Below are 144179 nucleotides of genomic sequence, written 5' to 3'. Positions count from 1 at the left end.
TGTTATACGCGAAGAACAAAATGAAGTGCGTACAGTTTTCTGGCTCCGGGACGGGAGGCGTAATCTGTCTGCCAGTTTGTCGCCAGGCTGTCGATAGCAGCGAGTGCAGTGCTTAATATTGAGGCCGTGTAAAAACACGATTGGTTGGTTTGCAGTCACTGCAGCTTAAAAAACTGCTTCGCTTGTGTTCCCATGCAGTGCGTGGATCCTGACTAGATGGATTATTTGTTTAAATTTTAATTAGTTTTAGTTAAAGAAGATTTATAAAATAGTTTAAAGATAATTCAACGGTGAATAATTACTAGTTTATAATCATCATTAATTTAGTTTCTTCGTTGCATGGCGATATTTGATTTATTACGTGGAGTTTATTCTAAAATATTTCGCAACATTTGCCCGAATATTTTGAAAGTATCATTAAGGTTATTTCACGTCAGTTGCCAGTAATTGAGGAAATCTAGATAGCAATAACTGAAATCGAGACTTAAAGAATCCAAATTAAATGAGAACGGATGGGCCTTTTGAGTTTAAATCTGATAATTTAAGCTAACACTTTACGTTTGCAGAAAAAATTGCATGAATATTACTGTGCCGCGTATACCACCACCACACGTGTATAGCATCTTCTGAAGCCGGTTCAGAAGCAGGTTCTGATGAAGGTTCAGAGTCGGGCTCTGAAAAAGGTTCAGTGGCAGGTTCTGAGGCAGTTTCTGAATCAGGTAATAGCGCCTTTATCAGTATATCCCAATTACCCTGCAATGCTTGAAATAAATCAACCTTCATGCCTTCATATATTCTAATCCAAAAATCTTGGCTAATCATTATCGCTCAATGCTGTGCTACAAATTAGTAATGAAAATTGCTAATTTTCCCCAAAAATTATTTGTATTTCTAGTCATTGTGTATGCGGTCTTCTAAGTTGCGCAGGGTTTATTAACGAAAATACATCTCACTTGTTTGAGCACTTGCTACAGCGGTACTGTGTTCATCGATATTTTTGGGGTAACTCGTCAAATTTTAACTAATAATCGTTGTGTGAACAGATGAGGCAACATAATTTTTTTTCTGCATCATTTTTTCTTATTCATTGAGTTTTATAAAATAGTTATTCCTTATTAATTAGTTATAGCATTCAATTTCCCATGATCGACACCAGTGCAGGAAAATTAAATTTTAGCTAAAGGTAACAACAAATTCCTTGGCATCTTAAAGTATCAGTATGTCAGTGCGGTACGTTGCAATCGACCTCGGAGCATCAAAAGCATTCACTAAAATACAGACCCGAGCCTTTAATTAGTGGAACATGCCAAGTCATGTCACTGACTTTTACTTTGATAAGAACATGTCATCATGCCTAACTTTTCTATGCCGTGTGACGGAGAAGTTAATTTCTTGCCAATGACAAGCACAGCAAAGTATTCAAGGAATAAATATATAATATTAAATATTTAGTAAATATTGACTGTGAAGTTATAGTCAATATTTGCAGTTTTGTTATTACAATTTTAGAAAATATTTTCGTTTGAAGAAGTTACATTTAGACCGCTTTTCTTTCATGAAACTTGTAGCTACGTAAATCAACGAGCGCTATTGTATTGACTTAGACCCCCACGGACAAATTGCTTATTTTACTGACTACCGCATGTTTTTACTAGCGCTATATCCGTGCAATTCTCACGGAACTTATCCATTCCATATTCACGCATTACTTGCTGTAGGTTTTGGCATCAACGCTCTCAGCTAGCGCATACTGCTGACCTTGTGCATTTATTACGGCTGCAGTTCTCATATAATGACAACTTCTTCGTCAATATTTCCCCTTCGATATTATCAGCAATTTTCCGGCGTCCTATATATGAGAGAATCAATGCGAGTCTTTGTTGATTCAGCCCAGTTTTAATGTTGTTGTGATGCACGCAACCTGAGCTTAATTGGACTGAAGAAGACCCCCAAATAAAGCCATTATTTTGTAATCGATATTTCGGTTGTTTAGGCAAGATGATCCTAAAAGTTATTACTGCTTGAATTATTTTTGAAAACATTTCACCACGGTGTTGGGGTCATCGACACACCAACTCAGCCTACATGATCGTATAGGGTCATTTTCACTGATAATCTTTAATTAAAATCACTTTATTGCATGCACAATCCGTTTCAGTATATACAATCCACTGTAATATACACATTCACGTGCTGGCAAACTGAGAAGATGAGTAAGTCTGAAGTTTGAGTCTCTGGTTTGAGGCTCTCCTAAAAGAGTAAAATGAACAATAATTAAACTTCTAACTAGTAAATAAAGTAATGAATATACAAATCAAATAATGGAACACAAATATAATATATACATTGATTCTAATAAATTCACATATCGCAATTCAATAATACACATCAGGACCTAACACACTACGTACCTCCACTCAGGCTTCACACCGCACAGTAATCTAGCAGCAACTTACACCTTCCGCATTCCGACTTTCGTAAAGTCTAAACTAAAATGACATTGAGCAACTTCACAATAATTGACGAATCCCAAGTAAAACAACACGCAAGATAATAAAATACAAGCTTATACCTCAACAACGGTGAGGTGTTTTGCAGTAAACAGCACATGAAAAAACGACACATTTGCTTCCACAAATATTTGAGTGTCTCATTTGTTGAATTTAATAATAAAAACTTGGCCTTTATTGCGGAGCGATTTCTGTATTAATTAAGGCGAATTTAATTTTCGGTTATGGAAATAATACTAGAAATAAAAAAAATCAGCGAATTAATTTACGCGTTGCTAAATCACTTCCGGCAACAGCGCTGGAATTCAAACAGTTTCATAATTAATTAAGACTCAATTATATAATATAAATTTAATAATATAAATTTCATCAGACAAATGTACCATCGCAGTACTTTAATTAAAAACGTAATCTGAACAGCCGAGTCATTTGATCCGACTAAATCGCAGACAGCGGGGCATTCTCCCTATTAACCTTGCCTAATTAGACATTGATTTGGTATAAATTCAATAAATTGTACAATAAATATAATTCAAATTGATTCTTTGTTTTCGTATTAGTCCGGCAGAAAGTCAGGGAATTATAATAATACTAAATCTTGTCTAATGAATGTCGTGTAATTGTATCACTGCAGACGGGAGCGCAGGCAGCGAGACGGTGGAGCAGCGTCTGCGGCTACACCTGCTACACACCTACGACCGCTCCAGCCTGCCTCCTAACATCACGAGCGTGGCTGTGCGCTTCACTGTCATGCACGTCAATATGGTGAGTCCATGTTAACATGGATACCAAGTTAAAAATTATATGCGTTTAAAATTACTTTTTACAGACAACATTTCTAAAGGGGCCAGTGACTCCGATGTTACACATGTACAATGAATTTCTTATATTATTTTCAATTATTTAACAAAAATTTCCTAAAATTTTTTTGATATGAAAGAAACTTATTTTGTTTAAATTATTTATTCTGTCAGTTGATTCAAGCATTGTCTCCGACTTTACGCAAGTGTGCAAAATTTCAGATCAACTGGACTGGTAGAAGTGTGTTAAATATCGATTATAACATTTTTAGCTGACAAACATACAACAACAAGAAGTGAAGTTAAAGAGAGGTGTCGTAATAAGCTCTAACATTGGTGCCAATTAAAGCCATCGTCGTTTTAACATATCCGTTCACTGATGTCATATCGCACTACCAGCACGTGCTGTTGCTGTACCGCCATACGGCCAGCCGCTGACATATCCCGAACAAAATTCAGAGACGTGGCAGCTTCTGATTCGAGGAATCAGAAGCTGATGCGGGTCAAAATCCTGATTGGGATACAGGTGCTCCACAGCTGGCCAGCAAACGGCCGTGGCCGGTGCCATCGTGGCTCTGAACGCCGGCTGTAGAGAGGCACGCTATTTAGGACAGACAGCACCACAAGGATTCTGCACCGATGCTGCTCACTTCCAATGTAGTCGCGACACAACCCAGCTAAAGGGGTCAATTAAACGTTAACGCACGGCCCTAATAACAACGACAAATTGGTTGTTCCATCATTACAGCAGCTTGAAATTTATTTTTGGTTGGTTGTTCTTTCATTACCGCAGCTTAAAATTTATTTTTGGTTGTTCCGTCATTACCGCAGCTTAAAATTTATTCTTGTTGTTCCTTCATTACCGCAGCTTAAAATTTATTTTTCGTGCGGTCGTAAGGATTGTCGCGCCGCCAATATTTAGCTGAGCAATGCTCGCCACGAACGTCATGAGCGTCACCGAGCGCTTCACTGGCATCATTCATATCAACATGACGAATATTTGGCTAAATGATGAGTGCACGGCAACTTGGCGAATGTGAAGCAGAAATGTGAGTGCACAGGATCAGTGATTTTAATACGGATGAACACGTTATCAATCGTACGACCTGATATGAGACGAATGCATACTTTTTTTATTTAATATGAACGCTTATGATCTCCACTTCACTAATGATAATACGAAAAAATTGTAATTTCCATGTCGAAACTAATTGTTTCATTCCCTTCATCCTCATTACAGTCATTAATTCGGATACAGCGAAAAATATTTTAGCCTTTCAAGTCTTTCAAAACAACGGGCTACCTAACATGAAAGAGCTCTCCGCTTGCCCATGTATTTAAGAGAATCTAAACAAATACTTTGCAACGGTGGATCAAAAATCCACTTCATTTCCAAATCCAAAAAACTGGCTCTCTTCCTAACGCAAAACATCAGCGCAAAACACTCATCCTGACGTCAATCCCGCATAATTGAAATCATTCGCTGATTTCCTGCGGCAAACATTTTCAGAGCAAACAATAGCCCTTGTTTTTTTCCAGAGCCACCCAATGCAGCGGAACGAATTGGCAACAAAATATTTACTTTTATTTTTATTATCTCTTATCATGAGTAACTTTCGTTCGTCAATTTTTCGCGGGTATTAAAACTTCACGAAGATGATTTAATGAACTAATGCAGTAGATCAGGAAATCGTTTTCTATCGAAATTCATAAGGTGTATGAGACGTCTCACTACCAAACGCCATATTCAAATGGATGAAAAATTCAATATATGAATAAAATTATGATTTATGTTCACAGGTGGAAGCGGAGGAAGTGATGGAGCTCGACGCTTGGATTATGATGGTGAGTGATGGATGCATGTTTGGTTTATATTAATTAAGGGGAGCGTCTGGGGTAAAATTTTGAATTTTGGCTTTTCCGGTTTTTAGTCTCATCTTAAAGCTGACATTCTGTTCTATCCAACGGTACCAAAATCATCTCTGTACGTTGATTTATGCGTTCACGACCACTTGCGAAAGGGGGGGGGGGTCGGGGGAGTTCTTTCACATTTTAGGTGGGCGATAATTCCCGGTAGCATGCATAAATAGCTAGCCCACATACGATATGCTTCAGTAACCCGCCTGCAGTTGTACGGGAGGGGTTACGTGTCGTCGCTCCCATCATCCTTGACTGGAATCAAGCTGCAGTAACGTTTAGTTTTGTATCCTTGCTACATTGAGTGTCTATTCCGATGTCCGCGGGACTTTGTCGCGCTCTCCTGAACATTCACACTTATTGTCACTGCAAACCTATCTACTCCTAGAGTTTTGAAGTTACAGCAATGAGACATATACCATTCGATTTGCAAAGAAAAGATCTACGAACTGATGGTGGGCTTTTTCCAAGTTCGTTATAGTTCGGATTTTATTCTGTAAAAAAGGGGGGGGGAAATGGAGGTAATATCGAAAATTTCGAAAAATTTCGGACAAAATGCTCCCACACCCCCAAAATTGAGAAATTCGAAAAACCCCACCATCGTTTGTAGATATGGTCTTTACGCATCGAATGATATGTGTTTCGATGTTGTAGCTTGAAAATCCTAGGAGGAGACAGGTTTTCTAAGGTACCCCTTTTTTGCCGTTTTCTAAGAATTTCACGTTTTCTTTCAATTTTTTCGAAAAATTGACACGAATAAAACCTGCGTTATTTTAGGGTTTACACATGTGTACCAAATTTCAAATCGATCCGTCTGTAAATAACCGAGATAAAATTTACCCCAGACGCTCCCCAGAAATACTTGAATGAAGCTACTATTCGAAACAAATCGTGTAAATTATATCCGAGCTTTAAAATTTATTATGTTAAATTTTGGTTTTTATTTTTAGTTCAGCTTCACTGCAAAACTTGAACGAATGAATTGTTTGAATTTAATTATATAAATTAATTACAAGATTTTCGAGTGTATAAGGCCAAATATCGGTTCAGAATTCATTTAAATGAACTGTACTTTTCTAACCCAATTGTCTAAAATATATACGAGTTTCTTTACTTCTATAAGGTTTTCATGTGAAATTGTCGTCGGCTGAAAAAATAACATTTTCAATTTAAAAAAAATATTATTCCTTTATATTCGGTGGGTTTTTGTTCGATGATTATCTAATTCTGCTTTTAGATGAATCATAATCAAACGTATGAACGTTTTTTTTATTCATGAGTATGAACGTTTCAAAAATTTGAGGTTGAAGTTAAAAACCAGGTTAGATTTTATTCGACCGAATATTAAACACGAAAAGCCACGAACTGACAAAATTTTTGACCTAGGTAATAATTCCTGGCAGCCTAAATACAATTTCATTTAGGCTACATATTGAATTAGAATAAACTAAATGTCTTGACGCTTAACATGTTTGTTTTTCTTGTTATCAGAGTTGGATGGACTCGCGCCTAACGTGGAGCGAGATCACGGCCTCTCACGTCCAAAAATTGGCTTTCGAACCTGAGAAAGTTTGGCATCCTGACATCGTCCTCTTCAACAAGTACGTAGCCAACATCAACACCGACGATAGAATTTTAAGTGCTGCAAAAAAGAAATAATTTACACAAATCTCACTCAATCTGTATGAATGACATTGATCATCTTGATGTCCGAATTTTTTAATTCTCTTTACATCTGAACAATTATTATCTCACCAGCTTAATTAGATTAATTTGTTTCTAACCGGCTGGCTAATTTTAGCACCTGAATTATCTGACAAAATAATTTTCGCAATGCAATTTGAATTTACTTCTCTATCTAATTATAGATTTTTCAACTTTCAGATTCTCTATCATGTTTTCCATATTACACAGTTGTGGAAATGGGCTAGGAAGCTCCATGCATTAGCAAATTTTTTTCTACTAAGATCGTAGAATTAATCGTACTATTTTTTGATCCAAAAAAATTGTACGACCGTTTACCTCTGACCCAAAAAAGTCCTTTTTCCACCAAAAAATTGAAATGCATTTTTTTTTTCTTTCCAAAGCGCGGAGCCATGGAAGACGGGCACTCGACCCAACACGCTCCTACTAGCATACCCCAGCGGCGAGATATTATACGTGTACCCCACACGGCTGCGTGTGCCCTGCGTAGCTGACCTCACGTACTGGCCTTACGACATCCACAACTGCTCGGCAAAGTACGGCTCATGGGTGCACGACGGCTACGCCTTCGACCTCGAACTCCACGACGACACTCCAGAGGTGGAGGTGCTTGGACGAACTGTTGATGTTCCAGAGTGGGTTTTTCTCTTTGAGGTTTTGGCATCCAGAGTGGTGGTGGAGGTGGGGTTTTTCTTGATTCATCATTAAGGTTTTGGCATGATTTAAACTTTTGAACTGTTGATGTTCCAGAGTGGGGTTTTCTTTGAGGTTTTGACATCCAGAGTGGTGGTGGAGGTGGGGTTTTTCTTGATTCATCATTAAGGTTTTGGCATGAATTAAACTCTTGAACGTTAGTGACATCCTAATTGAACTGAAACTACTGTGACTTTCTGACATTTGTTGTTGTGCACTACTTACTTTGCAGATCGGTTTCGGTTTCTGGTTGATGTCGAAGAACTTTTTCAATCAACGGTAAAGCCGATTAACCTCAGCCAATTTCTTAAGAGACAACTACATTTTTCAGTTGTTTTGTAGTATCTAAACTGATTTTAGTATAGTCCACTAAGACTTCCGAAAAAATTTAAAGTTCTCTAGCTGGTGCAGGGAAAAATCTTAACCATCTGGCCTCGTCGTATCTACTATGCTAAAATCGACCCTCGAATCGCTTTATGCTTTGTAAACTTGTTGGTGTTGGCAATACAGTGTTATTCAGTCGCATGCTTTGACAACTGGTGAATTTAAACGCTTCAAGGTGGCGCCTCTATATAATGTCATCTATTCTACTGTCATCGCTGTTTTGGTCTTTCAGCAAATTCGTTGAACTTTGAATACTGTGAATAATTTCCGGGCCCAATTAATTTTTTTAAAGATATTAAATAATTAAATATTTTTAACTTGGCCAAAGAATTTTTCCAGTAGTGTTAACGTCTGAGAAATTCTATCCGAGTTTTTATTTTATAATGTTTTAAATAAAATGCATGCAAGTATTCCTAAACTTTTTGCTTCATTCCAGATTTTTCTGCTACTTTACCTCATTGAATTAATTTATGAGAAAGTGTATTAATTTACAGTTCCCCATTCTAGAAAAAAATGATTTTTCAAATTTTAATCTCAACTGAACTAATCAAACTTCTACCTATTTTCTTATCAACTCCCTAGCTCGTTCCGTGCTAAAATATACACCCACATCTCACTTTCCTGCACAACACATAGTTTCGAAAAACTATATTTAAAAAATCCCTTGACCGTCCCAAATTTCAGTGCCCTCACGAGTCCAATTTCTTTCTATGCACCTGACGCCAAATTCCCCCTCAACTGTCCCTAATTTCAATGCCCTCACGAGTCCAATTTCTTTTCTTACACATCAACCTGACGCCAAATTCCACCCGACAGTCCCTAACTTTAATGTCCTCACGAGTTTAATTTCTATCCTTGCACACTTACCTGACGCTAAATTCCCGCCGACCGTCCCTAATTTCAAGTCCCTCACGAATCCAATTTCCCCTCACTCCAAATTCCCCCTCGACTGTCCCGAATTTCAATGTTCTCATCAGTCCAATTTCTGCCCCCGCAGATCGACCTGGTGAAGTCGTTCCAAGAAGAGCGCAACCTGACCCGAGGGCAGTGGACGGTGCTGGGCTCCAGTCTGCAGAAGTCGACGATGTTCTACTCGTGCTGCGTCGAGCCTTACCCTCACATCACCCTACGCATGCTAGTACAACGCAACGCACCTGCGTTCGCATACACTCTGCAGATGCCCGCCATAGGTAAGTGATATGGCAGTGTGATTTAGGTTAGAGTGTGAATGACCTAAAATTAGGGATGAAAAGTGATTATAATTCAGGTTAGAGTGTGGAGCATTAAAGATTAAAGGTGATTAATGATTATTGTTTAGGTTAAAGTGTGGAGAACTGAAGATTAGGAGCACATCGACAGAATCGGCACATCAGGCCTATTCTTCAGCGCCGACATCACTACGATACGATTTGATATGATTTTGCTTTGAGTATTTGACAGTGAATGTTAAAAGTGATAAGTGATTATAATTTTGGTTAGATTTTGAGACGTTGATGTTTGACGATTATCGCAGCGCTGAGTCTGGTGACGGGGGTGGTGTTTGTCCTCCCCCCGGGGGCGCTGGAGAAGGCGCTGCTGGGGGGCCTGTGCCTCCTGCTGCAGCTACACTTCCTGGCCTACACTGCCGCCTTCATCCCCCACTCCCCATCACACACCCCTATCCTGGGTGAGTCACCCGATGCCACCTACATCCTCCCACTCCCCCTCATACAACCCCATCCTGGGTGAGTCACCCGACGATGACCTACAACCCCCACCCCCCTCATACAACCCCATCCTGGGTGAGTCCCCCTACCCCATCATGTGCTCCCTCACCTGTCCTTCTTTCACTCAAACCCCATAGTGTGTAGTTGTGCTTCAAACTCTAAAATCGAATAAAAAGTTAAATGTACACGTCACTTTATCCCCTTTCTGTTGATCCAAAACTCCGCAAAAAAAATCTAATTAGCGGCTGAATACAGTAGGTGGCCGATACACGCATGATTCGCCCCCTGAGGCGAGTATGGCGATCGAGGCTCTCCAGCTCCTAAATGGTATCCAGAAAAGATAGGACTTGGGCAGACTACTTGTTGTAAAAATTGTTTTCGATTTTCAATTGTTTTTGGTTTGGAAAATTTACAGCGTTTGACAAAGTCATGAATGAAATTTAGAAAAATGGGGGTCTTTTTAGAAATTTTTATTCATATGTCGCGGGAAAACTTTTTATCAAAAAAATCATATGTCGCTGGAAAACTTTTTACCTTAAATCAAATTCTTTAATTCGTCTGCATGAAAGAGGTTATGACAACCTAAGATGTAGACTTTCGGAGTTTGTATTGACTTTCAGACTTTACAATTTTTTGGAGTTCTTCCTTGGTGCATTACATTGCAAATGCTTTCTGTGCAATTAAGGGCACTAATTCAAAAGAATCATTAAGGATATTTTTTCGTAAAGTTAAGGATTCCTCAATTTGCAAACACCAACAAGAAAGTTACAGTTTTTATGAATTTTCAAACGTCTTACAAGTTTCTCCCCTAAACCGACGTCTCCACGCGAAGAAAATAAATTTCCAAATTTTATACATTGAAATGCTAAAAGAAATTTATGACTTTTTTGTCCTGTTTTTTGCAGTTCGTTTCGTGAGCGAGCAGCTCGTGCTGACTGCCGTGGTGGTGGTGATGACGGCGGTGGTGATCAGGCTGGTGCGGGACCCCCACCCACAAGGCCTGCCCCACGCGGGACAGCGGGTGCTCGCTGTGCTCGCCGCCTGCTTCTGCCTCGGCAACTACAGGCGCATGGTGAGTATACGTCGTCTGTGTGGCATGCGTAGATGTTGAATGTCATGCGAATGCCGTTTCTTTCCTTAAGACAGTGGCATTTTTCGTCTGTCTTTTGACAATCGTCTTTGCAATCTGTTGTTGGTATGATAGTTTGGTGTGCCGTTCTTTCCTTAATGCCGTTCTTTCCTTAAGACAGAGGCATTTTTCGTCTGTCTTTTAACTATCGTATTTGTAATCTGTTGTTGGTATGAAAGTTTGGTGTCGTTTGGCTCGCATTGTTGCCTGTTGTATGACTGCCGTAATTATCGTCTGCCTGGAATAATTATTAAAAAGAATTCTTCTGGCCCCTTAAGAAGCCTATTCTCCTATCGCGAATCAAAGTACGATAAAATTGCCGGCGAATATTCAAAGAGATAAATTCCAGCGAAAAAGCAAATTTTACGAGTCGGCTACGCGAAAGATATGTGGTTAGGTATCAAAGTATTTATATACTTTGATATATGATATACGTAGTTATAGTACCATAGTATATCACATAGTATGTTCAATGCTGCGTGATATCAAAGTGTAATCGTTCTAATTAATAAATAAATTTAACCATCTCCCCTCTGTTCCCCTCAATGCAGGCCTCCAAGTCAGAACTTTCGCCGTACCCCCACGGGCTGAAGGGGGAGGACCTCGAGCTCGGGGAGGGTCGAGACTTTATAGGACGCAGCTACCCCAACGGTGGGCGAACTATATAAGTTGAAGATAACGTAATAAATAATTAAATTTAGAAAAGAAATTTCATGTTTCGTAAAATTGTTTATAGCTAGTAGATGGTGCTGAAAATTTCTATATTTATATTAGTATAGCGGGTAAAGACAATGAGTTTACAAATTAAATGAAGCTCTTTAAACGAATATTCGGGACGGCGCTTACTACCGTCACTTTTTCAGCCCAAAGATCAGAAAAATCATGATTCATTTGTTGGAAATACTCGTCTTTGGTTTCTTTCAACCCATGGCGTCAGTTTCTTTTCAGATTTCATGGCGTCAGCTATGTTGTTTTTGTAAATATTTCAACATTTCATTAACTGCACAATATATTATGTATGCGATCTCAATGAATTCTTTCATAATATATAAATTATGTCGATTGATAAATGAATGCATGAATGCATATATGATTCTGTTTCACGTTTCGCACATGTTGTGTTTCATGTTCCGCACATGTCGTGTTTCATGTTCCGCACATGTTGTGTTTCATGTTCCGCACATATGTGTTGTTTCATGTTTCTTCATCTTCTGCACATGTTACTTCATGTTCCGCACATGTTTGATCCATGTTTCAGGCACAATTGCGAGCTCGCCGTCCTCCGGCAACAACAACACAAACGAGTCACGTAGGGCGCCCCTGGACTACCTCCTGCTAGGGGCGGTGGTGGACAGGGTGTGTCTGCTGCTCTACGTTCTGGTGCTGGCCAGTTTCTTCATCTCATTTAAAGCGGTGCTTTTCTGGTGATACCGAATGTCCTGGAAATCTCATTCAAAATTTTCATTTCTGTTCTTATGTTTGAATTTAATGATGAAGTTATCATTTCTGCATGTGTTAAATTCGCTGGATAAAAGTCACTTAACTTTCGTACATCGAGTAAGGTGCCTCTCGAATAACTTTTATTTTATGCAAATACGTCACATATGTTGAAGTTTGTTATTAGTGCAAATTTTGTTCTTTTAAAAATATCAATGCATCTGAATGTTGAAAAAATTCTCGTTGTGAATTCAGAAAGAAGTTTCATTGAATTTCGAAAGTTTTCCAGCCAATATAAGTTTTCGTATATAGCCATTAACAAAAAATGTTATATTATGGTGCCTAGAATTATCATCATCTTTCGGTGCAGGTAATAGGATTTTCTCGTGCTCATTAAAAAAGATACATAGATGTTGCTTAGAATTACCTTTACTCGATGCAGCAAATAAGATTTTTTCGAATGCATTAAGAAAATTGAAGAAGATGGTGCATAGAAATATTGAAGTGCTGCTCTATTCTAGAAATAACGCGAGTCTGGATAATGAGAAAGAGTAAATCAAACTGCATTAATACTAAAAATTACATCGCCCGTGTTATTTTGCGCCCGTGTGTTCACTGAGTGTGCAGTGGGGACCAAAGGTTGGAATGATTTGTTGGTCGCCACAGCTTAGTAAATTCTGAAAGGCGCGTTTTTTTAACGGAAAATTTTAACAATCATTTCATATGTTTCGACTTTCACTTTGCTATTCTTTGAAATTCTAACGTAATATTTTGCCCTTGGGACATGATTAGTTTCATTCTTTTTCAGCGAAGAGATAATAAATACCCATTACATTTCTAAGGGATTATTTTTCAATATAAATATACCTCGTATATTTTTTACGAGTAACATTCAGGCTAAATTCATTTTCAGTCAATAGCGTTAATCAAAATGGTCATTAGACCCTATCAGTCATGAGGATTAAATTCGGAGGAGAACGTTTTTCATTGTTATATTATACGCTCCGAAGGCCATAAATTCAGTACAAATACGCTGACTGGTCAGCAAGTCAGTGATAATTAGCTGAATTTTTTTATAGTAACTGTTTAGATTTTACAATAATATTCTGGTGCCAATTTTATAAGAATAAAGGATAGTTCGCTTGCTGGTTTCGGTCGCGATGTCAACTTCATAAAAAAACTACGAGCACATTCATAAACTATGAGCACGTTCATAAACTATGAGCACATTCATAAACTATGAGCACATTCATAAACTATGAGCACATTCATAAACTATGAGCACATTCATAAACTATGAGCACATTCATAAATATTTTATCACTTAAAGGCGTCTGCGGATATCGAGGTTATCAAAGCTGAATTTTTTATTGCATCGTCATTCATAAACTATGAGCACATTCATAAACTATGAGCACATTCATAAACTATGAGCACATTCATAAACTATGAGCACATTCATAAACTATGAGCTCATTCATAAATATTTTATCACTTAAAGGCGTCTGCGGATATCGAGGTTATCAAAGCTGAATTTTTTATTGCATCGGCCTTTATTTCCTCACTTTTTCTTAATCGCAACGACGAAATCGAGATGACCGAAATGCATGTACCAGTTTTTCATGCAAGATATTTTTTAGTTATTTCACGTGTTCTCGAGCTGAAAGACTTTTTCAATTTCTTTTTACTTCGAAGCAAGAACGAATTGACTTATCTTATCGTGGTGTCAAAATATTTTGCTAATCTCACCATTTATCATTAATCTTAACCATTAACATAACAGAATAACAATAAATGTATGCGCATTTCCTTATGACATCATGCAACATACGGCAAAAAAAAATAGATTTTTGTGAGGGCGACGCACAATTTTGCGTCTTCTATTTTATTTTTGTTTTTTTTTTATACTCGCCCAACTTCATACCACGCGGTAACTGTGTACCGGTAACTGTGTAGCGAGTACTGTGAACCGATAACTATGTACCGATAATTGTGTACCGGTAACTATGTACCGGTAACAGTGTACCGGTAACTGTGTACCGGTAACAGTGTACCGGTAACTGTGTACCGGTAACTGTGTACCGGTAACTGTGTACCGATAACTGTGTACCGGTAACTTTGTACCGGTAACTGTGTACCGATAACTGTGTACCGACAACTGTGTACCGGTAATTGTACACCGTTACACACCAAGCACAATAACTGGTATTGTGTTCGACGCTGAGCCTGTATCGCTCTCCTCCGGCCACCGATTTAACGCGCCTGTATATATACATTGTAGGACGCTGTATGATAATCTTCTTCACGATTGGTGATATGTATATTTTGATTATGTCTTCTGTTTCCTTAGTCAACCGAGGAGAGCGCTATTCTATAAGTCGACTAACAATATTTAGGGTACAATTATGATGTTATCGTAGTCTAAGCAATTCAAATAACTCCGCTGTTGACGTGCTTATCTTGAGATGATGACGTGAGATTAAACCAAGATTTCATATCATGAATAAATTGTGAACGAGACAAGGAAGTCTGCTCATGTTGATCCATGTATGTGTGGCCATATTATCTTATGAGCGAAGGCATTATATTTTACGTACTCGAAAATTTTTTCTTCAAGCATGCAAATTTAGAACAAGTATAACCGACCCTTTTATTTAATCAAATCATCTTTTGAGTTTGATGGTGAATTCCAAGTCATTCATTCGTAATTAAGAAAAAATAGTATGACATTTGTTTCCTCATTTCTGACTTTGAAACAATGAACCGCATTTGTTAAACTTACTTTTTTCTGCATTGCGGCACAATTCAGAATTGCTGTTCAGTTGGGCAGCATTGAATTTTGAAGCCTTCATACCTACTGCGTTTGTAAGTTTAATAAAGAATTATTTAATCTATTGTATCCATGATGGTGAAGAGCTCCAGAACTGCACAATGTTTCCTCACCTTAAACAATGTGCTAGTGCACGCCCTAGCGAGCTCAGACATTCCCGAACTGCATGCCAGCGTCTTTTAATTATTGCATTTGCCAGATACTGATACGATACCACCAGACTTCGGCACCTAATTCAACCCTTGATGAGCATCTGGCAACACCTACCGGTTCAGAGGTAGCTAGACTTGTCAAAAATTATTCACGATCGTATTCAATTCCTTATTATTCGGTGATGATCAATTGATTTAATTTAAATAAAATTACAGGAGACGTAATCAAAGGCCGAGTGCATCTGCTGCTGATTTTTTGTTAGTAGATAACTACTTCATAGTGGGATGAGTGGATTTCGTAGTATTCATTTATAAATCATTTATGTGAGCAGGCTGCTAATTATTATTATTCATATTGATGACCAAAAAGCGGGTTTTTATCATTCAAACCCCATATTATCACCTCTGGCAGTATTACTCCTAGTATTAATTGCCTTCAATTTGTCACCCCTCGTAACTAAGACCTAACCTTCACTGTTTATGTCAATATCCCAGCACTGCAATGGCAAGCAGGTGCTTTATGGTTCCTCATTATGATTCGCCAAGTGAGTAATCGGACCAAAAAATTGTATTTTGTGTGAGTTGAAGACTTGTGGTGGCAGAAGCGCCTACCAGCTAGATCTCTATCGGGAGGAGAATAAATAGATAGCATGTATGATATAAGTTTTTAAATTAACCAATGCGTCTTTAGAGCTTTTGTCATCAGGTGATTGACTTGACAATACCTGTTGCGTGGTAGGTTGGAATTACCTGCCGGTCTTCTATATCAGTTATGTAAGTCAGTGAAATAAACAATTTATGAACATTGGTTATTATTTCTACCTCATTCGTCTAAAATTTTCCAATCGCAAGTAATTTTATACCATTTATGACATTTAATTATTCATCTGAACAATTTAAAAAACAGACATTAAAAATAACGCTAGTGATGGCAGGGAAATGAGCGCAAATATATAGTTTCAATTTACTATACAATACAAAAATAATAAACATTCTGTCGATAAATAGTTACCACATAAATAAAGTACAAATTCTGGGGCCACACCTCTGCCGTACAAGGGAGGCTTACAGTTGTACAGCTCGGCAGGGGCGGCGGTTTGAACGTCTTGCACTGAATTGTCACCAACGAGCTATGGGATTTCTCTTGGGGTATTTAAATTCTGGAGTGAAAGTTTTCCTAGTTATATCCTCCTGTGTGTTCAGTTGAGAAATCTAATAGTATAAATGTACATATTCATTGTTTTACTTTCTGTTGAGAACTGTTATGATTATATCCTGGATTCTGACTTAACCCAGGAATTCAGTATTATCGATTATAAGATTTTGAGACTCGAGAATTCATTTTCGTTAGGGATTTCCATATTGTGCACATATGATCAATATCATGAAGAAGAAATTTAACAGTTTAATATTGCACTCATCGATCGATATGGAGATTAATAGAAGGAGGCAGTGACAAATGCAGAAATTTTTCCTTCCACGCATTCGTGCCCAAACTTCAGTTAAGTGAAGAATTTTAAAAGTTTTCTATCACTGCAAAAATATTTTTTTTCTAAACCATATATCTTAAATAATTTTCGAGTAATAGGAGCTCGATTTAGGCATTCGGTGGTTTTCAATACATCCCTAACATAATTTCCGTTGCAGCATTTCTATTTGATGTTACTTTTTTGAGGCTCCGATGGTCGGGAGCCTTGCACCGAGTCTAGAGATTTGTACAATTGATGGACTGAGTTGATTAAAACTTTGTGAATTTCTGGGGACGTTGTCGTACTGGAAAAGTGGTGAGAATTTGCAACTATGAGACTCGGCTGCAGACGGTATCCCGTAATTTGAATACTATCTTTCTTTGACTGCGATTTTTCAGCTTGAACCTCCCCTGCACTTGCTGAAAGCGGCTTGAGTGGTAGAGCAGGGAGCAGATTCAAGGTTGCCGGTATGATACTAGCTTGGAAATTTCTTTCTAAGATACTTTCTGGATGAGATCGACCACCATTTGCAGGAGGTGAAATTTCAGGAGATTTTAGATACTCTCTTTCTTGGCGATTGTTACTCGAAAATGCGTGTTGGACGTCAAGAAGTGACGATGGCCGAAGAGTTCCAAAGCCCATTTTATCATTAGAAGAGTATTTGGGATCATGTCGGGGGTCTTCGCGGTGCATTTTGAACTTTAGTTCATCATGGGATGGATGTTGAGGATCACTCACGAGGCCTTCGTAACGTGTTCTTAGCCCCACTTCTTGATTCACGTTCGGCTCTCGATGCGGTGAAGGATGGATGATCGGCAGTAATAGTTCCTCATATCCTGACGGTAGAACGTATCTTGGGAAGCCAAGATATTTTGCGGACTCTGGCACAGAAGCCCTGTATCTTCGCGGGTCCGGCGTCGCGTAATGGTAACGCTTGTCGAGTTCGTGCGCTTCTTCTGCTATTTTATGCTTCTCATCCAAGGTGATACCAGAAGAATCTTGAGGTCGATGTCGTCGAGTATTCATCAAATTAAATGATCGACCATCCTGTTTTCGATCAAGTTTCCTTCTGTTCTGAGAGTTGAAAATCAAACGCTTCAAAATATCTAAATCTGCTGCAGGAAGGCTTTCGCCTTCAGACTTTTTGCTTACTCCTAAAACATCCGACATTTTCGTTTCTGACTCAGTTGTTGATTCATGCGCTTCTGCGTGCATGGGCTCCTTGGTGAATTTTTTGCTATTCATTACAGGCGATGAAACTGAGTCTCCGACGTTCAGAAGGTCTTTCTTACTCGCAAACGAAGTATTCTCTTGCTTCTCTTTCAAGTCACGAGTTTCGTTGACTGCTGACAGAGTTGACCGACCAACTCTGTAAATCATCGCAGGGCTGCTGATCCGACTGTTCACTGGGACAGATGACGAGGGATATGATGCAGCAGATGGAATCGCAGAGGAGGCTTGGGATGAAAGATGTCCTTTTGAATGCGAGTCTTTGAAAGAGGATTCGAGCACGTCTTGAAAATTTTCAGTCATTCCTACGTCGTTGCGCCGGTCGTAGGTAACCGGCGTGTGATCGGTGTGGAGAACAGGTTGTAGGCTTGGTGCGTAAATCGACTGAAATTCCTTTAGAAAGTTGTGATGATGGTGTGGATGTTCATAAATGTGATAGTGAATGTGTTGTTCCTTTTGTGGTATTTTATGGTGATAGTTGATGCCATAGTTTATTGGGAAATGCGAGTAATGTGGATGATGGTGCAGCGAGAGTGGAGGATAAAAGGGTAAAAATCCTTTTTTATCGACATCTTTGACCTTGTCCGGCACGATGACCAGATCTTTACCAATATCGATAAATAACTTGAAAATTTTTTTCATTATTGAGGTTGAGCGCTTCTTTTTCTTTTTTGGTGAATCGATGTCTCCAAGTAACACAGGGGAAGATTTTATGTCAATTTCACCGCTTTTTTTGTTGCCGTATTCATTATCATCGTAGAGTAAATCATCTGTCAAATTTGCAGTGCGTAAATCTTTCATAGAAAGCATGGAATTTTCCCAGACTTTTGTAATTTCCGGCAAAGTTGAAGAAACATTTCCAATTTTCTTTTCGTTCATGCAACACAAAGGTAAACTTGTGTTTTCTGACGGCTTTTCCTTATATCCAAGGTAATTACATTGACAAAGTTCTTGCTTATGAAAGTTTATTGCTGGTATCTTCTCTTCCTCATTAAAAGAGTCCCAAAAATTTGAATGACTCCAACTCATTTTTTCATTTTTTCTCTTGATCTCTAACACGTTATTTTTCGCATTGAATTTTTTAAAGCTGATCTTGGAATTTTTAGGAGTTTTTCCAATTCGATTTGTTAGTCGATCAAATTCTAAAACTTTGTTTTTCATCTTCATCGACTTCCATGTCGGATTAACATTCAGCTCTTCTTTAAAACTTTGAATCTCAAACTCTCCACCTTCGGTAAACTTTGACGCCAATTTCTCTTCGCTTTTATTTTCCAAAATTGAAATTTCTGATGCAATTGAAGTTAGAGGTACAATAAGATGAATAACCAAGAATACAGCGTGAGGACGGGCCGCTGTCCACGAAAGTGGATAGGAGAAGGTCATGTCACTTGCGGTTGCCATCGTAACTGGTGTAACTCGTTACCGTCGTAACTGATGTAACTCGTTACCGTCGTAACTGATGTAACTCGTTACCGTCGTAACTGATGTAACTCGTTACCGTCGTAACTGATGTAACTCGTTACCGTCGTAACTTCGCTACGAAAAAGCGACAAACTGCGCACAGAAAACAAAAATTTTAGAATAATATAACTAAAAAAATCCCGTTTTATAATCATTTAATTTATTTAAATGCCTATGCTTTGAAATTAGGAACAAATTCCAAATGCATTATTTACAGTTTAGGGAGAAATTAGATAATTTTGTATGATATTAGAATCAAAATTAGCACTAAAATAATCTTCTAATTTTATTTATTGATCAAAACTATATAAGAAAAAGCAAATACAAATCAAACGATAATTAAAAGCAACACTGTTGCATTTATTCCCATCTGATTACTTACTTTACAGTGTGGACAGTATACAATAGAATGTATCAATTCAGTATATTCAGAAATTAATACTTCGGGGATGAATTATGAATGGACAAACTACACATCGGATCTTACAGTTGTAAGATGAAATAAATAATTTTGAACCGTGTGGTGAATATAAATGCTTCTACTGATTGAAATAATGAACTTAAGATTCTAGGAACTTCAACTGGCAAGAGACTTTACTTCTTCGAAGCCACCGACACGAATGAGCCAAGCATCGCAATCCCTGCTTCTCATATAGCTTTGTTAAGACGTCCAGTAGTCTATTTTCCTGCAGACTGGGGCAAAGAGTGCCACAACAATGGGCAAAAATTGGGTTTAGAGCCGCATAATGCATCATCAAGTCCATTAATGAGGAAAAACATCACTCAAGAGAGCTGAGAAAGCGTGCTGCGTGCTAGAAACTTTCGTCGAGCCCTCGCATGGTATTTCCTAGTCGTCATGGCGGCGAGAAAGTACTGCAGTACCATAGCATGTATGGTAGGGGCATTGTTATCGTTTCTTCACAATAGATATGAGGTAAAAGTTACGGAGGAATAAGATTTTTGCTCTTTGGCGAAATTCCAATAAGTCGTGTTTCAAATCGAATGAATTCTCGAAGAAGATGATAAAGTGTTTGTTGGCATAAGTGCCCTGAAACTCCTTCACTACTTTTTTACTTAAGATAACTGTAATGAAAACGTCATTCAATAGTCATTCCTTTCGTATCGCATTTTTCCTTCGTACTTGATTCACTCATTAGAACGTTTGTGTAATGACATGGAATAATAGTCATATCATGTGCGACATTCCACATCAATATGCCTTACCATGCTTGACATTCCTCATTATTTAGTCATATCATGCTTAACTTTCCTCATCATTAAATAATATCATGCTTTACTTTCCTCATCATTAAGTAATAACATACTCGACTGTCCTCAATCATTACTCAGCATCAAGAGATCCGGCAGGATCTCACCGCAGTTACTATTACTGGCCGCCGTATCGTTGGCCTGATAAGCTTGAAGTGAGGCCATCGGTAACTCGCCTATGGCTTGCAGTTGGATAATTTAATTAAGCAGCACTTCAGTTCCAGTGAACATAATGCATTTCTCAGTATCATTATGCAGATCAGATAACAGTTATGGATCGTCGAGTGCCGAGTGACCTCGATATTCCGACGCGCCATCCCTGAAATTATTTGCAATTTTATCCTAATTTTAAAGCAATTCCCGAAATCAAGAAAATAACTAAAACGAGTCATTTGAAAGCGTTACCGATGCAACCATGAATGTTTCCATTCAAAATCTCGAAGTAGAATGTTACTAATGTATCCAAATTCGTTCAAGTAGATCCTGTTAATGTACATATATTAATTATATCTCGTTTAGAACACACTGCCTAATTTAATCTTATAGCATAATGTGTTCATGGCAGACATTGTACAGAAAATAGTTTTATTCTAGATTTTTGGATTACCCCAGCGTTGATCGAGGTACATTATTTCTGAAATTGAAGAATCTCGTTATCCTGAATCACGTAATTCTAAATTTGATTACCAATCAGAAAGCTACAGAGATTTCTAATTAAAGAAAGACATGTTCAAACCCACATTTTACAGAGAATATAGAACTACCCTTTAAATCTCATTTCAAAATACGAATAAATTGCTTATTTTAAATCAGAAATATATATAGTGAATTTAAAAAGTTATATTGCGACATGATAAGTAAAACGCGTCCACGCAGCCTCACATATAATTGTGGTGCCAGGACTCAAACACATAAAACTAACAATATGACTCGAATAGCCTTGATCAAATTTTTTCTCTTTTTAGCGCACTTTCTCATTTATGGAAAAAATTCACTATTATTGTGCTCGCCATGTCCGTCTGTCCGTTCGTCTGTCTGTCTGTCCGTCCGTCCGTGACTTCATGTTTTCGTCGACGAGAAAAATGCGCTATCTGCATATCACTCACTACAGTGAGTATATACTGTTTCCAACTTTTTTCGCTTTTTTTTACTCACAAGAGTTCTTATCAGTTTGGACAGACTCGTAAATTTTACCTTCAAGAACATTATTGAGGAAATGCCCAGAAATTGCAGCCCGCCATGTGGCGCTAAGCAGGCGCCCTTACTGCGCAGTGCGCACTATACGCATGTTACGCCTCCACCGCATAGCATGCGTGCACGATGTCTTCTCTGTAGAATTAGATCGCAGAATTTGCTTATTTATTCAAGGTAGATTAATGAACAGAGAATGCAGTTGATTAACATTCTCAAAAAGTCGAACAATTCTTATACTCCCGGAATCAAATGCGTTCTCTGATCATTATTCGAACGTGTATAAGTGTCAAATCAGTGCACCAACTCGTAGTCTTAAAAATTACATGTTATTTTTATTGAAAATGGGTAATAAACGATTATATAATTAATTGATTAATTAAAGTGAAATTTTCATTTTCGTTCCTGGTCATCACAAGGCCCAAAGATAAAAATGTTCAATGGTTCATGAAAAATCTGTCCTGAATCTGCAAAAAAAAAGGCCGAAACAACTTGGAATTATTCATTTTAATTAAATCACTAAACCTTTTTCCCAGCACTCACACTTGAAAATTTTGACGGCTGTTACTACGACTCAGCACTCGAAGCTACTTCTCCCAGCCCGATTAATCCCGAGGATTGCCGAGCCTGGAATTTTCAGTCCTTTTCCTCTTATATTTTTGTTTCCTTTTCCTGGTATATATTTATTTTAGTTTACACGTCACGCCAATTCCTAATATTTATTTACTGGATTATACACGTCACGCTAATTCCTCATATTACTTTACTTTGCATTACACGTCACGCCAATTCTTCAAATTACTTTACTTTTGTTTACACGTCACGCAAATTCCTCATATTTATTTACCAGGTTTACACGTCACGCCAATTCCTCATATTTATTTACTAGGTTTACACGTCACGCCAATTCCTCATATTTATTTACTAGGTTTACACGCGCCCCCACGTCGCGTTAAGGGCGGGAGCGTTCTCTCTCCCACCGCCGGGTATCGGGCGCAGCGGAGGCGTTATTAACGTAGCTATTCATCGCCTCCTGTTTCAGTCGACGGTGTAAATTGAGTTAGGCTGATATGGTGAGTAATGCGGATAGAAAACGTGTCAGTAGCTCTTTCTTTAGTTATTCGATGCTTTTAGGCGACTTTTTTTTGTTGGCAGTCGAGCATTACTCGACTCGGTAACTGCATAGCTGCAGTAAAATTATACATATTTTCCTATTGCACTTATAGGTAACAATAACTTTTCAGTCGGTCTCTCTAACTTTCTGAGATAAAATATAAACTAAGCATTGCATAACCATGAACTACGCCAAGACTCCCGAAGACATAACTTTATTAATGCCAGTAAACTCGTGGCGTCACAGTACAGAAAACATATCGCCTTATAAGCGAAGTTCTGAGCGCTTACGTCCACATGTGGTAGCGCTCGAGGCTGGTCGAGCACGCGCTTTATGCGCCATAGTTGACTATAAATGACACCTCCGTTATTTTAAGGGCTTCTTTAGCCAATGTTGATGCTCTTGCCGCTGCTCTCTCGTCAATTGCGGTGTAACAAACGCAAGACACCCGCGCGTTTAACTGCCCACATGGCTGATAAAGCCATCACAAAGAAAGGCATGGGTTTATATAGGTAGTGTGACTAGGTCCAAGTAAACATTCTTATCGATAAATATATTACGGTCAGAGATAATTATCGAGAGTAAACGAAATATCGTATATATAATGAAACGAAGTACGTATCGTATTCTGTGACCTATGAAAGGAAAATTTGAGACAATTGACATTTATTCTATGCAAGGCACTAATTGAGACGACTTATACTTTCCGGTTTCCCCGTTGCTTGAAGCGAATATAGTGTTTTAACAATTACAAATATCATGAAACGCACTTCGCCACTCGGGTTACAACAGATTAATTCTGTGAAAAAAATATATATCATACAGAATTCCTCCCACAACAACGCCTGCATGGCTAGAGATCTGGACCATTATACACTCTGCGTTCATTTTGTCAGTTACATTGCAGAAATTCAAGACGGTTACATTTTAAAATATAATATCACTAAAATTTGAGACTTTAGCTCTGCGATGAATTTAAGAAGAGAGTGTGAATATATTTATATATATATTTATAAGTTAGTATCAGAAGGCAGAATAAGCTTGTTTCAACACGGGTGGTTAATGGCCAGAGAATTCGTCAATTTAAATTTTCAGGGTCGAACATTATTCTTCAGATGACATTAGTTGATCAAAATGCAGGTTCAAGGGAGTAATATCACTTTATTAACGACGTTTCGAATGTAACAACATTCATTTTCAAGTTACAGGAAGCATTGAATACAGAAATTTTGATGGAAATAAGTACATGATGCAAGTAAATAGGATACAACACGAAAATCTGGAACCATGAAAATAATTCCAAAACAATCTCAAAGCTTAAAAAATCAGGTAGTTATGAGATGAATAGATGGAGTCCAATCCGCAGAAAAGGGCTTCAGCTATCGTCGGTCGGATTATGTCGGGCCACCGCAAGATGACGATGCTGGTGGGTTCCTCTAGCGCAGTGCAAGTGACAGTCTCGTTGAGATTGACGTTGTCGAGAGTGTCACGGGGCCAATTGATTTCATCGTTGTTGTATCCTATTTACTTGTATCATGTACTTATTTCCATCAAAATTTCTGTATTCAATGCTTCCTGTAACTTGAAAATGAATGTTGTTACATTCGAAACGTCGTTAATAAAGTGATATTACTCCCTTGAACCTGCATATTGATCAACTAATGTCATCTGAAGAATATTGTTCGACCCTGAAAATTTGAATTGACGAATTCTCCGGCCATTAACCACCCGTGTTGAAACAAATATATATTTATATATATAAATAGCTAATAGCGAAGCGTCTTGCAGTTTCCGGTCTTTGGTAGGCGTGAAAAGAAGACCATCCGAACTTATAACGCCCATTTTTAATACCTGAGATTAGTTATTCGCCATAGTTATTAATATTTTCTATTTATTATTGAAACATATTAACGTGGATGGCAAGTCTGAAGAAAATTAGATACAACAGCTCAAGCTTCAATTTTATTGCGTGAATCACAAATCAAATTTACAATTTATATAGATATTTTTAGATCTCACTTCCGATTTTCAAGCGCCTCGAGCGACGTGAAAAAAGTCTCTGAAAAAAGTGAAACATCACAATTTTCGGAAATAATATGACAATTTCTTTACATTTTTCATTGTAACGAGAGTTCCATCAATAACATGCAAAATAACTCACTTATTCTAAAAATATATATGCGCATCATAAAGAGTATGGAAGTATTCAACGTAAGATATTTATAATAGATTAACGAATCTTACGAAGAATATATTGCGTTAAATGAATCCAGAAGCATAGGAGCCCAGGATGCTTAGAAAAATGTTCATAGATCCGTAGTGAAATTGTAACATGCTGGAATGATAATATGTCTGTCTAACTTAGGGGAAAAAAGAAGACAAAATTTATACAAAAAAAAAACGTTAAAAAAATTGAACGATCCGGTAAAATATGTTTATTGCAGCAAATATCCACATTCAGTCGAAACATTTGTTTGAATCGCATACAAGCAATTTCAAAATTTTATTTCGACTGCATAAATTGAAAGAGTATATCATAACAGCTTTGCTCAGAACACGTACCAGATTGTGGCTGCCTTTAAAAACGAATTAAAATTTGTTTGAAGTGTAGGAGAGAAGTTTGAAAATGTTATTTTCGCAGCATAAATGCAAAATTCAAAGCCGGTTTTTCCTTGAACATTTGGCCGATTGTGGCTGCCATAGAGATAAATCAACATTTTTTGAAGCGAGTCATAGAAGTTGGACAATTTCGTTTCCCCTGCCTGCATAAAAGGACAGTACAAAGACGGCTTTGCTCAGAACATGTGGCAGAAGTTAGCCGCTTTGAAGACAAAGACCGCGATGTAGATGAGCATAAAGGCTCGGTCCAGTACGGCGGCGAAGAGCATCCAGTCGGCGTGCTTGCCGTCGGCAGGGACAGCGTCGGGGTGGTCGGCGGTCATGGAAACCTCCTCTCCCTTCACGGACTTCGGGAAGGACCCCGGATACGAACTCTCAACGGACTGAGCAAAAGTTACAATGCGTTCAAAAATGCAACATTATATCTAAAATATATAATATATTATTGTGAAAAAATCGTACAGTTAGGCAGCATCAGAAGTTAAAATGTCCCGTACCAGGAAAAAGATTAGTGTTTTCAAAGCTAATCCAGGAGATCGAAAATACGTGTATGACTGCGAAAAAGTCGTGATGGTAGAAGGCATCAGAGGACGTCTAAAAACCCAACGAAATGTTATTACTTGAACTTGAGAGCTTTATAGGAAAACTGTAGACAAATTATCCACGGCTGCAGTTATATGGAAAAAATCATTAGTTATAGACGCTTTAAAAATTGTGCGAACGTCATTTAAGAATCAACATGTATCTTCATCTGTCAGATGCATCATCAAAAAGACGAATAATGTTAATATTATATATCAGGTATAATTAATGTTCTTAAGATATTTTAATTCACGAACAATTAGTTGGTTTAGTTTCTGCTCGGTCATTGAAGGGAAATCACATATTTACCAGTTTTCTGTAGCCCGGCAGACAGAGGATGTACGACAACATGGACGAAAGCCTACGCAGGGGTGCCGGCAGGCGCGTGCCGTGCGGGGCTCGGATCATTCGCAGCATGAAGGCAGTTTGGATGAGGAACAGCAGCGTCAACGCGAACTGACCGTTCATCAAATCCACTGTAAAAAGAAAAATATTCTTTAAATAATCCTAATAATCCTACAATATTTCCCTCAAAGTCCTGCTAAATCAGTCTAAATTCATCTCCAAAAATGAGTTGGAAGCATAATTTTTAAGGTGTACTATAGCTGAATGCATTTGTTATGAAATACGGCCAACCCCCAAAACGTTCTGGATAAAATAAAAAACTGCATGAGAAACCATCTAGAACAAAGGCTGATGTCTTAGGTGCAGAAATTTTGATTGGAATAATATCATTCTTTCTATTTGTCAGAGGGATGAACAAATTTGCCTGAATGTAAAGTGATGCTGATGAGCGGCACATTTTTTTAAAATTATCTAACGGCGATGGCTGATGTGGCAAAGGTCTTGTGCGCCAGACTTTGGTTTATGGTAATAAAGCAATATTCCAGAATTGTAACTTACATACAAGAGGTGATGATGCCGGAGACTTGTGTGCCAGACTCCCGATGTAGGTAATGAACTGCAGCTGCAGGATGAACAGCAGCAGCCCGGCCACGAGTCTGGCGTGCGACAGGATCAGCAGCGGCGGCATCAAGCCAGTCGCGACGGTCAACACTGCGGTCACAAATTCAAATTCATTACTAAAGTTTTTATTTAGATTCACCAAGAAGAAATTCAATGTATTGTGTAAGCTTCAAAGTAGATAAGATAATCTGTAATGAATACAGTTAAAATCATACATATAAATTTGAAAATAACGCTTCTGTATAAACAATTTTACCGAAACTAATGAGTTTATTTTTCCTTAACCCTCTACCGCTGTATGTCACTCTCCGGTAACATAACTTTCGACTTAAATTATACGTAAACTGTCGAGTGTAGCAACCTGAGGACGTTTGTACGCAACAGAGAACATTTTAAAGTTGTCTGTTGTCGTACGTGGTGCCAACCATCAGTGCAAGTCATTTTGCGCTCACAAGAACGTATCCTTTTTGGGTAGGCTTGTGTGATAGTATTGCCTCTTTTACTCGTGTCAGGCGGTAGAGGATAAATCATTATTACAGTTTATTGGTGTCGCCTCATCTTATTAAGCGAAAATATCTTCCGAAATGTAAACCAAAATTTATCCCCCAAAACACAATAAGATGCTTCCTTGCTAACAGAAATTTCTTACCAAGAGCGACAGTTTTGATGGTCCAAGCGAGCGAGGGAGCGTCGCGCCGTATGATCAGCGACAGCGTCAGGTCGACGTAGTCTTCAGGGCAGCACGGGTACTTCTTAGCGTGGCGCGCCACGGTGCTGTCAAGCACCTCCCACGACTGTCGTGATACGAAGTTGCCTTCCTTCGTTCGTGTCGTGATTTCGAACTGTTTACAAATAAAAATTTATGTTTCCTTCGTATCCGCAGCATGTACGTCTCTTTGTAGGCCTAAAAATTTTGTAGGCCACGCTCTGTAGGCCTAAAAACAAACAAAAATGCTTAAGTAAAGAAACTAAATTTTGCGTCTGATGTCGTTTGAAGAAGATATGGAGTGAAATTAACAATTTGTGTGTGCAAGATACAATATCCAATTGGTTTCAAAACAAATATGGTGTGACAACTCCTTGCCTCCACTCCTCCATAATCGATCTTTTATAAAAATAATATATTTAAATCACAATAAAACAACGGAAAGTTATAAGAACTAGCAAATTATCAAGGTGGATTTGGGCAAATGGATTCGTACGTTTTTCCTAAATGTTCTGACGAACAGTAATGTGATGAGCGGAAAATACAAAGATAAATTTTAAATAACAATGAATGTTACTTAAATTTAACTATTGTCGTTGAAATACTACATGGAATTGAACCAAATTGCGAATTATTCTTTAAAAGGTAGCTAAGAACAAACTCTAAGTAGAAACCCAAGTAATATAGGAAGCAAGAACCACTTCGGAAAGATGCATAACTTCCACAGTGCTGTGATAAGGAACCTTTTTTTTATTTGAAAAATATAGTTTTAGTACATTATGAGCAACAAATGATGAACGAGATAATTTGTAATAGTTTATATGTAGACAAAGAGAGAAATTACATAGGTTGAAAGTGAATTTACTTATATTACATATGTACAGTAACATTTGCGTTCTTGGGCAACATTATCGGTAGAAGAATGTCTTCAACAAGAGTTTTTAGCTTTACGCACAAGTTTCCGAATAAACTTTGGCAATTTAGTGTTAATAAAATTCCTCTAGACTTACAAAAAAGACGCGTAGTGAGTTAGCTAATTATAGTTCAATGGATATTCAGTTGGAACCAAAGATTTAGCGAATCAAAATGGTCGAGAAAAGCTGGAGTGAAGAGTATCCTAAAATTATATAAATTGACAAAAAGCAACAATTAAATAAAAACGAATTTTTAGAAGAATATAAACTCAAGTGAATGTTAATAAGGATCTAGACATAATTCTAAAACTGATAAAAGTCAGAATATTGTTTTAGTTCCACCAAAAAAACCCTGAAAATCACAAAAAATCATTTACAATTCACGCCTAAAGCTCAAATACAAACAAACATCAATAAAGCGAGCCACCTCTGTTCAACAACAACAAATTAAATAAGCAAATTATTGAAAACCCCGGAGAGTAAATCAACAACAATAAATTACTTCCCTCAAAAAAAGCGTTAATAAGCTTATAATAACTTTTGAAAGTACCTCCACCTTTGGCTGGTCATCCTTGGGCCTGAGGTCGATCCTGAGGCCCGAGTAGACCCAGGAGCCTATCTTGGCCGAGCAGTTGTGGACGTCAACGGGCCAGTACGTCATGTCCAACTCGCATGCCACGGGCAACGTCACTTGGGGGACGTGCAAGATTTTGCCATCGGGGAACGCGAGCACCAGACATTCTTCATTAGTTTGCGTGCCGCGGAGAAGGGCTCTTAAATACAAAGATTCATCAGATTTTATTACGACTACTGAAGAGTCCAAATATAGTTTGTTTATTAATACAAGATCGTAAAACGGTAGGATGTTTCAACCGCGCTCAAAATTATTCAGATAGCTATACAAAGAATAGATTTGACCATCATAGTGTAACGGAATCTCATAATGAAACGGAATGCTGTTCCTGTATAATGAAACGGAAAATAAATGAAAACAAGGTGCGCTAATATTTTACAAGTATCAGGTAAAATTTTTACTTAGTTGCTATTTACCTGTTGTAGAGTTTCAGGTCCGGCCTCCACACATCGTCAGGCCGGAAGGCGATGCGGTCCACGTCAGGAAATTGCGCCACGTCCCACGTGAGTCGAGGGTCAGCCCATTCCTGTTCGCATGCAGTGTGAATTAACATAACATAACATAATTAAAATAACAAAACATAGTGATCTCGGCGCTGAAGTGTAGGCCTGATGTGACCTGTCGCCAATTCTTTTCCTTTTCGTGCTTTGTTCACAGAAGATCTAAAATCGTGTCATTTGACCGTATCTTTTCACGACTGACGATAGTTTGAAATAGCTACTCGACTTCCACCGGGTTGAGAGTATTTACTCGAGAGAAATTACTTACTAATGCTTGAGTAACTTCCAGAATTATTGAAGGAAACCAGATTATTGGTGAACTAGCCATCAACTGTGTGCATGTTAACATTTCAGTCATAACAAGTAATTTTCTATGTAATTACCGCTCGCTGTTCACACAGGAACGAAACATGCTTATAAGCCCATTCATGTCGGCGCTATAATGGACCCGCTAATGGTAATCGCGTAAACTCATGTTGATTACGTTAAGCGAATCTACTATTAATAATCTGATGCATATTCAAATAGATTAATTCTAAGGTAATAATATTGAACAAATAGATGAATTGTGGTAAATAATCATGTTTTTCTTCGTCATTAAATTTAATGCATAAGTAAACTAAGAAGATACTCTTTGCAATCAAAAAGTAATCATTGTCAAATACCAGCAGTCGTGTCAATCAACATATGCAGCCCTCATCAATAATTTAGTATGGAAAGTATTAGAACCACACACTTTAAAAGCAATTTGATAAGGATTGGGCATGCATTGATGTCGACCAAACAATATTCAAATTCATCTATCCTCATCCATGCTATCATCATGCAATATATGACATTGATTTATTAAATTGCGAATTCGAAACATTTCGTGTTCGATGCTTGGAACTTCAAAGCTTACAGATCTAGACATGAATTCTCCCTTGAATATATCGAATGACAGGCCATCATTTGTTTGAAGGTAAATTTCTTGACGATTTGACTCACCATTGCAATCCACGCATCGAGGATCATGGCATTCTCCTTTGAATCCTGAAAAAATACAAACATACTGATTGAGAAATGCAAATTCAGAGTCAAACTATATCACTGAAATAAAGCAGTAACCGCTCTATTTAGTTAGTTTTCTTCACATCTCAGCAGCAAGAGGTTTTCTGCGAATCAGGGGGGACTTGATTATACAAAGGTATTCGACCTTCATATTAATAACCAATAACAACTTTATTATTGATTGAGAAGCTCGAATGTTCACCAATATATAACATTTACCAATATAAAAACAAGGAAGATATCATAAACTAAGATTGAAATTACAAATTCTGAAGTAAAACTAAAAACAAACCAGTCACTTCTAAAGGAACTTTATTTCCTCTGTCATTTTCGTGTAACTTTGTCCATCTTTTTTTATTTTTTGAACTGCTCTCATTTGTGAAGATTAAAAATAATTATTAGTATTTCTATTTTAATTTATTCCTACCACGTCGATGTCCAGAATAGTGAAGCGCGCAGTAACGTTGGTAAGTTGGTTGGGCAAGGAATACTTGTCATAGTTCTCCATGAGCTGCTTTCTGACGATCTCTTCGTTGGAGCCCTCAACCACCACGGAGTCTGCACGCAACATTAAACATATACAATCATATTATTATATATTATTATATTATATTATATCATATTATATTATATTATATTATATTATATTATATTATAAATAATTTATAATATCAATGGAAACTCATAAAGAAAAATAATAACATAACAGAGCTCACATACAATGGTTTTGTTGTATTTATATGAGAGAAGACTTGTATGATACTTGTACACGAGAATAAATTTGACGATGGAGATACGAGTTGTAGAACGCTATGTGTAGATGTTTAGGCGCCCTACGTGTACAACGCAAAACATGGAGTAGCCATTTTGCTCGAACGCATCTCAGGAAAACAAATGCGTTGAAGATAATTATATTTACAATATATAGTCTATATAGAGTACTTTGAGCCGACGATAATAGATAAGGAAGCAAGCAATAATTCGATATCAACTCACTGCGCGGTTTATTCGGCTATCCATTTAAAAGAACAGCACTCATAGTTTGCTGCGAATTGAGGCTTAAGTGCATCACAAAGAGCAGATTGATGCAGCTGCACTTCACGATGGGAGTCAATGCAGCCCTAGATTGCCGTGACCGCCAGTAGCCAATAAGCGGATGTTGTAAGAGTGCGAACGTCCTCTCATACGTTGCGTAGCTGAGCCCCAGCATGAGCTGCATTGAGTTACACTCGAAAAAATAAGAGGGTCATAATGTCCAAAAATTGACACACTTACTGCGCGTAGCACTCTTGTGCTGGGCCAAACAGGGTCAGGATTACCCACAAGAGGCCAATGGATGTTACTTGGACGAAGTCTCTATCAGTTCTATGAGTGTAACATATATCACACCGGCAACCTTGCATGCATTCAGTGCAGCTGCTCAATGAATAATATGGGTTGTATTATGTGTCTATTTTTTCGTTTGTATAAATAAAATTTGTTGAATGACTTGCATCTTTCAGCTTGTTTATTTTAAAAGTTGCATGACTTGCATCTCAAGCGATGTTTCGATCGTCCCCTTAGCATTATGCAAGTCATCTTTACTAGCTTAAATTTTGGATGCATCGCCGTGTCAAGCTAAATATTTTTATGTAAATTTTCACCACATACACAGTCCATGTATGGATTTTTCAAGAACCATTATTTTCATGGGGATTTGAATTTAATAAACGTATCGTATTCACAAGCGTAAGATTCAGTTTTTGAATCTATTCATCAATCACATACAAACTATGTTCTTTGGATTGTAATCCTCGAAACAAAGAATATCCTACTTTATTTTCAGCTTCTTTATCATCAACTAAGATCAAAACGGTGGCGTCTTTTTTTGCGTTGGAGCAAACAGTGAAATTTCTTCAATCGGCCAAGTAAGCATGCCTGACGGTGTTGCTATAGCAAACAATTCAAGAAAGCTCATTTCGCCTCGAGATCTTCCCACGAATATCAACAGATCGCACTCCGCAACACACGCTGTATTACGGAGATCTGTGTGCCGTGGCTCTTGTGAATGCATGCACTGCAAACTGAAGTTTTGTGGAAGAATTGGAACAAAGGCGGCATTCTGGCTTGGCCTAACTTGCATTGCAAGTGAGCATACAGAAAAAGTAATTTAACTAATGGAAATATAATTTGCTTGAAATACAACATCTATCATGATAAGTGATATGAACTTAAAGTACCGAATAACTTTATCATTTTTCAAATGACGTGAAGAATTCATTCATTGTAAAATTTTAATAAGTGAATTAGGTGAGTGAAGTAGTGGCCGAATTCAGTTGATATAGGTTGTTCCTTGAATCAACCTTCAGATGATGGTCAAATCAGCAGGGTTTTTCTTATCAACGATAGACTTTGTCCTCGAATAATCCCTGACATGAACGACTAACCAGCTTGAAACCATTGGTAAACGACCGAGACTTCAACTAAAATTCGACGCGGGCCTGAGGCCAACATCAGTTAAGTTCTTAGAGTAAACATTTAAGAAGACAGAACAAAGGAAGTTGACAGTACAAAGGTTCTGAAATGACACGAGTAGCATTGTGCTGTGCGGCATCGGTGACGAAGAAATAGGATTGATCGAAAGGAGCCATGTTTGATCAGATGCTTGACGCGATGTTTGACCCGATTCTTGACGCGATGTTTGACCCGATGCTTGACGCGATGTTTGATCAGATGCTTGACGCGATGCTGGATTTGATGCTTGGCTCTATATATGATTGATGCAGCGCATCAAAATATTGACTAAAAATGGGATTTCAGATCTAATAATTAGCCATCGTGGATTCATTAAATCTACTGAATTTATTACTATCCAACGTTAACATTTTTGCAGTTTAATCCGTTTTTTCTTAGAAAGTAAGATTGTAATTTGTAATCAAGAACTTTGCGCAAAAATGTAAGAGAAAATTCAGATGATAAAATTTTTTTATGCGAAAAACCTTTGTAATCCTGATTGTAATCCTGATGGTTGAAGAGAAGAAAAAAATGTGTGAAAATGAAGTCTGGTCGAGGGAAAGAAAAAAACTTCTTCCGAAAAAATTCCTTCTTCTTACATTTGTAAATTCTTTTGCAAAAGCCTGGCTTCAATCGCCAACTGAAATTTTGCGCCCGCAAACTGAAAATTGGATTTCACAGGCATCACTGGGAAATCTCGTTTGCATCTCAACGGTCACGTACAGGGAAATCTCGAACACTTCTAGGTTTCTAGTTCGGTATATTTTCAAAACTTAAAAAAAATCTTCCTTTGCCGATCAAACATTTGTTTGCGGCGCGACTGCACCCTGGGACTGATCTTGAGTTCAGAGCAAAGGTCAACTCAAATACGAAGTGATGGCAATGTGAGCAGAAACATCAAATATTATTTTGTAAGACGTATTTCTTCCTACGTTACAGTTGAGTTGCTATACAAAAATGTCCTTACAATAGCAAATAAAAGCCATTCGGTTACTGGATGGGACTCTGAAAGATAAATTTCGTTTTCGCTTATCTACTGGCGTATATCGTGAGCTATGTAACTCATCAGTGATTTTTGTTATAATTTTCATTCAATCTTTTGACGCAAATTGTTGCATTCTTTCTCTATGCTGCGATAATACTTTTCCTTGCACATTCGTAGCTTTGTAAAAATAAGTCGGAACTAAACAAACATGACAGGAACAACTCGTTTTATCAACTGGAATTGCAGTTAAAGTGTTCTTAAATGTTTAGTTCAGCACACCACAGGAGCAGTGGGCGCTTAGCAATGCATTTATAGCAGCTCGTTTGTGTCTAATAGCTTCAGCAATGGACTGTTGCTCCTCGAAAATAAAAGCCGGATTAGACCCGGCCGCCCCTGGGCCTTCCTTAGGCCGCCTATAAAATGCCTGTGACATTTCAAGGAAATTAGCTTGTCCGGACCTTCAGAAGTACGAAAACGCTTTTGATCCTTGCCAGGCATAGCTGAATGCTGCTCTATTTATTAATTACCCTAAACAAGGTTGTTATTGAGTTGTGTTGTTGGCCATGCTGGAACCAGTAGGAGTCCGGCTTCTTTGTCATGTTTTGGAAATCTAGTAAAAGAGATAATAATTCACACATAATCTCGTTGAGGGTGGTTTCTCTATTTTGATTGAAGTTTTGAAATAAGAGTGTCTTAATTTTTTCCTAAAAATCAACTGCAGTGAAATCTTTTTGCAGTTTTGAGCCAAACGAATAAGATTAATTTCATATAAGTCTTAAGCGTTAGATAAATTTCTGTCATTTTTTCATTACCATCATGCCAGCAGAGAGCAGAAGATTTATTCTTTTCTTATCAGCGATGTAAATTGGCAAGGAAGAAGCCCATATCAACGCCCCTCATTTGGTCCATAATAGGTGTATCTTTTTAGGTGATAGATCGGCTCGAGTTACACCCTCCGAAAACCTGTTCTTCTCTAAAACATTGACGCGAGTGAACCCAAAGCTCGGCCAACCTTTCTTGGAAGCTTTCGGAAGTTGCCAAAATCTCCGACGGAGTCGAGCGGGATTGTGATAAAATTCTGGGCCGTCAGTTGCGATGCCATTACGGGCCTTGACGCCTGACGTGCTAGCCCCAATCTAGAGCCCTGGCGGTTTGCGTAGGCGGCTGCCTGCATACCCAATTTTTTTTCTCGAGATTTACCTTATTATGTAGATTATAGAAGAAATTGATAGTTATTTTGTATCTTCTTCCGCATATGTATTCCGTCGTAACTGTATCGACCTTCATTAATGAGGGACTATCGCCTGAACCATTTTGGATCCATGTACGCCGATTGCATGGGTAACTGGATCGTAAAATGAACGTCTCTATTCGACTATCTTTTAACGGTGTGATCGGAGAAGAAATAAACAAGCTTGACGCGTAAACGATCAATTCGACGTGTTTTACAGCTCGTTGGAAAGGCTTTAGCGTCGCAAGACCGACCGATAAGTGCCTGGCCGCTGTGGGTAAATACTACCGCAATTTAACTTGGAAGCTGCGACCGCCCAACTCTGAGTAAATCTGGCTTACTTTTTGGTAGAATTAATCGCTTTCTTTCTTTTTGACTATAATTTATTTATAATTAGATGTTTTAGGAAAAACACACATTCTGTTGACCAATGACAGTCAGAGGTTTAGAGTCTATTAGAAATTAACTGGGTTGATCAAAAAAATTAAAAATCAAATCAAATTTTGATCAAAAAGTTGATCAAAAAATTTCCTTTCAATAGTTATCCCTTAAGAACATGATCGAAAACTCTACATTAAACATATTTTACAATAAATTTGATAGCACACGATTTCTTGCTCTAACAACCAGCTGACTGAATCTAACATAAAGTTTACAAACCTTCAGAGTATGTTGAGCGAGGTAACTCATATCATACTTACGGACGATGGCTACGAATATGAAACAGAATGCAGCCCGCATAATGCAGAGTCGGCACGATGATCTGGAAAAAACATAAAATATTCATCTTTAGCATCATTGATAGGCAGTTGCGTGCAATTGTTTTGAGCTTCAAGTATCAAATAAAAATCATTTTATTTATCCAAACAATTTTAATCTGGAGACCGTCTCAAATTTCTGTCAAACGAGGAGCGAAATTGAGGGCAAAAACTTTTCAGAATTATGAAGAAATTACTTAAATTTACAGACATGATTATTAGTGTAAATTTTGTAGTTTTATGATATATTGAGGTTGCATTGAAAAAAAATTCATTCCTACTCATGCAAGCAAGAAAATAAATATATTTCTCTTTTACTTTCTGGGGGCAATTCATGGAACTCCGAGGAAAGAATAAATAAATATTTTTTGATAGACTGAAATTGTCGCTAAATGAAAATTGTTTTTGAATGGCACCAAAATTTTACATATCATTTCAAAACATCGCAGTAAAAAGACTAACTAAAGACGTTCATAAATCAAGAATTTTAGTCTCTCATGTATGCAGCCTCTTCCTGAAAGATTGTCTAAATTTTTGTCAAATAATTTTTGGAAACTTCACGTTCAAATTACGAAAACCTCATTTTCGCTCTTCCTCGTACTTCTGTAAAATGTATGAGTGGCTGAAAAAGTGCGGACAATAAACTTGTAACCGCTCAGGCACCGTACATTTTGCATAGTACACATCTGCTAAATTGTGCTTGAACTTGTAACAACAAATCCATCTAGTGCAACGATGACCCTGGAGGATAATCATGAAAGCAAATGTTGAAACCTTCTTTATTCCTGCCAGAACTGTCATTTATTTATCGTCGGGCCAGCTAGGAGGCATGTAGATGATGTATACCAAAATTAAACATGTTGTTCACCGTGTTGCTCACGCAGGAATTTTATGTTAGATTTGCAAAGTAAACTACAAAGCAAATGCAAATTATGCTTTAATTCTTCCGAAATTTTGTTTTACGAATATTACAGATGATAATTACAACATGATAATTTAATATTGATTTTTAACCTTTGTTTAATATTTCTGCTGGTAATCGAATGAAATGTTTGCACGTGCTAACTGTAAAAACATTTTACAAGAACATTCTCTACTAAAAAAGCGAGCGGTGGCATTCACCTTGACTTCTATTGATAGAACTGGAAAATGTGCCCTGTATTTCCTTAGTTGCAGAGTTACAGGGAATATTGGTCCGTCTAAGCCAAGAAATGACTAGGACGATTTCTGCAGCCCGATACGGCCGAGCAAATATTGAGGTTTGCAGTCCGGCTAACCCGGCCAATGGATGAGAGGATTGCGCTCCTCTATAGAGCGGCTATAGCGGACTTCAGCCTTGGTGCACGTCTATAGGATATTGCCTATACACTTATAAGCTATTGCCACACTCATAGGCTATTGCCTATACCGTCACTGACTTGTAGGATATGGCCTATAGACTAAGAGGTTACTGCGTTTGAACGTTTTTGAACGTTCAATTTTGTTTGAATAGCAGCAATTTTGAAAAATTGAACGTAGTTTTTACACTGTTGCAGTGGACATCGCAATAATAAACAAAAGAAAGTACGTTCGTTTCAATCAGCGTACCTCACTTTAATGACCAACTGCAGTAAATCAGCTAAATATCTAAAGCTAGTTTGATTGAAGACCAGAGCATGCTTTTTGTTAACTATCTTCTTGTTCTTCTTTTCAATGAATTTCAATTCTGTTCAATGCTCTGGTCTTCAATCAAACTTGCATAAAAGAGAAGCTTCTGCCGAACTACACCAATATCTAAAGCTGTATACAAATCAAAATTTAAATGTTCATTTTGGTTCTCTGTTCGGCATATGAAAAGTTCTAGGACACAAAAATATTCTGTAAAACATTTACCCATTTTTATGCCAATTGCACCAAGTCTATTTATTTTATCTGGAAGGGCAATCTCGTTTAAAATGTGTTACGTACTTAGCAGTTCAAATTGGTTGTTCGCTCTTTGAGTCAGAAGTTAAAAGTGAGTCTACCTCCCTGATCTCTTTAGCTCTCGTGTAGCAGGTTCAACATCTCGTTCCAGCAAAACCTACACGCTTCAACCCAGGTTGTGCCAGCAATCTCATCTGAATTCGAAGCAGCTTAGTGCTTGTTGGCGTGATTTACGTAGAAGAAGAGCAGGCCAGGGGTTACGCTGGTAGTGCGTTACCTGCAATTGCTTATGAAATTTATGGGCTAGCAAAGAAATGAATTGCCTCTTCTTAGAAGGGAACGCGTTTAAATAAAATGCGTATGGGCAGGTGAACTGTTTTGGTGATGGGGTGACTCATTCTTTTTTACTATAATTGAAGGTGAATAAATTACTTTTTTTAATATAACCACACATTGGAGTGATTGTTGAAGTACACTAGAACATCATAATATATATTTACTAGAGCCTAATGAGGAAGATCCACTAGAATATCAAACTAAACATGCACTAGAACACCGTGCTACAGATGCACTAGAATATAAATTAAGTCATGTACAAGTGAGTATGTAGTTCCGAAGCTACATAAATAGGACTGCATAGTGTTAGAAATAACTCATGTAACTACACGTAGCACTTGAGTTATATACGAACACAGTCGTTGTGCATGATGTCGTGAGTCAGGTTTGGTATATTAGTCCAATAATTCATACATTGTATGAGGTTTTTATATATGGATTGTAAATTGCAGGTCTCTTTTAGTTTAGTATTAAATTTTAAATAAAATCGTTAAAAAATACCATGTCAATTCTGGTTTAAAATAGAAGGAAGCTAACTATGCACGGCCTGCCAAGGGTCGGACATGTCTGGTCAGGAATTCTAATAAGGAAGCTGGTGGCAAAAAGCGGCTGTTGATTAGGCCGACTCCACCCAAGATCGGTACGCCCTCTGCAGGCTGCCCGGCAACTCGTCAAAAAAACTCACTACTCTACACTCTCATGCTCAAAAATCAGGGGCCATACTTTGAAAACTCGCTAAGTGAACGTAAGTACTTACGCTCTATTTTATTGTCTATAAGTGGTGGATTTTGCCTGAAAGGCCGTCAATATTTGGCTGATGAACTTACGATCTCTTAACTTTATTTGAAAGATATAGGCCCAGGCCTATATATGATCGTAAGTTGGTCGGTGGTCGTAACCAAATGCGCAGTCACATAAGGTAGCGTTACAAGACGAGGCTCTTGAATCTGGTGCTTGGCGTTCGTAATTGGCGGTTACGAATACAGTGAATGGTGTCGATACTCAAACGATTCATGATCCTTTCAATAAAAGTGAGTATCTGATTCAAGATAATCCAAACCAACACCGATGACGTACGGTATTCGCTCCAAGTATAACACTCTTGACAATCATCAACGAGATCTAATAGTAATAGTAATGATAATATTCGCTGCGATGGAGTTGAAGTCAGAATTGGCAATCATAGAAGTTTGTTGAACGGCGTAACTGCATGAAATCCTGTATTCTAAATCGCACTATCGTGATTCACTTCTTCAGTCAGTCATAAAAATTGCAAACTGTTATACACATATTGTACATATTTATAATATAAAAACCAAATTAAATATCTTACAAATATTTTTTTATATTTTTATTTTATTCTATTTTAATTATATTTTTATATTTTATTTTCAAACTAATAATATTATATTATATTAAAAAAATATTATTAGTTCGGCCAGCTACATAAGAAGGGATAAATTAAAGTCTGGAGATGGAGGAGGTTGTGCTAGCCCAGAGATACAGTCCGTCCCAGTCAAAATTAGAAGCAGTGTAGGAGCTGGGCCGGCGCTGAACCAAGAGCACGATAGAAGCATGAGGGAAGCAGGAATCCAGCAAGGATGTCCGCTTATTAAGGTGTTCAAAACGTTCTGCGTAAGGCCTTATTTGGGCGCTGGCGCTCGGCTGCAACGAATCAGTCCTGCCGGGCTCCGGCTCACTTACAGCCGACACGCCCCAATCGCTGCCCTATACCTGCTATCTTTAGGCTTACTTCATTTTCTTTCGGGGATAACTAAAGAATTCTGTCCACGCAATTAAACGTTTATTATTAATTTTTAACACATTTACATCACCTATGCAAAAAAAGATGGATAGGCAGAAACGCCGCTTAGAGTATGATATGCTAAAGGCTTTATCATTCATACTCTCAATAATAATAAATAACACATTTATGAACATTATTCTATATTCTGGTACAACTATTTCTGACAAAAACTCAGCAACATGCTAAGACACTGAATATACACACATCAATAATGCAAAGGACATAGCAAAGCGTAAAAATAGGATAAACATAAATAATGCAGAAGTCTTCAATCATAAGTCATATAAACGAGATTAAACGATGGGTTATCTCCTTCCTTAACCACAAAATTCACAAATTCCCATTAACCGAAGTAGTGAAAATCATATTATATTTCGATGCAAGAAAGGAAGATTCTTCCATTCAAATCGAAACGTATACGAGGAACTAATATCAACCTAAGTTCAGCGTTACCTCACCCGTCCTATCTGTTAAGGTAATACGTTTCAACAGCTTCAAATTAATTTCTGAATCAAGATAAGAATGGGCTATGGCCGATTTTCATTTGGCATTTTTATCAACACATTAATTGTAAATCGAGAAATCCTCATAAAAATCAATGAGGCGTTGATTAAAAAACACATTTGATAAAATAAATATATAAATTTGATGGTCAAATTCATACTCGATTATTAATCTAATACCAAAGAATACAGCATGAGCTATCACGTTTACTAGACACTACATTCAACAAACGAGAAGAACAGATGCAAGCCACTTCATCTCGACATTGGAAATTTTTTTTAAAATACGAAATACAGGTATTTACAACAGCTGAGTGCTATTTCACCGATTTAAAATTTATCATTATCTTGCACCACGTGCCAGCAATGCGTAATTGGATACCATTTAATTATTTCCGGCTTGGTGACGAGACGACACTTCTGAACAATATATTTCAAACCATGCCAGCAATTTGTAATTGAATACAATGCAATTTATCAACAGAACTACAATTCTACAGTCACCGTATGCCAACTAGGCCCCGTAGTTTTCAAAATAAACCAACATTTTTCATACATGTTCATGATGTTCTTCAAGGTATCGTCTATTCATGGTTGCGATAATGCTGTCAGTGTTGTACGAGGTTGTCACGCATGCACGCACAGCGGTGCCTCTGGAGGCAGACGTAGAAGAGTAGCCACAGGGAAGGGGTGGTTGATGAGTTCGACGCCAGTTAGGTCGCCCGAGCTTCCACGGGGCTATCTCACCGAGAAGAGGAGGGCCGTTGGGGAGGAAAGGCAGGCCCAGATTATCCACAGTTGTGTTGTCAAAGAGGCCTGCAAGACAGAAACACTGATAAAAATAAGCAACAATATAGCAAGGAGCATAAGATGAGTTGAAACCAGCGAAACTCCATAAACAAAAAATTGAACTTGTTGAACTACTAAGGTACAAGCAAATGAAACTTTCTGTCTTAACACATTTCCGTCCTTTACATTCCATGTACACAGAAAAAAAAATTTAGGATGAAATGTTGTAAATTTCAATCTTGTTTTGATGCAATTTTCTTCTTTATTACTTCATGTAAAATAAAAAATTGTTACTCATTGCATTTATCAATCAGATGAATTATTAGAATCAAACCTGAAAATCAAGCAATAATTATGAATGAACAGAATGAATTTCAAACTTCAAGAAAGACCCATCAATTATTACAATGTAGTGTAGGTACTTACTCGCCTGGACAACAGCTGACAATTCTAACGATGGGTTGCTGCAGCCTCCATTCCAGCTTCAACGTTGGGCTGCTCCCACCAGGTCATAACATGGCCTTCTGCCTCACGCAGCTCTGAAATGCCATCCAAAATTAACAACAAGAATTGGATCAACACAATAGCCATCAGTGCTTGGAATTTAGAAACTATAGGAACATTCAAACGAAATTCATTAAACTGAAGCACATAATATGAATTTTAATAAATTGATGCCAACAAGTTTCAGCACTGCACAGAGGCCATTTAACAAAATAAGAGGAATTAGTTACATGACAAAAAATAAAAATTGTTACAAATTCTTTCTTAATTATGTCATTGATACTACCAGGGTTTCAAATGCCAATATGCAAGCCTGCACAGAATTTGCATTTTATTAAAATAAATATTCTTCGAATGGAATTGTCAATATTTAATAGGGTAACAAATCAAGAGAGTCTGCAAATAATATTGAATCAGACTTCACAAAGATCATCAATCACCAATGATATATCATGTCAAAGCTAAACACATTGCACGATTTGAAACCAGCATATTCATATTGGATACTTCACTAATATTTTTAAATCCACAACACAATCATATTTCAAAACAAATTATTCCATTACTGCGTTGTTTTACTGAAAAATTGTGTCATCAGATTGCTACATTATGATAGGAAATTATTTAGAAGTTTTTTTATTTAAAATTCACGCTTTACCTTAGTACACAGCAATTCTTTTGACTGTGTAGCGAGGCCTGGCTGGAATATCTGCGGGAATTCTGCATTGCTGTGTTGAGCTTCCTTGGACGCTTCACGCTTCCCCAACTGGCAGCCAGGAACTAGAAATTTTAAAAAAATTAGGTGAAGTAATACTGCAGTTATTCTCATAATAATTGAAAACAATTACTGTTCTCAGCACAGAAATAAATCCCAAATAATAGTTTAAATTTCTGTCCCAATTAATATCTGCAGACTGCAGGCTGAACTTCAAGTACTAAGTTGCTCAGCAAACTATAGGCCTAGGTAGCTTTTACAATGTCAGTCTCAGTCATTTCCAGTGTAAGCAATGTGACTGAGGGACATTTGTTAAAATAGATTCAATTTACCTGAACACAAATAAAAATATAAACTGGCGGCATCTTATTTTATGTTTAGCTAAGCATTTGCTATTGAATGGCTGAAAATTTCAATATGAAACTAGCTAGGGTAGTTAGGAGTGCATATGATAGGATTGGACAGGTGGTGTCACGGTGGAAATTAACAGTAGCAAATTTTATGCGATCCAGATGAAAAAAATGATCCTATCTTATAAAAATGGCTGATACTTCTAGTTTTGGATCAACAAGTGACCTTGCTGGATTGAATTTGAACAGAGGCAACCATCACTACATGCATATTGGATATATGAATGATTAATGAATTGAACAAAATACAATTTGCATTATTTATTCCATCAACAGAAGATCAACTGACGTGCATTATTAGTAAAACTACCTGCAGTCTTACCTTCACTAGACGATTGATTCAGAAGCCATCAGTCCCGACTCCCGCACTGCTGCAACTCAACTTCAGATGTTCGAACTAAGTTCGGCGGACCATCAACACTTACACCGTTACACTACAGTCACTACTAGACTATTGACATGAGGACATCATTGTCAATTCTTACAGATAACACATTCAGTTTCTAATGTAGTATGGTAAGCATTGTGCTTGTTCCCAATTCCCATCGTAAACGATGAACAACATTCATGCAGTTTGAATCCAGAGGCACTACTACACGGCAGTTCACGTCAATGACGCCATGATGACGAACTCGGACAAAGAACGCCGTTTGGCATTCGACTATTTTGAAGCATTTCCGCCTTGACAGGGTAAAATGATAATAGTCAACTTTCTAGAACAGTCGTTCAAAAATGCTTTCTCGAACGGAATAATTCATTAAAACACTGAAAAAATTGTTTGACGTCTCACCACACTTTGTAAATTCAAGTTATTGTCCGAACAATTGCTCAGAATACACTCCCGCACTCTGAAATTTTAGGGTAAATTTAAAATTTTCACTGCAATTCCTTCTTACAGTACGATTTGTGCCATAAATTGTACGATCTACTTTGGTTAATTGAAAAATTGTGGAGGAGAATAATAATATTCTGAGCACAATTAAAAAAAAATAATTTTACTGACTGATTCGGAATATTTTTATATATATTTCTGATCAATATTTAAAGTTTATAACCTGTAACGAACTGTTTGATTTATTCCCATATATCAGAGTTTTTCAGGATGAAGATTGATCATTATAAATACAATATGGTATTATATGATAAACATCACATGTGATAAACCTCTCTCTGTACGTTACAATTCCTCGTCTATTGCTTATCTATTCTTTGACAGGAAAGTTTTTTAATACATTTAGTTGCCACCGAATAATATGACGTACAAATCGTGAGCAAGTTAGTATGTGCTTTGCCATTGTTATGACGTATAGTTGCGATGCTATTTCAATAAAGATAGTGTACAAAACGTTTAAGTAAACCAGTTGTCAACATAGGAACTCATTCGCTCTCCCACTTCTTACCAAACCCCCAATTCACCCCTATTGATATCCTGCTCTCACCCTGCCTCGAAACGGACACGGACGGCAAACCGTTGCCTATATATATGACGCTGTGAAATTCCAGCCAATATGCGGCTGCTCCATGTCTCGATTTTTAATAAGGGACAGTTTCCTGAGATTCCTGCTGCAATGCTGCTGCTAAACTGTTCTTCTGCCGTAAACGGCGCAGAATGCGTCTCCGAAATTTAACTGGGGTGGGTGCCTGGGTGAAGGTTTTTTTCTACCACCGCGCTCTGTGGCGGGACATGCGACGCCGGAGTATCGCTATGTTCGTCTCCCGCAGGGATAATGTGACGTTAATTTGACCGAGCTTCGCTAACTAGCGAAAAAATAACTAGAAAATTTGCATAGATTAAGCGTACGTCTTCTGCCGACAGCCCGAAGATTGAAGCTTATTTTTAATTCTTCGAGAAACCAGACTTTTTGATAGAATAAACGAAAATTTGGTACGACGTCCAAACGAAGTTTCATTCATTGAACTCATGTTCTATGCAAGACATCAGGGAACAAAACATTTCTTTGAATATTAAAAATTGGACTAAGGTATCACCCTTTACTGTAAGCCACCCAGTTCACATAAACTTCAGTTCACATAAACAGAGAAAACAAATTTCAATTTTACGTGAGAAGAAAGCAACGCCATCTTTAAGGAAGTCCATGTAAGAGCCTTTTTTTCTTCGAAGAAAGCTGGTATGGAACTTCGGCTTAAATCCACAAGCCTTTAAATTCGCTGTTGTGAAGAAAACTTCCTTATGAGGGCAAACGGACGGCCGTTTTAACGTTAAAAGTCGCTGGGTGAGCGATTTATATTGAGCATCTCGCGCTTAACAAGAACCGCTTGCTTAGAATTTTTGCAGAACATCGGTGGCCAATCGCAGGCCATTTTTGTTCACCTCAAGTCACCGCTGGCATGCAGAAAAATTTACTTAATTAATTTTCAATTCATAACAGATCCACTGCACAAGATTGGATCTTTTTCAGCTTGGCATTTGAGACTCACATCCCAGAGGTTCAACATCAATTAAACATTGCTCTGCATTATAAGGGATCATTCAGTAATTGAACGCCATAGCTTAACTGAGACCAAATAAATGACTGGCGCCGGCCCAAGGCCAACAGTTCAGTGCCACGCCATGCTGCGTAGATGCACCTCAATAATATCTATACCTCGTCTGCAGTTGCTGCAGCGCCACTTATGCAGCCGGTTACGGAAAAATATTTATAAAATTTACCTATTTACCTAAGTCAACACTTACGCAGTCGTTCGTAAAAAAATATAATAAAATTTAACCTTTGGGAGTTCTTTCTTTGAATATATCTTTATAAAACAGTTGCCATGCCATCGTTTTGTATTATTATCTTCGTCAAATGCAGTTGCTATGCGAGTTTAGCTTCCATCTCGATTACGCAGTTCCAACAAAGTATCTTTTTAGGAGCCACAAACTTGTTTGGACTGTCGTCTAAGCGATGAAGGTGACTCCAACCAAGGTAACTTCAATGCTACAGTCACGATGATATATAAAAAATATCAAGGCGATGTAGAAACTTGAAGACAAGCTACGTAAAGGCTTCAAGTCAAAACACTGGACTGGCACCAGCTGCTATGGTTTTAGATGTATCATTCAGGGCAATCTGAGGAAATCAAAGCAACCGATACCTGAAATTCGATTCAAGGGATGAAGGAATTTTAGTTCGAATTTCAGTATAGCAAGAACTAACAATACCAACTGTGAATAACACAATAAAAGCAATTAGCGTAACAATACTTCTTTCCCCGGAGCTGAACTTGTGATGGAATTCGTACGACTTTGGCTCGCAATTTTGGCTCAGACTTTGATCGCTCGTGAGGTAGAAATTATATGCTTTGATATGAACAGTTTGCTCACTTTTAAACCAAGACTATATTTTTCTTCCATGCTATTTTATGTGATTGAGTATGAGTCTTGCATTAAATTGCTTGCTGTGATTCGTGCGTTAGTGTGACACGCTTACTCCGTGCTCCGTGTGCCCACGCACACTTACTCCATGCCTGAGTCCACGACACGTCTTGTCCAGGACACGAATTTTACACGACACGGCTTGTCCACGACACGGCTTTTACACGACACGGCTTGTCCACGACACGACTTTTACACAAGACGTGTAAAAGTCGTGTATTATAAAATAATAATTTATTTCAAAGTATTTCTGCAGCCGCGGAGGATGTTCGAGCGCTGTAAGTTTATCCCAAACATTTTTGCATAATTGTCATTTCTCGGCAATCCTCGGAGTTGCGAGCATAAAGCACGTGGATTAAATTTCTTTGGAAACTCAGATCGGTCGGCAGCTGCTCAAAAATATCTTCAATATCAGAAAGTATAATGTCGTTAATTATGAGGACTTTGTTGGTACCACAAATCAAGCGTGAATCATAACTCATCTACCAGCGCTGAAGCATCCTATAGGATACGCCTTTAAGCCTTTGAAGAAAAAAAGAACACGATTCGTAATCTCAAAGATGATTCGTTGTAAAGGCTTGGCCAACTTTTCAAGGCGAAATCCCACTCATAAATTGCGTCTTATCATCGTCTAATCATTGCGTGCCATCGAACTTTCTTTAGATGCATCATTTATCTGACGAAGCAATACACCGTAACGACGAGGGCAAGGGTGACGAATTGTCATCATCACACTGCGTCGTCCTGGCATATGAATCTTGTTGAAACATTTTTTTATTGATGATTTATTGCTTCAGAGTTCGCGAAGTGTGTCAATGGATTGTGTCTGGAGGGACTCATGAAAATATCATACAGATCCAGTCGTTGCCATTGGTTACGGGCAGCGTCGCAGCAAATTATCATTGATAGAGTTGACATATTCAAATTATTCAATAAAATTTTATAGGTATTATTTTATAGGTATTTTTATGGTATTATTCCATGAGCAAATTATTTTTCAAAACTGAGTAAAGCAATAGCAACAAAATAAAAAATAAAAGTCGCCCAGCTCAATGCAGGCAACAATGGCCATTAATAAATTCTGTTTTACAGATAAAATAAAAATTATTTTATGATTTGCAGCGAAACTTTGGTTGGATTTATTCATTTACATTGTTGTATGCACTCTGATTAATGGGTCATGTTATCCAAATGGTGACACACTTTCAGCACGTAGCACTGATACGCTATATTGGCAGGAATAAACAGGGCCAGGTTGTCCCACACAGACCAGGTCTACGTACTTCTCTCACACATTTCTCTGAGTGACACGCTCGTCATGCCTCTCAACGTCGCGTGCGCTGGAGACGAATGATGTGGGACGTACACGTTAACGTACAGGACGCACTCAGGGTATGAAATATGAAGGAGGCGTTGTCTAAATATAGATGCACCTTTTGGCCAAGCATGGGTCATTCTTAACTAGTTTTGCCATTTAAAACGTCGCCTTTGCTCATCAAAATTGCGGCTCATTGCATTCGCTGCTCAAATCCGTTGCTGCTCTACGCAATAACTGCCCTACTCAATCACTGTTCTACACAATCGCTTTCGTTGCTCTGCACAATTTCTACACAGGCAGAATTATATTTTTAATTATGGCAACTGCAAAGCTATTACAAAAAACAGTTTTAAAATCCTTCCTCGAGGCGTTCAATTTGTATAGCTACTCCGGAATATTAAAAACTTCGTTTCATTGAGTATTTGAGCGTCCGAAACTCGATCATCCCAAGCGAAGTCATTCGCAGCGGCATACACTCAACGCTTCTTCCCATCATTCACATTCAATTGAGAAGCTCTTCACTGCAATCGGTTAATGACTTTCCCTCAACTTCTCTTATAACCCGATGTTTGAACAGTAATTCACTTATGAACAACAAATATAAGTTCCTAATATGACGTTGGGACTTTCTATTACACTGAACCTTAAAAGAAAATTAAATCCACATCTTGCCTTCACAAATTAGGTGCACCTTGTCCCCTAAAAGAAGCAGCACCTTGTCCCCTAAAAGAAGCAACACCTTGTCCCCTAAAAGAAGCAGCACCTTGTCCCCTAAAAGAAGCAGCATCTTGTCCCCTAAATCCCTAATATTTCAAGCTCACCGGCAAGCAGGCCAGTTTTGCTCCCCAGGCGCCGGAGAGGAGAGCCTGACGACGCAAGCGCTACTCCACCCGCTCGTAAATTTCGAGCGGTTAAGATCCTCTACACGACCACTGGCCGACAAATAATACCTGTTATGTAATGCTATTCCTACCTGAGTCTCTCTCTCCGCTGCTCTGGATTTGAAGAGCGTTATTCCCGCTACTGCCGTCTTATACCTTAAAGCTACACTTCTGATTTATTACTATCGGTGGCAGTAAGCTGTTATTTTGAATATAATTAATGCGTGATTTCAGGTCGGTTATTATAGAAGGTATTACAGTAATTCCAACACTGAACCAAGAAATGGCGTACGCAACATGCTGCGATGAATAACATAGCTTGGCACGACACAGTTCCTTTATCATATACCCTTTATTAGTTTTATTAGTGAAAAGTGTTACATTCATTGCTATCAGTAAATCTAGTCTCCCTCTAATGCGTGTCAAGTTATAACGTCGCCTTGATTTCGGCTCACTAGCCGTCATTTGTGTCACTAACACCATTAGTTTATCTTAAGGAAAACCTGCTCCTAAAAGCTTTAGGCATTTTAGTCCGCGCACCCTCCTGCTGCCTGATCCAATTTAAACTCCAGGTAGCAATACCATTATGAAATGACAACGAACTTGTCTTCAAATGCTGCTTTATCTCCTCAACAATCCCGGTAGAAATAGCATTATGTATCAAGTACGAATTAGTCTGCTCATGGTCCCGATGTTATCCCTGATTTTGGTCCCGTAAAAGCGTCTCCGGGTCCCGCAATCACCGCACTCATATTTGGCCGCGGCGATAAAGCCGGGCCGCCTCGGGTGGACAAAAGATGGACGTCTGGCGGACCACGGATGATGGACGCTGGCTCGAGATCGCACAAGAAGGTTGCTCTTTAAAATGAACGTAAGCTCTTAAGCAATTAAGGGAGAAGTGTGCTTCTAAATAAGAGAGGTCAAATAATTATAAGAGTAATAATTAAGTTACATGCAATTTAATTATTGTTAATGAAAATAATTTTTCAGGAAGCTCGAATAATATTGAGTGTTTAAATCAGCTGCTTATTAATCAGTGAAATCCTCATTCGACTTGGGGTCATAATGTATCAATAATTTACTGCAAACTAGAATGAAAATAAAAAATCACTTTTAACCCTCGTCACTTTCCATAGGTACAATTATTGTGCCCTATTATTATTGTATAATTATTTGTACCATAAATATGCAGTCCGAGATTTAGTTTCACGGTCTAAAATATGCAGTGTAAAATATGCAGTTCGAATAAGCGTGCCAGCTCTGGTCTTAATTTATTCAGAGCTCGCACCTTATATTGTGCGTCTGAATAATTGTAACGACATGCAGCTGAGATATCTGAACAGAGCGCAATATGAGAGCTTTATCATCGTAATGACTTCGAGGTGAGACAGGGCGACTAGGATCAAAACTTATTGCTCCTCTGCATTGCATGATCCAAGTTTTCTTGCATCCAAGCTCGGTTATCTCGGACAAACTGTCTGGCAATCAATAAAAATAAGGAACTCCATTGAGAAAAACGCCTTTATGTCCATGAAATGGAAACGAGTGTTTGTGCCATTGGCGCATTTATACAATTTTCCTATACTTAAAGATAGTTATGGACGCTGCCATCGACGTTAAATGATCTTGTGCAAACGAGATTCATTCAGCAAAATTCACTAGCCCAAAATGAAAATATAAAGACTGCATGAGGCTTGAAACTAGAGATCAAAATCACTCAAGTATCAACATTGTGATTGGGATTTATTCAAGTACTATTTTTATTTAAGTACTAAAGTACAAATAAATTTATTTAATTACTTAGAAGAATTACAGCTACGCTAATAGATTGGTTGCGTTTCTCTGTTATATGTTATATTAGTTACGTTGTGCCACCATATAAGAAGGGCGTAAGCTAATAACCTTGTTATGTTTATAGGCTGTTTTATTATTTTTTTATATGTTTCATTCTATTATTTATAACTAAACTAAATTATTGTAATTATATACCTTCACTTAGATATAGTTACCTTCATCCTGATATAATTACCATCAATTTGATAGTGATGCAATTCTAATAAAGAATAATTCCCAACACGGATTGAATTTATAGAAATAAATTTAGTTTAGTTGAATTTATAGAAATAATTTAGTTTAGTTATCTGATATCAGCTCGATGACTATGTAAATTATCACATAAAGGCTCTGACACTCGAAACTTGTACTCTGCTTTCAAGATTTATTGCGTCGACCATTACGTTAACTGCAGGCCTTCTTTTGTGCATTATACCATTTATCCCGTGTAATTTAGGGATTTAATATATACTACTTAAAGAGGGACTATCCCATGGAATTTAGGGATATAATATATACTACTTATAGAGGGACTATCCCATGGAATTTAGGGATATAATATATACTACTTATAGAGGGACTATCTCAGATATCTCGGCAGCTATCAGTTGGTGTTAGTGTCAACCCAAATTCGGCCGACACAACTAACCTAATCTTGAATTTTCAAAGAACGTGACGCTACTCTTTATCTCAGCGCAATAGGAGCTCTCATCACAGCTCTTACTTTTAGCTCTTAGACAAGCTCGTCTGCTAAGAGCTTGAGGTCGTTACGTCTGCCAAGCCTCGAGATATTGGCACAGGTTCATCGTTAATAATAATATTCTTGATAAAACACACAATAAAACCTAAGTTAATTATCTGGCGTCTTCAACTGGAAGGACTTTTCGGCTTTCATTTGATATCTTGATGAGTAATGAGTCTGTCTCAAATGACAAAAATTTTGCATTAAGAACAAGCTTGTCGTCTAATTTTGTACGCCGATGTTTCTGACCGCAATGTTTTGAGGGCTATGTAAAATTATACCTTTTATATCATCGAAACTTCCTTTTGCGCATTTTAGTCAATTTGATGCTACGAAACACAAACATAGCTGAAAAAGGAAGTATTCTATATTGACTTTATTTCGCGAATGAATCGGGTAGTGCAAAAGGTATCACCATATGGCAACAGATGGAAAATAATGAGAATAAAGTATAGTTGTTTCCTATGTTGTTCTCAATACAAAATCGTGCGTAGGTCCATCGCAGTTGACGCAGTCTCGTGTCAGCGCGTATTGAGCTCCGCGCTTAATTGGGTTGAAATTAACGGCCGGTTTGGTGGGATGAGCGGCGCTATCTTCGCTCGTTACGTAATTTGCGTCTCGACGCTCTCGACCACAGAGGAAAACATGGAATGTACGAGCGTCGCTGTAGTTAGCTGGAGAATACTACTATTTAATGAGTTAAAAGTTAGATTTTTCGCATTTTTCGCTCTGCTTTTAAAACATCACATGATTTAAATTTTAGCAGAAATTCCCCATGGTTGTGAAAACAAGAACCTTCAAAGTTTAATGTTGTTTTTGTCCTGAATTATTATAACTGAACAGTACTGCATTAACCCTTTCAGAGGCTTATATTAAATTTCTGAAATACTCGTGCAAATGACCAATATCCACTAACACTCATGCACTAATCTATGAATTATCGCATAACATTTGACTCGATTTTCCTATACGCGTGAAATGCTCTGAATTCGGCATCTTTCATCACGCCTTTATTTATATGCAGCCTAGCTCAGTCGCACTCATAATACAATATTAAGCATCAATTAGAAGTCTTTCATTAAGATGATATCAGATTAATCGAAGAAAGCAGGAATGTCATTTTCGCGTATGGGAAGAAACAATTCACAGGAAAAATTGATTCAGCCCCAATGAAAAACTAACGGAATAATCCGAATAGTAGCTTCTATCTCTGTAAATTTCCACAAAATTTTTTAATAAGCCTTAAGTCGTTAAAATTGACATAGAGAATTTTAAAGAAGCTTTGTCATAGTACGCATCAAACATACAAAAATAAATAAATAAATTGGCCGTTCATCACCCGATGGAGGGACCGCCATTAGCTGTCTTCCTAATTAGTTTTGGTTATTAATTGAGAAGGAACAGCTGTTCTAACAGCACGGCATTTAACTGCATGTAGAGTTGAATGGGTTCGAATATAAGTTACTGTTAATCATAATTATATTGGAATACATGATCGGTTAATCACACGCCACCTACTAGCCAATGGATCTATTAACGTGTTTGATATGTACATGCAAAACGTGTACCTGCAGGACGCTTGTGAGGAGATATTCTTATATTGAATTACCTTAATTTTGAGATAAAACATACATTACAACCAATTATACCTACAAGGAGCAACCCAACGTAGGTCTTACCAAAATAATTCATAAGAGTCAGTGTAGTAACAAACGAATGCATTCAAGTTACTTTACCTTTCAAAGACAGCAAGACAGCCAGGGTTCAACTGGCGACGACTGCACGACCTCCTTCCTCCTCGGCGGCGGCGCAGGAACTGAGCCTGCCGCGTCCTTTGAGCTGCCGTGGCCCTCAAGAGCACAACCGCACGAAGCAGGACCTGGTACTAGGGGCCCCGTGCGGGCCCCGAACAGTGGGCAAAATAATTGAAATTTACGTTAATAATGTAAATTCGGGGTATTCATTAAAATTTGGGGTAATAATTAAAATTTGTGTTAGCAATTGAAACTTACATTATTAATTAGAATTTGGGTAGTAATAGAAATTTATGGTTATAATATATAAAATAGGATACACTCACTGTCAGTCGCGAGTGAATATAACTGTCAGTCGCCACTGACTCGCTGTCAGTCACCACTGACCCAGTGGTGTCGGTCGTAGATGTCCTCACGATGCATGAGCCGCACCCAGTCATTAAGCGTCCGTAGAAATAGCATTAGAATTAATGCTAATTAAGAGCACCTACCGAGTTGTAGTTTTTACGGTAACCACAGCCACTGAGTTTTTCCTTCATTTTCATGGCTCATTTCGCTTGATGGAAAGCCAGCAATTGGACGAGGAGTAGCAATCATGGCCGCAGAAAAACGTTCCCATCGTAACTCAGACGCTTCTCATGTGCGGCCAACCATGATCGGCTATGGGCAGCTCATAATAGGCTATTGGAGGCCCATAATCGGTTATGGGCAGCTCACAGTCTGCTATGGGCAGCTCATAATCGGCTGTTGGCTGCTCATAGTCTGCTATGGGCAGCTCATAGTCTGCTATGGGCAGCTCATAGTCTGCTATGGGCAGCTCATAGTCTGCTATGGGCAGCTCATAGTCTGCTATGGGCAGCTCATAATTGGCTATTGGCTGCTCATAATCGGGTATCAAGCCTCAATTAATCGACGGTTGGCCGCTCATAATCCGCCATAATTTACGCACGGTTACAGGAGTGATATTACTGTTGATGAACGAGTTCTCTTTGGATGAACAGCACTATCATTATGGATAACCATCATTAAACATAACTATCATAATGATCAACCATCATGCATTACCATCATTAAACACAGCCATCATGATTTACAACCATCGTATTGCAAAACATTCATTTTGCATAACCGTCATTGACATACGTACAGAACATATTGGGAGGAAACAAGGAGTGTTTGTTTGTAGACTGTCTAAATAAAAGAAGTAAAAATTTTGTTTTTCAACACTTTATTCGCCAGCTGCATTGGTCGGAGGCATTTGTCACTGTTTTCATTCACAACGACAAAGGCCTATTGGTAAAGTTTGACAGAGGTTGTTCCTGCTCTGCTCTTGAATTTACTAACGCTAACGAAGAACATAGTTCGACTCATTGAAAAATACAAGCAAAGAATTTATTGATAAGAAATATTCTCTGGTTTTCAATTCAACGTTTAATTAAAGAACAAATGCTTACCTAACGTGCAGGTTTGCGAGTGAAAGATGCCTCGTAACAATCAACTCTATGCTAATTTCAATCGGAATGACTGCGAATTTTAACCCGATTACTATGTTCATACCAATGTTTAGATCATTAATTTATTTATAATTTAATTTTCAGAAGATTTACTTTTGAATGAGAGCTTAGTAGAAGAAACCATCTTAATAAGAAACGATGAAACAATGGGAATCACGTTTATTTTTCTATGAAAAACATAAATATTATATGGAATAAGATCAACTTTACACTACTATATAAATGAATATTTGAGAGAATATCGACATTTACGCAATGCCTAGGATACAGAAAAAAAGTAAAAGTAGTTCTAACAATTCTTTATTAAAAATCCAAGAAATTCGCCAAATACTATTCAAATAATGAACATCTGAAGCTGTCTATATCGAAGACTTATTTATTTCAATTGCTGACGGCAGCTCATGAATAACATAGTTACTCTTGCTAGAGAAGGTTGAGCGAGGAGATCTACAGCGTTAACTAGGGACTCTAGAAGACGTCTCAGTTACAGAGCAGCTTGAAGATGAAGATCAGCGTTCCCTAGAGACTCTAGAAGATCCCGCAGTAACAGAGCAGCTTGAAGATGAAGATCAGCGTTCCCTAGAAGCTCTAGAAGAACCCTCAGTAACAGGGCAGCTTGGAGGCGAAGATCAACAGCGTTTCCTATGGACTCTAGAAGTTTTTTTTTACCTCTTAAGCACTCCAGGGACTCTAGAAGGCCCCGCAGTAACACAGCAGCTTGATGATGAAGATCAACAGCGTTTTCTATGGACTCTAGCTGGAGGTTTTCGACCTCCTAAGGACTCTAGGGACTCTAGAAGACCCCGCAGTAACACAGCAGTTTGATGATGAAGATCAACAGGTAAAGGATAAGGAAGATCCTGTCGAGCAAAGCTCCCAGCAGCAGCCACTCGGCAGACACGACGTGTGGGAAAGTCTCGTCTTGGTCGTGATGATCGACGACGATGGCCGCGTTCTCGTCCGTGGCGCCGTTGTGGCCTTTGGCGCGGGAAGACTTCTGCCATTTCGAGCAAGTCTGCTCAGCCTGAAACGCCATCACGGCGACGTGGAGATTATTTTAGTCTTATATTTTTTAATTATATATATATTTTTTTTTTGCAATTTGCGTTCTGTAGAAAACCCTTTATTTTATTTCTAATAATATTATTGTATTATTATTTATTATTAATATTATTAATATTATTATTATGTTTTGTTATCAGAAGATTAATCTTACGAGTTGTGTTTAGCATTTGGAAGCAAATAAGTTAAATGCGTTAACATTTGAGGATGAGTTTTGATGAATTTTAATAAAAGTTACTTTGTAAGCTCTAAGCCTTAAATATGTCTATAAGTTCTCATTGGTCTAATGAAGTGAAACATTCAAGACTTTGCATGGTGCTGGAAATATGTTGTGTAATGCCATGCTACCGGAATTACTGCGATAAAAATGATGTGTGGATTTGGTCCCCATAATCTGTATTACAAAACCGAGGGTTTTCCCCAGAATCTGAAGTACAAATCTCTCTCAGCTCCAAATAATGTGACAAATATGCAAAATAAATTAAAAATAAAGATTGATGTATTTTAATGTAACTAATTTTCGCCAATATAGAAATTTCTGTCAATGAAGATTTTAAGCCAAACTAGATCAACGAAATAGAGAAATATTTCAGCAGCATTTTCACCTCTGTCCAGTTCTCTTAGTTCTGTCACGATTGTCTTAGGTTTTTTATAAACGGACAGTTAGCTCTCTTTCTTGAACCTCTGGTATAAAGTGATAAATAATTAAACCCTTTGAAATTAGCTCACAAATAATTATTATCTATTCATATTTACACCGTGTATCTATAACTGTACCTTGAACCTGTAGGCTGACAAGAAGAGCACTCGCTCGAGCAGCGCGACAGGCTTGCGGAAGACGCGCGGGAATGTGTCAGCGTGAGGGTCTGACACGACACGCAGCAGCACCGCTGACAGCAGCACGAACAGCCCCGTCAGCAGCACTTGCTCGCTCACGTACTGCACTGTAATGTGCATCTTACGTGAGTGTATTTAAATAGGATTATGTTATTTAAATAGTGATTTAAGTTATTACAGCAGCACCGCTGACAGCAGCTTGAACAGCTACACCAACAGCAAGAGGCGTGTACAGTCACCTATAAGAGGCGTGTACAGTCACCTACAAGAGGCGTGTACTGAGGCGTGTACAGTCACCTATAAGAGGCGTGTACAGTCACCTATAAGAGGCGTGTACAGTCACCTATAAGAGGCGTGTACAGTCACCTACAAGAGACGTGTACAGTCACCTACAAGAGACGTGTATAGTCACCTACAAGAGACCTGTACAGTCACCTATAAGAGGCGTGTGTGAGGGCGAGAGCACCACGACGTCGTCTACGTATGCCAGGAACTGTAGCTGCAGCAGCACCAGCAGGCAACCCACCACCAGCTTCTCGGTGCTCCCAGGGGGCATCATGAAGATCAGGCTCGTCATCAGACTCAGAACTGAAAACATTCCATGAATTAATTTGCAAATATTCCGGGATTAAATGATTAAATTTATAATTACAATTATATTATTCAAGTCATAGTAGTACATTCATAACAAAATTATATTTTTTCCACCCCATTGCACTAACCCACTAACCTACGGCTGGAACTTTGACCATCCAGGAGTAAGCGGGGGCGTTTCGCTTGACCGTGAGCGCAAGTTTCATGCTCACGTACGTCTCAGGACAACACGAGTAAATCTTGCCCGTGAAACTCGTACGTTTGTCCGTGAGAATCCACGTGCCTCGTGACAAAGCGTTCACGTCGCTCTGCTGCTTGCTCTGCTCTTTCTCATCGTCTTTCTCTTCATCGCCGTGGATTATTTTCTTAGGAATCATCGTCTGATGATATATAAATCAATATTAGAATCTATTTTATGAGAAACTATCCAATATAACTCCTGTTTTTCATGAAAAACAGGCCTAAACAAATATAAATATCACAAAAATGAACCATACCCATCTTCAAGGCTAGCCAAGCATACCACGACGGCCCAGATATATTAGAAATAACCACCTACACCTCAGATCACCAGTCATGTACGTACTTCCAAAGTACTCTCGCTGTACTTCTTCAGGTCCATGACCTTCTGGCTGTGCACCCATGACCCCACTTTGACGATGCAGTTGTGCACGTCATGAGGCCAGTACGTCAGGTCCATGACGCACGTCGCGGGCAGACGTGCAGTGGGCACCCACAGCACCTTGCCGTGCGGCCACAGCAACATCTTCGTGCTCGTGAACGGGTCTGACACGCCCATGTCAGCGCTGCGGGGAGTAATTCAGGAGTTGTGATTCAGTAGAAGTGAAGTAATTCAGTATTCGATATTAAGTTTCAGCGCTGCAGGGAGTAATTAAGGAGTTGTGATTCAGTAGAAGTGAAGTAATTCAGGATTCGATATTAAGTGTCAGCGCTGCAGGGAGTAATTCAGGAGTTGTGATTCAGTAGAAGTGAAGTAATTCAGGATTCGATATTAAGTGTCAGCGCTGCGCGGAGTAATTCAGGAGTTGTGATTCAGTAGAAGTGAAGTAATGCAGTATTCGATATTAAGCAAAGTAATTCAGTAGTCAATACAGTATATACTTCGGTTTATACTACCTTCAGTAGTAAATACTGAAGGTTGGGGAGCAAGATGTACTTATTGACAGAAATAGAGATTGTCTGGGTCCAAGTAAAAGTTACTGGTGGTTTGGGTATAAGTAGTGGCGGTGTAGGTGCGAGTAGTTTTACTGATTGTTGGGATGCAGGAAACGACTAATAAACGGAGAGTTGTTATTAATTAAGATACGGAGAAGGGTTGCCTAAATAGTCTAAATTTAAGTCATCAAGGCTAGTCGAAAATTGGCGCACATTTAGATTTATATTTTTATATATTGTATCATTTTACCACACACTTGTTATAGAGGCTGAGGTCAGGCCTCCAGAGATGTCCCTTGGAGAACGAGAGATATTCGATGCCAGGGTAGCTCTCGTTGTTCCACATCAAGCGCCGGTCGTACCATTTCTAAATTAAAATTTTTTGGTATACATGCAATATCCATTGACTCCTTGCACTGCATTACTCAGACAACATCCTTGCCACTCACCATGTCTATTCAGAAAGTAATCGAATTCTTGATGAACAGCAATTGATGATGATATAAAACGCGGTTGAGAGCTAAAAATAAAAAGTACCACATAGTGATTAATTCAACATAACGGAAGACTAATATAAATATACGTTCAAATTTTTTATATTAAATCAGCATTGATGCATACGTCAAGTTCAAGAGCGTTGTAGATTGGAAAAAGACATTCATGCAGATGAATACATTTCTTTTTAATGCAAGAATAAAGATCATGGGAGGATGTTCTGCATCTCTAATTAAACTTGCTTCCTTCATTTTGCTCTTTTTCATAAATCGTATTTATAATTTGAACAATTCAGTTCCACTTCTATGAATTCCTTTTAACTCATAATTTCATCAAAATAGAATTCTACATGAATTCTATTTGAATACAAAATTGAATTCTGCAAGGCCACATGAATATTGATATGATATCAACAATGTCTTAAACTATAAATAACAACATTTGATCATAATAATTCAATTTAATCGAATCCCATAATTCTACATTAAAGTATAATACAGTGACGACGTCACTCACCATTTTCATCCAGACGTCCACAAAGAGCGTGTGCTTCTGTTCGTCCTGCAGTAATAAAGCGATCATCAACAACATCACTATCATCATATCATCATCATATCATCATCATCATTTTATTTCATCATCATTTTGTTATCATCATTCCATCCGCATCATGGTCATTCCATCATCAGAATATCATCACCATATCATCATCAAAAGTCAAGAATACAGTGAATGAATTTCTACGCTCAATGTTAACTCACTACACCGCCACCCGCGCAATATGCACTATCACGGTAAGATGCCCAGGATGGTGCCCCCTCACCATGTCTATGCCCAGGATGGTGCCCCTCACCATGTCTATGCCCAGGATGGTGCCCTCACCATGTCTATGCCCAGGATGCCCCCTCACCATGTCGATGCCCAGGATGCCTCCTCACCATGTCTATGCCCAGGATGCCTCCTCACCATGTCTATGCCCAGGATGTTGCCCCTCACCATGTCTATGCCCAGGATGGTGCCCCCTCACCATTTCCATGCCCAGGATGATGCCCCCTCACCATGTCTATGCCCAGGATGGTGCCCCTCACCATGTCTATGCCCAGGATGGTGCCCCTCACCATGTCTNTATGGTACCCCTCACCATGTCTATGCCCAGTATGGTGCCCCTCACCATGTCTATGCCCAGTATGGTGCCCTCACCATGTCTATGCCCAGTATGGTACCCCTCACCATGTCTATGCCCAGTATGGTGCCCCTCACCATGTCTATGCCCAGTATGGTGCCCTCACCATGTCTATGCCCAGTATGGTACCCCTCACCATGTCTATGCCCAGTATGGTGCCCCTCACCATGTCTATGCCCAGTATGGTGCCCTCACCATGTCTATGCCCAGTATGGTACCCCTCACCATGTCTATGCCCAGTATGGTGCCCCTCACCATGTCTATGCCCAGTATGGTGCCCTCACCATGTCTATGCCCAGTATGGTACCCCTCACCATGTCTATGCCCAGTATGGTGCCCCTCACCATGTCTATGCCCAGTATGGTGCCCTCACCATGTCTATGCCCAGTATGGTACCCCTCACCATGTCTATGCCCAGTATGGTGCCCCTCACCATGTCTATGCCCAGTATGGTGCCCTCACCATGTCTATGCCCAGTATGGTACCCCTCACCATGTCTATGCCCAGAATAGTGACACTGAGTGACAGGTTGAGGCCGCGTTCAGGCAGGCTGTCACTATCATAGTCTGCCAGCAGCAGCCTGCGCAGCTCCGTCTCTGCGTGCTGGCCTCCGCGCACCCCGCCTACTAGGCCGTATATCAGTTATATATTAGAACACTTTATTATATATTATATCTATTGGAACATTTCTTGTATATCTATTTCTGAATATATGTTGTTCAGTTCCTGCATAATGAAAAAATCGGGGCAGATGAGCATCAGATTGTATAAAAGTTAATCCATAGTTAATCCAGCACTGCAATTATCAATCTAAATTGAAATAATAATATTATTCCAGTTTGAAGTTTGAATTAAATTTTTGTCAAGATTAATACGGCATGAGTATAAAAGCTATTAATAATTAAGATAAATATAAGTGAGGTCGGTATTTTAGAAGCAGCCACAAATCATGAGTTCATAAAAGAATGGTAACTGAGGCAGAAGGGATATGTGGTAAGAAACCTGCATTTAGCGACTGTTTTATGCATAACTGTAAAACAGGTATTAAACTACTACATTCTGCATGACTGTAAAAAATTTATTCACGACATTGTAAGCCCTACAAACACGAACAACATTCATACAATAAGGTCCTACATGCATTTTTGGATGTAAGTTTCAGACGATGTACTTCCGTGATCAAACTTTTTTGAATTATAATATGTACAGCTAAAACAATTATGAACAAATATACTTTTGTTCTGCGATTCAAAATACTATCATGCTTGTTTGAACATGAGATATTAATATCCACATTTATATACACATGTTCATCACGAACAAATGTTCTGAGTTTGTACTCTGATAGGTCGACATGGAAGAGCAATATTGTGCACACACAACACGGATGTCCTCATCAGTGTGATGTGAGGCCAGCCAACAGGTGGGCCTTTGTTCCCTCAGATGAGGACATCCTGAGTGAGGACAGCTGCCCTCGGTCGCTCTAACTTCAGCTCCAAAGTTTAACAGATAAAAAGTTTGCATCTTTTCAAAGATTAACGTTTGGCTTTGAGTATAAAAAATACTTGATTGTATTTTTGACTGAGATCTTCATGATTTATTTCAGGAGGAACCTTACGTCACTATAAACATGGATGAATCTGTGAGTATTACGTCACTATAAACACTCATGAATTCGAGCTTATTATGTCATTATTAACGCACATGAAACTGTGCGTATTAGATCACCACGAACATGCACATATTTGAGCTTGTTGTATCACTATTATCATGGTAATCATTTTGACACAATTCGTCTAAATGACACCTGTTATGTAAGAATTTTTTATCGCATCTGTGACCGACAATTTCAATCCCACGATACACGCTTTCAGCTTGTTGTGTTGGGCTAAACTTATTGAATTTATTGCTTAACATAATATTTTATTCTATATTTATATGGTTGGAATATGAGTTCACATTCATATTTCCCTCACTTTTTGTCGCATTAATATCTAAGTGGGTAAGATGAAATTTTAGAAAGAGAAAAACACAAGCATTCTACAAGCATTTTGTGGGTAAGATGCTGTAAGATTTTATGCTGTTCGTGTTCGTAGGGCTTACAATGTCGTGAATAAATATTTTACAGTTATGCAGAATGTAGTAGTTTAATACCTGTTTCACAGTTATGCACAAAACAGTCGCTAAAAAACAGTCGCTTCTCAACCCAATCAGCATGTTGCAAGTATTCAGTTCTACTTACATGGATGAAATGTTTGTATGAACTTCATCTTACCCACTTAGACTCTTCATGCGTCATTGCGTGTAAACCCAATCAGATATTAGCCATGAACAATTAGTAAAAATAAATAATAATAAATATTAATAGAACATTTCCACATAATGCAATCTTCACGAGTTGAGTGAAAATAAGCCTAAAAATTGTTCAAACTCACACAAGGTAATGAAACAAAGTTTGAAATATTGTAATCACCAGCTCATAAAAAACTAATATTCCATATACTAAGATAAATGAAATCGTTGACAATTAGTTTACTATCATCATATTTCCATTTTTTTTGCCATCATGGAATTTTCCAAATTTACTATACATAAAATTCAACGGAATTCCCTCTTTTACTCACCCAATGCGGCGAGCAGGACAACGAGAACGAGACCAGCGCAGCTGATAACCCTGGCCATTCCCTCGGTCTGATGTCACTACCCTCGGTCTGATGTCGCTACCCTCGGTCTGATATCGCTACGCTCGGTCTGTTGTCGCTACCCTCGGTCTGATATCGCTACCCTCGGTCTGTTGTCGCTACCCTCGGTGGTCTGATGTCACTACCCTCGGTCTGATGTCGCTACCCTCGGTCTGATATCGCTACCCTCGGTCTGTTGTCGCTACCCTCGGTCTGATGCCGCTATACCCTCGGTCTGATGCCGCTACCCTCGGTCTGATGTCGCTAACCCCGGTCTGATGCCGCTATCTTCGGTCTGATGTCGCTACCCTCAGTCTGATGTCGCTACCCTCGGTCTGATGTCACTACCCTCGGTCTGATATCGCTACCCTCGGTCTGATGCCACTACCTTCGGTCTGTTGTCGCTACCTTCGGTCTGATATGGCTAACCTCGGTCTGTTGTCGCTACCTTCGGTCTGATATGGCTAACCTCGGTCTGATGTTGCTACCCTCGGTCTGATATCGCTACCCTCGGTCTGACGCCACTACCCTCGGTCTGTTGTCGCTACCTTCGGTCTGATGACTACAAGAAAATCTATATTGCCTATAATATAAAATATAGTTAGCTGCAAAACATTTTCATCAGTAAATCCATATATTTTGAATCTTTATAATGAGGTTCAATAGAATTTTGGTACATATTCCATTAAGATATGAATGCAAAAGTACCTGTATCAAATTTTACTGAAATAATTCATATAATTAGATCCTTGACTTGAATTTTCATCCAAATGCATTCAGTTCTACTTGACTGATAAAACTTATATAATTGTATTAAAATAGTTCATCTAATCCTAAAAAATTAATCTTCAGTTCTTCCTACTTTATGTGCATAAATTGGTACTGTAACCAGTCACTGCACCACAGTACGCAGGTGTTGCTGTGACAGGTGCAGTAGTTGCACTGCGGTGCAGCACCCGCGTGCTGGCCTTATATAGAGCACCGCGACGTGGCACCCGGGGGCATGTGTGCGTGTCATGCAATATAAATTCATCAACGACCTGAACAACGCATGAATTATTTTAATTCATCTATAAACTTGAGGCAATTATGTCGTGTAATGTATAATTGAGAAGCATTGCTCCAAAGTGATTCAAAAAAAATTTGTGGCGCATTTTAGAGTAGAGTTGCGTGAGCATGGAACTGTCTGTGCATTTTTACAAGTGACGACAGCAAGCTGACGACTGTATTGTACAACTGACAGTTGCCAGCTGACGACTGTATTGTACAGCTGACATTTGCCAGCTGACGAGTAGTTCAGCTGACAGTTGCCAGCTGACGACTGTATTGTACAGCTGACACATGCCAGCTGATGACTGTATTGTACAGCTGACAGTTGCCAGCTGACGACTGTATTGTACAGCTGACAGTTGCCAGCTGACGACTGTATTGTACAGCTGACACATGCCAGCTGACGACTGTATTGTACAGCTGACACTTGCCAGCTGGCGACTGTATTGTACAGCTGACACATGCCAGCTGACAACTCAACGTCAGCGAAGGCTGAGACTAATTTGTACTTCACTTTTGATTGCATCTACACATATCAACGCCACGTAAATTTAAGCGAAGATTGCAGTTTGTGTGAAAATGAACGACGCTTAACCAGCTTTAATTCAACAAAACAACGTTTAATTCAACGTTTCCCTTTAATTACATAATTAAACAACGTTTATTTCAACCCTGCGCACTAGTAAAGCTACCAGGAGCTGGGAAGCTCTGCATCGACGACGCGTTCACCTCAGTTAGTTCATTAAATATTCCTTAAGAGTCTTGTAGGTTTTAGCGTTAATTGCTAAAGGTTTGTTAAACTATAAGTTTTTATTTCAATTTTAGCGGATATAAGAAGGCGCTATACCAATATTATTATCGTTTTTAAGTGGTTTGGTTTAATAACAATGATCATGTCATTCAATACGACTGATCATTTCCTGATCATCACAGTGTTGATGATCCCGATGGTAAGTTATGGACACATGTAGGGTGATCAGCTGCTCGGGATTCATCGAGTGCCGTCGATCAGTGCCAGTGCGCGTCAGGCGGCGGTAGTGAGAGGTTGCGCGTGCCTCGTCCTCATCGCCGTGAGACGCCGGGTTAGGAACCACCGGCGGAACAGTGCTGTCATCCTCAACCCTTATGTAGCCTGAATTTTTCTTAGAAAGTCATATTAGAACTTTTCGAAAAAATTATCATTTTAAATTTATCTTTCTTTGCGATGGAATTAGTTAAAACGAAAGAGTGAATTTATGTGGACAGTTTACGTTTGTTTGGATTATTTTAATCCTGCATTACACGCGAACGAATGAACACGACGACTTTACATTCACAATCACAAATTTAAGAAAAAAATAGAAAGTTAAACCTTTAATTGTCATCGTGATCACCACAGGAAAAAACTAAGAACACTTCCTAAAAAACGAAATTTAATTTATTGTATTTTGTGCATTAACTTTTCCAGCGAGTAGAAATTTATCCGACAAAATTGAATAAAAACAAACGCTCTAAATGTTGTCAATATGAAGCACCAGCGACTTGAAAAATCTCTGAGATTTGATAGTCTAATTTTTCCGTTTATTAATCAGCTGACTAATCAACAATTTTCTTATTCCTGTAGCTAATCTGAAATATTCTTGTACTCTGTGTATGAGTGTGTTCGTAGCCTAGCATCACCAATATACAGGGTGAACCCGAATTAAGTAACCCTTTTAATTTGTTAATAAATAAAAAACTAAGAACGTTATGAAGTTGAAACTTCTTTTATTTAAAAGAAGAACATTTTTATGGTAATATTGTATCATAGTTACGTCATTATCCTGTTTAGCTTGCGCTAAATTTGTGTTTAATAATCAAGCCTTAAATTTTCATCATGATTCGCTACAGCAAAGAAGAAAGAACGAAAATTCTGCAAACCTACATCAGGACGATGTCAATAACAGAAGTTCAACGTGATTACGGGATCCATTTCAAAACAAGAATCAGTCCTTCAAAAAAAAACAATTAAATCTCTTTATCGAAAATTTGCGGATACTGGGAAATTACTAATGAAGGTTATGAAAGCAACGAAGAGAAGAGCCCTATTTTGTCAAAACAATTGTGGTGGGCATTTAAAATATATTATATTTAAAAACTAGGATACAATATTACCATAAAAATGTTCATCTTTTAAATAAGACAAGTTTCAACTTCATAACGTTCTTAGTTTTTTATTTATTAACAAATTAAAAGGGTTACTTAATTCTGGTTCACCCTGTTTTATGGAATCAACTACAGTGGGGGGAAATAAATATTCGTACACTTGAAAAATCGTATTTTAATGTATGTAAGTACACAAACTTAACAGGAAAAGTGATTTAAATTATGTATAGAGACGCATAGTATTTGTTAGTTCTTTACCTTTAGCCATTTTTGAGACCTTCTTGTACTACGGCAGTTGCAGAATGATCTGGTAGTTGCAAAATACGTTAACTATGGTTACTGATTACATTACTGGAACGTGCTACATGTTTCTAGTACATTCTGGAATGTTCTGGTGTGAAATATTAGTCAAAAGTTGTTTTGTACGAATACTTTTTTGACCCGAAGAAGTTAACATGTTGCATTAATTTTTGTTGCATTGAGATTTAATTTCTATTGATGCTATTTTTGAATACAATGCGCCTCTATATACATAATATAAATCACTTCTCCTGTTCAGTTTGTGTACTTACATACATTAAAATACGATTTTTCAAGTGTACGAATATTTATTTCCCCCCACTGTATACATATCGTGTCGAGCTATAACCTGGCCCAGAAAATAAATTCTTTGTATGAGTTTTGAAAGATTGTAGGAAGGGGGAAAATCAAATGTGGATTGGATGAAGGAAAACCACATAGGAATGAATCCATCCAGAAAATTGAATTGGTAAAATTATACAAATATTGAAACACTTTTGAAAGGGATTATATGAAAAAATTCACGTTTTAATTGTAACCAGTAAATTCAAATTGAATTTTATAGTTTGAAGTTTGAAAGACCATAAACATGTCTTTTCATTTTCAAACGAGAGCAAAATGTGCAGTATATATTTTGTGACAAATGTGAGTTTGAATGGGCCTCCATTTAAATGTATTGTAATGTTTGATCATTATTAGGGATTACACGAATAAAGGAATTTGTGACAAGAAGATAACAAAATTGCAGCAATCATCATATCGGGAACGCCAGGTTAACCTACAATTAATAATATATAATATGAAATATAATTGTATATACTATCATATTATATAATATGATACGTGTGCGATTTGTTCGAACCCACATACGTTATAAAATTTTCATTCAACCCTATTTCGAAGAATATTTTTTTTCCACTTCTGAATTGAATTTGAATCTATAATTTAAACTGAAAATTGATGGTTTTAAGCCAACCGCTCCATTATTTTTAGAGCTAGATATAACAATCAACTTCAATTAAATCAACTTTTGTGCTATGCCAATCAACCTCATTTTTCAGGAAAGACTTTTATTTTGCCTGGAAAAGTTTCCCTGCGCTTGTTCAACTTTTACATTTCACCTAACTTAGTTATATTCTGCTCAAAAAACTTTAATTTCACTTTTAACGTTTTATTGTAGAGAAAACGAATCCAATTTCCTGTTTTTGATTGCTATTAGAATGAGGCGGTAGCATTGAAAAAATGTTCAAATACTTTAGAACATTTTTATTTGCCCATAGAACAATAGGTTTGTTAGTTTCCCCTCAATATGGACAAATAATTATTTAAAATACTGTCTGGATTCGGTACAGCAAAACTATGCCACATTCAAGCCTTTACCAATATAACAAATATTCTTGATTTTCTCACACGCTGAATCCAAAATTGGAATCCATGACCACGCACCACGCACAAAATTCTGTCAAGGGTCAATATAATAAAATCATTAAATATTGACAATTGAATTGCTGGAATGCAACGAATATTCTTGATATTGCTACACATCGAATCCAAAACTCGGTTCCATGTTCACAATCTTGAAAATGGCATAAACTAAAGAAATATCCCGAATTTGTCGCCTGTATATCCGGAATATCCCGCCTGTATATCACGAATATCCCGCATGCATATCCCGTAAATACCGCCTGCATATACCGAATATCCAGCCTGTATATCCCGAATGTTCCGCATGCATATCCCGAATATCCCGGCTGCAAATCGCGAATATCCCACCTGTATATCGCGAATATCGAATATCCCACATGCATATCCCACATATACCGCCTGTATATCCCGAATATCCCGCCTGTATATATTCTGAATATCCCGCATGCATATCCCGAATATACCGCATGCATATCCCGAATATACCGCCTGCATATCCCGAATATCCCGCCTGTATATATTCTGAATATCCCGCATGCATATCCCGAATATACCGCATGCATATCCCGAATATACCGCCTGCATATCCCGAATATCTCGCCTGTATATCGCGAATATCCCGCCTGTATATCCCGAATATCCCGCCTGAATATCCCGAATATCCCGCCTGTATTTTAACTTCTTCAATAAAACTTCAACAAATGTATGCTCGGTGCGGGCGATGGAACAGCGTCGTTTCGTCATGTTGTGTCCCGTAAAGCTGTGCGTCGCGACAGCAAAATTACAAAACTTGGGATTTGCGATCCTGGACCGTTGCGTGACTTACTTGTAACTTACTTGTGACTTACCGTGCGTAGCGCGACTTGTCGTGCGTAACGCGACTTGTGCGTAACGTGACTTGTCGTGCGTAAACGACTTGTTGTGCGTAACGCGACTTGTCGTGCGTAAATCAACATGTCGTTCAGACGTGACTTGTCGTGCGTACGCGACTTGCCGGGCGTAACGCGACTTGCCGTGCGTAACGCGACTTGCCGTGCGTAACGCGACTTGCCGGGCGTAACGCGGCTTGCCGTGCGTAACGCGACTTGCCGGGCGTAACGCGACTTGCCGTGCGTAACGCGACTTGCCGGGCGTAACGCGACTCGTCGTGCGTAACGCGACTTGTCGTGCGTAACGCGACTTGCCGGGCGTAACGCAACTTGTGCGTAACGCGACTTGTCGGGCGTAACGCGACTTGCCGTGCGTAACGCGACTTGTCGTGCGTAACGCGACTTGCCGTGCGTCATGCGACTTGTCGTGCGTAACGCGACTTGTCGTGCGTAATGCGACTTTTCGTGCGTAACGCGAATTGCCGTGCGTAACTCGACTCATCGTGCGTAACGCGTGTGCAATTCTACCTTATGAATTCCCAAAGATAAAATTTAACTATCTCACTTTGGACAGTTCAATGTCAGTCCAAAACCTGAAAACAGTAATGAGTATTTACAAGTATAAACTAAGCTCTGCAATTAATTACAAAAGTATACTAAGCAATGAAAAAATACAGCTTTTTTTAAGAATGATTCACCGTTAATCAATTCATGTTTGTTCATGAATTATTGAAATGTGAGAGAGTGGCCAATAGAGAAAAATTAATCTGCTATTTTAAATCCTTTTTCATAGCAATGATCGTAACTCACTGTCCATTAAAGTAGCCATGTGCCACTAATGAACCTGCCACTCAAAGTCGTCCTTTATACTTCGTCTTGCCACGAAATAGAACGTCGAGAACTCCTTTTTATGTATAGAAACTCCTTTTAACGTCATCATCTCCTTTCAACGTCTGAAACACCTTTTAACGTCAGCATCACCTTTCAACGTCTGAAACTCCTTTTAACATCGGGAACTCCGTATATAGCTCGGGAACTCCTTTAAACGTCAGAGCTCATTTTAACGTCGGGAGCTCTACGAGTTCAATACATACAGTATCTGCCTCTATATATATAAACAATACTGGCTATTCGCTGCAGAGCACCGATGACAGCAGCAAATGAACAATTACTTTACCATTCACATTTGGCCCGCATGTCGGTTGACAAAATTCATGAAATGACAAAAACCAATTACATTTGGCCCGCATGTCGGTTGACAAAATTCATGAAATGATAAAAACTATTAAAATGCAGCGCTATTTTCATTGTTGTATTTTAGTCCCGACGTCAGGCTACAAAATTACTACACCTTGTCAAACCAATACGAAAACAACATGAACGTTTTGTTCTGAAATACGTATATGCCTTTCCAGTTTAAAAATTGATTTTCTTTTGAATTCTGCTGATAAATGGAGGGGCACGGAAGAAAATGGTTTTCCAATGAACTTTAATATCATAAGACTCAGAAAATGTTATTATTCTTCTGAAAGGCCATTTTGGTCCATAATTGATTAATATTATTGCTGTAATTACAACAGCGTTTTGATAATCCAATATAAATGCTTTTTACAGTTGCTCGTTGTGCCGTTATAACGGTAGCGAACAACAACCTGTAACTGTTCCGTTTACCACCAAATAATTAATTTCACATCAAATTATTTATCTTATATATCGCCTAATTTATTCAATTTATGAAGGTATATCTCTGCATCATTTCATCATGCCTTGTCTTTATAAGAATGCTGTCTTGTTAGCATGTTTAATTACGTTATGAATGTTTCACATCTAATAGCCTACCATCAAGAACCAGAGACCCGCATGGCGCCGGACTCCCTCCACGGTGCTGTGCGGCAGCGAAAACTTCCGTCGAGTATTGTTAAAGCCGATATAGTGCACTATAATATAACTAGAACATATTTTATTATATTTATAGTCGCTATACTATAGCTATATTCGATATATCACATGGATTGCTACTTATTATGGACGTTATCACAGCCTAAAGTTCGTTTCACGGAGCTTCCCTCGTAAGCGTTTCGGTAACGAGGCGTGCAGTGTACAATCTGCAGCCGTCGCTATAATTTCTTACAAAGGCTCAAGCGCGACTTAGAAGGCAATTGAATACATAGAAGGCAACTATGACGAAGTCTGTGTAGCTCGAAATGCTGTGTTCATGATTCTGAAATGACAATTCTATAAACCGGTTCAGCATGAATAAGTGTTACAAATTTTTATGACCTGAAAAAAGGTAAACATTTTTCAGTTATCCTACTAATATTTCAAATCGTATCGTGTGGTTTTACCGTTGTTTATTTTAATAAAGCTGGTCTCGAAGCTTGGATTCTTCAGTCCATGAACCTACTTTTATTTGAGTCTTAGCGCAGGCAAATTCATTATTTTAGTTGTGCATAAGTAAATGTAAATACATCAATAGGAAGTAGTAGAACGATAACTGATTTATATCAAAATACTTATTTATGCAAGTATATAAAGACGCTCCTGCTATAATAAACTCACAGCGTATTTATATTTTCCAATTCGTTAATTAATAGTTGTTTTTAGTTAAGAAGCTAGAAATTCAGTCAATTAATTATGTTACGGATAACGTAGGCCATTTTTAGCCTTAAATACAGCATTAATTTGAATGCAGAACGAGGCGTATGAAGGAAAATTTCAGATTGTGATCTTAAAAAAATTTTTTAGAGATCATGAGTATAATTGACATTTTATTAGAGATGAAAATAAAAATATCAAAATATTATTAAGGGCATGTAAGCTTTTGAAAGGCAGCGGATCCTACTGAAATTATTACAACCTATGTTATTTCACTTATTGCTCTAGCTCAGTTCATTTCCGACAGTTAAAGGTTAATTACCTAATTCAGTAACCGACTTGACCCAAATACCTGAAATTATTACATTCAAAACATTTTTCAATAATCGCAGAGATCCCAGTTTATTTGCGGTTGTTATTTCAATTAATTGCCTAAATCAAAAATGACTAAGATTGGCTTTGAGTTTGGTGGAAATTAGAGTATGTTTGCGGCAGCGATCTATTAATTACCTAGCTAATTCATTAACGAACTGCTGCCACACAAATAAATTATTGCAGCCATGCCGCGGGCACAAAATTAACTTTAGCTCTAGTTTGCTTGAGATAAAAATAATTGCAGGCAGTTTTAAGCTAATTACCTTATTCTAAAACACATGGAAAATGCAGAAACTGTCTTGATTTGAATATCAAAGGCTTGTTATTGGCGGCCAACCATTAAAATTTGTTATCAAAGAACCAATATTCCTGAGAAGGTCAACAGCTCTTAGGCCTCCGCCTCCTCAGTCTGCAAAAAATACCTTAACATACCGGCCAGACGTTGACATTCGGTACAGAATATTCCTGAGCCTTGTCTCATATTTGTGCCATGGAAATAGGAAATGTAGCAAAATGTTGTTGTTCATTTATGTGTATCGTGAAATAATATTTATAGGAGTTATTTACGTCTAAAGTTTTTAAAATGTAAGCCAATATTACAATGCTCCACAGGTTTTACCTGTATTGACGAACGAAAATTAGCAATTTTTAAGCTATCATAATGAGTACTGTAAATAAACAAAATACTTGATAATTCTGTTATGCTGCAATATAGCTAACGATTCTCTTTAATTATATGCGAACGTGGATGACTAAAGGCTCGATCTTAATATTTACTCAATATTGACCGAAGTGTGTAAGTTACTTCACAGAGCTACTCGCTCTAGTCTACACTATAATTTGCCAAGCTGAGCTGGCCGCAAAAATCCTCCAAAATATTCATTACAAAGTTAGCTTTGGTCTCTATCATACTTTGCGGGCTGAATTGGCCGCAAAAAAGCCTTTAATTGGCACCAAAATATCCGGCCAACTTGCGACCTCGGCAGCACGTAAACAACATCTCGTCTATGCAAACCAAGGCCGGTGACAGGACGCTCGAGTTCCTTTAGCTAGACCTGTTAAGTGCCACGTCAATAATTATTACAACCTTGCTGATATTACCACAGCAGTTCAAATTTATTTTTATCAAATAATTTCAATTAAAAATTTGCAAATTACTCATGTCCGTTGAAGTTTGATATAAAGGTTGCGCATTAAGAATCCTAGACGATAGTTAACCAGAACACAGTAACTTCTCATTGTAAGTTTAATTTCCGCTTTCAATACAAGTATTGTACACAATTACTTTATTATGATTGAATGAGAAAGTAGTTTCTCAAAGTGTGATTGTGAGCAGGCAATAATCCCTCTTATATCATCTCAGATTCAATATTAAAATAGAAAAGTTGTTTCAGTTTCAGAAACTAATGTTTTATATTTTAGGCGTAACTTAAATTAACAGCATCAACGCTGTTATATGATATAATATAATTCCCATTTCAATTTTTTAATTGACTTTTTGTTCTGTTAATTATCAATTTATATTCATAGTTTTTTTTTGTTAGTTCGAAATTCATATTAATAGGTTTATTTTTTAAGGCCAACAATTTTCTCTTCAATTTCTGGTTTCTCGGGTGAAATTGAATCTTTAGATGCCTCAAAAGATTCCGCTAATTTGTCTACATTAAACCAAGCAGTCAGTGGATTTAAAAACGTCTTACGGCTTTTGATTAAATCGCCAAACTTATCTTATCGTGCAGCTTTGCTTCATTCACTGAATAACTTGCGGGAGCTCGAGAGGATTGTACCGTGCGACGCAGAAGCAATCAGCAACTCCATCGATTGAATGTGTCGCTCAATGAGCACTTGAGAGAATAATTACGTATAAATATTATGTACTCGTTAAATCTTCAATTGGTATATAACTTTGAATTAATGGCATACATTTTACACTGGAAAATCAATTCAAACTTTCATAATATGTAAATAGGAATGTTATCGTTCTTTTTTATAGAAGATGACAGGAAAGAATCATTTCTCGTTACCTGTGTAGCAAAATCGAATCGCATTGCATGACATGAGAGACTTTTTGACTGAAGTGACATGACTGAAAAGATACTTCAGAGTGACATGACTGAAATTATTTCTCTGAATTAGGGTATTTGAACACGTATTTTAGGGTATTTGAACACAGCTTTCAACTTCATTACTTTTCGGTTACCAACACGAAACGCATCAAACAAATTAATCCATCACCACCACAAGAAAATTCTTGCCAATGGTTGAGTAGATGAGCAGAGACGACGCAATTCAGCGCCAGACCCGCGGTCCGTTTGATGATGGTTCCATTAAATGAATGAACCATACGCATCCAAAGCATGAAAGGAAGACTGATACATTCCATAGAGATGAAAGTGATATATACCATAGATGTTCAGCTCTTCTTCATCAAAGATTGGTTTATCTGACGAGGCGTGTTTTGAGACGTTCGGTTTTGAGTGCACGAAAATCCAAAGACTGTAAGATTCAAGGTCAGAAAATTGAAGTAGCAACATGAAAACGGCAATTCCCATTTTTTTTATTAAATTATATTTCTTGCCTAATGATTTTCTACGGCGATGAGCACTCTTTTCATCATTAATCTATCAATATAATTAATTATAATTCAATAAAGCTTGAAATTATTGAATTACTAATTCAATTTAATTATTATTCAATTAATTATTGAATTAATTATTGAATTAATTACTACACTTCTGTTTATAAAGGCTCCAGTGGCGTAGGATTGAACGGTGGCAATTTTTTTAAGTCACATTCAAAATGAAATACTGAAGACGACAAACCTACGAGATGCTATATCATTCCGAAGGAACTATAACATCATATCTACACTAAACTCAGATATTGAATCTTATAGGCAATCAACATTATAATATTGAAAAAATTATCATTAAATAAATTTACGCATGAGCTGTAAGCTGTTGAGGTAAATGTAAGTGCATGAAATTGATTCAGTAAAACTGAATCCCAGTTTTCGAATTTCGAATTTGCCTGCACCGCTCTCTCTTTTGTTTCTTTAGAGTACAAATTCAAAGATCTCACGTGCAGAAGAACATGAATGGATGACGAACAATAAAGATAAAGTCCTTCGTATTCATTTATCTTACTTCTCAAAATTCCATGAGCTATAGAATTGGAGATGAAGAAATTTTTCCTTTCAGTTCAGATCCTACAATCTTCATATGTGAATCCTCAGGGACAGTTGTCCAATAGAAGGATTTGAAAGCAATCACAAGACAGAAAGAAAATTTGACCACTTTATTTTAGACAGTTCGCTTTCAATGGATTGAATCCAGTACTAGAAAAGGCATTTATTCCACTTTGTATCGAAGGTAAAAGTCGTCGTGAAACTCTCGTTGAGTTGTGACGCACTTAAAATAAGAGTTCTGTAATGGCCACACGTGACACATGTTCTGTTTTCCGACACGTGATGAGAAGTCCAGGTATCATTTGAGACGACTGTATTTCGCGCGGCAGTTGAGAGTTGCAGGTCTAATATTATTAAGTATAACTGTCTTGCCTAAAGTGGCTGGCTGAAACTTGGGATTGGTTGCCTTGAATTTTTTTTTAGAATTACAACTTAAGTAGCTGAGGGCAAGTTTTATATCACATTTTTTAACGTTGATTCCCGATTGCAAGCAAGTTCCCGATTAAAATGTAATTAGTAAAACAATTCCTAATCATAATAATAAAAATATATTCAGAGCTTTACTGTGAACGTTGGTACACTGAATTTCGACGCGCTCAATAAACTAGAATTATTGTTAGAGAACACACTGCGTGGGCACACCAAACGCTATTTTCTGCTACAAAATCGCGTTGTTCTCCGCAACGTCAATTGCCATCAACGGAGATTTTAGAGAATGTTATACCGTTTGATTTTAGCCTTGTTATTTCAAGTGACGACTGAAACGTAACCGAATTTCTTCGTCGTTTCAGCACAAATTAGTAGAATGATATAGTGTAGCAGGAATAGTGTAGGAACTTAAACGTTCAATCAAACGTATTATTTGATTTGAATTGCAAACAAAAGTCTAGTCGGAATGTTTTCAAAAGAATGGACTGGAAAGTGATCTTTGATGTTCAAAAACGCATAGGAAAATTACTTTATAAAATGAATGAATGAATACAGCAGAAGTGATAAGTTCATGTGAATATTAGTGAAATCTTCCCATTTTAAAAATGAATACGAACGAATATAATGATTCTGATTCCTTTATTGAAAAAATTCTATATGAATTGGGTGAGAATAGTTCCTCTGAGAACTATTTCGCGTCGTCATCACATGTGTTGGAATCTAACTCACAATTTCCAGCCTTCAACTTGACAAACAATGCAAGCAATGACTCTTGGAATACAGACTTTGCATATCAACACTCACCCCCACATATTATGACAACCATTACCGCAGCACTTGTGCTGGTTATTGGTTCTCTGGGTAACTTGTTGGTCTTAGTATCGTTCACATGGAGACCCTGGAAAAGGAAAGCCATGGTGCTGGATCGCATCGTCGCCGTTGTGGCAGCGGTTGGATTCCTGACTACGATGGTTGTGGCACCGGTGCACCTCTACGCTGCTGCCACCGGTGGGTTGAAATATTTTACATTAATATATGTCAAATATCGATGTTTTGAACTCGTGTTTATTGAAGTGAGGCAAATAGTTTATCTAATATTTTATAATTTCACTTAGGTATGCACTGTGAAGTTCTGTATGTGGGCTTTTAAATCAGATGTATAAACTTTTCCTCTTCCCGATAATTCAAATTCTCTTGATAGCCACACAACGAGTTCGAATAAATGAGAGATGATGAGAGGCAATTGGGTCAAATTTTTGTTCAAAATTACAAGATATAAATGTTTGAATCAATGTGTTGATGGCAGTCTAGGCTGATTGTTACCAATGGGTTTTTTTAGAAGTGACAAGAAAGAATTTACGCTATCAAATCAGAATTAGATTAATTTTTGGAGTAGCAATGAATTAAGGAAGAAGTTTCGCTTTAAATTTTAAATTTCATTCTGCCCAAATTGGCGCTTTTAGTGAACGAAGAATTTAGAAATCTTTTCTTGCAATGCCGGTAATTACGGGCCTCATTTCGGCAGTAATTTGAGGCAGGAAATAATTGCGGAGCAAAGCTTCCCCGATGACCTCGACTTGCCTCGAGGGTATTGATGATAATGTTCTTGTTGATACCAACTCTTCTCTCTTTGATATCAACTCTGTGTGCTCAGGGCTACATTTGATATCAACTCTGTATACTCAGAGCTACATCTGATATCAACTCTGTGTGCTCAGGGCAACATTTGATATCAACTCTGCGCTCTCAGGGCAACATTTGATATCAACTCTGCGCTCTCAGGGCAACATTTGATATCAACTCTGCGCTCTCAGGGCAACATTTGATATCAACTCTGTGTGCTCAGGGCTACATTTGATATCAACTCTGTGTGCTCAGGGCTACATTTGATATCAACTCTGTGTGCTCAGGGCTACATTTGATATCAACTCTGTGTGCTCAGGGCTACATTTGATATCAACTCTGTGTGCTCAGAGCTACATTTGACACAAACTCTGTGTGCTTGGGATCTTCATTTGAAATTAACTCTGTACGCTCTAGGCTTCTTATATATACTCGTATTTATGTGAACCTATCAATACATCGTATTGCTTGAAGTCTATGGGATAATGGTCCTGTATCATTTGTGCTCATTAATATTTAAACTTTTTTAGTAAAAACTTTCAAAATTATTAAATAGTCATTATTATTTTTAATTTTTAAATAAGTATAATTTTAATATGTATAATAAGTATAATTTTTAATTTTTAAATCCATGACGGTCTCATTTCTCAGCCCCGCGCTACAGAATCGAGAACCTCGTTATTCATCCAATTAATTTCATCAACATAATGATAAGCTCACCACAAGCATCGCAGAATATAAACTTAATTTAAATTCCTAAGTGGATCCATTTTCTTAAAGCTGTCCTCCAAAATGCTGGTCTCATTCTGAGCTGTGACAGGAAAATTTAGTCAAATATGTTAAGAAGAGTTTCCACTAAGATTGTTATAATATATAATCATTATATACAAGTATATTATAATTAGGCACACTCAATATAACAAATAATTGTAAAAATTCACTGCCCTAATTAAAGCTCAAGTGTCAATTTCTCTGAAAAATAAATTAATTTTTCGGAGGACTGCTTTTATGCGAGAGATATTTTCAATCATGGCTTTTTAAGGAACTCGCATCAGGTATCGGGTTTAAGACGTTCAATCAACGCATTATTTGAAAAATGGGCTTAATTGACATAGAACAATTTTTACAGATATTTCGTAGACGCTGAGATTGAGATTATATAGGAACGACGCGAAAATATTTCACAGACTCTGGGGAATCTTCAGTTGAAATGAGCTCATAAATAATGCAAAATAAACCAGCTTCGGCAGCACCACACGACATTATTGGCTGAATTTCACCTATTTTAATTCTCTTGCTTCTCAAAAAATATTTTTACTTTAGTTGCCGAAATACTGATCAGAAAGCAGGAAGGGTCAAAGAAAAATGATGTTCCATTAGTAAATTGCGAGCTGCCTCGATCGATCATGCCCGACATAAGTTTTTCGTAGTCATTATATGGATTCAATTGGCAGGAAAATTTTTCTTTTATATTTAGTTTGTAACAATTTACCACAGTGATTTAAAAATTCAGATGACTTCATTGATAAAATAAGGAAAAAACCGTTGGAAATCTTCGAATATTTACAATGATTGAAGTTTTTCATCCATGTGAACATTAATAATCAGAAAGTAGACAGTCTTGCGACCACGGCGTTAAAATTTAGAAATTATCATTACTGTTAGGGTGATATTCTAATGATTTATAGAGGAAAAATATTTCAGGATTTATTTTCTTCCTGGCCTTAATGGTAGTGGCAACGGCACTACCACGTTAGTGAGGTAATAATGGCACTACCACTTTAGTGACGTAATTATGGCACTACCACTTTAGTGAGGTAATAATGACACTACCACTTTAGTGAGGTAATAATGGCACTACCACTTTGGTTAGGTAATAATGGCACTACCACGTTAGTGAGGTACTAATGGCACTACCACGTTAGTGAGGTAATAATGGCACTACCACTTCAGTGAGGTAATAATGACACTTCCACTTTAGTGAGGTAATAATGGCACTACCACTTTAGTGAGGTAATAATGGCACTATCACGTTAGTGAGGTAATAATGGCACTACCACGTTAGTGAGGTAATAATGACACTACCACTTTAGTGAGGTAATAATGACACTACCACTTTAGTGAGGTAATAATGGCACTACCACTTTAGTCAAGCAAAAAACAGATCGACGTTATCATGGTGGTAGCATGGCTTACTTGACCAGCCAGTAAATGATGTGACGCCAGCTTCGTTTGAACACCTAAACTACGTAAATTCCACGTTAACTTTAAAGGAAAAGTCTGGCAAAAAGTTGCGTCTTAGCGGTCAACGAAAACTTTTGCGCAGATTGAAGACGAACGCAGCTCGAGCTACGTTTATTGCGGGCGGTGATAACGACGCTCAAATACCTGGTATTTAATCGAAATAGGATGGGATAAATACTTTTCGTCATGTGGAATTTGAATGGTGACATTAATTTTCTAAATCTTAAGAAATGAAACATACATGCTTTCGTATTTCACCCTCCTGGCATTTTACTACGAGCTCCGAAATCCTACTGAACAATTGTAGTGTACTGAAATCCTACTGAAAAAATCCTCCGAAATCCTACTGAACATCCCTAGTGTGTAGTGATGCACTTCATTTGACTGCATTTGAAGCTTATTATGCAGCCTGTCCATCATTATCCGGTGCATTAATAATCTGTCTCACATTAACCTGTGCAGCATTAATTGAACATCATTAACATTTACTTTATTACCCTGTGCTTCAACCACCAGCGCATCATAAACCTGTATATCATTTACCTGTATACATCAGTAACAGTCGGTAAATTTATGTATGAATTTAGGTTAAGGTCTTAACTATAACGACCTTGACTTACGACGTTTAGGTACGAATAGCGTTGACGACGGTTAATCTAACCGAGCACAAAAGATTATCCTTAGTCTACGGGCGGTAACGCTCGTTACCAGGCCTTCAGGCACCAATAAATAAATCGATGGTATTTAAATCTGGGCACAATAGGTAAAAAAAAAAACATTTTTCCACGACATTTTCTAAGCATACAGTGGATAACCTGGACCATCATTGACATCTCTGACATTCCAACTTGATATCATCAGTCATTAATAAAGACATAATTCCATAACTAAACGTAAATTATTGCCTGGATCACGTACTATATTTCAACGCAAAATGAATGCAGAAATCTAAAAGTAAACTCGCAAAATAAGCCTAGTTTGACGAGGCCGATCTATTTTAAAATTAAGCGTATTTGCTGTAACCTCGTTTTGAGAGAAGAGAAAATCGAAGCTGGTATTTGTACCCGTAATTAATGTTGGCCGGCTCAAATGAACGTCTGGAGTTGAATGAAGAAGTTCATTCAACTGTCGAGTTGAATGAACTTCTTTTGAAATATCAAACCTTTTGCATAATATAATATTTATAATAATAATATTTTCCATTTATAAAACACTTAGCTAACGTAATATGCAGTTCTTCCTTCAATGTGAAGCTGGTTAACATTTTAGATGTAAATAATATTGTATGTATTATGTATTTCTTGATGATCTGGTCAAGTATATTCTTCATCAGAAATCAATTACAAATATTTTAATCGAGACTAAATCCGGACAACTAATATCCTGAGCTGCAAACTTTATTTTATATTCACTCGAGAATTTAATCGATTCCAGAAATTAAGTTTATGGATCCGAGTCAAACTTGTTTAGACCCAAATAAGTAAATAATTTCTGAAAAACGTGGATATTGAAGTAAGAAATCAGTTTTATTGGTTTTAGACAAATGGCGGGAAGAAAAGGCGATTTCTGCAATTTATATCTTGGCAGTATTGGTGAGCAATTAGTATGATGGTTATATCATCATATAATGTAATTACAATGTAATATTTAATAATTTATTTCTGTAAATAAGAAAATGATCCAGCTTTGAGGTTGTTTTAAGTTCTAGGAAAATTCAATTTAAGTTTGTAGTTTTACAAATTGCAAATGTGTCTGTTGGTCTCGAAACAGTTTTTTGCGCTTCAGATTTTGCTCATACACTTCTAGAAGAGAAAAAAATTACTGCACCCATTCTTTTCTGTAAGTATTTTTTAGGAAGAATCTGAAAGAACATATAATTCCCCATATTACACAAGAAGAAGTATGTTGCTTAGGATTCACTCAAGTTATTACGCTACTTGATCTTGATTTTTTATGCCTTTATTGCTGCAAAATTAATTATTTCAACGACAAGACGGAATGGCTAAGTTGTTAAGAGCATCAAGACTACGTCAGTGCGTAGCGGGTTTGACACTCAGCTACCTGTAAGATTCTTTTTGATATCTAGAACCGGCGCCGTACGTGTCAATAATGCACCAGTCTTTAGAGCTCACTCTACAGTATATTATTATATATTGTAATATGCTGTTTTATTGTCATATATTTGCAAGCTTCCAGAAATTTAGACTGTTGACTTTTTGATAATAGTTTGATGTAAAGACTGTACCGAACTATTAAAATTAATAATATAGCAATAATATTAAAAATTACTTAGATGCTGGCGAGTCCAAAGCCAAAACTCTAAAATACGAACGCAAAGAAGCCAGAAAATATTTTAATAATTTGCGTCAACTCCTGAAATATCGTCGTGCAAAATGACATATACGTTAGATATAAGCGCATCTGCTGCTTCTTTTCATGTCATCCTTCACCTACAAAGATGCAATCTTATCAATATTGTATTAATGTATAATTAATTTACATTAATAATAATTTATTTAAATCAATTAAATCAATATATTTTATAATTCAACAGAGTAAACAACACTTTTGTAAAACCGTAAAATAAAATTGAATGTTTACCGTAGAACAGTGAGAGAGAAGGTGAAAGGAACCAGAAAACAAGGAAAAGAAAGTTCCAGCAGAAACATTATACAAACTAAACTTAGAGTGCAATATTCCACATTGAAGTCACTAAATACATTCATGTTATGGAGCTCTTCACAAAAAATTTTTTACGAAGTCCACATCTTCAATCTGGAACGTTAACGATCAGCCAACAAATTCAATGGAGTTTCGAAGTAATCGTTCACGTAGTATTAACTTTTCTTAAGATATCGATCACAGCATTCGATGGCCGGCATCGCTGATACACAGATAAATAAATGGTCATATTGTGCAAATAGTGACACTTCCTGCACTGACACAATATTTTGCCAGACCTAACTGAGGCCTGGATGACTTGTATGAGAACAAAAAGTGCATCGCTATTCCGACCATCTCACTAAGTTCTTTGAGTGTAGACTCAACCAAATGTACTAGATACACATTTACGTAAGGCTTCTTGACGAGCGGAAGTCGGGCAATTATCGGAGTTGGTAATGAGTATACAAAGTTTTTAATGTGATCGATCTAATTAACAGCTGCATTAATGTGGTCGATCTAATTAACCACTGCATTAATGTGGTCGATATAATTAAGTGCTGTATTAATGTGGTCGATCTAATTAACCGCTGCATTTATTGGTCGATCTAATTAACCGCTGCATTAATGTGGTCGATCTAATTAACCGCTGCATTAATGTGGTCGATCTAATTAACCGCTGCATGTTTCCATTCAAAGCAAGAGAAAATTCTGACCAGAAGTTGTCAAAAGAACTCCGTTCTTCAGAGAAAAGTCTGCCATCATTGATATTCTCGCGCTCAAAACTCCACTTAATTACAGTTGGAAAGTTTCTTCCGTTCTAAGGCAATTTAGGAGCAAATCTGAGTGGATTTTTTTCATGTTAAAATTTTTTTACTTGTTGACTTGGATGGTATCACAAATTCTGGTTATTTTATTTGATTGTAATCGCATTTTGATGCGTGAACTTGAAAAAGATTCAGAGCATTTTCTGTATCATAGATCCAGAGTCAGAGCATTGTCTGTATCATCAATTAAATTTGTATTGTATCTTTTCAAAGAACTTGTTTCCTGTTAATGGTGATGGCTGAAGATCTCATACTTGAGGAATAAATAAATAAATAACGAAAATCCCGTGAGTTTCGTTCGATGAAATTTTTGTAATATAATTCCGGTTAATCTAAACGCGAAGCCTGCTTTCTGTTCAATTTGACATTACTTAATCTTAGTCATATATAGGCAAATAATACATTTCCTAATAATAAAAGTAATACTAATAATACTAATATAGAACTTGGCCATATATATGCTAGTAAGCCAAATGCAGCTTAATACCAGCATGCTCGCACTAATCCTATCGAAAATAATACTAAATATACTAAAATAATATTAAAAACATAACGACTAAATACATTTTTTTCCTATAACGTACTTCTATGACTTTGTCATCTATGTAACATTTTAAATCTAGTAAAATTTATCATATTTCATCTTACAGTAGCCTATGCTTAATGAACTGAAAATGTTTTCCTTTTCTGACCTAGGGACTTTTCACCCAGACTTTTTCCCCAGCGCACCGACATTTTCACGAACAAGAGAATTTATAATATTTCATCATAAATTTAATGAAGTTAAAATGTTTCCCTCCCCCCTGTTCAGGTCAGTTCCCCCTCGCCCACCACGCGTGTCAGGCGCAGGCTCTCCTCCTGAACCTTCTTCTATGACTTTGTCATCTATGTAACATTTTAAATCTAGTACTAAATCTAAACTGAAAATGTTTTCCGTTTCTGACATAGAGACTTTTTACATGGACTTTTTCCCCAGCGCACCGACGTTTTCCCGAACAAGACAATTTGTAATATTTTATAATAAGTTCAATGAAGTTAAAATGTTTCCCTCTCCCCCTGTTCAGGTCAGTTCCCCCTCGCCCACCACGCGTGTCAGGCGCAGGCTCTCCTCCTGAACCTCCTCTCCCTCACCCTCGTCTGGTGCTCCTGGCTGCTCGCTGCCGAGAGGTGCTCTATCGTCATCCTATTAAAGTTTATCATATTTTTCATTTGTTATTTATTTTCTATATATCAAATATTTCCATGCATCAATTTGAAAATTTGTAACATATATTTCCAAAATATCATACCTTGCCATACACAAAGTTTTTGTTTTCATGTTATTCCACACATACACATGTTTTTCATAATATATTTTTGTCACACTTTTGTATTTGAAGCTTGGAAAAAATGCTGTTGTAAGGTACAATGTTTCTCGAAATTCATTTTTCTAGTATTAAAATTTACACAGATTTTATTAACAAAGATATACTATGGTGCGTTTTCTTAACAATGTTACACGTGGGTGCTTATTCCTAACACATGATCAATTTAATATTTTGATAACGTAGACCAGAAACTTTGTTGTTTTTCCCATTTGATTGTGTTCCACTCAGATTCTTCATAGTAATGTCGGCCCACGAACACGCACTCACCTTCTCCTTACTGAACCTGCACGTCATCATGGCGGGCCTGCTGGTGCTGATGCTGGTGGAAGTGAGCGGTCCCATATATGGATGGGCGCGGTACACGCACCTACAGAGTGAGCTCTTCTCGCTAGAGGTCTCTCTTAGGACGTCTTTTAGTATGTATAGGATTATAGTGTTAATTATAATCGTCACACATTTGGAAGGTTTGTTTTAGAATTTTTTTTGTATGACATAATAGAGGAAACTGAAAAGTGCAAGGTAATCTCATTTTAGTTTTGGAGCAAATTGATGTAAGCGTTCTAAAAACAGTGATAGAAAAAAATTAGAATATAATTAAATTAATTTAAAATGTCCAACCTTCAATAAACACATAAAAAGAGTTGAATAATAATTTAGTTCTACAGCTTCTACTCTGGTCAACTAACATTTTTATATCCCTTCAGACCTGGGAGTGTGTTTCATTGACCCAGCTTCCCGCCACGTATTATCGTACGCCGGCATCCACGTGGTGGCCTACATCGGGCTGCCAGTGGTGTTGTCGGCAGTGTTCGTCACTAAAGTTGTCGTACACGCTGCACGCGGCAGCGTCAGGGTCGCTCTCATGTCGCATGTGAGGGCACGTGTAGTTAGCACGTTCATTATTAGAAGTTAAACTCGTCAATGATCGGGAACTTGTAAGTGTTAAGTAGCAGTCAAGTCTGGCAAGTTTACGTGGCGTGATGCTTAAATAATACATGCCATGTTAATCCAGTGAGGCCAGTTTACCTCATGAAAAAGGGCTAACGGCTAACCCGGCTCCTCACATCTGGTATAAATTCCAGAAACTTTGTGTTTGAAGCCTTATATTGTGCTGCTAGCCACGGGTCCCCTACTAGCTACTTGCTGCTCCATTTTGGGCGATCTCAACCACTAGGAAAGACCAAGCCACTCAAACTCTCATGCAGCATGTAAATCCCACAAAACTCCCGTTTTGAAATTTAAAGGTTCTTTGATCTCTTCTATTTCTTGAACTTCTCTGCTCTTTTCGAGTTCCCATCGTTGGAAATAATTTTTTTATCCGCTAATAATTCCTCAATAGGAAAGCTACCGCATACACGCGCCCGAATAGCACTTATATTTATGTCCATTTTGGAGTTTCAAACAAATACACGAAGTTTTATAAATATTGAAATATATAATAGATGAAACAAAACTTCAAATCTAAAAATTAAAGCACCAAAAATCGATCAAACCTCTTTCTTCAAACCAGACGATGTGATATTGTTTGACTTAGACATGTAAACATCATAGTTAAATGTATATCGCTTCAATTTGACGACAGTTTCAGTCATTCGAGTTTCATTTCGGAGTTGTCCAATAAATTCTAGGTTTTCATGTCAAGGAAAGTAGGTGTGGATTTGAGTGCACCTTTGGGTCTCCGGATAGTTGGATGGACGCCTGACTTTAAAATGCTTGTACACGGGCACAGTACTGGCGGAAAGTAAATCCGATAAATGCCAAATGTCTGATGCTTGGTGTCTATCCCGCAAGTCACGAGGCAAGTTTAAGGTGCCGCCGTGCCGGTATCCAGTCGTTACCGGCACGACGGTACCTTAAACTGGCCTCGGGATATCTGCCGAGGGGATAAACAAACTTGCCTAAACTTGCCTTGCGGGATAGACACAAAGCGGCAGACATTTGGCATTTGTCAGATCTACTTGCCGCCAGTACTGTCCCCGTGTACAGACACCTTTTAGCTCGGTCTCGATTGTTTCAAAACAGAAGCAAGCAAACGTTAAGGATTTTCGCATCTGAAAAAAAATTATATAAATGGCTACTAAGCAATACCTTATACCAGCCGCTTCCCTAAAAACTTAATATGCCTTGCATTTTAGGATATAATGCGCGTAATTTATTTCTTATTTGGATATATTATAAATAATAATTTGAACGGTCATCCGGCCACAGATGATGCACACGTCTGGCACTGTACTGTGGCTGTGCGCTGCCGTACTACTGAGCCAGGCTCTCCTCACGCCATACCACATGCTCCTCATGCTGGGCGCTACTTCTAGACAGATCCCGCTACATTTTTCTGTAAGCCTTCTAGGAGCACATATTGATAAAAGCTATTACTAATCCATCAGACCATGACCATTCATATGCTTCATCATGAAGCAGATGAATGAAGTTCATGATCAATCATTAAGCATGAAGTTCATAACTCATATCAATCATTAAGTATGAAGTTTCTAACTCATATCAATCATTTAACATGAAGTTCATAACTCATATCAATCATTTACGTGGAACCTGAATTCATTATATCTGTTATATTCGAAACAATCGCATCATTTATCAAGAGGACCCAGGCTCATACTAATCGAAAAACACCCCACAGGGGGGACTTCTGACGTGTGTCTGTGCTCGTCAGAAGTTCTATGGGATTTCGCGTTCCTAGGGGGATTGTTCCTGAGCGCCCCACCGCTGAGCTCGCGGTGCCTGACCGTTGGTCTCAGTTGTGGGGTTAAGTTATTATGTAGGCAGGATTCCTTACATTTCCCTTCTCTGTCTCTCTCGTGCGGGCGGCCGACGTCCCGTGTTCATTCAATTAGGTAGAATAACGTAAAAGAACTTTGATGATAACGGTTTTAACGTAGAAATTGAAATTTTTATTTATATTACTTTACCATCTCTGAAGAAGTTCAACTTTTAGCTCGTATCGCTTGTATTATAAAATGAAATTCTCACAAGTTATAAGTCTTGCAACTTCAGTAAAGCGTATCTGTACGAGGCATGGACACATAGCGAACTATGTTCGATGCGCCCATTGTAGAGAATGTCTATTGAATATTAGCAATACAATAGCTAACAGAGAATATTAGCAATACAATAGCTAACAGAGAATATTAACAATATAACAGATTCTGTGAGCACAAAGAACAATAAGATTTTACTTTGGTTTCGCTGCATGGGGCGCCCCATGGCGCAAAAAACGCGACCCGATCATTCAATGGCATTGTAACAGATCGCTTTATGACGCAAGAGCGGCGCGTTAAAAAAGCATCTAAAACACAATCAAAGTATTTACGTTGTTTGAAATTCAATAATTGCTATCTATTTAATCTTATGTTTTTCAACCTTTGAAATGGATGCTTAAAATTCGTAAATGATTGAATTAATGGAGTTGCGAGGCTTTGCTTTCCTTTGAAATTTATAAAAAAAAAACTAATAATCAGTAAGGGTATCGTTATTGACCTATAACATTGTTCGTGTCACCTCCTCCACAATGCGAAGTATAACACGTTAGTTATTTGCCAAAAATTTTCTTTAAATAAAAAGTCTGCGGAGATTATACGCTGTCCTATTCAGATGCATTGCATTGCAGATGCATTTCAATACAGCGATTGACGTGATCGTAACTGACTCCTAACAGCAAATACGAATTCTTTGTTTTTAGTTTAGTTTGCACAATATAACTAAGCATAGCACGACCCATGCGGTATGGGTTGCCAATAACCACATTATAGCTAATGTCACTCGATCGCTTGAATCGCGTATTCATGCACTGAATTTTCATAAGTAAAAAAAAAACTCGTACAAAAATTCAACATATCTTAGTAAAAGATATGTTGAAACTTTTAATTCTTCATAGAAGATTTCACATCTTTATCATAAAGAGATATATCTTTATAGAAGATATAACATCTTTATAGAATATATAATATCTCTACAGAAGATGTCGTAGTTGTTCTGTAATTTTCTCTGTTGTTAAATTGTCACATAATAAAAAAAATAAATTGTCACAAAATAATTAAATCACATAATAATTAACATCTCAGGTGACAGCGCACTGGATGCACGTGGTAGCCATGACGTGTGTGTACCCTGTCGTCCTCGTCATCTCCCTGGCAAGAGAAGTGAGAAGAATCTTACCCTACGTTATCATGTCTTATTATTGATACAAACCAGGGACCGATTTGCGAAAATATTATGTAAATTTACAGGGATTTTCACTTGTACCTGCTTCACTCTAGATGTTTAATTAATTATTTACAAATTATGGACACGATTTGCATTCTGTAGCGTTTGACTTGTGAGGCATGACGAACATGGTTGGGTTTTACTTCCCAATTGAGTGTATTTTTGAAAACATAGCTTAGCTTTCTGCATGGTTCTCTTTATAGAAACTCCATTACCCTGATACCCAATACCATTAGTTTCGGTTTTTGCATCAGCCACATCTGACGCCAATGAATAAAAATGTATTTCATTGGTACAAAGATATAGAATTTTGCCTGAAAATATATTTAAACCGCCCTACAGATGACGCAGCAAGTCTCGAACATGAGACGATATCTCCAGCTATACTTTATGGATCGCGAGTCCCTGGAGGAGGAACTGGAGCTGGCTGAACGCCATCATCATCGACAACGACTTTATGTAGGGAAAAGCCAAAGTAAAAGATGCAAAGAAACTAATTTGAGATCTGACGGGGACAAACGGAATGATATCACTATGGCCAGGATAAGTAGCGGGGCATATTCTCCTCCTAGCAACAGGGTCGTAGAGAGTGCCAACCGGTCACCGGGAAACTGTCTAGTGAGAAACAATCATTTTTCGACGATCGAAGAACGGAAAAGAAACCTAAGCTTTTCCCTGTCAAGTGAAAAAGCTGGACATTTTCCGGCTACCTCCATGCGACGTGGAGTTTTCAAGACGACAGCGACTATTGAACGTAATTTAAAAGAAACTAATTTCGTGAGCACGAGAGCAAACGTCGCTACTGATGGAAACAAAACCAGCCCAAGTTTTGGGAGTGATATCGAAGTGTTAAGAAATTAAAGGAACGATAATCCCCCGCTTTGCTCAAGACTACTTTAAATCCTGAAGAGGGATTCAATTTGTACTAGTATCTCAAGATAATACATTAAATATTTTTACAAGTTTGTGTGCTTGAAACCCGGCACCGTAAATATATAGGGACTTTTCGGGCTCGTACACCGGTCGGAGACCATGCTCTGTTCGGCATGGACTATCTCTGTTCGGCATGACTCCTTCCCTCAATAACGTAGCCTCAAACAATTCCGGACCATCACATTATCAGCCGCAAGCCGGTTGACAGATCGAATCCATTTAAATAAACCAATCAGCCCACAGGAAAACAGCCTGCTATAGTATGGCCCAGCATCGTCTACCAATGAGCAAAAAAATTCTGCGCCACCCGGACAGAGCGCGCCAGAGCCTTGCAGTGATGTCCGCCACCAACCTGTCCGTATTCATCCTTTGAGTGAACCCGCCACCAACCTGTCCGTATTCATCCTTTGCATCAAATCAGCCCACGCGCGGTCGAACGGCCACTCGTCGATGGACGATAGATTTTTGAACAGAACTATGCTGTCTGTAACCTAACTTCAAATACCGTGAGCTAAAAGTTACGTGATTTAACGATACCCTGGAAGTCATGTTCGATCCGTGGTCTGGTGGGGCACGGCAGGTTTCATGCAGTAAGGGAAATTAAATCGACCTCAAAGTTGTCTGCCGGTTTCGCACGAAATATATTGAATTTTATCAATCACCTTTACAGATACAGTATACAAAACCTTTATTACCTTATTCGAAACTTTCATCGCCTATGAGTGAAATTTCATAAATTTTTCAGTTTAGAGGAGAAAATTCTAGAGAAAACAATGATAAAATGATTCATTACCCTCTATTTTTTTGTTAGGTAAAAATGTGTGTTTTTCAGCGCTCAGTGTTCATCTAGAAACAATTAACTTCTGTCTTAAGATCTGACACGACTTGAAAGCCAGAAGGTTCGTCAATATCTAATATATTTTTCGATGAAATCATCAGAATTTTGCTTCACATTTGCACACGAAAACCAAGGAGATAGTGAATATTTACTATAAATGCAATAAATGAAATTTCATTTCTTACTATGAATGTGGTGCAATAATTTGCAGCAATATGCTTAAACTTCTGAATTTCTGAAGAATAATTTGGATATTTCCTAATGATCAGATATCAATCTATAAACATTGTTCAGTAAAAACCATTAAAATTCGGTTAATTCCGCACAGCATTACGTTTTACAGTAACGGATGTCAGCTAATAATTTCCGAAGTTGATAGTCAGCTCAGGTCGTTCCGAAATTTGCTCGAGTTTTCCTATAAATAACTTACAATATAACTTTTTTATATGGATCCAAATTTATAAACTTTTGCAGTTTTCTATAGACAGACATCGCAAAAAAAAAAACAATTATAATATAACAATGGTGCCTGTTTCCTTCAATTAAAACCATTTTGCCTTATAGTAAGAGATATCAATGCACATAGTCCTATCTGAATAACGAGCAAAAATTTATTTGGAATTCAGCAATTTATTGCATTGCATTTAATAATATTAAAGACAATTTTTACTGTGTTGGAGACCTTCACCAGCATCGTCAAGAGGTGCCCAGACGCCACAAGACTGGCGATAGCGGAGGCTCTCATCATCAAGCACGAGTCTCCAGCCATAAATTTACAAACTACCGGATTTGTCAGGACATTGGAACAGTTCTCGTAATTAAAGCTTTGATTTTTAATCGGTATCCATAATACCCTATGTTTGCACTAACGTCATTGCAAAATTTCATATTCAAGTGTTGCAAAACTCTTTTGTATTTGATAATGAATGTAGATGAATTCAAATCGTCGTAAATTATAATAAAATGTCCCTTGGACACCTGATATTTGAATTTTCAAGTCCTATCAAAAGCCTAATTCACTGAATATTGAAAATTATTCGAAAATTTCTCAATAAGAAATACTCTCTGGTCTTCAATGAAACCTGCATTATAAAGAACAACTCCTGCCGAACTACACCAATCTATGGTATACAGTCACTTATGTATAACTTATCAAATGTATAACCTAGTGCACTTCAACTTACAATCAAACTACAAACATTTAACAAGAGAAAATTTAGAATAAATACGATCGTCGGTTCAGTTCAGTAACTGTAAATGAATGGCGCACTACAATAGATTTTTTTGAGTTTGAATAATCCCTGTGCCGACGAAGACATACGTCGTGAGGTGGTTGGAGGTCTTAGCCGAAATGAAATATTTATTGCAGCAATTCACGTTGTATTATTGCTACCTCTAACCCCTCAGCATGCTAATAATTTTCGTTGGAAGGCAATATTCGATCATCCAAGTTACCGCTATCTTGTCCAAAAGAACAGTCTTTGGTCCTTTCATTAGTATTTCAGTGCCTTGGGGCGTCGGAACACCCCAGAGGCATTGAAATACTAATGAACGGATCAATTCCCCTCCCTACAGTATCACTTGAATCATCCAGTCATAATGCCAAACCTTTTCTTAATGCCGAATGAGGTTTTAGATTGAGGTTAAAATAATATGCGTCTAAAAATTAATTTTTAAAGACAACACTTCCAAAGAACACTTCCAGCACTTCCGTCTCCTGGTAAAATTGTCACGAAACTGAAGTTCTTATGGGCAAGATAGCGGTAACTTGGATACCACATTAAATATTGCCTTTTAACTAAAATTATTAGCATGAGGAGGGGAAAGCGGTAGCAATAATACACTGTGAATTGCGATAAATATTTCATTGATTTATCAATTAAAGGAGAAAACTATGAGGCTGAGTTAGCCTGACTGAGTAGCGTGAGTTCGGTGTACACGGGCTACTCTAAACTACGTCCTGACGCCTGCCACCTGCAAAGTCAAATGCGTTTACTCTCTGTAGACCCCTTGCAAGATGGACTAATATGATAGCTGATATGTCGTCTGCAATATGTATTGTGAGATTGGCCTGATCGATGTACGTTAGAAGTTGTCCCAGTAAATCTTTTCGTTTAAAGCGCCCAGGTGGCCCAGTGGTTAAAGCTCCGAGTACCAGATTGGAGCAGAGAGGCGCGGGTTCGATCCCAGCTCTGTGCCTTAGTTTCTGATCAGAATCGGCGAGGGAGCCGGGTGGTCAGGCACAACAGAATTAGAGCAGTGAGTTGTGAGTTCGAGACCGCAACAAGCTGTGAATGTTCTGTGATGTTGAGAATCGGCGACAGGCCAACGCTGAAACCGCTATATACCTATATTATATTATATTATTTTATATTGGCGCACAGACATTCTGTATGAATCACCCATATCACAGAAGCTAATGGAAGCAAACCTGCGAAAAAAAATTATTTTTAAGCTAACAATAATAAGTGGATGGAAAAGTGATGCGGATGAATGGGATATAATAGGATTTTTTTGATGCGTTCATGTTGATTGCAAATAAACATTTACTTAGTTACATTTACATTTTAACGAACCATTTAAAATCTGACTGTTACAGATGACATCGTTTGGTGCATATGAATTTCACGAGAGCCTTTGTACCCGGATCCTTAGTACGGGATGCCTATCGTTAATTAAATCAAAATAAAAGTAATAATTAAACATTAAAACCAATAATAATAATAATAATAACAAACAAAAAAAATAATAAATTAATGTTACGTATAAATGATTGATTAACATTTCGGCTCATCAGTTACGTCACCCTCTAGTGATTTTACTTCTATTTACACTTTCATTTTCTATTTTTGTGTTTTTTTCGAAAATCCATTTCATAAGTCTACTACTCACATTTTTCTGTGAGGGCTGGCGATCTTAATCGTTAAAGCTAAATTCAATCATGTATTTTATAAATAAAATAATTCATCTGTCGTTCATGTCATTTTTCCCTCTCTGATTATCCAAGTGTTTGTTCTTCCAAGTGAAAGTGAAGGTTGATGAAAGTTGTTTTTAGGACATTAGTTCTTTGGAGCTGATGTCGTCACAATTCATTTCGAGGTCACATTTGCTAATCGTCCTAATTATTTAACCAATTTTCTCATTTTTTTATTGTTTTCACCTGTGATAAAGTTTTTAAAGTATATGAACACAAATGAGAATCAAAATTTATACAATAAAGTTATATTTTCATACTTTTCAAAAATTATTCGTTGAAACTACTACTATGGAAATCTATTTTTCGGCAGTTCTTCGACATGACTTTTATAAAATCGAGAATTCAAACTTTCTTGCTAACTGTCGCGCCCTATATTTAACCGGCAAATTTTAACAAATTAAAAGGTAATTAAATGACTGGGCAGTTTTATTATTATTCGAAATTCACTTAATCCTTAAATCATCCTATGTAGGTAGAAGTTTTGCTCGTATCATCTGCTTCCACATCCAGTCTAATTATTATACCGGTAATTTTTGCTCTATTTTCTCGCCAATACTTGCGCTTTGATGTTAATGAGGTTATAACTGCATATATAAAAAGCAATGGAGTACATTTTTACAATCATTCCCATATTTGACAAAATTTCCTTCATAAGTGGACAGGCATCGATGTATTCATGCCAATACGTGCATTGATTTCCCTAACCCATGGTTGAACTATATTATACTGGTTCAACCATGCCCTCACCTCCCACCGCGCACAATTCCGCTCGAACTTCTATGCGACTCAAGACCTTCAAACGTTCAGCGGGTCTCCAGGAAATAAACGTCGAAAAACTTACTTGTATAACAAGACTTCGACGTACAACAAAAGCCCAAAGAAGATGACTCAGGCATTAGAACCATTTGTTAACCGTATCCTTTTTATTATTATTACACCACTTCTCAAGTTCTCATTAACATCACTTCTTTCTTGCTGTTTGTTTGTCTGTAGCTTAGAAGTTAGTGTGCTACAAATCTTATAGGTAGCTAGGCCTAATTGATATTTAACACACTTCTATTTCATTATTTGTCCAATCGATCTGAAATTTTGCAGTTTGTACACTTATGTAAAATTGGAGACAATGCATGAATCAATTTACAGAATAAATAATATGAAAAATTAAAAAAAAATGTTTCTATTTGTTTGAAAAATTTTTTTTAGTAGCTATGTATTTACAAATAGAATAAAAAATTCATTCATTGTACATGTGTCATGTGGACTGTGGTTAGTTAGAATAGAGACACTGGCCTATTTACTTGAGGTGTGCAGTCTTTGAAAATTATTTTTTCAATACATATTTTTTATTAATGTATTTTCTTTTCTTTAGTTTAGTCTTTAGCTTCTATCATTCATTAACCCTGTGAAGACTTGGACTTTGGAGTGTGGGGCATGGACTTTGGACGTTTGGTCTTTGGTGGCCTGCCAAAAGTTTAATAACCTACCCATCGCCCGGCCCGGCACCCGCACCCATAGTGACAAACCAGAGATTTTTAGAATCAGTTCATTTTTAATTTCTTCATTTACTCAAGACTTGAATCAATTTCTTATGTAAGATAATGCTGGTATCCATGATACTTTACTGGTCTACTTATAAGACTCAAAAATGAACTCAAGGGAGAGTCTAAAAAAACTCTCTGCTTTGCCACTATGCCCGCACCTGCTGGGCCGCCAATGCCCAATCCCAATGGCTGAACCGCTGAATGGCATTGGCAACTGGCATTTGGCAAGCATGCCAGGCAAACATGAAAAGCACATATTCAATTTCTGAAACCTCAAACCAGTAGGCCCATATGAAAATGAAAGCATGAAAAATTTAAAGATAGATTTACTGGTATATACTAGCCTAAATTCTTGCTATTGAAGGAGTACATATATATATATAATATAGGGCTTATATAATTTGCAGTTGAATAATTTATTAGGTAAGTGAAAATCTAACTTGATAAATTCAATTTCATCAAGTTACATAGATTATCTAGAAAGATATTGCTCTTCCATTTCTCAATAAATACATAAGGAGCATCAATTTCATTTTGGTAAAGTTATGGAATGATGCTATGGTATGTATCATAATGTATGTAATAAAATTAGGGTCAAATGATTGTTGATTACTGAATAGCATTTAGCATAAGCTTGAAATAGATAATGTAGCTTCAAACACCAACAGGGCCCAGGGGGCCGTGGTGGGAGCAATATCATCTTGGTTAACCTTGATAACTTTCAAGTTTCAAATCATATTAAAGTCAAAGTTTCTTTCTTTATATTTGTAATTTAATTTTTCATAGCATAAATTTGTTGACATTGTGAAGTTGTGAACTAGTCAAGTTATATGACAAATTCATGAACCAATTTGCTTCTGCAATGAACAAATTTATGCTTTGAGTTAATCTTATAATTGGATGAACTCTTCTGTACTGGTCTCAGAACTACAGTATTGATTTCTGTACATTTCCATGTTCACTTGCATCCTGCCATAGTATTCATTCATGTTTCTCTTGAAAATTGTATGTTTTCCTTAATGAAGTATTATCAGGTGTTGTATCTGTCATCACATCAGATGGCAGAAACATTGTGGTATGTACTCTCCTTTATTAATTCTCTAGCTTCAAAAAAATTAGGCATGATCCTGCTAGCATAATATTTTATATAACTGATGCTCTCCATATAACTTGTGCATGACTCCATTATGCTATATATTGCATGAAATGATGCTAAAGTTGAGCATTTGGATGTGTGTATGAATGAAATTTGTGTTTCACTGCCTTTTCATCATTGATCTATGAATCATTTAAAATTGCTCTTATGAATTGTATTTGTGAAGTTCTTCCTTGAATTTTTCCAGGGCACTATGAAAGGCTTTGACCAGAGCATCAACGTCATCCTGGATGAGTGCCATGAGCGTGTATACAGCACCAACAGAGGCGTGGAACAGGTCATACTTGGTCTCTATATCATCCGAGGGGACAATGTGTAAGTTTCATCCATGTTATTTGTGTTGGGAATAGTTATTACTGTTGATTTGGGTGTTTGCTAAGAGAACTTTATATTGTAGCTCCAATATGTGCTACTATAGTGCAATGCATTATGGCTTCTGTTAGTGCATATTTTTGTGTTGTTACATTATTTTTCCAGTATGGGCTATTATTGAATTTATTCTTCACCTGATTGAATGTTATTATATTTTAGAATGATAGTTTTGATGTGAAGAGCACTGGTTGGAGAGCTGGATGGAGAGTCTATGATTGTTTTGCTGTACAGAGCAATGGTTGGAGAGCTGGTCGAGGAATTGATGATTGATTTGGATGTGCAAAGCAATGGTTGGAGAGCTGGACGAGGAATTGATGATTGTTTTGGGTGTGCAAAGCAATGGATGTGGAGCTGGACGAGTAGTTGATGATTGATTTGGATGTGCAAAGCAATGGTTGGAGAGTTGGATGAGGAATTGATGATTGTTTTGGATGTGCAAAGCAATGGTTGGAGAACTGGACAAGGAGTTGATTGTTTTAATGTGCAAAGCAATGGTTGGAGAGCTGGACAATGAGTTGATGATTATTTGATGTGCAGAGCAATGGTTGGAGAGCTGGACGAGGAGTTGCTGACTGTTTTGATGTGCAGAGCGCTGGTTTTAGAGCTGGACAAAGAGTTGATGACTGTTTTGATATGCAGAGCGCTGGTTTTAGAGCTGGATGAGGAGTTGATGACTGTTTTGATGTACAGAGCACTGGTTTTAGAGCTGGACATGGAGTTGATGACTTGATTTGCAGAGCGCTGGTTTTAGAGCTGGATGAGGAGTTGATGATTGTTTTCATGTGCAGAGCGCTGGTTTTAGAGCTGGATGTGGAGTTGTTGATTTTTGTTTTGATGTGCAGAGCGCTGGTTGGAGAGCTAGACGAAGAACTGGAAGCAAGACTGGATCTGTCAAGCATCAAAGCTGAACCTCTGAACGAATGCAAGACGTGATGCTCAACAGAGCATTCCATTAGATTTGCTGTGTATATTTGTTGTACTTGTAAGGACTCGTCCACTTTTACAGAACCACATATTTATGGTACTTGTGGGGACACCTTTAGTTCATCCCAGGACAAGGAAACCAGAATTTTTGTCTGATTCTTAGCCTACCGCCTTATCTTAAAGAGCTCTTATTTTACTTATTTGCTGGATTTTGCACACGATTTAAATTCGGAAATTGGTAGAAAATTTGGTGTATTTTGTACATAATTCAAACGACCTCCATCAATTTTGTGCATTTTTTGAGCTTGACATTTATTGTCAATATTTCCAGCTCTCTTAGGAACCAAACCTGAGTAAAAGCCCGTCTGCGTGTGCTGTCTTTGACAGGCATGTATAATTACGATGCCGATGAAGTTCAATTATTTTACCCTGTATGATTTTAATTCGAATAATGTATAGTTCTGTATACCCATGATTCGCATCATCCATTGAGCCGAAACTCAGCTTTATACATACAAGCTTTTTTGCCATTAGGAACACGTTTGACGGTATGCTCTCAATTGTGTCTTTCTAAGACTGTGAGAAAGACTGTCTTTCGACTATGTCAATCTTTCCCAGTTTGTGGTCGTTTTTTTTTCGACACTAATTTAAGAGTAACTAGTTATTAAAATATTTTTAAGAAACGTTTAGTCATGTAGCATAAATGAGACCAAACATATACACGCGAATTTTTTTTACCTTGGTAACCTATTTATAGTTCAGGGGAGAGTTCCATTTTCATAAGATCCTAGCGAATTTGTTGCGTGTACGCCGGTCAAGCTCACGAGTAATTAGGTATGAGACTCAGCGTTTAACTGCCGATTATCTTCCCCGAGGTAAACTCGGAGCTTGGTAATGAGCACAAATGCAATGATTGATTACATACACAGAAGTTTATTGTTTAATCCCCTTCCCCAAGTTAAATCACCCATACTCAGTGATCTGCTACTTGGCTCACACTTCATAACTACAGCCTACATAATGTTGCATTTTTTTCACGCGGTCGGTCTAATGAATCGCTTGCAACTGGAGCTGAGTTGGCTAGCTAGCCCCGCGAATTTAGTTCAAACAATGAAACTAGTAATGCCGTTAAAGCCGCACGGGCTAGCCGATGTAACTGTAGTTAATCAGCCATTCATTTCGTACGATTTTGGTTCATACGCAATTTGTAAAAATTAATTGAAATATTAATCGAGATCGAAATATGAGCGATAGCATTCTAACGGCTCATAGGTGATAAATTTTCAAAAGGGTACAACGCAACTATTTTAGGTGACGATTTGAGTAGCAAACTGCTGTCTTTCAACAGCGTGAAAAGGAATGAAAATACTATAAGGTATCCAACAATGCTAGTTTTCAATTCTTTCTCAACGACCATTTGTTCGTAATAGTTACCCCTCGAAAAAAGAAAATTGTGTGTTGAGGCCGAGCTTAGTCTCCAAGGTCACTGAGCTCGGGCTGCACGAGCAGGATTGTGGCTTCAGTGAGTACACATGTAATTCTGTGCCAAATTATCGATGCAATGAAGATAATAAAACATTCTTGACATAAAAATGGCCTTGTATAACTGTGTTATTTGTTTTTTTAACTATGAGTTCTGAGATTGGATGTGCAATGGGAAAAACTTATGTCGTCGATTCGAATCTTTATTTTGAGAATTGAGTGCCTGACCTAACTTAGCCTTCCAGTGTAGTAGTCGTGTCGCTGCTGGTGAAGACTGTTTAATCAACCATGACTTCATCATTGTTATGCATTAAAATTTTTACTAAAATATTATTTATTTCCACGGATATATTTATAGACCCAGTGGGGCTGATTTGATCTAGTCCGACCGAAAATTTTTCATGGAAACAAATGGTAACGATCAGCCTGTCTGCAATCGATAGAAGTATACGGAATTTACGTCGAATTTTTTACTTACAATTTTGTTGTTTTGCCACCACAATGTGACGTCGAGAATCCAACGCAGCGTCGACCTGTAGAGTGATTTTCATATTTATCACGAAGTTTTATTTATAGCTTGCTCGAATAAGTTTTCGCTTGCAGTAACAATTCATCTTAGGTTTTCGTGACGATGTCAGAACGCTATCGTCCCGGTCGCCTTGTGTGGGCAAAGCTCAAGGGTCATCGTCACTGGCCAGGTTCGTCTCTCATTGTGAGATATTAATCATTCTGCTAATTAGGTATTATTATCTTGTATCTTCTTACGTATTAGCTCGTTTTAACGCCAATTAAGATGCAATCCCTATAGATAGATGTTCGACGAGAAATGTTACCTTCGCAAACTATAAAGCATGTAAATTATTTTTTACATTTATTGGGCGTATAGCTTGCATTCAACATCTGCGCTCGCAGTTTTGTCAATCGAAACAGAAGCCGACAAAACGATATTGTCAGACACTGGCGGACAATCGTCGATAAACATGCTACTAGCAAATATTTATACGGAAATGATTTATTTGTAATTTCTCTCTATGAATTGAAAGAAGTAACTGTAATTATATAACTATAACTTGTTTCCTTTGTGATAATTCTAAATGCCTTTCATAAATCAAAGTGTTTAGTAGCTGATTTTCTTGCCCTGTTCAGCCGTCGAGGTTGTGATAGCAGATGCCTCCGCTGCCGGCTGCCGTCCCAGTGACACGTGGGTGCTCTGGTTTGGGGATTTACTCGTATCGAAGGTTGGTAAAAGTAACGAAATTAATCAAATTATTACAAACCTTTACTAACTCACATAAATTGTAATCAAATTTCTAAGAGAAATCGTATTTGTTTCATGCATTTTCTCTATCTGAATTTCAATATGTATTTTTGTGCCAACGGTTAAAAAGATGCAATTTACTGTCAAAAGGTAAACACTCCCTCGTGTTGTTATGGCATGCAAGTATTTAAAAAATTGTTCTAATCTTCAAACCATTAAGTACATGACGCATTTCTCTCTCGGTCCTGTAACCATACACTTGCCTTATATTTCCTAGTTATACTGGCTGTTGACTGTTGTCCTGTGATCAGGTGACCCGGCAGCTGCTGCAGGATTTCGTCGAGAGTTTCGACGACCACTACAGCAGCGACGCGCCTGGCTTGTTTCTCAGAGCCGTGACGCAAGCGATTCGGGTGCGTGGCTCATAGTAGTGAATGGATTTTTAAGCATAATCTGAATGTTCAATAGCGAAGACATTGAAAAACCAAATTCACATAATCTTCATAGGAAGCGTTTCGTTGTTTTTCGTTTGTTTGGAGAACCAAATGCAGGTATCTTAATTATTCATCAATTACATTGTTAGTGAGGAATAATAATATTTGTCATATTATTCGACTGATAATATTCCTATGATATGTCGACATAGTTTTTAATCCCTCAAGCCTCCTCCCCCCGCAGGAGTGGTGCCACAGGACCGGCCTGAGCGCCTCCCTGCCACCCCAGCACTCCCAGGGCGTGGTGTTCTTCAGACGTCGTCGCTTCAGCGTCTCTGCAGTAGATGGTGGACCTATTATTCTTTCTATTAGCATAGCTATTATTGATATTGCTACTATTACTATTATATTTATTATTGTTATCATTACCTACCATTAGTATTATTTTCGCTATTATAATTTTCCGTCTTGTATTAGTTCTAAAATTCATACGGAAACAGCGTCAGGAAAGAAGCAAAGAAATTTAACTGCATTGATATTCATGCCGGACTTTCTTGTTATCTAAATAATCTTATTTATTGTATTTATTTGCAGTACATCTTAGTTTGTAATTAATTGAATTTTTCTCATATATGTTCACCGAAGCTCAATAATTGATTTTGGTTACATTCACGATTGATGTATCGTTTGAGGTATAAAAAATTAATTCGAAACTAAAATTCTATTTTAAATAAACTAATTGTTTAAAAATAACAAATTTTTATCGATTCAAATTTTTAATTTAAGTTATTATTTATACTGACACCAATTTCTTCCATGCCAATCGTTGATTTTCTGATTTTAGCTATTAATTCCATACCAATTGTTAATTTTAGCTATTGATTAAACTAAACCTAATATCTTTCTCTGCATCTGCAACAGATGAACGCCCTTGTCCGGCGTCCGCCTTCCTGACGCAGGTCATGGCCAGGATGGCGGCACAGTTGCGCCCCGCAGGCAAACCTGGGGGGAACAAAAACTCCTACGACGATCGTAAGTTTTACCTCAGTTCAACTCAAACTTATTCATAAAACTACACAACTTAACATGTCACAGTAAGATTGCCACGCAAATATTGTCATCATTGATGTATTTAGCTTAGTGTAATTCTCAACTTAATTCACCCTTGAATATTATTTTATACCCCAGTTCTTCATTTAGCCCTCATAGGGTGATACATGACCAACCCCCCCACGTTTTCGTCGATGAGAAAATGCGCTCTCTGTCACTCACTGCAGTGAATACTGAGTTATATTTTTTAAGCATTGCTTTACGTTGAAGGTAATTTCACTTCTGCCATTGGCCGATCGAAGTCACGGTTGAAGTAATGCTTTAAATACGTGAACCTAGTATTAGTTCAACTATGGGTCGAAGTAAAGCTTGTACTAGTTCTACCATGGGTCGACGTAAAGCTTTTACTAGTTCTAACATTACCTGGTCGTGCAAAACGTTCCCTAAAATAAACCTGTTACCAATAGGTCCCACGAGGTTTATACAAAATTCCCTTCTCAAGACACGCGAGGTTTCTTTTCTTCTTAAAACGCACATTAGACTAGCTAAGTGTTTTAAAAACGTAGGTTTTCTATCTTCTTAGAATCTGTGGTTTGGTCAAGATAGCCAGGTTCTTTTTTTTCTTTATATTTAACATTAAAGGAACTTGACCGAAGTGGACCTAACTTTTTCTAAGTCTAATGTCCGAATTCTGGTATATTCCCATTAATTTTATACAAGAAATATGCCACGTCACTTTCACTACGGGTCGAAGTAAAGTAAAGTAACCTCATCATATTTAATTCAGCATCGGCCCCCGGCGGCGCCCTGGGCAGAGACAAGCAAGGCAATAGGACGGCCACGAGCCGACGCTTACGAACACGTCGGGTGAGAAGGCTCCGCGGAGCATCGAAGGAGACTGGTGAGGACCATATTATATACGTAACTAAACATTAGGTCCATAAGCGTAGCTAATTATTATCACGTTACAATAGTGTTAGCAAATTTTATTTAGTAATTTAATCGTTATTCACCATTAATCAGTTACATGAGTGTTACTTTTTTTATTTACGGTGATTTCTTCTTATCGCCTACCTTGCGCACAGGCATCCTAGCCACATGTTTACACAGAATTATCGCTGCTACAAGATCATACCATTCTGTTCTATAACTATTTTATGAAGAATAGGAGCAGTGTTTTGGGTTTGTTATGTTTTACAATTTCACGTCATTACAGATGAGTGCAGCGAAGATGAATCCAATGATGAGTGGATGAATTGCTTTAAGTTGCTAGGGTCTCACAAGACCGTGCGTGATGGTGTGCCACTCAAGTGTCTCCAGCGCGACTACAGCAAACATTACGTAGAATCATCTACTACTACAAAATTTGTGACGTCGCAACCCACTTGTGTTAGTCCGACATTACTAAACTACTTTGAGATTAACCTCATGTAGAACAAATTCTACAAAAACTTATTATGAAACATTTTTTTTCGCAAAATTGAGATGGAAAGAACATCAACTTCCATATAAAAACTAATTTTTTCACTTATACCGGTACCTACTCTTGATTTTAGATTGCAATAACTTGCCATGAAGATCGTTTTAAGGCACATAACAAGTATTTTGTACAAATATATAAAACACTCCAGAAGAATAAAGTATTATTCCGTTCAATTTTTATTTATTTTGCCGGCGAGGCAATACTTCCTACTGCCTACCTAACCTTGTATTTTCAATACTCTCTTTGATTTATAAAAAAATAGTATACCTCTTGAATATCTTCAAATAATTTATTTATATCCTCGTGATATTTTTTTTTTAATCACTATCATCTTGGTTTTCCTATACTTCACATCAACAGCCGTGGCGTCGTGCGAGCGCCTTGTCGGGGGCGCAGTACGGGCGGCTCGTGTGGGGCAAGCTAGCGGGCTACCCGCGCTGGCCTGGTGACGTCATTACTAATGTTGTCGTGCAAAGTTATCATTGATTCTAGTCCAGTTGTTGATTTTCTGATTATCTATGTATTGGTGTTATTAAAGACGTGGGGGATTGCATTAATAATATTCTTAAAAAAATATCTGTTGCACATTTCAGAGTCATAACTGAAGTAATATGTTTTGTTAATAATCTAATCAAATATATACTTGTATGCAATTCTTCAAAACAAATATTGTGTCTAGCTAGTGGGATTTTATAATATACAAATGCACTGAAATGCGCCTACTCTTACATTATGTATCATCAGTGATATGCCGTTAACTTTCAGATGCCCTCAACAGTATCCAAGTATCATTACTAATACCCCCAGTATCTCGCAGGTATCATCATATCGTGCGACTGGTGCTATGTGCCGCAGCCTGACGTGGATGCAGTTTGGATATTCTGGTTTGGCGACCACTACGTATCCAAAGTACGATAACATTAACCATTGCATTGATTATTGGTTGGGATTTTTACTTCAAATGATATTCTTTTTTCACTCGTGATGCATAAAACAATAAGGGAAGGTTCAAGCGTTCAATTCTCTTTCAAGGCTGTCGCATAGATTTTATTTTTTTCTGCGTAAATTGTTTTCCAAATTTGAAATTTTGGTTTGCATTAGGTAACTACTGATAAATTTTGGAACTGAATATGAGTTGCTGTGGGCTCACTACCCTAACAGAGTGATGAGAAAGTTTGCCCATGCCTTGGTCTGCCTAAGGTGAAGTTGGTGGCCGTGACGGACTTCGCCGAGGACTTCAATAGAGGCGCCGCCGTGCAGCGCGGATCCCTCCTGCAGCAGGCGCTGCTGGAGGCCATCAGGGTCAGCGCTCCTCTTGAAATATTCATCATAATTACAATGAGCTGCTCAATTATATTATAAATAATGGTTCAACTTATGAAATAATCAATTGGTTTATTCAAACGACGGTCATATTGTTATAGTTATCTGTGATTATTCATTAATCTGATCTTGAGCGAGCAGGAGCGCTGCTATCAGACGGGCGCCATGCATCGCCTCAACGACAGCCCCGAGGACCTCGTGGAGTGGGCGCGTGGGGAAGCGACCCACCGCAGAGCTTCGTCAGCAGTGGACACCCTGCCTCAGCTCCCCGGTACTTGACGATGGTATTGAATACTTGTGCCTGGAGCTGGAGATTGTGCTGGTATTTGGAGATGGTACTGGCTAGTACTTTCCCTGGTACCTGGTTTTACCATTTGGCTTCGGTACTTGGTGATGTCGCTTCGATAGTTTATTTTGCCCTAGTTACTTCTGGTAACTGGTGCCCTGGGTCTAACCGCACGTTAGAACATGGACATACGGGTACTTACTTGCCTCATTTGGTACTATGACCTGGTACATTATACTCACTGGCGGTTTAATTCTACGCTCATTTGGTTCTCATGTTGAAGGGAGCTTCACCTACGCTGGTGATGAACCTTACTGCGCTCAAACTAAACGCCTCCTCCTGCGGAACCGATCGGGTGCCTGATGTTGCTTGCATGTAACGCACGATAGCGGTTTGTATCTTGCAATTCTAACACCAAAAAAAACGAAAGTAACCAAATAATTTTGGTCATCACAAATAGTTTAATTCAGTAAAATTGGGAGTTCCGGTGTACTCAATGAATTGAGCCGTGCAGTGAATTAATCGGACCAGCGGGAATACGGGAAATGAAAAGATGAAATCTCAGATTAAGATGAATGGAATTGGTATATTATTTGAAGGTTAAAACTATTGTCTTGTTATGTTCAACGTTATTATTGTTCATGACAGAGTGCGTGGTCTCGCCATTCGTACGTCGTCACCTCGCACGTCTCTACAGCTTGCGACGCCGCCGTGCATCTTCGCCTTCGTCAGCGGCAGCGCTCACCACGGACGACGACGAAGAGGTTCCTAATGCTGACGAGGATACTTCTGACGAGGAGAGGCTACCTGGGCCAGATTGGATTGAAAAAGGTTTGTCATATTGTACTTTAAATTATATAGTACATATGTAGTTAAATGTATATTTTGTTAATGTATGTTGATCACTTTTATGTATGCCGTGAACAAGAGTTGGCAATTCAGATTTCTTGAATGTGACTGGATGCTGCTTTGAATTTGTATTGATACGATCCACATGCTTGGAATTCGGAAGTAATTGTAGAAATTCGCGCTGTGATTTGAGCATAGGCTCTCATCCTGCCGGCGTATTAGAGTGATTCAAATTAGGACATAGTACACGGATGCAATCCAGTCCCAGCAGCAAAATGTAAAGAAAATTAATTGTGTACTTGCATTACAATGTAGCACTTCATCCTTGCAAGTAGTCCACTTTCAAAATTCCTTTTTATACTGAAAATTTTTAATTTTTTTTAATATTTAAAAATAAAATGAGAAATTCACTCTACATGTGTAACATCAGAGAAACTGGCCTCTTTTGAAGTGTTGTCTTTAAAAAGTAATTTTTAAACGCATATTATTCACTTTTACATGATAATAATTTATACATCATTAAATGTTAATGTTTAATGATGTATAAATTAAATAATTTATACATTATTAAATGTTATAATTATATCTGGCAGCCGAGCAGCTGCGCGAGGTGCGGGCGCTCAAGAGGCGTGTGGACGACGTGTGCATCGCGTGTGCGAGCGTCGCGTGTTCTGTCACTGACACGCACCCTGTCTTCCACGGGGGCGTGTGCACCCCGTGTAAGGTGTGTCAAAATTCAGAGCATCTCATATCATTAAAATACAATAAATCAATATATATTGTGCCATCATCATCTTAGAAACATAGAACTAATATTTTCTCAGCATAAGATTTGAAAAAATAAACTTTAGACTTCATTTTAGGTCAAGAATGAAATTTAGGATAATTCACTGAAAAAGTTAATGTTTCTTTTTTGTCCGTTAAGAAAACGTGTTTTTTACGTTTTTTATTTAACTATTACATGATTATTATTTACATGATGAGGACACTACACTTCCTCACTGACTTTTTGACCTGCCACAGGAAGCTCTGGTCGTCGTGCTGGCGGAGCTTGGGCGGGACAACGTGAGTGTCATTGCTGTGTTGGATCCATACAAGATTAATCGTTCAGTTCAATTACTTTAATTATCGCTGAATTTCTGTCTCAATTTATTTTTATGGTTCCTTTACTATAACCGTCGTTTGATTGTTGATGTTCACAATTTTTTTTTGTCTTCCTTGACGTACGTTGCATAATAGAACGTTTAATTTCTGCTATATGGGATTAGATAATGACAATTGTCTAATACTAATATAAGAAATATTTTTTTCGGTTTTGAGTATTAGGTCATGTCTTCCTTGTCTGTGATTCAAGCCATCACAGGATTTTCACATCTAGCTGGGTTTTGAACATCGTAACTCAGGGAAAGGAACAGTCATAGAATAGAATAGAATGGAAGTGTCGGCACTGAAGAAATAGGCCCATGGCCTGTTGCCGATTCTTGAACTTTTCGTGACTTGATTCATGGCATCCTAGCCACATGTTTACACAGAATTATCGCTGCTGCAAGATCATACCTTTCTGTTCTATAAATATTTTATGAAGAATAGGAGCAGTGTTTCGGGTTTGTTATTAGCGCATTTTCTCATTTATGGAAAAAGGTGCTATTGTGCTCGTCATGTCCGTCTGTCTGTCTGTCTGCCTTTCCGTGACTTCACGGACGGACGGACGAGAAAATGCGCTTTCTGTCACTCACTGCAGTGCGTACTGAGTCATATTTTTTTACAATTTCACGTCGTTACAGGTGAATGCAGCGAAGATGAATCCAGAGATGAGTGGATGAATTGCTTTAAGCTGCTAGGGTCTCATCAAGCCGTACGTGATGGTGTGTCACTCAAGTGTCTCCAGCGCGACTATAGGAAACTTTACGTAGAAAATTCTACTACTACAAAGTTTGTGACGTCGCAACCCACTTGTGTAAGTTCAACATTACTAAACTGCTTTGAGATTAACCTAATGTAGAACAAATTCTACATACTATGAAACTTTTTTTTTCGCGAAATTGAGACCGAAGAACATCAACTAAGTATTATTCCGCGCAATTTTTATTCCTTTTTCCGGCGAGTCGATACTGCCTACTGTCTACTGAACCATGTTTTTAATACTCACTTTGATTTATAAAAAAGTAATATTCTTATTGAATTTATTAATGTTCTCGTAATAATATTTTTCAAGCAAGTTCATCTTTAATCTCTTATATTTACGCATCAAAAGCCGTGGCGTCGTGCGAGCGCCGTGTCGGGGGCGCAGTACGGGCGGCTGGTGTGGGGCAAGCTAGCGGGCTACCCGCGCTGGCCTGGTGACGTCATTACTAATGAAGTTGTCGTGCAAAGTTATCATTGAATCTAGCCCAATTGTTGATTATCTATGCATTTTATGTATTTGTGTAATTAAAGACGTGGGGGATTCTGTAAATAATATTCTTTAAAAAATATCTGTTGTACATTTCAGAGTCAAAACTGAACTAATGTATTTTTTACATAATCGAATCAAATCTATACTTGTATGCAATTCTTCAAAACAAATATTGTGTCTAGCTAGCGGGTTTTTATAATATACGAATGCACTGAAATGCGCATACTCTTACACAACACAACCTCATTAGTAGCCCTAGTAGCACCACAGGACGTCAGCCAATTAGAGGGCTCTTAGCCGATGATGCTTTCAGCGTCATTGCCATCCAGTGATCTTCGTGTATCATCATCAGTATCCAAGTATCATCATCAGTATCCAAGTATCATAAATGATAGCCTGGTATCTTATAGGTATTATCATCAGTATTCATGTATCATCTGTGATATCCCATTAGCTTGTAGATACCCTCAACAGTATCCAAGTATCATTACTAATACCCCCAGTATCTCGCAGGTATCATCATATCTTGCGACTGGTGTTATGTGCCGCCGCCTGACGTGGATGCTGTTTGGATATTCTGGTTTGGCGATCACTACGTATCCAAAGTACGATAACATTAACCATTGCATTGATTATTGGTTGGGATTTTTACTTCAAATGATATTCTTTTTTCACTCGTGATGCATAAAACAATAAGGGAAGGTTCAAGCGTTCAATTCTCTTTCAAGGCNTTTGAAAAAAATTATATATTAAAAAATTTATATATTAAAAAAAATTGAAAAACTAATTTTTTAATTTGAAAATTAAATGAGAAATTCATTGTACATTTGTAAGATTGGAGACACTGGATTCTTTGGAAGTGTTGTCTTTAAAAAGTAATTTTTAAACGCATATTATTCACTTTTACATGATAATAATTTATACATCATTAAATGTTAATGTTTAATGATGTATAAATTAAATAATTTATACATTATTAAATGTTATAATTATATCTGGCAGCCGAGCAGCTGCGCGAGGTGCGGGCGCTCAAGAGGCGTGTGGACGACGTGTGCATCGCGTGTGCGAGCGTCGCGTGTTCTGTCACTGACACGCACCCTGTCTTCCACGGGGGCGTGTGCACCCCGTGTAAGGTGTGTCACAGTCACGGGGCGTGTGCACCCCGTGTAAGGTGTGTCAATAGTCACGGGGGCGTGTGCACCCCGTGTAAGGTGTGTCAATAGTCACGGGGGCGTGTACACCCAGTGCAAGACGTGTCAAAATTCAGAGCATCTCATATCATTAAAATACAATAAATCAATATATATTGTGCCATCATCATCTTAGAAACATAGAACTAATGTAGACTCTCTGACCTGCCACAGGAAGCTCTGGTCGTCGTGTTGGCGGAGCTTGGGCGGGACAACGTGAGTGTCGTTGCTGTGTTGGATTCATAAGGGATTAATCGTTCAGTACAATTACTCTAATTATCCCTGAATTTCTGTCCTAATTCATATTTTTGGTTCCTTTACTAAAACGGTCGTTTGATTGTTGATGTTGACTCATTTTTTTGACTGCCTTGACGTACGTTGCATAATAGAGCGTTCAATTTCTGCTATAAAGGATTACTTACATAATGACAATTGTCTAATAATAAAATAAGTAATTTTTTCAGTTTTAAAGATTAGGTCATGTCTTCCTTGTCAGTGATTCAATCCATCACAGGATTTTTACAGCTAGCTGGGTTTTTAACCTCGTAACTTAGGGAAACGAACAGTTATGACTCAGTCTGAATCAAGAGTGAAGGTGGCAGTGTATTTTATTATTAGGTTTTTCCCGTTCATATTTTAATACATCTCTCAAATGTTTTTTTTATTTATAATCTTCTTTTTTATTTCTTACAATCAAACAAAATTTATCTTTACTTCAAACCAACTATTCCTGTAGTACTGTCCCAAGTACACGTATCGGCATCAGTAAGCCGGTATCTCATCTGTGAAGGAATGGCTTTGGCCTGAAACGTCGTCAGTGATTGGCTGACTGAGTTAAGAACTCGCAAAATTTTTTTATTACTTCTTTCTTCTAGTTTTCAGTCAGTCTATTACTTCAGTCTTCTAGTCTTCAGTCAGTCTATTACTTCAGTCTTCTACTTATATTCCACTACGGCTGGTGAGGACGTTTCATATGTATTGTTGTCGGGGATCGCAGGCCTCTACTGCCTGGACCTCTTAGGCGTGAAGGTGGACGTGTACTTCGCGTCGGAGGTGGACGAGGCCGCCATGACGGTGTCTGAGAAGCACTTCCATGGTCGCGTCACGAGGCTGGGCGACGTGAGGCACGTCACGGATGACCAGATCGCTGCCATTGCCCCTATAGACCTCGTCCTAGGAGGCTCCCCCTGCTCCGACCTCAGCATCGTCAACCCCAAGAGGAAGGGCCTGTTTGGTGAAGTATCCCACTTGAAATTTTCTACTTTCCAATAATGATTCAGTTTACATTTCCTACTTGATATGCGTTGTGCATTGAAATTTATTTATCATTCAAAAAGGATATTAAACGAGCAGTATGAAACCATAGTTTAGCACTTTATTTATTCTGTACACGCTCTTATCGTTGGTGATCTATTGTTCTGAAAATCTCGCTATAATCTCATTGCGCTGCCAATTGCTAATTAATTTAAGTTTTTTCGTTCACAAGCCATTAACTTAATATGAATGTTATATATGTCCCGCAGACCCGTCTGGCACTGGCATTCTTTTCTTCGAATTCGTGCGTATTTTAAAGAGCGTTGCTCGCGCTAATAAAAAACATCCGCTCTTGTGGCTCTTTGAAAACGTCGCATCCATGCCGACTGAGTACAGGAACACCATTAGCAAGTGAGTCAACTGTAGTGAGTCAACACAATTAATTTATTGATGCTCATGTGTGGCTGTAATTAATGCAGATAATCTGAGCAAGATTATACGAAGATCATCCTAAGACAGGCAAGATTTGCGCTGGGAAGATCTGAAAAGCTGTTTGAATAGCCAACTAGTAGTATCTTTGACTACACCACTTACGCATGTACTTGAAATATGTTATTATTATTATTATCAACTTTTTTATTATTATCAACTTTTCAATGCGTAATAAATGCCTTATTGCATTCCTACAACTCCGTTGACAGGCATCTGCATTCAGAGCCGACGGCCGTGGACGCCAGGGCGTTCACACCCATGAGCCGCACACGCTTGTTCTGGGGCAACATTCCTGGTGAAGAAGCAATGGCGGCTTGTACCTGTCTTTGTTCTTCTGTTTCTGTCTTGGTTCCTCTGTATCTGTGTTTGTTTCTTCATTATTCATCTTTGTTCTCTGTTTTCCTCTATATATGTGTTCGTTTCTTCATTATTTGTCTTTGTTCTCCGTTTCTTCTGTGTTCCTCTTTATATTGACCCAGCGTGTGTCGTGAGTATCGCTCAGCTGGTGGCGTGTGTGGTGTTTGTTTATTCATTATTTATCTTTGTTCTCTGTATATGTCTGTGTTTCTCGGTATCTGTCTTTGTTTTTCTATATCATTGTTTCTAGATATCTATCTTTGTTTCTATTTGCATCCAACTTTGTTTTTTGCTCCCTTCAACATAGTTGCAGTGCACATCCAACTGTTTCAAGGGTGACTTCAACTTGGTTTATGGCGCGTGTTTGCTGTAATTAAAAACTGTGAATAAATGGAGAAAGTATGTATAATGAAAAGATGTAGCATTTATTATTGATAAAACTTCATTTTTTAAATATATTTATTTCGCATTTGATAATTAATATATTTATAGGCTTTGTTCTGATTTACGACACCAAACACAACAGAGTTTATAATTGATTTTGTCTGACGTGATCGCTTCTTGTGTGCAGACTTGCACGACCTGAGCGGCCTGAGGACGACGACTCAGACGAGGCTGCAAGATTTCGTCGAACAGGCGCGTCTTTAAAAATACATCTTACAAGATTTTGCTTGAATTAAAAAATATTCTAAATTGATTACAAATCAAATTAAAATTAATAACATGGAGTTAATTTTTTTCCTGAAAATTTGATTTTTCGATTCAATGATGGGAAATCTATTGTGTTATATCTATTCGGAAAATATCAATTCCCGTTCAACTCAAATTTCGAGATTCGAATACCAAATATTGATTCAAGATTAAATATTTTGATTACAAATCAGAATGAAACGTATGATTTCATTCGGTTAAATATACAAGTTTTACTGCTTATTTAGTAGAAAAATCGCCTTGCTGATGCATTTCGAAGCTCAGATTCATTGATTCATTTCGAATTTTCTCCTCGACCTCGAGTTTAATTTTATTTCAAAAATTTATAACTTGTAATGCGTCGCGGAAATCGTATCTCCTTTCACGTCGTATATGTCCTAGGCATATAAAATCCAATCAAACTATATTGGCTCGCCTTCCAAAACTTAATATTTTCCATATCTTAACAGTTTTATTATCTTAAAATAATGCGTTTTTCTACACAGGTGTTTGACCGGGAGGCGCAAGTGACGGAGCTGAGGTGCGTGACGACACAAGCGAACTCCACCACCGACATCGCGGGTCATTACTTCCCCATGCGCATGCGCGGTCGCCCCGACGCCATCTGGATAACTGAGATCGAAAAGGTTAGTATTTTTAACCTGAGATAGCGGTTTGTGGTTTTTTCTGGATAGCCTAGGTCGAGAAGGTTAATAAGAATGGATAAGAGAGATCGAGACTATTGGTAAGCACCCATCTTTGCTTCGGATATTAGTCTTACATGGCCGAGAACTCAATAGGCTGCATAACAGTTGCTAGAGAAGAATGATTTTAATGGAATATTATCACGGAATATTATCAAGTTAGGCTAAAATTTTTGAGTTTAATATTCAAATTCATGCGTGCGTGTGCCACCAAATGATCATCCGTTGAAAAAATTACTTTTACACTCAATCTAGAACGTTCTTTTGACTTCACTTGAAAATATTCGTGTCGTGGTAGGTGTTCGGCTTCCCTGAGCACTTCACAGACGTGGGCAACCTGCAGCCTCGACAACGGCAGGCGCTCCTCGGCAAGGCCTGGAGTGTGGACGTCATGCTGCGCATCTTAGAGCCTCTCAAGGCAATGTTTCCTGCCCTTCGTCAGTAAAGGAGGACAAGGATATCTTAGAGCCTCTAAAGGCAATGTTTCCTGCCTTTCGTCAGTAGAGGAGGACAAGGAAATCTTGGAGCCTCTCAAGGCAATGTTTCCTGCCTTTCGTCAGTAGAGGAGGACAATGAAATCTTGGAGCCTCTCAAGGCAATGTTTCCTGCCTCAAGGGTATGGCAATTTTACTTTGTTTTTATTTAAACAGGAAGTCTGCTGAGGATCTACTAGTTCTTAAGTTGTTACTCCCGTTCCAAATGTGATAGATGTTTACGAGTGATCAGTGATCGACTGTCGGTCATGAAATATCACTCCGTCGTTTAGATTCTACTAGCTTCCCTTTCAAAGTGAGACTCTATTGATGCTTAGATTAGAGTCATTAATTAAATGTTTTCTATCTCATCCTAACTGCCGATCAACTGTCCGCTAATTTGTTTTTGCCCCAGAAGACTGGACCTAATTTCATACACTTTGGTAAGCAGTAACCAGTCCATTTATTCTTAAAGGTATGAGATTCTTTTTGCAATTTTCTTCTAAGTAAATGTTAATTTTTGACTAATAATTTATTTTTACCTGCTACTAAAACAACCGTACTTCCTTGCTGTCCCGACCCACACCCTGATCGAGTTCGGCTGTCGGTGCCGCCGTTTTGTTGTACTTAGACAAAAATAAAGTTCCTTCAAGCTGATGTCGGAACTGGAAATGCATTAAGTACACAAAATTCAGTAAGAGTTCATGAAGAACTCGAATCTTACGTCTTCCTGAATTGCAAGTTAAGAATGAAAGCAATTAAAATGCCTCGAAAATTTACCATACCTCCTCCGAGAATTTCTTCTATCAGGTTAAGGAGACCTACTTGGGATTAACTTCTCTTTTTAATCTCGAAGTTCTGAAGATAGTGCACCAGGAAAATAATGAGCGGATAATTTTTTCTAAATATATTTTTGGCTTTTCTGATAAGGTTTACACAAAGTTTCCAACCTAATGGAATGAGTGCACGAAGAGCGTCGGCGATGTCTTCCACAAGTATGCGGAAGGCACTCCTACTTTCATCGACACTGATTATTGAGATGCCGGCGACTTTGGAAAACAGAATTTCTAAATTCGCTGCCCCAGATGACCGCCGATGTACATGAAAAACGTATACGAATCCCGGTATTGAGAACCTTTCTAAGGTCTGCATAACACAGTCAATGTCAAGGTTTCACACGGTGCGACGATGAAAAATTAATGGTTTTATTGCTAATTAAGAGTAATTTATTAACATTTGTTCCGTAGTTGGTGTAGAAAAGCTGCCCGACCAATGATATATGGTCATGTAATCACTCGTAAAAAAATGTATTAAGTTATTTCTTTTCAGAGCGAGATGTTGTGTTTGTTTAGCGCTAGAACTGCAGATAAAATATGTCAGAATGGTGACACTTCAACTATTCATTGAAGTGCCGTGTAAGCTGGTAATGCATTAATAAGGTAATATCGCTGGTAATTGGGGCTCGTGTCGGCAAATTCCAGGAGCAGCTTGGCCAGAATAAAGCGTTCTTAACCTTTAAGTGCTAATAAAATAAAATGACCTTAGTGAGCAGCACAACTGAATTGCAAGCGAGGATCCAAGTATGGGTGTTAAGCATGTTCAATGTACAGCAAGTGACTAGCGTCAACGCAAAATAAGGCCGCTCTTGAAATACACTAACAGCGCGAGAGTGTATGTTTAAATGAGCATATCATGCAGCACAGGCAAAGAAACACGATATCTTGGCCAAGCAGCTATATAGAAAAGTATTTCTACGGATCTTTAACCAAGAAAAGACTTAAAATAAACCAATTTATGTTAACAATCGCATTGAATGGACGATGTTTTAGGCTTTATCGTAACACACAGAATAGCAAAGAATACATCAGTCAAGACAAAAGATTGTAATGAAAATCTAAGAAGAATTGCATTATCCGTCGCTATGATAAAAAAGACTGACGACACAGCAAACCATTTGGAGTCTTGGCGTGATACATTTTTACAACTCAAGAGTACACAACAAATGAAAAACACACAGGGGAAAAAGAGATGTCAGTTCAAACGCTGACACCGCCTAAAAAAGTTCGCGAAGACGTAGTCGCCTCGTTTAGATCACTCGTATGCATGGAACACGAGACAAATATCACAACACCGCGTCGCGTTCCATACTGTTTGTCCGAAATAAATACCTCTTCAAAGAGGCTCACATAGGGTTCGTCGACAATGATTTAAAAGAAGTTGCCGCAACTGCTTGAGATCCGAATTTTCGCCAAATACCGCAATTCTCTATCACAGCATAGCAGACTTACCTAGTCAAAAGTTCAAGAATAAACCATGGAACAGTTGCAAAGAACATAAATTTAATTTTCAAAATTTGTATTCTTTGACGAAAGGATGGAGCGCGACAAGGAGATAAAAGCATTTCATTAGTTCTATGCAAACGGTCCATAGACAGCATAACGAATCCTTCTAAAAGAGAGCTAAAGTAGGAGAAAACGAAAAAGACATCAATACTACAAAATACGGTAAAAAATGAGAAAACAAGTAGTCGCTCATCGTGACAACGCAAACGTGATGACGATGGCGTTCTTCACACCTATCTCCGACACCGCACAAGTCGATTGAACTCCTGGTCGTTACGTTAACATTTGAGTGATGCTTCCATTTTTGTACATGCAACACTCAACGGAGCGTGATATTCCCAGCTAGATGAGTTTTATACACATGAAACGTGATACAAGCAACTGAAACAAAGTGAAGTGCACAAATTTTTATACAGAGTATGAATTAATTACTCGGTAATAATAAACTACTTGTTAATGAAGACAAAAAAGTTATGAGCAAGTCTTAAGCTATTAAAACATAAGCACGACTGCACAAACATAATAATCCTCCCTGAAGTGTCCTAGTTTTAAGTGAGCGCATTTAGCAACATTGTGGCTAACGGCTGCTTCTATTCTCATCACTTTAACGTTTTTCAACGATAACTCAAAACGCCAGCCGTCATTAGCCGCTATGCCCAGCAGAGAAACTGTGAAGCAAGAAATGCGTAACACTGACCGGCTGGAATAATGTCTACCTTGTATTCTGAGCCTAAAATAGCCGTGAATCGGACACTCAGAGAATCCTTCATCTAATTTAATTTCACTGAAATCATCTTGCAAACAAGCTACAAAACTCTAACTTTCTTATGTAGCACGTAAACCCAGTTATGCCCCTCACAACAGCAGCCTGACTTGCCATGTCAGGATAGGCGGGTGACGTGACAATAGTAACGCGCCCAGCGTAATATTCTACTCCAAGTAGCTGTGGAATCCTAAGGTACAGGCACCCAAGGAAGAGAAGTGCAAACTCGAAGCTCGGATCCCTCGCCCTGGGACAGCCCAGTGTGAGAAAGTATCCTAATAATAGTCAACTTTGTAAATCACAAATTGAAAATGCAAAAATAACTACAAGGACGATAGATGTAAATAAACTAACAAAGGGTTGAAGATCAAGTGGTATACAGCCAGCAACGTGCAATGATTATCTATAACTGATCATCACACACGCAAACATCTGAAGACCTCTACCACGGAACAAGGCGAGGATGTATGAACACTTAGAGCTCTGTGTGCGCGGGCTTCAAGCGCTGTTCTATGAAAGCCAAGTCTTCAAGAGCTTCCAAACAAGATCTTGCCACTAAGATGAAATTAACCATCAGATTCTCCGTATGCAGGGACGTAAGCTCAACTAAACGCGTAAAGCAGTCGTCAGAGAAATATCTCATGGTATAGGCCTCCAACTGATAATGATAGTGAACTATTTAACGATGGCTGGTTACATGTGTAAGACTTTTCAATTGACGCAAAACCAGATGAAAAGGAGAAATAATTATAATGCGGAAAGAAGCGACGACACTATGATCGCCGGGGGCCATTGAAGCCACCACTCCCACCACCACCACCGCTACCACCGCCGCGTGGTCCACCAGCTGGACCGCGGCCACCATCCATGCGGTTAAAGCTGCCGCGACCGCCCTGCAAATGCATAGTTTACTCGTGACACATTCCACACACACACTCTTGAAATCGTATATCTTTAGGTCCTCTTTTCAATTAACAAAATTAGAACAAAATTTCCCACATCCCCAACTTACACCACTGTTCAAAAGTTTGGGGTCACGTCCAAATGTCCTTATTTTTTAAGGAAAAGCTTTGAACTTTTCAACGAAGATAACTTTAAACTATTCTTAACTTTAAAATAATACACTCAGTACATTGATATTGTATTAAATGACCATTTTGGCTGCTAATGTCTGATTTAGTGCAACTAGTCTGGTTTTAGTGCAGGTGCATAGAGGCCCTTTTCCAGCAACTTTCACTTCAGTTTTCTAATGGTGCGATGTGTTTGTTCATTGGCTCAGAAATCTAATTGATGATTACAAAACCCTTTGGGGTTGTGCAATCATGTTCATACATCTGAAAACAATCTAGATCATTACAGAAGCTGCAAAACTGACCTTTCTTCGAGCAGATTAAGCTTCAGGAGCATCATTTTTAGGGGTCAATTAAATGCTCAAAATGGCCATAAAAAGAACTTTCCTCTGAAACTCGACACTCAATTCTTGTTCATAGAAATTAACGCTATTCCATGTGAGAAATTGTATTTAAATTGAAGATATCGTAAGATCTGCACAGAGCAGTGGTGCGAGACTCAGTCTCTCGCTCCCGGCTCCTGGCTCAAGTCCACTCGAGACAAGTTCTTTCGTGAAGCTCAGCTCATGGTCAACTTAGCCGTTCATCCAGATTTGGTTGATAACTTAGTACCAGGCTTTTCCAGGTTGTTATGTAATGTAATATATTTTGTGAGTTTCTCAGGAGCTTCCCTTATTTTGTCGAACCCCTGTATATATCAATAATTGTGGAAATGCACAGATATATGTTACTAAAGTCAGCGTGACCGGACTAAGCAAATTCTGTATAATCATATTGCTTTGGATAGCCCAGAAAAACTAGACACTGTGCTTTTGGCTGTGATAGTAAATTCAAAAACCGTGAACATAAACTTTTTTAATCGACAGCTTTAGTTATACTAAAATCAATAAGAAGTTAATGGTAAGAACGACAATTTCGAGTGTAGCGGGTATTACTGAAGAGATTCTCATTTGAAAACCACGCACCAATTGCCCAGACGTAGACCATAAATCTTGGAGATAAGCAACAAGCACGCTAACTTCTCAAGAACCAAAGGAAAGGGTTACCTGGTGCATGGGCGGACGGATGTTTGTGCGAGTTCGGTTGTTCTTCTTCTCCTCGACGTTGAGGCGGTGGTTGGAGCTGCCCAGCTTGATGGGGCGGCCATTCAGGCATCTGCAAGCGTGGTAACAGTAAGCACATTAGTCAAGCCAATCAAATATTCCAAAAATTGTAGCAATGGATTATAAGACGGTAGTTTAAATGTACAAGACAGAATTTTATTTGCCTTAAATGATAAAATTCAAAAAAGTAAATACTTTAGTTGGACGGGGTAGAAGAATTTAAATGACGTTTTCAGATACCTAATATGACACAATGCAGCATTATTTTGAGTTAAATTTGATGATTATTAGACAAAGTCCACTCACAACCAAGATAACATTTCTTCTTGATTACCCAACAGAGAGGTTGCACTAACTAAAATATCACAATTGCATGAATTAGTAGAATACGTTATTTACCTACTTACAACACATGCATTTGGAATATGAAACTCATCTGTCATGAATAATTTGCGGTCAGACATAAGGATACAATCTAAAAAAAGGTATAATCCGAAACCATTTGATGTGTCATAAATCATGAAACTATTAAACAATTACTACAGACCTTTTGACAGATTCTTCATCCTCAAAAGTAATGAAGCCGATGTTGGGAACAGGTCCTGGGGGCTTGCCGTTGGTTGCGGCGCCAGGAATCACTTTACTCTTGCCAAAGTTGATGCGCACTTCCAAGATCTTGCCAAACTTGGAAAAAACTTCCCGCAGCTCATCGTTGGTCACGTTTGCTGGCACATTGCCTGAAATAACAACAAATGTGTTTAGTTGAGATGCCGTTACTGCAGTAACTAAGCAAACTAGTAATTCACAACAGACATTCAAAAGCATCTATGATAAAATATTTTAGTGGTATTTATTGTCAAAATTTTCAGATAGACAAATTCAAATAAAAAAATACCTACTACGTGAGACTCATTTGGAATAGCACATTTAACATTTAAAATTCATCATTCAAAGGAATGCAATGAGAGTATATTAGACAAAGTAGTCACATGAAGGACTAAATATAATGTAACACCTCATCAATGGAGGCAACTCACCAACAAAAACTTGCTGAGTGTCGGGAACGCTAGACTGTTCTTCCCGCCTTCTGTTCTCAAAGCGCCCATAGCCGCTTTCTGTGTTCATTGAATAATAGATCATTTTTTATTCAAAAAGGCTACCTTATTGTAAAATTCTTTACCAGATGGCATCAATAATAGTGACACTAAATCTAGACAGAACAGTAATACCGCATGAAAAATTTTCTCTTTTACGAAAATATTACCATTTTTAATCAAAACGGCAGATTTAAATTTATAAACGTACTGCTAACAATTTTTAATAACAAAGACAAATTTTGCATCAGGAAAAAGATGAGGAGAGGAAGGATGCTTACCAGAGGAGTTGGTGTGATCATCAACACCAGTAATGTGGTCCCCAGACTCTGAGTAGTTTGATGGTCGGGGCCGGTATGGTCGGCCACCACGACCAGGCTTCTGGAATCCTCCGTTATGCTCACGTTCCCCTCGAGGGTGGTGGTTCGGAGGTGGTCCCTGGTGATCCCGGCTATGGCTGCTCTGTCGAGGTGCCACTCCTTCACTGCCACGGGACTGGTATTGTGTCTGTTGGGATGGCACTGTAGGTGCAGGTACTGAGGTGGGAGCGGCCACAGGTGTGGCAGTTTGAGGAGGCTGGTACTGAGTGGCAGGTTGCTGCTGCATACCACTGCTGTTGGCAGCAGCAGCGTACGACAGAGGAGCTTGGTCTTCTTTCTTCTCCATTACTTTAGGAGTCGGGGCAATGGATGCAGAGCTGCGGCTCTGCTGCTGCTGTTGCTGGTGGTTGTGCACACGAGTTGACTGCTGGGGCTGCTGCGTGCGTGGCGGCGTTGGCACAGGATCCTCCCACTTACTGTTGGCAGTCTCATTACCCCACTCGCTATCATCTTCAATCACCTGAAAAATATTGCACTTTTTAACTGCATGATCGTATTACCGTTTTCAATGGTAGGTAGTGCAGAAGAATAAAACAGTGGGAGGTGCTGTCACTCTACGTTCTGTGATGTCACTTCAGAATGCACCAACGACTGCAATGATATTCATGACTTTTGCAGCTCCAATGAGGTGTGTCGAGTGGTTCATCTTAAAACTATGAAGTTCAGAAAACTATGAATGTAATGATTAATGAATAATTTCCCGTGGAAATAGCCATCACAAACACGCACATAAATCACTCAACACACAAACATCCTCAAGACTCACCTCAGGTTGTGCTGGTGGCTGCTGTGATGGAGCAGAGGGAGGCGGCGCTTCAACACTCTACAAATAAATTAGAGCTCGATCATTTTTTGTTTACTTTCAATACATCAAATATTTTGTACAACATTATTTTTAATCAGTTCAAGTAGCCATCATAAAGCATTATTTAGAACTAACCCTGTATCAGTAATTTGAAGTAAGCATCAAGTAATCAAAAGGTACAGAGTTAACAAAGTTCTGACAGTTGTCAAGACTAAGAGGCACAAATACACTGAGATCTCGACACTCGCCTGGGGCGCAGCAGTGTGCTGGTGGTGAACAACAGGGTGCTGATGATGAGCAGGCCCAGACGGAGGCATGTGCGAGTACACTTGTTGCTGAGGAGCCACAGCAGCAGTTTGCTGCTTAGGAGATGCCACAGCAGCAATATCTTGCACAGCACCAATGCTGCCGTTGTGCTGCTGCTGAGGATGGGTCATGCCAGAAGGCTGGGCAGAAGGGACAGCATGCACACCAGGTGGCAGGGTTGGGGCAGCAGAAGCCTGCATGTGGTGACTGCCTGCGACTGTGGGGGCATACTCGCCCATCACCGGCTGAGACTGCATGCCTACGCCAGGGGGAGGCACTCCTGATACATACAATATAATCATGCATGAATATAATTGTGGACGAATAGAATCGTAAATGTGTAAAATCATTAATGAATTTATTTGTGGATGAATAAAATTATGAAAGAATAAAAGCCAACTATGTCGTCCTTGAACATTTTTATCCTCAGGGTGAACTGATATTCAAGAATTCAAATAAACCTCAAAGGTACCGGCAATCAAAATGAATGCCATCACTTGGGTAATTGATCATTTTAGAAGTCATATGAATTGAAATTAAAACAAAATATACAAGAAAAAGAATATAAATGCTTAATTATCAGCATTCAATTTTTGTACTAGGTTAAAGGATTCCACACATGAATAATAAGAATATATTCCTGAAGATTTGGAGATCTATGAATCAACAACAATCTTAACGTTTTAGCAAAAGAAAGCAGGCACAACAGTACCAAAAACCAAAAAAAAAAGTTGTGTATGAATCAAAGTTATCAGAATCCAATAATGTTGTACAATCACTAACAGTAAATTAATCAACAATTAACATTAATAATAATTCAACAGACCAGCGCCAGAAGAAAGTCCTTCTGTGACAGCGGCAGTAGCGGCTTCTTGCTGGCATTGAAGCTCTTCACTGTAGCCGTTGTCTTGTTGCTGCAAGTTCTCCACCTCATCTTCAGCATCATTCGAACTGTCTTCACTTGCCGCCGATGTAAATACCTACATCATGTGCACAGCAGTGAACAACAGTGCCAGTAATCAAATCAAGTTTATATTCCCACACATAGTGCCAAACATGCAAAAATGTCATTAAAATCCAGTTTACCACTTCCTCTAATTATAGTCACTAATGTATAGAATTTTCACCAAACATTGCACACAATCAATCCATCAAGAGTTTTACTTGAATAAAAACTGCACATTTTTAAATAAATTTATTCAAAAAATGATTTAAATATTGATAGCAAACAGCCAAACTAGGGGAGCATTATAAACGAATACAAAGAGAAACCATTTCAGGAGAAATTGACACTAACAATATTTGATGTTAGGAGCCATACCTGGTCTTGGTAACGGAAGATATCGTTGAGCACGTAGTACTTCTTTTCTGACTGAGGTGCCAACACAAACGTCTGCATGAAGCGCCGCATGGGACGTCCATCATTCGAGAGCTCGCCCGTCACCTGCAAATGGATCAATACCGATAGAGAATGCATTGAAATTAAAAAAAATGGTAGAAATGTAACTTTTACCAATAAATGAAGCTGAAAAATTCTTGAATACTTAAGTAGCACTTAAAAAAATCATGTAGTCTCTAGAGAGTATGACTAAAAAGTTGACTTCAATACAAGGAGCTCTCATAAATTGCTGAACAATATTCTCACCTGAATGACAATTCCCTCGGCCAGAGTGGACTGTGAGTCAATGAGAAGGATCTTGGCATGACAATCTTTGTAGTTCAGTTCTTTGATGTAGTTGTATATATCAGACTGACCAATAATGGGTTCACGGTTGCTGATGTCTCCTCCATGCATGAACGATGAATTCTTGGCATAAAACCTGGCCACATATTTTCAGGTTCTGAAGGGATATTTTACTGTCTGACATTTTGAATGCAAATAAATTCATAATCAAATAGGGGAAGAGTTTTGCAACACTTTATTATGAAATTTTGAAATGACATCAGGCCAAACATAGGGTATTATGGATACAGATTGAAAATCTAAGCTTGAAAGAACAGTTCAGGCATCCTGAAAAATTCGGAAGTGTGTAAATTTATAACTGTGGAGACTCATGCTTAGATATATAAATATGAAATTGCTAATTGTAAGTGCACATTTTGATAAAAAGTTCATTTATATTCATTTTTTGTTGTGTTTTAGGATTAAAATATACCAGAAGAGTTTCTTCAAAGCTTTGCATTGATTAAAACTTTGTTTTCATTTTATTGTATATTGCAGAAGTTGTTATTATTAAAATGGAATATTTTCTGATTAGAGGTATGTCACATAGGCTAAATTTTGGTATATATGACAATCATTTTATTTCATATTGATAATGTAACTTACCAGTCAAAAAATTTTTCATTTACAGAGGAATGAGTCTTTATTAAATAGTAGTTACTGTAAGAGTCCCTCAGTCTTTATACAAGACTCATATAATTATACAAGTCTTTCTTGAAAATTAAACAAGTCCCTTGTTCAATATCCTCAGACTCCTAATATTTCTAGCATACACTCAAGGATTTTTCATCTTGTATATATCTCAAGATATATATAATTATTATATCTTGTATATATATATGAGATATATATCTTGTATATATCTCATCCTCTATAATTTGTGAATATACCAATTCCCTACTTCAGCAGACATTTGGTTGTATGTATGACATGTATGTGCCTACCATGCCCATGCCAGTACTGACATTAATAATTTACACATCTTTCAAAGATTTGTGAAACTGCAGGAAAATCAATTTTCCACCTAAATACTTTTAGTGTGCATTTTGGGAGGATACTTGATCATACTTCAGTGACTAGAATTAGGTATATATTGTGAATAAAGTGTTAGAACATCCTATGTAAAAACATTTTGCTTGTTGCAAACCAACACGGCCAATGCAATTGCAGGGTACGGCTTGCAATAATTTATCATGAAAAGGTTCATGTGCACTATTTAGTCATATTAGTCATTCAAACTGACAGATTCACATTTAAAAGCAAATTATTGATGGTTTCAATTAATTTATTAACTAATAAACAGCTAATTATTGTGCATCAGTGCAGGTAGGTGTATACCAATCAATCAATTGAAGGATCAAGCAGGTTTTGCACAAACATAAAAATTATTTTAATTTTACTGAATTTTCAATGATAGCCAAATAATTTGTTCCTACAAGTATTCGTATCATTCTTTATATTCATGCTTTCAGTGCCGCTTTCATGGAAATGTTTTCAGTTAAATGTAACAAGTAGAATTACAACATGCAACTAAGCAAAGAAGCATTTCCAATTAAGCAAGAAAGTTGCAGCTCAATTTTGATAATGAAATACATCATTCAATTTAAAGGCTGACAACAGAAATACTCTGAACTTAGCTAGTGGCTCTGATGGTAGCTGATATTGCGTATTTCCAAAAGTAGCCAAAACCCTTTTGTCATGACTCAAAAAAACTTTTTTTTCAAATCTGCCCCAGCTTAGGCAAAGAATATGTCTACCTTTCAAGCTGTACCTATAGCTTTTGCCTTATTTTCTGAACAGCAAGGTCCCTGCAATGTGTATTATATACATATTTAATGCAATAATATAAATTTTGAATATTTTATAGGCATTTCATAACTTTAAAACCTGACTTCAATATGTACCTTCCTTTAGAAAAATTCAAATTTCTTATTGGTTGGGCCAATGTGTCTGAGCATAGACTTTTTTAGATAAAATCATGTAAATAGGATACTTCTCAAAAATCAAAACAGAAATAATTACAAAAATATGAAGATAATCATGAATTTAAAACACCAAAAATCAATCCAAAAACAATCTCAAGGTTCTGACAAATCCAGTAGCTAACAGGTTGATGGCTGGGGTCCTATCCTTAATGATGAGGGCCTCAGCTATCATGATTTGGTTGGCATCTGAGCATATATTTTTTATATATGTCCAAGTTCATTTCTGAGTCCTATAGGTAGACCAGTAAAGTATCCTGTATCTCAGCATGATCATGCATAAGATATTGGCTTAAATCTCAAGTTAAAGAGGAAATTAAAAAGTTACCGATTCCAAAAAATTTTTGGTTTGAGACCATGGGTTGAACTGTTGTTGTCAATGCTGTATTTTGTTTATTAAGTAGGCGGTTGTATCTTGTGAGGGGTGGTGCCCGTGGTGGTGTTAGCGTGTTGCAGCCATGGAACCTATCGAATTGGCGAGCCATGACTGGATTTTTTAAGCCATGATTTATGGGTTTGCCAGCTGTGATTCCATTTCTTTGAGCCATGAATTCCATATCTCAGCCATGAAAAGCCATTTATAAGCTGCAAACTTATTTAAAAAGTTGCATGCACATGTTACCTAAATATCTAATTTCACAATAAAAACAGTCCAATTTCACAGCAACACTAACATTTGTCTTTGCTTAAGTAGCATTTGTAATTATGACGTCAATATGATATTGTAGTCTGACTGCTCTGACATGACCACAAGTATCTTCAAAAAAAAAAAAACGTTTTGACTTGACTTGTTATTACGTTCCACATAATATTTTGGCAGGAGCGTTGAAGTAATGCGGATTGTGGAAGTTGATTTAATACCTACTGAAATTATGTATTAGAGCCACAATATTTCAGAAAAAAGTGAGACTTTTCCTGACCTAGTGTGCTGTTGACTCCATTGATTGGTCTAAAATCTCATAATACTATGTTCTTTTAGATAAACTATGGTGTGCTGTTGACTCCATTGATTGTCCAAAATCTCATAATAGGCCTACAATGTTCTTTTAGATCAACTATAGAATTGCATGCTGCTACTAATATAGGGTAAATGCACCATATTCTGACATCGTGGGTAATTCTGACACTTCTCAACTTTTTCCTTTATATTAAGCCTTGTCTTAGTTCCATGCATGCGAAGATGGTTGAAATAGTGACGTCATACTATTGCGTGCCAGATTCCTGCAAAACACTAGGTCTGGTGGGAAAATATCAAGATCCAAAGAGCAAAAGTCCAAGTCAACTAGTGAGAACATCAAAACACGTGTCAGTTGATAGTTGACCTTGCTCTACCAAATAGTGATAAACTGTTTTTGTAGAAAGAATATTATGGTTTGAGACTTAAATAAGTCTATGAATATATTAGCCTTAGGAATCCTTCATGTATACTTGTATTTGCTGATATTAAGTGGTAAATAAATTAATAGATGATCCAAGTTAAGAGACGGTTTTAGACACATAAAAACTAATTCTGAAACAGCTTGGAATTGAACACACACAGCTCGTACCAAGCCGTGTTAAAAATTAAAATTTTCTTAATTAAAAGCTTTAGGGTAAACGCGGTATATTCCGACATCGTAGGTAATTCCGTCACCTCTCCAGCTTTTCCTTTATATTAAGCTTTGTTTTAGTTCCATGCGTTCATTGATGGTTGAAATGGTGACGTCATGCATTTGCGTGTCAAAATACTGAAAAAACACTAGGTCTTGGCCATCTAGTGGGAAAATATTGAGATCCAAAGAGAGACAATGCATGCCACGTGGTGAGATCATCGAAAAATGTGTCAAATTTGACAGTTGACTCATGTGAAGGCAACAGAACTTACATAACGCATACGGTTTTTTTTTATAGTTTTTCATTTCTCGATGCGTCCTTAATGTGTCGGAATATACCGCGTTTACCCTATTAACAGCTTAATTAAAAAGTTAAAATTTTTAAATTAATCTTGTTCTGAGCTGTGTCATATTCCGATACAGCTGACACAGGGCATCGGAATTCCAACACAGAGCGACGGGCCTCGGAATTACGAATTAGTAAGAGTTTGAAGCGCTGTCGGAATTAGTCTCACAATATGCCAAATTTAGTCACACACAGCATAGGAATTCAGGGATTTTGTAGATTTGAATTCTAAAGGCTTTTAAATAAATATGGCAACAGTTTGTGACATTTCATCGTTGCTGGCACGTAGTGTGGTGTTTTGAGAGTGACGTAAAGTAATCAGAACTCGAGTTGTGCATACGGTGATCTTTTTATAGCCATTCATTTCTTGGCATGTCCTTAATGTGTTGGAATAAGGTGTGTTCACCCTATAGCTATATCCTGCCTGGCATGTACAAGTACAACAGTACAATATCTACCAGCATAGTGGCAAACCAGTGATTTTTTAGAATAAGTTCATTTTTAATTTCCTCATTTACTCAAGATTTTAACCAATTTCTTATATATGATAATTCTGGTATCCAAGATACTTTACTGGTCTACTTATAGGACTCAAAAATGAACTTGAGGAAGAGTCTAGAAAACTCTCTGCTTTGCTACTATGTCTACCATTCAAGACTTCAAGCCATGACTAGAGCTTTTTGCTATTTTCAGAGCCACAAGATTAGTGCCAGATGAATTAGCTATCTTCCATCATATTATTTATACCTAAAACTGCATGATAAGGCCATCAGATTCTAAATGTATAAAAAATTGATCAACTTGGAGCAACAAGATTCCATTCATGAGTAGGAAAATTTCAATCTAGCAACTGGCTAATACTTCCATTGCATAAAATAAAAACACATCAAAATGATCATGACAGGTCTCCCATATGGCATATCCCAATTTGACAGAATGATAGCCATCCATATCTTGAATGGTCAACAGCAAGTCAGCAACGTTGAGCTGCTAGGGAGGTTCCAGATGAAAAAACATCAACAAAACATAGGACATTGGTATATATAAGTTTTAAATGTGGAAGTTATCTTTTTTCAATAATAAAGATGCTAAATCCAATCTACTAGCTAATTAAAGTTCAATAAACTAAATAGGCTACCATGCTTTCATAAATCAGATTGACTGGTTAACTTTTTAAGCTTCCAAGAACATCATGATTGAATTAATCCGCCATTCAAATAATTTTTATAACTTTTTATCGCGACGGTATGAAGACTTTTCAGAGCCAACCTTTGTCGAGAACTCAAATCATCCATTCATGCCATTGATATTAGCTCGATTGATCGATACAAATAATTGTAAACAATGACTGCGTGGGTTCCATAGAAATAAAGAAAACGGAAACAAATTAATGAAGAGAAATGACATATAATGATGATCTGAGAATATATGGTTGCATATTATATTATTTACAATTACTAACCTTCAGTATAAAGTAAAAATGCCGACTCAAGACTGGCCGCCAACCACGCTGATCTCTTCTAGCGATGCGCAGATGAACTTCAACGACGAATGAATAACGAAAAGCGCAAGGTGGGACGGCAGTTTTGAGTGATAAGGGATATTTCAAAGGAAAACGGAATGGTCTTTAGTCAAATATTGCTTGCTAAGAAAGTCAACTTATACGTAGAGTATTGTTAATTTTCCAACAAAATTCTCATTCGAGAGATATGCGTAAACTATTAGTATGGGGTACATCCTTCTCTATAATTTGTGAATTTTTTATGTTATTCCGATATAATATAATTTGTTGTCTCTAGTCTCTGCTTTAGCGTATATGTGAATTCACTTCCCAAATTTTCAATGTTTAAGTCAACATAAAACTAAATACTAGGACAAATTAATTCGTTATGTATCTATATGGCACTCGTATAAAACCATTATTTTCTGCTTCAACGAAAGAACAAACTAAATGCATTTTTTCAACGAGTCATTGCCTCGAAATTAACAAATAAGCCTTTTAAAATTGAGAAAAAAATTGACTTATTTTGCACAGGACAAAAAAAAACTACATGACCAATGTGAATAATATCGAAATTTTGAAAAATATGAAAATATGGATAAATAATAAAATTAGAACTTGAAAATTAAATATCGTCGACCAAATTACCTGATTTGAGACACAAAAATGAAAATCGAACGAATGTGCTATCATTAACATTGTGAGCGACTAGATCCACAACCCTCAACCCTTTAGTATGGTCTCAGCCGTGTTCATGTGAGGGTGTCAGGAATAGCCCGCATAAGACATGTTCTGGTGCGTGAAGTAATTGTATACACTATTTTACTTTTTCACGCGTAGTTTGGATGCTATCCAAATACCTTGATGAGATCTTAATTTGGAGCCCAATTTTTTTAATGTGGTAATAAACTTGTATTCTCTGGTTAAAATATACCTTTTTTAAACGGACTTGTCATCAGCCATAATTAAATAATCATAAAATTTTTATTTTATTATCTTTAGTTGATCTGAGTTATTTAGTTCTATGTCAACGTCCGATCATTAAGGGATCAAAGTAACTTATTTCATGCTAATTCAATAAAGTTATTTATTAAAATTTTATTGTTTCTCTCACTGAATGAGAGGTTCGGATGTTGATTTGTTTCGAAATGTTAACGGCGCTATTAGGATACTAGCTCATTTTGAAAAATATTGTGACGTTTTACGAGGCGGTCAGCCGTAAGATGGACCTCAGGATCAGTCTGCAGCGACCACCGTAGGATCAGTCAGCAGCAAGGGCCGTAGGATCAGTCAGCAGCAAGGATTTCAGGATCAGTCACCTAATGATGTTCCCTTTTCCCTATCCTTAGCACAGGTCATCTGAGGGAAAGGCTCATTGCCCGCTACGTCGGAAGGTTATCCCAACAAGGCCACCTCCATGCTAACCCTTATTTTCAAGCCCATTTTTGCGATGTTTATGTTTGTTTTTTAGACAATCGCTTGTGGTGCCACTTGGGTCAACAGCCCTTTTTGTCCATGGGCTTTATGAGATAACGCGTCATAAATGAAGAATTAGACTATTGTTGTATCTACGTTGTGAAATCGACTTCTGTGGAATAGTGATATCAAACAACATTTGTACACAGTAGAGTTAGTTTAGAGACGCTAAAAAGGTATAACACGGAAGAGAAAGAGTAGATGGTAGAGGTAATTTAGAATTATTACAGAGATAAAACCTGAATGAGCTGACAGTTGACCAACGTTTCAGCTGGCAGTTGAGAAACGTTTCAGCTGACAGTCAAGCAGCGTTTCAGCTGACAGTTAAGCAGCGTTTCAGCTGACAGTCAAGCAGCGTTTCAGCTGACAGTTAAGCAGCGTTTTAGCTGACATTTAAGCAGCGTTTCAGCTGACATTTAAGCAGCGTTTCAGCTGACAGTTAAGCAGCGTTTCAGCTGACAGTTAAGCAGCGTTTCAGCTGACAGTTAAGCAGCGTTTCAGCTGACAGTTAAGCAGCGTTTCGGCTGACAGTTAAGCAGCGTTTCAGCTGACAGTTACGACGCTGGGACGGATCCAAGCGACCGTGACCGTGACGGCCGCAACCGCCGCCCTACACGTAAGCTTTTTTACGCTAACATCAACAGTTCCTGAACCACGCAGCTAGATGCTCTTGCCACAGATTTATATGAGAACCATTAGTTCATAGAACCAATAGTTTATGGAACTATAAGTTCATAGAACCAATCGTTTATGGAACCATTAATTCATAGAACCAATAGTTTATGGAACTATAAGTTCATGGAACTAATAGTTTATGGTACTATAAGTTCATAGAACCAATGGTTTATGGAACCATTGGTTCAGAAAGCCGTTATTTCGAAAAATCATTCCTTCCATTTTATGGCTACATGCAAAATGCATCCGTCTTGACGCCGTATCAATTGCTCTTCCTAGTTACACAGTCCGTTACTCTCTCCAGTTACCCTCTCCAGTTACCCTCTCCAGTTACCCTCTTCAGTTAGACAGTTACCCTCTCCAGTTACCCTCTCCAGTTACCCTCTCCAGTTACCCTCTCCAGTTACCCTCTCCAGTTACCCTCTCCCAGTTACCCTCTCCAGCTACCCTCTCCAGTTACCCTCTCCNAGTGTGACATGGTAACTCCCTGCATGGCAGTGTGACATGGTAACTCCCTGCACGGCAGTGTGACACGGTAACTCCCTGCATGGCAGTGTGACATGGTAACTCCCTGCACGGCAGTGTGACATGGTAACTCCCTGCATGGCAGTGTGACACGGTAACACCTACATCGTCAACACTGTAACCACCTGCACGGCAGATCTGGTTATCAGCTTCACGGTAGTTCCAGTCACCACGGTATACGGTGTATGGTAATGGACTACTTACTTAGTTACCATGAAGTTACTTAGTGGCTACCATGCCTCATGGTAGCCACCAGTTCATTTATAATAGCGATCGCTGTAGCATTATTTTAATTCGCGGCTCTGGCTTGGCTTAGCAGTCTATCGGTGTGAGATTGTTATCTCAAGGTTCAATAAACGTTTAACATTATTGGTTTTAATAAACAAAAGATCTTTACAAGTCTAATTAACCTAACTATTAAGCCGAGAGGAGCATAAGAGTTATCTGAGGGCAATAATGAGAGTAGCGACGTAATGAGAGGAGTCGCGAGAGGAGAAGGACTCCGCTGTGCCCTAGAGGACGAACAACAATTCTTGCAATTAACACCAATGAATGAATAATCGGACAATATCAGCACGATATAACCTTCACTAATGACAAATATAGAAAACACTAGTTAACCTCGTCAAACTCATACCTTAGAGTCGTGCTCTGCAGCCTTAGTAACTCAGACCACCTCGCAGGGACAGACAGGACGAAGTGCTTCTAATTCTATGACTAGGCTCAAAGAAAGCTTGCATGCCTGTCAGTAGTACGGAATGGGCTTACAATACTACAATCGGCTCTGTCTTGGCTTAGCAGTCTATCAGCTCTGTCTTGGCTTAGCAGTCTATCAGCTCTGTCTTGGCTTAGCAGTCTATCGGCCCTGTCTTGGCTTAACAGTCTATCGGCTCTGTCTTGGCTTAGCAGTCTATCGGCCCTGTCTTGGCTTAACAGTCTATCGGCTCTGTCTTGGTTTAGCAGTCTATCGGCTCTGTCTTCTGCTGATAGTTAGCGTCAACAATTATTGCAACGATTGCGTTGATCGTCGTTGCTATTCCGCACCATACGCTATTTGTCGCGCTGGGAGTGGTTTCATCACTTCACACAACACAGCATGAGTAATGATATTATCGAATGATACGCATTATGGAGCACATGTACATATGAGAGGCTATTTGCATGTACATATGAGAGGCTGCTTGCATGTTCACGTTTATATTCATAGAAACGTAAATGCGGTGGCATTTTTCAAGACTAGCGTTATTGCAATGCGCAATATTCGAAATCGCCTGATCATAGTTTTTTGCATGCATTAATTAAACTCGTACATAATTGCACTGAGTAATGTGTATTTATAGTAATGACCATTAATGCAAGGTGGGAGAGAAGTTCATTCCCTTTTTCAGACTAGCGAATGACCTAGTGTTTTTTAAGCGTAAGACACTCACTTAAGAATTGCTACGTAGTTGCCATCCTTGTGTCTTGCACGCAGCCTCGATAAGGAGTGTGTAGCAACATCCTTTAGACTGCACGGAGCCTTGCAGTACACCACCGCAAACAATGCTCTGCCCCCTGGCTTTCTTCGGCTGCAAAATTACTATTACATCACATCCACGTTATCTGTACACTCAGAAAAATGAGGGAGGCTTCTTTCTAATAGCGACGCACTTTTTGCCATTATATGGCTCATTCTGATCTATTTTGGCCGGGCAAACGAGCAAATCAGTGATGTGCCAACTCTCTGCTGATATTTAGTGCTGCGAGGAAAAAAAGAGTAACAATTGGGACAATACAACCCACGAATTTTTCTGAGTAATAAGATTGTTCAATTCAGGACATCCATTCTGTGTAATTGCCTCTGCAGTTGTAGATTGTTTCTCTCGTAATTATACGCGAATATCGCAGTCAATGTACGTCGTGTATAGCGCCCCACACATCACTTGAAGCTGCAAAGGATGTGCTAGGCTTTTTGTACGTCGTGTATAGCGCCCCAAACATCACTTGGAGCTGCAAAGGATGTGCTAGGCTTTTTCTTTCATACAAATTCGTATGATTTGGTCAGACTAATGATAGTCTGAGCAAATCAATGATACTACTACTATCAATACAATAATCAATGATATTAGTACTTAATGGAGCTTTCTATTCATGGTATGGTATAGCGACTCTTCATTCATGTTTTAAGTCTTACAATAGAGACCGGACCCAAGTTCTGTCATGAGCTCGGTGTAGCGTTGCGCAACAATGTTCACATGGAATGTTTGTTGATTTGTCAACGATTTTGTTGTTACACGGGATGTTGTTTGGTAGATTTTGTTGGTTGGTTTGTTGTTATTATTTTTTGTTAAACCGTTGTTTCACCATTAGTTTCTCTAATCTACAGTAGTGATACAAATTCCTAAATGGCATCGTGATATGCTACAAATACCTATTTTTATTTTTTTGTTTCTTTTCATATGCAAATGTTTAACGAAAACCGCGATGACCACGTTTAGGTTGATTGAATTGAAATTAGCGTATATCAAATACCTCGCATTATATTAGACAAAATAAAGTTTTATTAATTTGTCGGCTGCTACCAGCTGTCACTGGTCCTGTCAGCTTAAGGAAGCAAGACACACACACTCTCGCTAAACTACTGCCTCTGCCGGCAGAGTTTCACTTTCGTTGCATCCTTTATATTAGACTGACCAACCATACGCACCCAAATCTTCCATGATGCCTTCAGTAAAAACCGAACTTTTTGATGCGCCTGAAGCAGCATTTCTTTATAAATATATTAAGAAATGCTTATTATTTATTATTATTGATAAATATTAAATTAGATGCACTGTTTATGCAGCAAACTTAGTAAGTAACAGTCTGATTATTTTACCCGACATTCTATCAGACGTCATTTAGGACGTTCTCTCACGCAGCTTCATTTGAGTAATTTTGAAGAAACTAATTTCGTTTCAGAACTTTCTGAGTGCCTGCGTTATTATGCTTAAAATTTTAGTGCCAATACGAACATTTCTGCAATAAATCTCGCGTATAACTGAGCGGAAATCCCACAAGGAAATCATCGGCGGCCAACTGACCGGCCGCTGGCGCTCTAGAAAGCGCGCGCTTGAGGGGGGCGCTGGCCCCGGTGGGCGCTGAGGGGGGCGCTGGCCCCGGTGCTGCTATTAATTTTGCTTAATTAATTAATCCCGGTCTGGTATTAATTGAGGACTGATTTACTGTGATGACGAGTGCGAGGCTAATTTCAATAACACATGTAATAAATTTGCTGCGATTAAAAAAAACAATTGGGAATGTGAGTCAAAGTTCGACAACGCATGCTTGTTTTAGAAGTGCTGAAAGGTTTGTTTAAATTCAAATTGAATGTAATGCGATAAATTGTGAGTATGAATTAAACTACATACATTGGGAGGAAGTGGATCATAATTTTTACAAATCAATGCATATTTTTCTATATTTCAAACATCGGAAATATGGCCCATAATTTCTATTTAATATAAAGATGCTCTAATAATAATAATGCCTTTTATAGTGCTCAGATTTATCTGTTGCTTCTAACTTTAATCGTTTATCTCTCGTCAAACAAAACCTCCATAAATTTTTTTGCGCTTTTTTTATTTTCCTTGGCAATGCTGAAAATGAATTAAGTCTTACATACATCAGTTTCTTAAGAGATGTGTATGTCGTGCCGAAATTGCCGATTCTATGGAACCGGCAGTGAGAGGGTGGGGAAACGATCCGGGGGAGGAAAAGTACCCAGTGAGGAGGCGGGGGAATTGTGGGGAAACGAACAGGGGAGGGGGGAAAGTACCTAGTGACCTACTTACGGGGTGACCAGCCCCCTCCCCCCGCCTCATGGTTCCCCCTTGGCCGCCGCTGTTGCGGGTAGCAACTGAGATCTTAAGCACGTAATTAATTTTCTATTCCAGTGTTTCAATTCGGTGTTCATTATTAAAATTACTTGGTTCCAATCTACGGAATCTATAGAAAGTAAGTGTATCTCATTTTAGAAACAGAAAATAATTTGTTTTATTCCGATCGAATATTTCCCAGCGATATTTGCAGATCTTGTAACAGGTTCACACATCATGAACGAACGTGCAGAATATCTTCATGTAAATTTAACCACTCGAAGAATCATTAAAATTCAGAAGAGGTTCAGGCTGAAGGATTCACTTCTGAGTAACCTTGTCTGGAACATCAGCTGATAACTGCTGAACCTGCTGCAGCCTCTGGGCATTGCACAGCAAGTCAGTTAATATTGCTGGGCATCCAAAGCGGTAAGCTTTGTACCAGTTGAAATGGCAGGTGCATCCGCTTCGACAGCTTTGAATGTGCTGGAATTGCACCGTTTGCTATAATGTTTTATTTTTATATATTCTCGGATAACCATTACGAATTTATCCCCACTGTTTTCGACCTGATAAATTATGATCGATCTGACTGAAGATGTACATAAATCGGTGTAGAGCATTCCAACGCGCTGGCAGACTCCATCTTAAGCTTGGCAATTCGTTGCTCTTAACCAACTTATACAGTATAGTGTAAGCTTTTCTCGCAATCATCTAGAACAATATTGCACAATAGAATATTTAGATAACTGAGGTGACGAAATGCAGTTTCCACTTACCTGGCCTCGGAGTGAGGTTTAGTTCAACACTCATGCTCAAGAGTGACTTGCAGAACCAGCTTGATTGCGTAAAAAGTGAATCTGCGTAGGCCTGTTGGGTGTGGGTCAGAGCGACGACAGCTTGGGTACGAACGAACGTTGCGTAATGTTGGGCAACTCGCGGCAACTTTTTTGCGTAAAAAAGATCAATTTACGCACATTTAGATTGTTTTTAACTGTCGATCACCTTGTGTATAAATGCGTTCGATGACCTTTGCGGTTTTTTTGTGGATCAATACGATTGAATAATAAAAATGACCTTTCAGTTTTGAATCTGTGACCTATAATGATCGAGATTATTTTTTGTCTGATTGAGGCGATGACTGAAAGTTCGATGTCGGCTTTTACTGGCCTTGGATCATACAAAGTCTCATCCTTTGAGTGTGTTCAATAAATAAAGCGAAATGGCAGTGTGAGATTCTTGCCGTGTGTTATCGATGAAATGTATGTTTTGTGCTGTGTGAGTGTTGTGCCGTTTGTGCATTGTACTTAGCGTCTTTTGCCGTGTGAATGTTGTGCCGTGTGTGCATTGTACTTAGCGTGTTTTGTCGTGAGAGCGTTAATTGTTCCAGGCGTGTGTTACGGCATATCACCGCTATATGCCATGTGTGCTCTGATTTTTAACTCTATATCGCGCAGGTCATCCTTGATAGGATACGTAAATAACTTAAATAAATTATAGTTTGTATCTTACATTATATATCCCGGTGAATCTGCACTTACGTTAATGCTACAACTATTGAGCGATATAAATTAAACTAATTCATATAGTTAGGAAAACCAGATGATTCCGACATTTGCTAAATCTAAACGATATTCTCCTGGCATTCATGTGTAATGTTTGAAATATTCAACCCTGATATAACGAATTATTAATATCTAATAAGGCCCAGTGCTCCTTGACTCCTAAATAAAAGTATTTATGCGTCTATGAATACTTCTTGGGCAATTTTATTATCCATGTCTTCCGGTGTCACCCAAGATGCGCGGTCCGGCGAGGGCTTGGGAACTTCGACGCAGCTCGGCTACCGATCCACAGTTTGTACAGCGGGTTTTTTCTTTTCAATAAACTCGAATGCTGGCATGCACGATTTGTATTATCATGTTCCAATGTCTCCAATTATATCGAAATAGTAACTTAGTAACTCTCGGTGCAGCAATGACAGTACGAGAGACCATCTCCTGTCTCATGCACCAGCACGTTTTAAATATAATAAATCCCGAGAGTTACAGATACTATAGCATTAGATATGTACATGATTGAATGATAAAATGTTTTTGCATTTACAGTATTCTGAATGAATACTCAAATACTTATTATGATTGTAAATTTTAAATTTTTTGAATTCATAATGAGACCTGCACCGTCTAAACAGTGAGAGTGCCACAGGTGACCGAACTCCATCCTCCTTGATGTGTACAATTTATATTACATGCCTTTACATTTATTTTTACACGATCTCATATTTTTGTCGTTTTAAAACCTACAAAGATTTTTGCAGCTTGTCATCCTGCACTTTTAATAATACTTTACTGCTGTAATCGTACTTTTTTATTTTCCTATTTTCGGTCTTCCTATTTATGATCTACTTTGATCTTTTCTTATTTATTTCGGTTTTATTATTTAGGATCTACTTAGGATCATATCGTCTGTCGCTCGCTTGGGCATTTGTATTATCATGTTTCTATGTCTCCAATTATATCTAAATAGTAACTTAGTAAGTCTCGGTGCAGCAATGACAGTACGAGAGACCATCTCCTGTCTTAACAGCACGTTTTAAATATAACGGATCCCGCGAGTTTCAGCTTCTATAGCATTAAATATGTACTTGATCGAATGATAAAATGTTTTCGCGTTTACAATTTTCCTAATGAATTCTCAAAAATTCATTATGGTTGTAAAATCTCAGCTTTTTGAATTCATAATGAGACCTACACCGTCAAAACAGTGAGAGTGCCACAGGTGATCGCTGATGATGTGGTCACCCCACCGTGGACAGTGAATCGCACAATCGTCTTCGCTGTTATTCAATTATATTGATGTCATATAGTTAGATCAAACCTTTTCTTTAAACTCCATCCTCCTTCATGTATACAATTTATTTTCCATGTATTTACATTTATTTATATACAATCTTATACTTTTGTCGTTTTGAAACCTACAAAGTGTTCTGCAGCTCGTCATTCTACTTTTTCAGTCATACTTTTCTGCTGTAATCGTATTTTTTTGTCTTCAATTTCTTATTTAGGATCTACATTTAAAAAGACTGAAGCAACGTCTGCCGCTCGCTTGGGCAATTGAATGCAGCTGACACGTAATGGAAACGACCGTTGGTTTCAGCTACACACTGCACCTGATCCTGACAAAGCACTCATGCATGGCTCCTGATTACGGCAAGGTTCTCATGGCACCTGATCATGACAAGGCTCTTTGAAGTATTTGCTCAGATCACAATAAATTGTGTTAGGCACAGCGGCCAAAGACTTGCTGTGTATGCAGGTCACACAAGTAACTTTTGGCAGAGTTCCAATTGATGAACTTTCCCTCTTCATGGACTCGTAAGACAGTTCCTAAACTGAGATTCGGTAGAGCTGAATTCCCGGCGCCATCACATCTTCATCGTATAAATCTTTCTCGTAAACCCGCGAAGCTCTCAATAATTCTGTTTTTCACTTTTTCAAGTTTTATTCTATATAACAATATATATTGGATGAGAGTTTTTGCTATTGAAGACAAGAAAATAAAAAGCAAAACAAAACCTTTATTAAATAGAATTCAGGCAGTTTTGGCGAAACGTGCAAATAACTCTAAATTCCTTTCTAATTCTCAAACCACGCCATTTCGTTTATCGCTTATAATCCTTGCCGTGGAAATGTTTCAGTAGCTTTTTCCAATATACTGCACATATAATAAGAAAACTCCAGCTTTTTTTCTATTGTTTTTCTCGTAATTTTCTCAGTCGCTCGCTTCATTTCCTGCCGCCTGCAAGAAGACCGGAGAGCATCCCGTGTTTTTGTGATGCATTTCGAAACCAATACTCGTTGTTTCTATCCCGTATAATCTCTGCTTAGCAACTATACATTGGCTGCTTGAACGACAAAAGCGGCCGCGCATTTGTTGCGTCATCAACAAACGCAATTCCCTGGGAGAAATGGGAAGCAATCACACGGTTTCTTGCAGCGTAATACTGCTTGCGTTTACAAGTGGGAACCTTGTGTACTGTCGGTAATACATATATGCTTTCAACGTGGCTAAAAAATTGTGTATCGTGTTTACCTTTCTCTTTGGTAATGACAGGTTGCGGTGGTTTCCGGCTCTACCAGCGGGAGGTAAAAGCCAGCGCCGTGTAAATGATTTAAGAATGATCGTTACACTTTAGCTGTCATGGGAAGCAAGTTTGATTCGACGTCTTACATGTGAGCTCGAATTATACAATAGAATGTGTAGACTTGAATGAATACAATGTTCAAACATTTGTCAACTACGGTATCTCCAGTTACTTAATTTGTACTTTGATGTGAAAGACATTTTTCGAGTTTATGAATATCTGTAGGCAATAGATCAAGCATGAATGGTCAACAGGTAATTAGAAGTGGAGGAATGAACCTCAAAAAAGCCTATTGCGCCTTTGCCTTCAATGCCCTAAAACTCAGAGTATTTAATTAAGTTACCAGAATAATAATTAAGTTACCAGAATAATAATTAAGTTACCAGAATAATAATTAATCTACCGTAATAAATTGTTTAGGAAGATCTAAACATTAAACATTCTAAGAATCACGTCCTATTAGAATTAATAACAATTGAATTATAGTAATATTAACTTATTAATGCGATATTTATATTTACTGAATTTTACTTATGGTCACTATAGTATGAGTGAAGTGATCACCATATCACCTGCCGATTATGCAAAGCGTGAATTCGCCACAATCCAATTAATTTATTAAAGGTAACAAATAATTACATAATTGCGTCGTGAAAAATATCGTTTATTGTAGGCTTCAGATGTGCGACATTAGAAGTTTATACTCACAAGTAAGTGGTCTCTACAAATAACAGCTAAATAGAAATCGCTATAATAATTGTAGTTAGGAGGCTTATATCCCAGCAAACATCTGACGTCGAAACGACGTTGAATTAAACGTTGTTAGGTTGAATTAACGATAGTTATACATTATCTCAACGTTATTTACCTAATGCTTCTGGCGTTCGCGGAAGCTGCTGCTCCCTTCATGTAATTAAAGTTTTTTTTTTAATTTGACATGATTTACGAGATCCATGTTGTTATTACATTTCATTCCTTACTAATTTTCTATTTGGCGAAGGATGAGCTGTTCATCCTCTAGATTACCTTAATTGAAATAATCCCGAATAAATACAAGGTTTTACTGCCTCCCTACACAAAGGGATTACGATGCTTCTTAATTTGAAGGCTTCTACACAAGTTTAACAGTGAAAGTTTGATCGCAAACATTTTGTTTGGTATTGAGTAAGAGATGGAAATGCCATGGACGCGAGAAAGTTTCCGAGAAGTGACTTGACTTCGCAAACTTCCTGCGAGGCATGTTAATCTTTGACATGTAAATCTTAATTGCAAATAAATAGTGTAATTATTAATGTGTAATGTGTGTAACACTGTTTCAAATAGTGTAATTTTTCAGGTAACTTTCAGAACGGAATTTCATAATATTCATCATTGCTAATATATAGATATACACAATCATTCACGATACTGGTTATTTATTTGCCAAGAACAATTGATGTTCATCATTCATAAGATGTATAATCATTCGTTCGTCTCTATTTATTTTCTTATAATACTGCTTGTTATCAAAGCTGCAATGACAATCATACTTTTACTCATACTTATGAGTATTAGTGTAGTTAGGTAGAAGCTGTTCTTTCTCTACCTTTACTGTAGATATGTTGACGACATTTTTGTCATTGTTCGGGACAGAGATCACTTAACGGAGCTACGCGTGGCTTTAGAACTCAACTCTGTTTTGACGTTCACTTCCGGATTTGGACAAGATCACAAAAAAAAATCTTTGTGGTTCCTTGATATACTGGTGCAGAATGACAATAATTCGTTCATCTAGAAAACTTATCGGAAACTTACAAACGTTGGAAAGGTCCAAGATGCATGAAGAAAGGCAATGCCCGCAGCGCTGCAAAATCAGCACCATACGCGCCCTGATACTTCGAGCGTATAAAACCTGTACATTCGCTCGTGACTTGAAAACTGAACTTCGAACCTGCAAGAAAATTCTCGTGAACAATGGTTATGAAAACAAGACTATCGACACCGAAATTTCAAATCGTCGAGCACGGCAAAACCAAACAGATACATTCGCATCAAATGATAGCGTCACAAGAATTTACTATCAAGACCAGATGAACAACGGTTATAGGACAGACAAGTGAGTCAAGTTCTCAATTCAACTGTGCAAAATAATATCAGCTGCAAAACAGTAACTGAACAAATCAAATTCTTGATTTACTACAGAAACAAAAAGATCAAGAATTTAAAATTGAAAAATAATCCATGTAAAAAGTCCGGACCGCTGATAGAAACCAAGTTGTTTTTATTTGCAAATTTCCCTGCTTGAAAGAAGGTTGTAGACTTCTCCAAAATGTAAACTACATCGGGCTGATCAGCACGACATTGAGCCGCAGACTCACATGCCATCTACAAGCTGGAGGACCAAAGACCCGTATGCGGGAGGCCCACAACGAGACCATCACCGGTGCCACGTTGGAGGCCTGCACCAGCATCGTCATGCGGTGCCCCGACGCTGCGAGACTAGCGATAGCGGAGGCTCTCATCATCAAGGACGAGTCTCCTGCTATCAAACCACCGGATTTGTCGGGACGCTGAAATTAACCTCGGATTTTGAACCGTATCTGAGATAACCTTTGCATTTACTTACAGTATATCATTTCCAAATTTCAATTTTAAGCGTTGTAAATAACTCTTCACCTACTTAATTATATTCCATAATCTAAACGCTGTGAATTTTAATAAAATATCTCTGGGAAACCTTACATTCGAACTTTCCTTTCCCACAAAAAGCTTGATTCGCCAAATAGAGAAAAGCAATAAGAAAATTATCGATAAGATGTACTTCAATGATACTGATAAGTGCATATAAAACAACAATCATATATACTCGTAGCAAATAATAATACCAACACGAATTGAATTTTCACCCTTACTCAATATAAATAATCGTACAGGATATTATTACTCATTATATTAATAAGTTTTAATTCTTTCTTACCTTACCTAGTCAATTATTATTTTCTAATTTTTATTTATTCGAGGAATTTGCAGCCTTTGCACGTCTCTGGCTCGTCGCTGGATTAGATGTTACCGCCTCAGGCGCTGCACGCGATTCTTGCCTCACACCTGATACAGGCAGAGATATAACATAACATAACATAGTGATATCGGCGCTGAAGTGTAGGCCTGATGTGGCCTGTCGCCGATTCTTTTCCTTTTCGTGCCTTGTTCATAGATCTAAACTCGTGTCATTTGACCGGATCTTTTCATGACTGACGATAGTTTACTGCACTCACAACAAGCTATGCTTCATTTTGTCCAAATAGCGACTAGCTCGCCACTTTGCTACCAACAGCACGATCAGTAAGCGGGCTTTTTAATAATGATACGACCTTTGCCGGAACAAGATGGCCTACACAAGAGCAAATTGCACATTGTTATTTAGACAAAATCATACTCATTTCTTTGACTGCGCGTTCACTGCCCTGATGTCAGGCCATTTATCGAACTATCAGCATTTAGCGTCATTGTCAGCTTCATTATGCGGCATTCGTCGTCAGCGCCAATATATTATTAGCATATGGGCTGGCGTCAGGACGTGTTACGCAGAATGAAAGTGGTTATGATGACGCAGCGCAGGTTACGTCACGTGATGTCGTAAGCTGTAATAACGAGCGCCTCATGACCGCCTTACGACATACGTTCTGCACTGCTGCTGCTGCCATTTTGCCGTCAGTGGTAAAAACTATAATACTGTCAATAGTAATAGCGCCTTACCGTCAATAATACTAACGCTTTTACCGTCAATAGCAGGAGCGCTATTAACTTTTACAATTACAGTATTAGTAAATTTAAATTAGGCATTAATTAGTAGACAATTAATTATTAATTAATCATTAGAAGCGCAGGAAAAAGCAAGTAATGTAAGTATGGAAGTAATCCATAAGAAGCGCTGAGCAGGATTAATGGATTACTTCTTCACCTTTCCCGCGTGACGAAGCAACTTGTCGCTCACCACGCGATGGTCTGTGACGTGTGCTGACTTGTGACGGTGACTGTGAGGTAAACAACGATAAACATGACTTAAACATGGGTGTAATTATGTTCATGCCTTGGGTTAACATGGGCTAACATGTGTTAAATATGGGTTATATGTGTAATTATCCCAGCCTTGATGAGGCTTGACATCTTGAGTTAAAATACGGGTTAAAAAATATTTTGAACAGGGAATAAATATCCTTGGAGTCATGAATAATTTTTTAATCATCCATGTCTCTAAATTATCGGCATTTAAGATTCTAAAATGGATGACATTTCTGTTCTCTAAAATGAGATCAACGTACGATGTTCTTCTCGCGCCACGAAACTGTATAACTTCATAAAATTATGAGCGTTTCGTTGTATGATCTTTTTCTGAAGTGGATTTCTCGTTGCATTCTAAGCGAAAAAAAATTATGACGATTTCTATTTGATTTCGCGTTCATCTTTCGGCCTGACGAACTGCTCTGCTCGTCCACACAATTTCTCTAGACCTGACGAACTGCTCTGCACGCCCACGACATTTCTCTTATTCTTAATTTTTTTAAATCCGAAATCCGACGAATCCCGACGTCAGAAATGCGAAGGAAATTGCAATTCTCATGAGAACCGAACCGATCGCAAGTGTGGCGGCCGGTCGTATGTGTGCAACCGTCTTACGACACTACGATTCCCCCCGCACCTTACGACACTGCGATCTTTACGTGTCCGTATATTCAGTGTACGACGGTACAACATCCTTCCGATTGTACGGCCCCGATGCGACCGTATATACGGCCCCTATATAACCATACGACTCCCGTACGACCCGCAAACGGCAGATATGATGAATCTCGAGTAGGTTTAAAAACGAGAATTTTTTTCTATTAAATTGATATATGAGTTTATAAATTTTTAAGTATTTTTTCAGAATAATGAAATCATACGATTATGTCCTGTGTTTTCTTTCACGAAGCTTCATACAATTTCAGCAGTAATTGTAATACCGTCGTTACGCTACCATTAGTTTGCGGTTCACTTCTTCCGTGTCGATCAAAGTTAAGAGATCTCGAGGTTTTCTTCAAATATTTAATCGCTTCCCAATTTTCAAGTTTCTTTTCATGAAGAACTGTAAAAAATGTTACCGCTTTGTACCAGAAATTCAGCGATTTTAGCTTATTTACGTGTATACTAGGTGAAATATGATTTGAAAAATGAAAATAATTCAAGACTCAGACCCAGAATGAAGAAAATGGTCCGTCATCCTTAATTCATCGAGTTATTCACATCCAAATTTTGGAGTCAATTTGCCAATTTATTGTAAATTTTCGTAAAATTTACGACCAAAGAAAAATTTTCGTATAATCGAAAAATTCGAAAGAACTTTTCGATTATACGCTCTCGGGAACTGGAGCACCGGACGACACGTCGCGTCACTAGAAAGCTCTCCGTCAATTTTCCAGCCCGGAAGAAAAGCGCGGATGCTTTGCTGCACTGCAAAAACACGCCCGCATTTCGACACATTTGCGAAATTTCCACGGCCGGCGGTTCGCAAAAAAAATGTGGTTAGTGCTAGAATCCAGGAGATGCCTAAACGAACAGACGAAGTAAATTATTGCATTTCGTTGGCGTGATTAGAGTTTGCCAAAACGAGATAAAAGTTGACATTTATTTATTTATTGAATCATGAATTAAATTCCGAATTCTCAATTATTTTCTTTATTCGTATAACAATAAGCAAACATACATGTATACTTGACAAATATTTTTAATATATCATAAAAATTTTAAAGGTTTACAAACTTATGTAAGTCAAGATAAATAGCAGCTGAGGCAGCCATCCGCATACCCAAAGCTTTTCTGTCCATCATCCAATTCCAAATTCCATCAAATGAATTTCTTTGTGACCGCTTTCACTCTGCCTATAATGA

General features: G+C 38.0%; 7 protein-coding genes across 9 annotated transcripts in view; 4 read left to right on the top strand and 3 right to left on the bottom strand.

The window, feature by feature from the left end:
- Positions 1-13587, top strand: part of LOC108673264 (acetylcholine receptor subunit alpha-type acr-16) — a 25635-nt gene extending 12048 nt beyond the window's left edge. Inside the window, exons 2-10 of one of the 2 annotated variants that reach the window (XM_018161065.2) lie at positions 3145-3275; positions 5111-5155; positions 6719-6828; positions 7315-7531; positions 9006-9198; positions 9522-9674; positions 10620-10786; positions 11395-11494; positions 12102-13587. In XM_018161065.2, the coding sequence (XP_018016554.1) occupies positions 3145-3275; positions 5111-5155; positions 6719-6828; positions 7315-7531; positions 9006-9198; positions 9522-9674; positions 10620-10786; positions 11395-11494; positions 12102-12271 (1286 nt within the window). In that variant the 3' untranslated portion in view covers positions 12272-13587. Of the gene's footprint in view, positions 1-3144; positions 3276-5110; positions 5156-6718; positions 6829-7314; positions 7538-9005; positions 9199-9521; positions 9675-10619; positions 10787-11394; positions 11495-12101 lie in introns of both variants that reach the window. The other variant, XM_018161064.2, reaches the window with a different exon arrangement.
- Positions 13588-24945: 11358 nt separating this feature from the next.
- Positions 24946-53415, bottom strand: LOC108673261 (neuronal acetylcholine receptor subunit alpha-4). Of its 2 annotated transcripts, none has more exons than XM_018161062.2 (10): positions 53287-53415; positions 36378-36439; positions 31395-31525; positions 30905-30949; positions 29834-29943; positions 29334-29556; positions 27813-28005; positions 27101-27253; positions 26507-26673; positions 24946-25998 (listed from the first exon to the last, which is right to left on the bottom strand). In XM_018161062.2, exons 2-10 carry the CDS (start codon positions 36415-36417, stop codon positions 25792-25794), a joined length of 1269 nt encoding a protein of 422 aa, XP_018016551.1. In that variant the 5' UTR covers positions 36418-36439; positions 53287-53415; the 3' UTR covers positions 24946-25791. The 2 variants fall into 2 exon arrangements, with proteins under 2 accessions (XP_018016551.1, XP_047740815.1); XM_047884859.1 differs by having other exon boundaries at positions 29340-29556.
- Positions 53416-55098: 1683 nt separating this feature from the next.
- Positions 55099-63566, bottom strand: LOC108673265 (neuronal acetylcholine receptor subunit alpha-7). The gene is made up of 9 exons (XM_018161066.2): positions 62790-63566; positions 60658-60788; positions 59499-59543; positions 58745-58854; positions 57898-58117; positions 57448-57691; positions 57153-57305; positions 56658-56824; positions 55099-55842 (listed from the first exon to the last, which is right to left on the bottom strand). Exons 1-9 carry the CDS (start codon positions 62845-62847, stop codon positions 55612-55614), a joined length of 1359 nt encoding a protein of 452 aa, XP_018016555.1. The 5' UTR covers positions 62848-63566; the 3' UTR covers positions 55099-55611.
- Positions 63567-83635: 20069 nt separating this feature from the next.
- Positions 83636-90671, top strand: LOC108673255. The gene is made up of 6 exons (XM_018161056.2): positions 83636-83722; positions 84151-84296; positions 84627-84793; positions 86131-86259; positions 88005-88082; positions 88489-90671. The coding sequence occupies exons 2-6, from the start codon at positions 84164-84166 to the stop codon at positions 89005-89007; spliced, it is 1026 nt and encodes a 341-aa protein (XP_018016545.2). The 5' UTR covers positions 83636-83722; positions 84151-84163; the 3' UTR covers positions 89008-90671.
- Positions 90672-93652: 2981 nt separating this feature from the next.
- On the top strand, positions 93653-97607 carry LOC108673257 (U6 snRNA-associated Sm-like protein LSm8). Its single transcript, XM_018161058.2, has 4 exons — positions 93653-93808; positions 95470-95510; positions 95779-95906; positions 96806-97607. The coding sequence occupies exons 1-4, from the start codon at positions 93778-93780 to the stop codon at positions 96894-96896; spliced, it is 291 nt and encodes a 96-aa protein (XP_018016547.1). The 5' UTR covers positions 93653-93777; the 3' UTR covers positions 96897-97607.
- A 12030-nt stretch (positions 97608-109637) lies between these two features.
- Positions 109638-112738, top strand: LOC108673254 (DNA (cytosine-5)-methyltransferase 3C). The gene is made up of 6 exons (XM_047884861.1): positions 109638-109871; positions 110161-110302; positions 110593-110678; positions 111312-111376; positions 111937-112077; positions 112433-112738. Exons 1-6 carry the CDS (start codon positions 109706-109708, stop codon positions 112577-112579), a joined length of 747 nt encoding a protein of 248 aa, XP_047740817.1. The 5' UTR covers positions 109638-109705; the 3' UTR covers positions 112580-112738.
- A 761-nt stretch (positions 112739-113499) lies between these two features.
- On the bottom strand, positions 113500-142311 carry LOC108673260 (ras GTPase-activating protein-binding protein 2). Its single transcript, XM_018161061.2, has 11 exons — positions 142247-142311; positions 122116-122290; positions 121792-121914; positions 121297-121450; positions 120413-120750; positions 120126-120182; positions 119261-119819; positions 118923-119000; positions 118433-118622; positions 117829-117937; positions 113500-116605 (listed from the first exon to the last, which is right to left on the bottom strand). The coding sequence occupies exons 1-11, from the start codon at positions 142309-142311 to the stop codon at positions 116486-116488; spliced, it is 1968 nt and encodes a 655-aa protein (XP_018016550.2). The 3' UTR covers positions 113500-116485.
- Between the last annotated feature and the right edge of the window lie 1868 nt (positions 142312-144179).

The sequence above is a fragment of the Hyalella azteca genome, unplaced genomic scaffold (assembly GCF_000764305.2).
Source record: "Hyalella azteca isolate HAZT.00-mixed unplaced genomic scaffold, Hazt_2.0.2 contig16338, whole genome shotgun sequence".
Classification (NCBI taxonomy): domain Eukaryota; kingdom Metazoa; phylum Arthropoda; class Malacostraca; order Amphipoda; family Hyalellidae; genus Hyalella; species Hyalella azteca.
The sequence above is the reverse complement of the archived record's forward strand: the minus strand, read 5'-3'. Positions and strand labels throughout refer to the sequence as shown.

Bases quoted from the DNA above. Each gene is read 5' to 3' on its own strand.
- LOC108673255 (XM_018161056.2), top strand. From the start codon at position 84,164: ATGTCGGCCCACGAACACGCACTCACCTTCTCCTTACTGAACCTGCAC. The intron at 84,794-86,130 runs GTGAGGGCACGT...ATCCGGCCACAG, and splicing joins GGGTCGCTCTCATGTCGCAT to ATGATGCACACGTCTGGCAC. The intron at 88,083-88,488 runs GTGAGAAGAATC...ACCGCCCTACAG, and splicing joins TCATCTCCCTGGCAAGAGAA to ATGACGCAGCAAGTCTCGAA.
- LOC108673261 (XM_018161062.2), bottom strand. From the start codon at position 36,417: ATGCGGGCTGCATTCTGTTTCATATTCGTAGCCATCGTCC. The intron at 28,006-29,333 runs GTACTTTCAAAA...ATTTGTAAACAG, and splicing joins ATGACCAGCCAAAGGTGGAG to TTCGAAATCACGACACGAAC. The intron at 26,674-27,100 runs GTAAGTTACAAT...TTCTTTTTACAG, and splicing joins GGCATCATCACCTCTTGTAT to TGGATTTGATGAACGGTCAG.
- LOC108673257 (XM_018161058.2), top strand. From the start codon at position 93,778: ATGACTCAGGCATTAGAACCATTTGTTAACC. The intron at 93,809-95,469 runs GTATCCTTTTTA...AAGTATTATCAG, and splicing joins ATTAGAACCATTTGTTAACC to GTGTTGTATCTGTCATCACA. The intron at 95,907-96,805 runs GTAAGTTTCATC...TTTGATGTGCAG, and splicing joins ATCATCCGAGGGGACAATGT to AGCGCTGGTTGGAGAGCTAG.
- LOC108673260 (XM_018161061.2), bottom strand. From the start codon at position 142,311: ATGTTTATCGTTGTTTACCTCACAGTCACCGTCACAAGTCAGCACACG. The intron at 119,001-119,260 runs GTAAGCATCCTT...CAATGAACACAG, and splicing joins TGATCACACCAACTCCTCTG to AAAGCGGCTATGGGCGCTTT. The intron at 117,938-118,432 runs GTCTGTAGTAAT...CCACGCTTGCAG, and splicing joins GATGAAGAATCTGTCAAAAG to ATGCCTGAATGGCCGCCCCA.
- LOC108673254 (XM_047884861.1), top strand. From the start codon at position 109,706: ATGACGGTGTCTGAGAAGCACTTCCATGGTCGCGTCACGAGGCTGGGC. The intron at 109,872-110,160 runs GTGAAGTATCCC...TATGTCCCGCAG, and splicing joins CAAGAGGAAGGGCCTGTTTG to ACCCGTCTGGCACTGGCATT. The intron at 110,679-111,311 runs GTGAAGAAGCAA...TCTTGTGTGCAG, and splicing joins GTTCTGGGGCAACATTCCTG to ACTTGCACGACCTGAGCGGC.
- LOC108673265 (XM_018161066.2), bottom strand. From the start codon at position 62,847: ATGGCCAGGGTTATCAGCTGCGCTGGTCTCGTTCTCGTTGTCCTGCTC. The intron at 56,825-57,152 runs GTGACTGTACAG...TGCACATTACAG, and splicing joins CTCACACACGCCTCTTATAG to TGCAGTACGTGAGCGAGCAA. The intron at 55,843-56,657 runs GTACAGTTATAG...ATGGCGTTTCAG, and splicing joins TGTCAGCCTACAGGTTCAAG to GCTGAGCAGACTTGCTCGAA.